The sequence below is a fragment of the Scomber japonicus genome, chromosome 16 (genome assembly GCF_027409825.1).
Source record: "Scomber japonicus isolate fScoJap1 chromosome 16, fScoJap1.pri, whole genome shotgun sequence".
NCBI classification, from domain to species: domain Eukaryota; kingdom Metazoa; phylum Chordata; class Actinopteri; order Scombriformes; family Scombridae; genus Scomber; species Scomber japonicus.
The window spans coordinates 10,649,331-10,771,226 of NC_070593.1; the positions used below are offsets into that span (position 1 = coordinate 10,649,331).

The window sequence follows — 121,896 nt, forward strand, 5'->3', positions numbered from 1 at the left end:
TACAGAGATCACTTAAGTGAAAGTCGAAAGTTGATTTTCTGTTCAGTTTTAAAGCAATCTTTGTTCGACAATAGGCAGAGACGAAGAGGGTGTTTCTGAAAGCTGATAAGTTTCATATATTTTTAAAAGGGAAAAGAAAAACAGTAACTTTAAGTTTCTATTAAGGCTGCTCAATTAATCGAAATTTGATCTTGATTACAATTTTGGGGCCAAACGATCTCAAAACTAATCAAATCAGGGGGAAATGATTTTTTGTAATTTTTCCATTGTACAACGTTGTATAGAAACAGTCTGCAAAAAGCTGCGCATGCATACTTCCGTCCATCCTCCACAGCATGCACTGTACATCAGAGCTGGCAACACTCCCGTTTTCCCTGAGTTTCTCCCGTATTTTGACAAGCCCCAACTTTGTTTGTTAATAATAATGAGCCTTTCAAAAAAGGCAACAACCATATCCTAATTTTCTTTAAATATTCAGTTTGTATTTGAAGTGAAGCTACTGTTACTCTCACAAGCACACCCACATCCTTCTCTCACTTACCTAAACCATTGAGCGTTCCAATATGTGTAATCATAAAGTTACTGATGCTGTGATTGGCCAGCGAGTCCGCCATGCTGCTGAGAGCTGACGCCCCTGCCGCTGTGCCAATCAGATACTCCAGAATCAAGTTCCAGCCAATGAAGAATGCCACACATTCGCCCACAGTCACATAGCTGTATGTGTAGGCCGAACCTGTGGTCTTAGGCACGCGCACACCAAACTCTGCGTAACACACTCCTGCGGGATAATCAGTATAGACATACACACACACACACACACACACACATATCAGTGATTTGACATCATTAACATCCAAGTGAAAGGTTGACTTGAAGGTATTGATAGAAGCATTAAGGTAGTATTAATATAGCCCTTGAGTGCCTTTTGTATTATAGATTTGTCCCTATAATGCCTTTGCCCTTGTGATAATTGCATGGTTATTAAAAGGCTCTCCATAAAATAATTCATAGGAGTTTAACAGTGATAAGAATGACAGTAAGCTTTATACCTTGGCCTATTGTATGTTACAGTTAGCCTAGTGTGTGTGTGAGTGAGAGATACTATGAGAGATTTAAGGGGAAAAAATAGTAACTACCTGAATGTGTGTATGTTTTTTTTTGTCCTTTCTCACCTGACAGTATGGAGGCCACAGCGGCGATAATAAAGGACACAATGACCCCCGGACCAGCCATCTCCTTGGCAACCAGCCCAGAGACAACGTACATCCCTGTTCCGACACAGCTGCCCACACCCAGTGACACCAGGTCCACCGTAGACAGCACACGGGCCAGTCTGGTGCCGTGTGCACCGGTCCCTGTCATGGCCGAATCCAACATGGACTCCACAGGTTTGGTCCTCAGGACACGGGTGGCAAAGGTGTTCCATGTCGAGCGCCACTGTACCCTGCGAGGGTCCAGCTTCCCTACTAGACTGCTCATATTGAGAGCTTAAGGTCAAAGGTTAGAGTCAAAATGAAGAAAATTCACAGGGAAAAGTGGGAAGCTCTCTTTTTGATACTTTTCCTTTTGCACTTTCACTGTTTTGTTGAGCAAACAATGAATTAACACTCTGGAGGAAAGTTATTCCTTATCCAAATGATGGAAGATTCAGAAGATGTTGTCTTGCCGCTTGTGCGTCCGTTTTATGCTGTCTCTCTCTCTTCTCCTGGTTCAGTAGAATGTCATCTTAGTTTTTCTCCACATGATGAGAGAGAAACCTACCTGAAAAACAAAAAAGCATGATTAATGCAGCATTCCTCAGCACATTACCTTCTGTTATTCTTTTGACACAATGCTTATTTTTGAGTACACACGCAAAGACACAGGAGCCCAGTGGTGAATGTATTACATGCTTGTCCGCAAATGAAGCGTACCTGAATGAGGAAGCGCAGCTAATTAGCAGTCCTCTCCCCATAGCCCTGTTGCTATAGTAGCCAAGCTCATTAGTGAAGGCAACGGACGCTAAATCAGTTTCTTATGTTTGTAGATGGAGAGAGAGTGATATGCGTAATCATATGTACATGCTTATATAATTAAACCTCTACCAGACTGTTTGTGTAAAGTGTCTTTGGGAACATTCAAACAGGCCTCTCTTGATTTCATTGTGCTGATGTGTGCACTGCCACATCCTGCTTGTATTTAACATTTCCCATATTGGGGAGGAATGACCCCTAAAATAACCTTCAACTGGCCCTGCTGATGCTGCCTATACAAATATCAGCTGCTAGTAGTTGTGAACTCACAACAGACAAGTCTATTTAACAGCTTGTCAGCTCAATAATGTGATTAATTGATTGACTCATATTACAGGTGCATGCTTGTAAAATCAGCTATACTGTGTCACTCTACTTACTGTACTACTGTACTGTAGTACATCTTAGAGATCGTTGCTATTCACTTATAGTTAATATATTCATTTATGCCACTTTATACCTTTACTCCATTATTTTTTAGAGGGAAATATTGAGATTGAGTAAGAGTTAAATTACAGGCTGGAAATGATGCAATAATTACCCAGTAATTAGTACAAACAATAAAATGGCATCCATTCAACAAATCAGAAATAAAAAAAAACACATAATTATCTGGTAATGTGTCCACTACTAAAACAAACTTGTAAATTAATTAGTGTAAAATTTAACTCGCATTTTTCTACATGAATTAAAAATGTTTTTTGATGCTTTGAAAACATTAATTGGAGTTTTTTTCCCCACAGTATACTGCAGCAGCAGAGAAAAAGGCCAGTAATATGTTTCCTCACATTTAGAAAGTCTGTCCTCAACATGAAATTATAGAAAATCAACAAATTGTAAAAGCCCTGTTTAAAAGAACAAAACAAAACGGTGTACAGAGTATATTGGTGAGCAGAAAAAAAAACACATAGCCGTACTCTAAGCAATCACTCAAAACAATTATTATCTTTTTGTGCAGAATAATTAACAATCATTTATTCTGCCATATTCCAGATGCTTTATTATACTTTTTTTAACAGCTTTTCAATGGTGTTTCTGATGTCATATGAGGAGTTGCCATTGAAAATAGAGCTATTATGGTCATCAATTGTAGCACAGTCCATCTCTCTCTCCCTGAACTGCATTGAACTAACATTCACCATTCTATTGAACAAACACACACTCATACACAGCACACCCACATTGCCTCTCATCTATAATATGAACCACTCAAATGATAACAGCAATTACCCAGCTGTTTAACCACAGAAGGCCCGGGCTGCTATTGTTACTGCACTTACTGGATGTACGAGCATGTGCATTGATAGAAAATGCTCAAAAGGTGATTTTATTTGTGTGTGATGTTGAGTCTCGGGTGGGGACGGGCTCTAACCCTGACACAAGGCTGACTCACAGGTATCCTGATTATACTGTAATAAAATTCAATTTCCAAATAGACTTATGGAAGAATAACTGTGATAGATGTGATATGTGACATGAACAGTGGTCCAAGTAAATGGCAAGTGCAAATATGTGATGATGGCACGCCTGCAGGGATGTAATACAGTCGTTAAAATTGTCTACAGTCACACACAGTATGAATATCAAGCTTCATTTAACTCAAAGGTGTGGCTGGGAGAAATTGAATTTGAGTTAATTATTACTATATATACTATATTTATAACTTTAGGGTTTCTTCTTGCAATTTTGATAGAATGGGAAGGGTGGAACTATACCATCCACACACACTAGAGTCAAGTTTGACTTCAATGAAAGCAAACATTCAGCCATATTGTGGATTTTACAATCTCCAGATCAAGGGAGACTGAACTTGACATGACCTACACAATATGCAAGCTTTGCAATATAAAGGTTAAGTACGTTGGGAATACTACAAATCTGAGGGCTCACATCATATGCAGAGACATCACTGAGAGAATAATGTTAGCAAAGTCCAGCACATAAGAGCTTTATTCCAGCCAACTCTGACCACACAAAGAAAATATCCTCAGTCCAAAACCTAGTTCAGTGATGACCTGTCCCCATACAGCACTGTGGATTATGATAGGTTTCCACGGAGGGGAGAGGGTAGTTTCCACTGCTGGAAATGTACTCCTTACTCTCATTATTATACTAACATTAGACTGTTAAATGTTTCCAAATTACTGTAGTGAATCCTTTCAAATTAAAGAAGCTTGTACCTTTCTCTGCTTGATTTTCATCAATAACAGCATATTGTTTCAAATTGGAAATCAGTGGGTGGAAAACTTAAGTAAACTAAAGTTACTAGATTACAGTAAAATGAGGAGCTGTTAAGAAATGTTGAATCCCAACATGATGCATCTCTTCAGACCTTGCCTGTAAGTAACAATGATATCATCCTTACACCAGAAACTGAGTATATATATATATATATATATATATATATATATATATATATATATATATATAAAAAATGACTTTTCACCCTATTGTTGAACCACATCAGTGACACATAAGGATACACGCTAGCATGCACAATTTAAGATTCAAAGATATAAATACATGCACTGATCAACACTTCCAATGAGCATTAGTGTGTTTGTGTGTTTGTGTGTGTGTGTGTATGTGTGTGTGTGTGTGTGTGTGTGTGAGGACAGGAGAGGATGAACAGATTAGGAGAAATGGATGAGGAGGATGAGCAGACTGAAAAACAGGGAATCTGTTTTTCATTAGAGTACCAAGCTTTGATCCTCCTGCTTGTCATAGCAGAGAAGGTTATATGCAGCTTTGTCAATACCCGTGTGTGTGTGTGTGTGTGTGCATGTACAGTATGTGTGTGTTTGTGGAATTAACAGACAGACTAACAACTTTAATTCGAGACACTGATATCTATACACGAATCCAATCACACTCAACAAAACTTTACCAGGTGGTAGCTTGGGATCAAGAGGTTCTGTTTGAGATGTGAGCTGTGTTTATGGGCAATTTGACACACACACACACACACACACACACACACACACACACACACACACACACATGCCTTTCATCATTCCATATCACAAATCAAATCATCTAAGCAACTTGTTTTCCAAAAACATCTGTTACATTTTAATATTCTCTGGCTAGTTTCATTGACCACCACCTGCCCTGTGTTGCACGCTATTTGAACAGACGTAGATCAACAAAACAGAGGTGCACAAAGCACTGTGGCAGCAGGTGTTCCATCTGCTCCGAGCTGGAAAGCTGACTTGAGTTTACTAAAAGTCCTACCTAGAATAAAGGTTAGTCCAAGCAGAGCATTTAACCTCTGTAGAAATGGAGGCTCGTGTGTCACAGTTGACAAAGTATCATTTACACATTACAGTTATCATCTTCTCTATAATAATAACTATATTTATATAGCACTTTTTGAAAAGAAACTACAAGGATTAACCATGCCCGTGTAATTCTATGTGTTTTAAATGTAGAATAAAAGAGGATAAAATACTGAGGTTGTTTCACTGATGGCCAAGTCTCAGTCCTCTTCCTGTTTTTGTTGTTGTTAGCAGGATTTCTCCAAAGGCTGTTAGCAGGCTTTTATATGAAAGTTAGTGGGAAAGTCAGGACATGTGTCAAGGAACAAGTTGGTGCAAAAGGAATATTCAGTTATTGCTATTTGTTGAGAAATAGTTACAGCAAAACCGATTTTTTAGGGTTTTTATCACTGCAGTTTGTTTGACAGGATTTCCAGACTATGCTACCCATTGTGGGCTAAGACGAAGCACTGGCTAAAACAGGTGCCAGCTCAGTGACACAGAAATGGCGAAACAAAAGCTACTATTTTGTCTCTTTATGCGTTGTCACTCAATAGTGTGTGTTGTCTGGAAAAGTGATCCCCTAAATCATGTAAGATCACAACTGGTTGATCTTACATTTCTGTTTGTGTTCTTATTAGAAGGGAAGTGTTAGTCAGTACAGGTGAGAGAGCCAGGCAAGCTGTTTCTCTCTTCACTCTTTATGCTAAGCTACAATAATCACCCCCAGGCACAGATCTTATCTAATGCTCAGTTAGAAAGAAAATTGGCATATTTCCCAAACAGTCTGACTATTACTTAAATATTTGCCCTTGCCGCAGCTGAAAAAATGTACTTCCTCTGCTTGAAACTGATCACAGCACAATAATCAGTAGGAGCATGTGATTGACAGATCACTCCAAATAAAATCAGGCTATCAGGCTTATTTCACAGGCATCAATTTATTACATTACACAGTGAGTGCAGTGGCAGGTGGCACTTCTCTAATGGCAACATCTGCATGCTGCACTCCAGTGACTCTGTGAACAAGACAGAGCCAGACACAGTGCTGTTCTCTTGCTCCTTTACCGAGCACAAACTAAAGTGCCAGTGGCGTTGTTAGCTATTGAATTATTTAATGGAGTGAGGGTGCATGCAGTAAATTTTGTATTTATTCAAATATCTAGCCCTGGAATTACGCATATTTCCTTTGTCATTTCATTACAAAGGGGAGAGCCATTGGAAGTAAGTGTTATGTGAACGAAACAGCATGAACAGAAAAGTAATCCATGCAGCAAAGCAGTGTGTATGAGAAAGATGTGTTTACATCAGCGGTGTTTAATAGCATTTCAAACAAGACCTTTCTTTAATATTATAGGGCCAAACAAAAACCCATTATCTGCTCTGCCAGAGTGCTGCTGTTTAAAGATCAATAGTTGAATACCTGTTGTCATAATCATCACCGCCACCTTTAGCATCTTAGCATTAGTGTATTTCCTCTCCAGATAAGCGAGCTGTCAGAACATCCGTCCTTCTATCTAATCATCCATGACTAAGCCTGTCTCTGTCCTCCCCTGCCTGCGTCTAAATTACTGGATGAATAACCTGATTGAGCTTTCATTGCCTTTACAGTAAGAGCTGCATTGGTTTAATAAAGCTAAGAGCCCTTCTGATTTACTCGGAGCCAACCCTGACCCTGACCCCAACAAAAAAAGGAAACCTGGCAAGCGGCCCTGGCCCCGTTCTGATGGCTCACAGACAGAACAGGAAGAAGCTAACTCATCGTTAAGTAGAACACCTGAGTCAGGGAAAACTCTATCACTTTGTGTATTTTGCCTTTGTCTCTTTCTATAAATCTCACTGTCTCTTTCTGACTAATGCTTCCCCAATCTTGCTGCAAGGGTATATCTGGAAGTCTGCCTGTCTGTTCACCACTTTGGTCCAGACTGAAATATGTTGACAACTATTGGATCGATTGGCACACAATTTTGTAGAGTCATTAATGGTTCCCTTAAAGTGAATCCTACTGATTACTGTGAGTCTCACATTTTGGTTTTGAGTGGAATATCTCAACAAAAGTTTTAGGGATTTCCATGAAATGTGTGCCACTTAATGGTCCTTCAACTTTGCTTTAACTGTACTACCAGACTGTAAACATTATGCCATAGATAGATAGATAAATAGACAGACAGACAATGTGCTCATGTGAAAAAATCAAAATGAATGTGCATAATTCATGTATGTGGGCACGGCTATACTCCAGTGCTTCTCTGTGTTAAGATTTATGAGGCCAGCCTCATTGGAGTGTTACACAGCAGTATTCAGAGCATAGTCTACAGTCTGATCTCTAAAACACCATTATGCATTCCTATCGATCGATATGACACATAGGATATCCATGCTCTTTTAATCACATCTACTTCCATTTCAATGGACCTTATATTAAATGTGGTGTTACATCAAACAAAGTGTTTTTTTAATACTGTGTTCTCTTATGTCAACAGCTGACAGTGTAATGACTACGTGCAACTTTAAATAAATAAGATTCATGACCACAAATCTTCAAATGTCTCAAATTAAAGATACAAAAATGATCCATTAAAATACTTGATACAGTTGAGGAGTCTTACAGATATCAGCAGTAATTGGTGGGTTATAAAGAGGAAATGTGGAGTCCTACTTTCATTTTGCTCTGCTTGACTGACTTTGGAGACTGTCTGGCTGACTTGATGCCTTGGCTGACTGGCCACAGTACCCCTATCTGACAAGCCAAATGAATCAGATTTCTCATTTGACACAAAAGAGAAATCGCCGCCTGCCAGGTTGATTTCCATTCCTGCCTCATCAGACACTTTCCCTGTCAATATAAACTGTACAGTTTAAACAAGAACTGTGATATTCCGTTTATTGTCAATAAGAAAGCTGCCCAACAGGATTGATAAGTTGGAGATAGATTTTTCAGTTTGATTTAATAATGTCGTACTATCTACAGTGGGGGGAATAAGTATTGAGTACTCTTTGCTTTTACCCATCATGAGATGTCCGTTGTGTGAAACCTTGGTAACAAAAACATTTTATAGCCCATCAAAATGTACAAACCCAGCTGATATTAACTTGCACAGATAGGAGGTAGAATTACTTTCTAACTACTCATTACGCTCCTTGGCTTGGTGTGCTGCTTTTTCTTAGTGTATTAAATATCTTTTCCTGCTTCATTCTACTTTATTAGTCATAACTTTATTTATGGACTTTAATGTTTTGATTTCTTTATATGTGTGGATTTATTGAGTTAATACCAAAGTCTGGTGAAAATTTCATGTGGATATCCTCATTAGAAATATATTTACTGAAAAAAATGTTGATGCGTTCAATAATTATTTCCCCCACTGTATATTGTATATAAAATGTAAACACTACCTCAGTTTATTTAAAGCTTTAGTTAAAGCAAACCGCCCATTGTTTTCAACTTAGACTCACAAGATCACAACATCACATGAGAATACAGCTCATCAGGCTTCAAGTTATGGGCATGATCCAGCTGCCTCACAAAGTAAGACAGTGATAAATGATGATAGACAGATGCTTCATCGAATCACCCGCCAAGTACTTTTTGAAAGAGCTTGCCCTTTTCCAAATAGTTTCCAAGGCCAACTTCTCAGAATGATAAATGCCTCATTTCTTAGTTTAATGATACCATAGCCATTGCTTCACAGTTCCCTTGTTTTTTTATTTCAGGGTGGCTGCATCGTGCTATTATCATTCAACAAGGTGGAGAAATGTCTTGTGTACCTCCATCTGTCATAAGTTAACATTGGATTATTGGTCATAGGTAAAACAGAGAATTAGCACATACAGTATATGCTAAGCCATGCACATACTGTAAACAGATAAACTGCATGTTGGTGACCTGGGGTAACTGACTGCATATTATTCAGTTAACTGTCATTCTTATCTATTTATTGTCTCAGGCACAGACACTGTTGAAACCGGTAATGGGCAAATATAAAGTAACAACATTATCCCTCTGCTTCATTTAGATGGCTGACTAACCAATTTGCTCATTTACTGACTCATATTTTGGCTTCCTGATAGATCTGATAAAGACTAAACATGTTGATCAGTACTCTAGTATTTGTAGTAAAGGGATAAGAAATGAGTAAACAGAATAAGAAATGCTGCCTGTTTGAGGTGTATTGTCTCAATCTGTCAAAACTTTCCAAAGTGGAAAGTGTTGGCACCGTTTCTGAGGTACAAACAAATTGCTCTGCATGACTGACCTGTCAGCCAGCCCAGTTCATTCACAATTTGGCCTGCCGCATCCCCATCTATCTTTGCTCTAATGCAGCACAGTGGGAGCCTGAAGCTTAAAGAGCACTGGATCTGGCTCCAGACTACAAGATAAATAAAAAACAACAGTGTCATTCCCTCTGGCTCCCTGGCTAACCAGCCATATCGATGAAATCTCTGTCTGTGCAGCATTAAGTGCAAAAGACAACAGGACCATTTCACACACTTAGAGACTCACACCAGTTGTAGACTAATTTAATATCTGACAGTAAACCTCAACTAAAGACGTTTAAGATTCAAATCTGGCCATAGAACTCATTCTGGTAGCACACTTAAGGCATATGCGGCAGATTAATTCTTTGACAAAGAACACTAAACGCCATGAAATGTTGGAAACACTCAGAGATAATGGAAAAAGGAAATATTGCCAGTGGTTGCCAAACCCCCCCCCTCCAAAATATTGTATGTATCGATCCTTGCTAGTCTCTATCCCTTCTGCGTCGTGGCATTGTGGTCCTTCTGTAGTGTCTGAGAAAGCTTTCTATGTAGTATCACTGCACTAAAACATTTATTTCCACGACCTTTTATAATAGAGAGATCAAGGAAAATGCATTTGTCATAGAACATCAGATCCACATGTGCTACAGTATCTATCTTTTTGCCATAACATCTTCTAACCTCTTCATTTCTACTCCACTTTCTCTATATCCAATCTAGTTGTCTGTTAGTTTACATTGCTTGTTTTTATTGCTGCATGTTCAGACAGTCCGCTGACAGCTGATGGCCCTTCATCGATTAACTTCTCCCCGTTACCCTTTCTACATTCTCAATTGTGTTCCCTCCCCTTCACTCTCTGGCAGACTTTGTTTCCGTTTTGCTTTTTCTCCATATCCTCTCAGATTTCGGCCTTGGAGTGCTTCACCATGGTAACGAAGTAGATAATCTCCCTGAACTGCGGTGGCCACCAAACAAGTCTATTGGTCCAACAAATCACCAAACCAGAAGCTCACTGCGCTCTTTTCCTTTTTCTCCTTGAGTTTGATGAAACATTTCCAATAGTCTCCTTGTGAATTCATGCGTGATAAATGAAATTTATGAAAGCAGTTATATTATAAAACTGTGATATTCAATAAAAATGTAAAGTGACACATACAAATGAAGCAATATCTTCTTATCAAGGCAGTACAAAGGCAGTTTGATGTGAGTTTAGATCATGTTTTATTCATTTACTTGAAGTCTAGAAGTCAAGAAAACAATTATATGTACAGTGTATTTGTAATGATGTTGTATAGGGGTTACCAATGTGCACTTTGTGTGTAGTAACAGGTCTTGATATATATTAGTATATTAGTACATTAGTAAAAGGGTGGCATCTTGGCAGCCTTGGAAGAAACTATGAACCATGAAATTCTTAAATTGGTGGTTTTTAAAACACTGTGGTGGAGCACAGAGCAATTCCAGACTGAAGCATTATGTACCAGTGGAATTATAGTAGGCAACAAGAGTTTTATGAGCTTGAAACTGTAGATCAAGTTTCACAATCCACAGTATAAAAAAGGATAAAAAAGGATGGCGATATAGTTTGGTCTTTTTTCTTGGTTTAATGACCATTTATATGTTTCTAAAGTCTATTTTTGTAGAGCTTTGTTGCCACACATTTCAGCTGGCAATTGTAGTAATATTACTTTATAATTATTATACTCAATAGGAGTTTATTTCTTCCACGACTGTGCACTGCTACATTTTACTGGAGCAGATGAAGCAGCAAATAGCGGGTTAGTTTTCCACTTACTCTTGTTGTTGTCTTTTTGAGGGCCACTCTAAACTGAGGACAGCACTTAAATGAAAGTACGGAGGACTATAAAATGACAAAGCCTTAGAGACATGCAATGATTTCTTCACAATCAGTCCTACATAGTTTTTGCTACATTTACACAATTGGAAAATGTTCATCAATGCAGCAGGAGTCTGTTTGCTATGCTTTTTAAACAATGTGAGCCTGTGTCTTATGAAAACTACAGCAAACCATCAATAGAAGGTTAATACAAAAGTGAGTGCAGTCTTTTCATGGAAGGTAATAGAACAAACAAATTGCAGGTATTATCCTATTGTCCATTATAATCTTCTGCTCTTTAGAGACATCATTTTTCTGTGGCTTTGACACAACAGCTTAAAATGCGACAGCTTTTAGCTTTGCCAGTCTCTTACTATCAATATGATAAAAGGAAAATTGCTCCATTTCATTTCAAGAGTGCTTAAGTTAAAAGAGAACAATGTGAAACAGACAACAGACCCTGTATGCAAAACTACAGTTATACCTGTAGGGAAGCTACCGCAACCACAAATTTATGATAGAGATCTGATTACATTGTAATGATAATAATCAAGGCCACCCAACTCCCACACACTGACCCTCCAGGCTCTTTCTCTCCCTCTCTTTTCTCTCTCTTGGCAGCCTGTGTAAAACCTGAGGGGTGCGTGTGTGGGGGGGGGGTGGGGGCAGAAACAAAGAAAAGGATGCAACGAGTGTCTGTGTGTGAGGTTCTGATTATATTAGCCTTTATGCGCAGGCAAGTTCACTGACGTCAGTGCTGAGCAGCATCTGATGGAGAAAGGGTGGTGGGGGCCACATTGATATAAAGAGTTATTACGTCTGTGTGTGTTTCTGCTGCATGAGTCACAGCAATTTTTTACAGTAAGAGTATACTAATGATAACACAATACTGTAAGTCAAACATTTATTGGCCATAAAGAAATCTTCCAAACTGACATATAATGATCACCATCTCTCAGAGAAACATCTACTCTCTCTCTGGTGTCTGTCTTGTATCTATTACACGCACACGCACTCAGCATCTATTATTCTAAGTAAAGATGAGAAGCTAGTAATCTTTCATAAACCCTGGAGTCAATAACATTATGTGTATTTTGAGCTTTCTTTTTATCATTTACTATAATCTACTGACTGAAATTTAAAACTACATCATATAAGTGACATTTGTCTGTATGGGTTTATGACAATTATTCACATCACATCATCACATAATGAAGTAGTGCACTGGCTGCTACATGTCATTATAATCTATGAGGTACTTTTTCTTTTTTGCAAGTTTTAGAAAGGAAGGTTTATAAATAGAACATGTGTTAGGAACAGTTTAACAACCCATTATATTCATAGCACAGGTGTAAATAATGTTAATAATGGCTGAATTCAATGTAGCTGCTTTAGTTTCCGAGACACTCATTATCAGGGAGTAATGTTATAAGTTAGAGTTGTGCTGCAATGACAAGTCGAAATCACACCTGTGAAAAAGACCTATCACCACAGTATATCGCCTCTTCACAGTGAAAATATTCAGCAGATGTAAAAAAACAAACCAAAAAACCCCCCAAAAAACCTCAACGCTGTGACGAAAAGGCAGTCATAACAGTCGTACACACTGTTACGAGTGAAGTGCCCTCAAGCAACTTTGTGCACCTCAAGCTGTTCCAGTGGTGTGGCCCTACATGTGACTCTGTCCTCTGTTGTGAGACCTGGAGGAGCTTTCGTGTATGTGTGTGTCTGCGTGTGTGTGTGTGTGTGTGTGTGTGTGTGTGTGTGTGAGGAATATGCAGACAGACAAACTGCAGTTTCTAAATTCGCCAGTTATGTAATCATCTGATTGTACCTCTCACTGTTGTTATTTTCACCCTCCTCTTCATTATCACGTTCCTCTTCTTCTTTCTCTTTACATAGCGGCCTCACTTATTTTAGCAACAACTGATTCTGACTTAACTCTAGATTCTGTTCATTATATCTCGATTAAAAACTATTTGGTATTCTGGTATTTGGGGGGGGGGGGGCTAAACTTGTCATTTCACAAAGTCATTACTATAATAATATTGTCAAGCGGAAACCTTCCCTAGATTTTTGCTGGCTGGTTATTTCCAGGATATTGCTTAGGTTAATAAATATTTTAAAATTGTGCGACCCATCATCAAAATGTGACTAACCAAGCAAGGAGCTGAATAGCCATACTGTGCCTCATAAAAGGATCGCTTTTGTGCTATCAGTAATCTTGTGATAATTTCATCACATTCATCATATGTATTGTGTATATACAACCTCCATCTAAAAGTGAGCGAATTAAAACTGAAATCGACTTTCGTTATTACTGTGCAGCTATCTCTTGAGTTAAGTAATAGGCACCTGTTGAGCACTAACAGGGCCATCAAGCTCCAATGTATTAGCAAGTTATCTGCTGATGACTATTTTCAGCACCATGGACAGCACGTCATCATAACCAAGTATGAGGGATGAGGGAAAAAAAGAATTAAGGAGGGTAAAAAGACCTTATGGCAGATAGAGAGAGAGACAGAGGGAAAAAAGGGAGAGAGAGAAAGAGAGATCTGACCATGTCATTAGGGATTAGCCCAGTTCCACAGCTTGAGGCTTTCAGTGTCTGAGTGCTCTTGTCCTCACATCGACACATACACATGCATCCAGAAGCACAGCATGAGCAGCCCCACTGTTTGTTTGCATGCATGATAGATAGATAGATAGATAGATAGATAGATAGATAGATAGATAGATAGATATATGTTTCTTTGCATAGCAGAATGTGTGCCATATTAAAAAGGTGGACAGGCTATGATAAAACATTTTTTAAAAACCATCAGATCAGATTCAGCTTTTCATTGTATAGCAAAAAGCTTTTTGTAGCCTATATGCTCCTTTTTGAGTAGCATGAGGTTTAACTATTGCAAATAAACTCTATATCTTTACACTAGCATTGACAAAGCTCTCTTTTCATCTCTCCTGTCCTGAGCATAAAGACAATAATTCTCATTATGGCATCTTTGTTTGTCTTTTCTCCTTTAGACACACCTAAACACAGTCTAAGCAATGACCACGTATGCTCTCACCTGCAAAAACACTTCATTAAACGTCCCACCCTGCTTCAGTCGGGTCCCAGCCGCCCCTCTGTCTCCTCCTGTACTCTCGACCCTCCTGCTGCAGCCCTAGTCCGGTGGGAGAATCGACACCCGCCCTAAACTCTCTCTCTCTTTCCCTCTTTCTCACGCACAGACGCACAACGTTAAGGTGAAGTGTACATAGAGGAAGGGACCGTATCCCGACGTTTCCGTTCACTCCGCGAAGTCACCAAACATCACCTTTAGGAGGACGCACGATTTCCGACGCGTTATGCGCCATCGCTCATGAAAAAAAAAACTGCACAAAGGAAGACAACAAAAGGAGGAGGAGTGAGTGAGAGGGGAGTAACTGAGGGTTATGGGTAGAGAGGGGTGATCTAGTTACGAGATAACAAGAATGAGAGGAAGAGAAAAGTGTAGAAAAAGCACTCACTTGTGTGTGCGCGACACCGGATTAAAGGATGCCCATGTCTGATGCTGCAGTCGATCACCAGCATCAGCAGCAGCATCTCCGGGCTGGAGACAGTGCGGGAGGGAGGAGGGAGGGAGGGAGGAAGGGATGAAGGGAGGGAGAGGCTGGTGATGTAAAAAGCTTTAAATCATTCAGGAGCCCGCTGCACGACATGTGACCGCCGACACGATGTATTTTTCATCCGGTTTGTTTCCCGTTCACCCTCGACAGGCCAGAAGAGAGCAGGCTGACCGGACGTTTACTTGTACCAGCCCACCCAGTGATTTACACCTCTCCAACCCTGACACAAGAATGATCATCTTAATATGCCTGCAGTACCATAGTTCTGTATGTCTGTTGTGTAACTGTGCACAGACCTTTTTACATATAGGTCTATAGAACCTACTTATTTTTTAATTTATTGTAAATCATATTTGATAGGATATTAATTTTATTCGCGTTTTTTTCTTTGGAATTTGATACTCTCATCATCCATGAATTATGGGCCATATGGGGGGATATATATTTCATTATTATGTAATGCAGTCCAAGAACCACAGCTTTAATCAAGAATTGATTTGGTCAAATACAAGAATATATACGAGTATATCTATGTATATCAATATCTATATATCTATATCTCAATATCAGCTATCTCTATCTTTCTCTCTCTCTCTATGATATGACATGATAACTTACCATTTTGGCTAACGTTCTTCTGCCAAAAATATGAAAATATCAGAAAATACACTACCACTACTACTACTACTACTACTTCTACTTCAACTAACAATAATAACAATAATAATAATAATAATAATAATACTAGTAATATAAAAACAAGAAAAGACAGGGGAAAGTCAGTGTAGTTACAAACCTCAAAATCTCATTTAATTTAAAATGCCATTTCAACACAAATGCCACAAACTGTAAATGTAATTCCATTTGGTTTACCCTCAATCACCATAGTGGTTAAAGCATGATGGATCACAGTTTGCTCCTTTACATGTTTAACTTGAAAGGTGATTTTCCCACATAACCCTGCCATTTGCCTGGTAATTGCTTTACAGTCATGTAAGAGATCAATAGGTTGTGAAATTGACGCACAGATCCGCAGCAACAAATCATCCTCACTGATGCAAAGTGCGTGGTGTACTGTAGGTCATTTTGGGTATGTCTGTCAATCAGAGTGATGACAGTTTCAGACAGCTATTAGATACACATGTGGCATTTTCCACAGATGCAATGACTTGGGGGGACTTCTTGGAGCACCATATTGGTGTTTAATGTCATGTCGGTAGAATGCATTGCTACCACCCGCTATTAATTTCCAAAGGCAGCAGCAGTGAGAGTAACATAAAGGCCTAAATTATTAAGCCTGTGCTGGTTCCTGATTAAATATTCAGCAGAGAGGCATGTTATTTGCCATAGATAGCCTATTTATGTCATCTGCTTTATGTGTGTATGTGTTTGAGAGAGAAAGAGAGAGTGGTCCAACTCACCCAGAGGAGCGTCATCTGTGTTGTTTCAGTGGAGATTTTGTAGTCAAACATATGCCCAGATGCTGCTGTATTCAAAGCCTATCCATCAGAGCAACAAACATTTCTGGAAGAAACACTGCTACATGTGTTTACCTATTCAATCTGACAGACTGTGCCCTTACACCAATATTTCCCCAAAATTTCTGAGCCAAAAGCACAACCTCAAGACAATCCAAAGCCATAATATCAAATCTCGCTGTCTTGCTTTCATATGTTAATCCTAGCTGTGAGTTTTGGCAGCCATCTTTGTTGCAGATAAGAAATGAAGAGCATAAAAAATAAAATAACCATCATCTACATGAATAAAACACAGGAGTACAAACTAAGCGGTAACAACAACAGCTTGAGGCTGAAGTCAGTGCAGCAGAAGTACCTTAAAGTCATTGCCACTGCTAGATGTTGGCTCCAATTGACACCAATTCAAGTGTCAACATCTCTCTAGAAATACTAAGTCAATATCTTTTTAAATATCGTCTCAACTGGTAAATGAAGATGCTAGTGGTGGAAACACATAAAGGAATGTATGTAAAACATACCTTTATTTAGTGCAGTAAGTGAGGTCATACTGCTAACTAGTAAAATGAAATGTATTCATTTATAAATACATGTCTGTGGTTTGCTGTATTTCCACTCTGCTGCACACTGGGATGCTTCATACCATCATGGCTGCAGCTCTGTAGTTTGTTGTTATTTTTTTTTGAGGGGGGGGGGGGTTCAGCTCACACTCACTGCTAAATGTCAGCTACCCTGCAGTCCAGCTTCTGCGTGAGTGTGTATGTGTGTGTGTGTGTGTGTGTGTGTGTGTGTGTGTGTGTGTATGTGTGTGTGTGTGTGTGTGTGTGTGACGGAGGGATGACTCACTATCACTGTGCCCTCAGCAGTGAGACAGCTGTGAGACCTGAGTGTCACTACCCATAATTCAACACTGTTTGATGAGGTCACTAGCCTACAAGGCTGGAGTGACCCTTTATATCTGTCAGATCTTAACCTGTAGGAATGGACACACACACACACACACAGTTTGGATCGGGTCAATACCTCGACCACATACATATGTGTGGATGTGTGGTTAAACCACAAACACAATGAGGATGGACGTATCTGTGTGCACATTTAAGAATGCATGAGCTTAAAAAAACAGTGTGCCGCTACACATTTCCCTTTTGCATGTGTGAATCTATTAAATGTATTGAATTTCATTTTTCCACTCTGCATCTAACCTGCCAGCTCATATCTCATCATAATAAATGCTCCATATTCGCACGCTATCAAAACTCTATATCCAGCTCAATAGCCTCTCCTCCATCCATGTCAGACTCCTCGGCTCCGCTCTAACAGGCATGTATTATTCAACACAGTCTCCAGAAGTAGCCTTCCTCCCATTCTGCTGCTCCATCTGACACACTGATGGTAGGAGTAGCAGACAAAAATGGAGGGAGGAGAGCAGAGAAAGGGAGGGTTTTAAAGAGCGATAAGACAACATCGACAGGAAGATCGGAGAGGATAGAAGGGAGGGATAGAAAGATGAGGAGACAGTCACAGAGTGAGAGGGACAGATTGAGCAAGATTTTGTGTTGTGAAGTTGCTTCAAGAGCACTCCAGTCCAACCTGTCTTAGTGTCCACGTGCCCTTCCTGTGAGTGTGGACAATGATACCTAAACATCAACTCAATCTTTCATTCAATAGTGGAATGAAGTAGCGTTTCCCATACTAGACTGCCAAGAGTAGCTCAAAACAGTCCTGTGGGTACTCTTTGTTTTATTTGTTTGACTTGATAGCGTGACTTGATCTAAACACTTTTTCAGTAACCTGAGAAACACAGGGAAAACAGAATAAAGTTAATTTTGGTTATATTTAGAGATAGATAGACAGTACTTGAGATTAGGTTAATCTGACTATTTCAGATATAATTTTTTTTAATTAGCAAAGTATCATCTCCTGAAATACTTTTGCTTTAAATTGAATAGATCCCTGAGATATTGCTGCATTGTCCCTTTACCCTATTGAAAGAGCCTTTAACCAACAATCGTCAGCTTGTTCATGGGAACATAAAGGTCAAGCTTAAGATTAGGTTGAATATCAACTGGAATCACTTCTGCCAGAGAAAAATACACCATATTTCTTGTGTATGGTTCTCTAAACAATGTGTTTCTCAGTGTGCTTTTTTTCAACCGACACCTAAACATGCATAAACAAACCTTGTTCACACTCAGCGAAAAGCAAAAGCTGGAGAGGCTCATGTCACTAATTGGCAGCACTGTGAGTTAATGCCATGATTTCTGGAGTCTCTTTGAGGCAAGCCGGGTCACATCCCATGATCCTCTGCAGCTCTTTTGAAGTCGGCCATTCCCACAGGTGTTTGTTCCACGGATGGGGTCGTTAGCAATGGCCTCCACTGGTGCTTTGGCTCATCAGCTGCACACCAACACACACACACACACACATACACACACACATACACTCACCCAGTAAACAGCTTCTGTAGCACAGCAGGAACAAATACTGTGTAGCTAGGCCCAAACCAGCTCAGCACAGTGTGTGCACGTTTTTGATTTACAAGTCTGTATTTTGTGCCTCTGTAGTAGTGTTTGTGTGTGTATTAGTGTGTTTGTATGGGGTGCATTTGTTTCAGAGGTGATTAACAGCATACCATGCTTCCTCCTAAGGAGCAAGAGAGCTGGCTGCAACAGTGCATTTTAGTCTGACAAATGTCTCCCCATATGGCCATAACTCAGCCAAGAGGAAAGTGCCAAGCCTGTTCATTCATTTAAATGTTAGAAAGGCAGAGGAATGACTGAGTGATGGAAGTGTAGTATTAAGTGGAATGTAATATTCAGAAGCAATAGAGTTAGCATCTTGAAATGTCTTCTCATCTTTCTCTGTTTCCTGTCATAGAATGGATGCATAGGATTGAATACACACACACAAACACAACTATACAGGTACATTGTCTACTACAGTATCTGCTCTGGGTGAACAGATTTATCTCATTGCAGTTTCCCTGTTTCATATTCCTCTCAATTTTCCTTTTGTTCTTCATCATTCTCCACCTCTCACACTCCACACAGACACACACACACACACACACACACACACGCACACACACACACACACACACACACACACACACACATTCCCTGTCTGCATGGTATTTGAACCTAGTATATGAGAATAGATTTTATATGTCTTCATCTGGGAAATGTAAATCGTACATCAATATGGGTGTGTGTGTGCGCATCTCTGAGAGAACTGATTTCAGTTGAAAACCAGCATTATGCGGACATTTTGGCCAGTCACAACTTCAGAGGGCAATTTGAGGGTTAAGACTTGGTTTTAAGGTTAAGGTTAGAATTAGGTTTAAATACAGATTAGGGTAAAGGCTGGGTTGGGTAAGGGGTTAGGGAATGGATTATGTCAATGAGTGTAATTAAAAGGATATAAAGACTAACATTTGTGTGTGTGTATATATCATCTAGTGTCCATGAGGATGTGTAAAGTCAGGCTCTTCCTAATTGCTCTCAACATTTTCAAAGTAGTTGATCTGTGATATCACAGACATCTACAGAGCACTCTGAGAGGGTAACCATGGTAACTGTGCGTGTGTGTGTCTGTGTGTGTGTGTTGGTTTTGACAGTTGTGCAGGTGTATGTTTGAAGTGTGTACAGTAAGTTTATTTTTTTATTTTTTGTTAATGGAAATAACATATTATATTCACCTTGCATCTACTTTAATTTCCCACATAATTGTTCATTATGAACCTTTTATTGAATATAGTTTATGATTAAGATTACAAAGACACAAAAACACAAATGCGGGAGAGATAAGGGTGCAGTACAGTATCTCTGTTTTGTGCTTCAGGTCATTGAATACATGCTGACCCATGTTGCAGATTAAATCAGCTTTACTGTTGCAGTCTTATCTGTGCCTGTGTGTTTTTCAGCAAAGGAAATCACCATAATAAGTCATTAAATCCTGTACTGAGCCTTGACATTTAAAAAAATGACTGCAGGGTAATCATAACAGATAAAGAAGAGGACTTAGTCTAATTAAAGGGGTAAATATGCGTAAAGTACATTCATTTTCTAACAACAGAACAAAAAATGGATCAAATACCAAAGTCAAGCAGTGACATTTTGAAAAGTGAGATATTTCACTTGTGCATTTTAAAACAGTAGTCAGATGACTGCTAGATTAAAAAAAACCTTTAGCATCTTCAGCACTCCTGGACCCATCAGTCTGTCCATGATTACTAAAGAACAGCAATAATTAAAATAATAATGATGATAATTAAATGTAATGCTGCATATGAAGGATTTGTCAATTTTTCAATTTTCAATTCTTTCAATTCTTGTTAGTAGGCTACCAGTGAAAATGGTTGATTTGATGTAATGCCTCTGCCATTAAAAACATCTTTGGTTTACATATTTTATTAAATGTAAATATCATGTAGTGAAGTGAGTGAAGTGTTAGAGCAGGCAGAATAAAGAATACAGTACAGTCATACAGATGTTTAAAGCTAAATGTGAAACTCTTCAAAGACTCGAAATAATAAGTCTGTGGTGTCATCCCTCGTAGACAACAGAGGCTCTGTTCATCTTGAATTCATGTCAGGTTTAATGGATTTACAGAGAATATAAGCAGTTCACCATGCACCTCCAAAATACATTTTTTTATGCAATAATTAAACTATCCAGCTTGTAAATGAAAACAAAAGCATGATCATGGATATCTCTGTCTGTATACATATGCATGTTTCATCCATGTACCACAGAGCATTTAATCCCACTGAGACCCAACTGCAGCTTCTCCGTGACAGTGTAATTAATTTACAGCCAACTTATTATCGATATAAGGCTGACACTTTACTCACGCAGCCAAGCGAGAAAGAATGACACGGAGAAGGAGGAAGAAGAGGAATGAGAAATGAGGGGAAAATAATTTTTTAATATCAGAGAGAAGTGTTTTAGTGTTTCTGTAGAACTTGCTGTAATTAAATAGAGACCGCAGGGGATGATGGATCTGTGCTTCAGTATGTATCCCTTTGTGCGTCTGTGTGTGTGTGTGTGTGTGTGTGTGTGTGTGTGTGTGTGTGTGTGTGTGTGTGTGTGTGTGTGTGTGCAGTCTTGGTTAAAAACTGCAGTTTAAGTACTGTGCTCTGCCAGGGAGGGAAAATAGTAATATACCTGTACCACCCCCACCTCGAAGGCAATTGACCATTCTGCTCTCATGGACTCTTTATTTCTTTTCCTTAATGTTTTTTTTCTGTTTTACTCTCTTTCTACTCTACCTCACACACATATACAGATCACCATGGAGATGGAAGATAAAGGGAGGGGTTGTGTTCAGCTTTATGAAAATGCAGAAAAAACCACTGCTGATGCCTCCCCATCCTTTTGTCTTCAAATATCTCTCCCTCTATTGCACCTTTTTTCTAATACTGTGTCTTCATTACTCTGTCTGCACAACTTTCAGTTGCCACGTTGCCATATTTGACATCATCGTTACGTCTCTTTACTCTCATCCCTCTTGTGCTGTGTCTGTCTCTTCATGGTGTTTTCAGATTCTTGAGATAAAGATAGAAGCTGTTTGCCCGTTAATGAAATCCACCGAAGGCCAGCCATGACTCATTCACTGTTTACCCTGGGTGATAACACAATGTCCTCTACATCCCACATGTGCACAAACAAACACACACACACACACACACACACACACACACACACAAACAAATCTCTGTAATAGTAGTTAGACATGTGTGGTAATGAGTTTGTCAGGGGTGGGGTCAATTTACATATTTAATTTAGGTTAAAACCCAGCTCTAACATTGTTCATATTTTCTTTCCATAACCAAGTGGACATCTTTACAGTACGTCACAAAAGAAAAAAATGGCAAGATGACTTTGAATGAACATTTTCATTCCTTCTGCCTCAAATAAAAACAGATATTCTTCCATCATTACACCCACACATGAATAATACATACTGAGGAAATCTTCTGTTATATTTGTCTGAGATGTCAATGTGCTATATTCCATAGAGAGAATTCTGAACTCTTTCTCCACTGCAAATTGATTTTAGGAGGATTTCCACACCCACAACATGATGTGTATTGGGGCGAGGACCCCCCTCAGGACCCTACGAAGGAGTGGAAAAAAGGGAAAAGAAAAAAGGGGAAGGGGGGTTCAGAATACAAGAGCGGAAGGGGAGGAGAAATCTAGGTGGCATTTATCGGAATGGCCGGAGGCAGGGCAGTTGTGATGTGGTCATGCTCCTGAAACTACGTTTAAAAAGCATCCTTTGACAGATGTGTTTTGGAAGATTCAAGCAAACTTATAGGACATTTGTGCTATTGACACAGTTGCCACCACAATTTAGGTTAAGTTTTACCAACAGATCCTTTTTTGTTTTTTTTAAAAAATCTGATCAATAATCAAAAATTTAAACCAAATTACATGCAATATGAAAAACATCTCTTGTAATAATGAACCAACAAAAAATTGCAATAAAACATTTTTAAAAAGAATATATAGTTTTACTATATGTTACCTGACCAGAACCAAACATCAGTGTTGGCAACTGGCCAGTGAGGTTTAGCTTTTGATGGAGCCCAAAACTGAGTTTTTTTGGGCTTATAATGCCCTTAAAATATTACTGTGCAACAGGCAATAACCATGGTATATCTATTATATACGCTGCCTTCATCCTTTGCCTCAGCCAGCAGGGCAGTACCTTATTTGCTTACTCAGTTTATACCAGCCTGTTTCATATCCTGTATGGAGTCAAGCTGCAGATTGTGTGTGCTTCAGTGTGCATCCATGCATACAGTTTATGTGTCTGTGTCACATCCTGCAGGGCATCCTGCAGTGTTTTTACATCCTGACACCCCTGCTCTGTACATTTTAGATGTTTCCCTGTTCCAACACACCTGATTCAAATGAATGGGTCTTTATCAGACTTGATGACGTGATCATTTGAATCAGGTGTGTTGGAAGCAAGAAGCATCCAAAACATGCATGGTGTCCTCAGACCAGGATTGAAAAACATTGTGGGAAGATCAATTTTGGATTTGATTATGTTCCTGCACAGTACATGTGTGTGCACTTCTTTGTAATTCTTTTCTTGTGAGGTCAAGTTAAAACATTTTTTAAAGAGTCTGTTGAAGTAACAGCATCTGTAAGTGCTCAGTTTGAATTTGGATTTTTACTTTGGTTCGGGGTATGGGTAAAAATAATAAATCCTTAAGTCTGAATCAGCGGATTTTGATCAGTAGGGGAAAGAATAATCTTTTGACAAAGTTTGAGCAAGCACTTGCACATTTAGCAGACACACAGTAACATGGATATCCCTTTTGGCCATCTGTTAAATGCTCTGTTATTGTGGTCCTATATTCACTGGAATTCAGTTTTTTTGCCCCACCAACTCCTGAGAAAAAATATCTGATTATCTCTAATTTGCTGAATTTTCAACAATTTTCACTGCTCATGTCTTGACTTTGGCTCATTGACATATATATTAGATGTGTCTGTCATGTGGGTAGAAATAAAACTTCTTTGGTTAAGAAACTTTATTACATTTTGTGTGTAGGTCAAAGATCTGCTTTCAGAATGAAAAAACGTAATTGTTGTCTTGGCCTTGCATAAAAATGGTCTGTTAATCAAAAATGTGTGTATTTTTAATATGTGTGCATATTTTTTGTGTAAATGCATGTACTGTATGATTTCTGTGTGTGTGTATGAAAGTCCTCCTTGTCTTTCTAAATGTTCCATCCATCCATTTCCACCCCTTGGGGCGTGGTCACAATGGCATTAGGCTGAGTAGGGAAACCCAGAGATACTCCTGCCCAGCAAAGCCCTCCAGCTCTTCCTAAGGGATCCCAAGGCATTCCCAGGCCAGGAGAGATATGTAATCCCTACAGCATGTTCTGGATCTGCCCCAGGGTCTTCTAACCAGTTGGAGGTGCACAGAGCATTTCTAGAGAGAGGCGTCTGGGAGGCCTCCTAGTCAGACACCCAAACCGCCTCAGCTGGCTCCTTTTGATGTGAAAGGGCAGCAGTTCCAACAGTTTTCCATTTTTTAAAGAAATATTAATCAAAGGGAAATCATTTATCTGTCACTTAAAAGACTCAACACCTGAAAGACTGGCTGTATTGGTAGCTTATACTTTTGTTATATTATTCATATGCATATTGAAATTCAGAGCAGCAGATCAATATCAAATAGATTTGTCTTGGGAGTGACATGTCATCCTGTTGGAGAGCGCACTCTAAGTAGTGTCATGTTGCTGTCATTTAAGGATAAGATATAAGTGTGAAATCTGTGTAATCCTAATAGTAGCACTCAGATGATCTTTGAAGAATGTTAACGTGCATCCTTTATTGCAATCTCAAGCACCCAAAGTCTGACAAAACACACAAAGCCAGTATTTTAGCATCAGCTCTGCACTTGAATTTGATCCTGCTAGCTCTCAAATCTTGCAGATTGATTACAATTTTGTTCGGTGCACTAGTTTTGTATTTAATTAACTTCTGAAATAACCTGCTCTGTACTTACTTAAAAAATGTATAAATGGATACCCTCAGTAACTTTTGTAAAGGTTTGGTTTTATAACCCTGAAAATACTATAAAATAGATGAAAAAGGGTAATAAAAAGGTTTGATTTAAAGATTTCTGTTCTGTTTAGATTACCAACAGTGCAGTATTGATTCAACATACTGCTGTGCCGTCTTGCTCTGTTTGCGCTGCTGGTATTAGTTCATTCAGACACACAATGGGGAGCTAATAAGAGGCCTGAGACCTGAGCAAATACACTTACACATCTGTATGGCCACACACTCATGCTTTATTGTAACACCCTACATTAGAATCATGTTGTAAGGGTTTTGAAATACTAGATAGGTTTAACAAGGCTCAAGTATCTGTATGAAAAATGCAGATGAACAATAATACAAAGGGAAGGGCTCAACATCTGCCCCCCCCCCCCCCCCCCCCCCCCCCCAGCCAGGTGCAGGAGGACAAAACACAGAGCTGTCAGGATCTCATTACAAAGAACAGACCCGACCCACACAGCCCCTTTTCTCTATTTCTGTTTCACACACTCTTGAGGATTGCTTTGCCAATTTTTTTTAATTCACTCCACTGGTTTCATGTCATCCAATGTTTTATGTTCACTTTATACACCTCTGGATGTTTCAGTTTTAGACACACACATAAATTCATCAAATTACATGTGCAGAAAACACATGCACATTGAGGCCCTCCGAGACCTGACAAAGCTGAATTTTATTTAACCATTCCAACCATGGTTGGACCATTCCAGTACTGCAGACTGGACTGCATAAATAAATGATGCTGTGGAGTTATTTACCTGGAGATGAAGAGGAGTTTAAGGGGACCATGTCACTATAACTCAGAGAGAAAAGGGACGGAGAATTTACTGCAAAGAAAAAGGGAGCTGTGTACATTCTCTGTGTCAGTATAGCAATGTTGTCAATGTCACTATTATGTTCTATCCATTCAAACTGAGCAGGGTGTCCAAGTTTTGGTTCCCTGTGCTACTAAGGGTAATGCAGCAGCTGCTCCTCACCACAGCTGTCTTCAATTTTATCTTCTTTAGCCTGGGAGGGAGGGGGGGGGGGGGGTCATCCCAATGGCAATTAGTGTTTAGTCCGGCTACACAGGAAGAAGACATTTTGGCTTCCCTTAGGTCAAGAGAATGCATTGTGGGGGTCAAAGTCTAAATGTGAAGCGATTAAAAAAAAGTCTTGGCCTGTGCTCATTCCTGACAAGTTGAATAATGTTTAATCAAACATTTTTTAAATTTTGGTTTTATATGAGGCTGCCAAATGGTTAAAAAGATCATCTTTGGAGATCATAAACTAATATGTCCAGTGACAGAGGCCATACAGTACATCACTAAAAAGCATGCTATACTTTTATTAAGTTTTGTAAAGTATGAACTTTTGTTAAATGTGTAACAAAGGATGGGTGGATGTTGTTTAAGATTTATATATTGGACAGCATATTGTAAAAGAAGCACCTACTTTAATTGTATCTCTTCAAAGTGGCCATGACTGATATATTCACAGTAACAATAGAAATGACGGTGTGTACAGTGAAAAGGGTCACTGAGTACTAATGAATCCACAGAGAATTACATGACTCTGCAGTTACCCTCAGTGCTTCTTAGCTTTTTAGCATCTTTTAGTTCATTGTTTTGATATTGTGGCACTCAACTTTCCATTTTGGTTCACATTCTTTGCTAAATGAGTGTTTTCTGCAGAGCAGGCAGCAGTCTTTTACTAATAAGTATTAAAATTGGCTGCATGCCTTCTGGCCAGAACTATATAAACATACAACTATATAGACATACAAAGTTAGCAAAAAGAGATATTTCCTTCCTGTTGGTGGTGAATATTGGGAAACATGAGTTCAGAAGAAGGCTAGTGTTGTTTCATATCTGCTGGATGTGTAAGTAAGGAAGTGTTTACTAAGTTCATATCAACTTAAAAGGTGATAAATTGTCAGTGTTGTGTTTACAGTGTGTTTCCGCTGCACTAAAGGGGCCAAAGAATCCGTTATTTCTTGCTTGAAACAAGAGCAAAGTTTAATTTAATAACTGTTCCTCTCAAAGCTGTGAAGAATTTGAAAGCACTACATCAGCAGGTTTTAAGTTTGAGGAAAGGATTCACATATGTTTTGCAAAAGTGAAAAAAATTAAGGGAAAGCCTTCCACTGAATTGAGCCCAGATCCAGTTGTGCTGTGGTTTCCCCACCATGCACACCAGTCTGACTAATCTAATAAGCCAATGAATTCAACCGTTTTATTGGACTATACAGCAGGAAATGATTAACATATTGGGACATGGGGTCAAGTGACAGCAGTGTGCAGGAAATATCTCCTTTTCTCTCACTGCCTGTGTAAGCAATTGTCTGTCTGTCTGTGTGTGTGTGTGTGTGTGTGTGTGTGTGTGTGTGTGTAATATACAGCCAGAGAAGCAGTGTGTGAGTGGGGTGAGTCATATGGGCCTTAGAAGAACAGAGAAACACCACAGGGTGAACTTAGATCAAATCAGTCTTGAAATGGGCTCTATCTAAACCAAAACCAGATGACGAGGATCAGCTTACATTGATTCAGACATGACTTGCAGTTCAGTGTGTGAATGTGTCCATGCATATGTATATCTGTCTTGGCTCTGTACGTACAAATATTGCTGTTTTTGGATAAAAAGTACAGAATTCATTGTTTTTGTTTTTCATTTTCAGGAATAAAAAGAAACAAGTTATTTTATGATTGACATCCATCTTTGAAAACAAACAAGGATTTACATTATAACTCAGATAGCACTTAGGTTTTAGGAAAGTAATTGCAGTTGCATGTTTTTTCATGGTAATGGCTGCAGTAATATGCATGGGCATGTGCTTTGGTTCATATACAGTATACATGTACATTCCAGCTTTAGATGGCCCAAGGCGAGGAATAAAGCCAAAATATTGGGGAACGAAATCCCCCAAGCCTCCAAGTCCGAATATCTGCGGTGAATACCTTTCCATGAAATGCCTCCATGAAGTTCAATTCAAACCAATTACTGTTGCTAAGTCAACAACTCAAGGAAAACTAAGCCCGTAGAGTACATCCCCTGAGATGTTATCTGACCTCTCAGTTGAAAGGTCAACATAGACCGAGGAATGCATCAAGAGAGGAAGAGAGCGGCAAACAGAAGCAACTTGCTGTGTGTGTGTGTGTGTGTGTGTGTGTGTGTGTGTGTGTGTGTGTTTGTGTGTGTGTGTGACTGTGTGTGAGTGCTGTGACCATGCACATTCTACATAATGTGAAACTGTATCTCAGAGTTACCATTTTGCTACAATAACAGCTCTATTTCTGATCTCTTGGATGCTGGACCAAGCAGCTGCCTGATATACATCGTAAAACTATTGGGGCTAGACTAGCACAACACACACCCTGCCAACATAACTACACACACTTCATGTGCACGTAAACCAACATAGATATACACATGTAAGATCACACAAAAAAGCGCACTAACACCCATACACATCAAAAAGAATATAAATACACACATCCACTGATATATAATGCTGTGTGGAAAAAATGGGCAGCAAAAAAAATCATTAAATATACATGCATGGCAATGACATACTGAAACTCACACAGGCATACAACAAAACCTGCCAAGTTCAGATACTATCACCACTGCTGAGTGCTAGATTTCTTGTATACACACACCTTAGACAAAGAGGCATTATTAAATTGCAGCGTAGGTCTCATGATTGCTTATCAGGATCATAGTATAATTCAGTGTATTAAGTTAAAATTGTTGGCTCAATTATTTTAACTATTGTAAAACGAATACGGGAACAAAGTTCAGTACATTTGATGCTAGAACAACTCCAAGGAGTAACCTTTGAGAAAAATGTCATGAACTAACACATTAATGGGATTTATAATGGTGGAAGTAGGGAGTCTTGTGTACAGTTTGTGTTTTGCTGGTTGATGTAATCAATGTAGAGGCAAATATTGGTTCACACACTCACACTTTGGAGATTCATTTCATATCTCTTGGTAAAAAAGCATGTCCCCATAAATTTAACATTCATTTTTAGGGTTGAGACTAAGAATAATGTTAGAATCAGGATTGTGGTTAGATGTGCATTCATCATTAATGGTTAATGTTCAGGTAAGTCTGCAGAGAATTAATGAGTCAACACATATTGTCATTTTGTTTCCGTTTTGGTTTTTGATTTTTTGGGTGGGGATTTGTCTGTGCATGTGTGTGTGTGTGTGTGTGCGCGTGTGTGTGTGTGTGTGTATGCATGTGTGTTGAATGCACACAGTAATGGTGAGAATATGCATGTGTCTATGTCTGTGCTCGGACTGCTGAGTGTGCACATACCTTCCTGCCTCAGTTCTGAGATGGTCCTGTCTGATTAGAAAGTGGTTGGTTTATTTAAACTGGGGAAGGAAGTGCAGTCTTCATCTTACCAAGAAGAAAATACAACTACGCAGCCCCCAAAACCTCTCATTAGGAATACTGCACATTTCATAGAGAGTTGCTGTTTAAGCATACTATATAATATATAATAGAGATTCACAGTATTTTATAGCTATTACAGTATATATACTTTATACAGTACGGCACTGCATGGATCGGTACTGGTCAATAACTGCTTGAACTGCATAAGAAAAATATAATCATGCAGATTAAGACACAGAAAGCACAGAAAGCTGATGTTTATATTTAATGCCACTACAGTATGTGTATGAAATATTTAAAATACAATAATAAAAATAGTCAATCACAGGAAGAAAACAGGGTAGTCTGTGTATTGCTTTCAGTCCACTCATCACAGTATCTCTGGGTTGTTTAGTGTGCATTGCTGTGCCCTACAATGCCATTCTTGAAATACCAATAGGGGGATGCCACAGTAAATTTTAAAATCTTTCCGAGGTGAAACTAAGCTTATATTATATTGGAATAAGAAATATTATAACTGGTTGAAGTGGAAATTATTAGCTACAGGTTATTGGCAAAATATTAAATGTCAGGAATCTCTTAGCAGAAATGGACAAGATATTTGTGCAAAAGAGATTCTTACCGAGATAAGAGAAAACTGCACATTTACAAATTTTCCACGATGTAGGTGTGAGAACAAAATTGCTCAGATTCTATGCTTTCAACCTGTTATTTTCTTTTAAGTCATGATTTGGCATTTTTGTAAATATGTTCTGTTGCTTTAGTAATGTCAGCCATTTAACCAAGTTCATATTTGCTCATATTGGCTGCAGTGCAGTGAGGATATTATGAAATACACATTACAATGAGTTCTTCCTCTAAGGGCTTGGGGAGCATACATGTTTTAAAATCAATAAATTGTTGTAGTTAAAGTGTGACTGATAAAGTACAGCAGGGATTGTAAAAGGTGGAGAAGTTTTGGAAAGTTTGAAGGATCGTGGAACAGATGGTGAGGATTTGATTAGCCAAAAGGTTTTGTTTTCATATAAAGCAAACCAGAACTTAGTTTAAGCACAGGGCTACTACTACCAAGAAAAGAAAGAAAGAATTCTTTCTTTTCTTGGTAGTAGTAGTAGTAGCCTTGGACTGAAATTAAAGAAAAAAAACGAAAGTAAACAAAGGAGTAAAAGAAAGAAAGAAAGAAAGAAAGAAAGAAAGAAAGAAAGGGACCACACCTATCCACCACACCTCAGAAGACACTCAGCATCTAAAATTTTAGTGTGTTTATCAAGCTGTAAATCCATTTAATTTGTGTTTTGCATGAATGAATGAAGAACAATTCTAAGTTAGTGCTCATGCATTCTTATGTATGTGTGTGCATGAAAGACTGCACACACTTCTGTTGTATATGAAAATGAGTGATCACAGGGAAGCCTTTGATCGTGTATAAAAGACAGCCAGACGTTGGGTAAGGAGAGGATGGACAGAGAGATGGATAACAAAGTAGAGGGATGGAGTGAAGGATAACAGAGAAAGAGAGACAGGGGCCAAAATAAGCAAGACCACTGGTGGATTCTATGATCTAACCGGCAACCACAGTATGTGTATGTGTATATGTGTGTGTGCTCTCTGTCCCACTCTCTCTCTCTCTTTCTCTCTCTCTCACTCATGTGTGCAGAGTACACAGTAGTGAAAAACATGTTTTGGATTTGAGTGTTATGTTCATAGTGAACGTGTTGGGATAAGCACACACACACACACACACACACACACACACACACACACACACACACACACACACACACACACACACACACACACCGCTCCACAAATAATATCCCTTCAACGGACGCTCTGGAATGATCTCTCTGCTCCAAATCCTGACTCAGTGCAACATGATGTTCTTTAAAACTTTGTATTCTTGCTCTTTTTCGTACTGCTGATAGTTTATGACCAGATTTTTTCTGTTGTGTACTTTTTTTTTTTTTTTTTTTTTTGCTTTGCCAGTCCTTTTCTCTATGGCAACTTTTGTGTTTTTCTCCACATACAAGTTGGTTGTAGTTTACACAAACATAACCTATGAGATGTTGGTATTGCATGCCTCTGGCATCGCTGCTTGTTAGAGAGGCTTACAATAATAGAAAGTGAAAGGAGAGGCTCAATGTTTGCTCAAACCATTTTTAAAAAATGCCTCTCTGTGTGACTGTGTGATTTTTGATTTTAAAAACTGTTATTTTTAGTTACAAGGTAGTGTTTCTAATCTTAAGGACACCCTGCCCCACTGACTATGTCCATTCCAGTAATTGGGGAAACAAAGTTACGAAAAAATCATTTTTTCATAAAACACATTGTGTGAATGCATAAAATGACACCTACAGTATATTTAATGTCTGCCACATCAGCTGACTTTTATCTTTTTTTCCTCTCACACTCACACTTGTTAATGATTGTTGCATCTTAAGCAGAATGCAAACAGAAAAAATGACAGCACACTGATAATGCTATTTTTTCCTTTTCCATCTGTCTTTCAGCTCAATTTAAAGATGTATTACACAAGAATCACAAAAGTAGTTTTCTTAACCACCACATATAATAAATGTCTCTATGTAAATGTATTGCCATGTTCATGAAGGGAACTATATCTGAACTTCATTAACTTTAAAACACTTTTCTTCCATCATCATCTATCTGTGTGTGACCAGTTTAATGCAAGATGTAAAATTTGTGAATCAACTCACTGAAACCATCCATTATCAGGTGAAACCTTTTTTGACCTCCCTGCTGCTGGCCTTGAGTTTGCATTAAAACACACTGTATCTTCTTCAAACGTCCAAACTCAGTAAAATTCAGTTCTCACAGACTGAAATATGGTCCACACTGGCGGCTGTTTCCTTGGCTACTGACTGAAGAAATGCATTGAGTAAATGAGCTTAGTCCTGCCAGACATTTTTCAGAATGCTACAAAAGCAAAACACTAGCTACAAAACCATGTTTTACAGACATTGATGAATATGGTAAAGACACCTTTTCCATTTCCTCTTCTTTGAAAACAACCTCTACTGAGGAACATGGGATTTTAAATCTTTGGCACATGCCTGAATGATAGTGCAGCAGTGTTGCATATAAATAAAAGTTAATCCTTTACATATTTTCCGTTGGAGGATCTAGATGGGGTTATATGGTTGCCAGTACTGCTCAGACTCCCTTTAGAAGAGAAAAATAACACAATAGGTTGTAATGTCAGTCTCCAAAAACAACCAATGGTTAGGTTTGAATGACAGACACGATCTAGCAGCCATAGTAATTATTTAACAGTGATTTATAACAGTTTTGGAAAGCACTGACAAATTATGTTATCCTGATGATTACTGCAGATAGAGGTGCCATATTAGAAAGTGCTCCAATGGGTAGTTCTGGATCGAGTGCATGGTCAGCCGACTTATTTGATCCTTTAATTAGGATGACTTGCTTCTTTAGAGTGCTGCAGATGAAGTGAGGCCAGACAGGGAACACAGTTTACCATCCTTCAAAGAGCCATTGAGTACAATAAAATATTGCATTAAAACTGTCTGTTAATGGTATTAAATGGTTTCTGATACAAAAACTACTTTCCATTGAAAACACTTAGGCAGTATGTTCCTGAACAGCAGCGAGATGGAAAGTCAATGGTAGCTTGTAATGTATTTGCAAACTTCCCTTATGTTTCCCAGCTGTGACATGTTTGATGTCTGTTAACTCAATTAGGTCTCTCACACACCAGAAGTCAAGCTGCATGACATTCTCCTATCTTATTCAATCCCACTCTCACATCTCTGTCCTCTCTTTTATCCTCATACTCATACTGTCTTGGTCTTGCTAAATCCCCTCTACTGTCTACTACACAGTCTTTTCTCACGCTCTCTCTCACCATTTAATTCACTGGGTGCTTTGTTTGCCCGACATGAGAGCTCAATACAATGTCAAAGTGGGAGATAACTAAATTAACTACAGCTATAGGGGTATTAAATAAAAAACCCTATTCTTCAAGTAGTATTGTTCATCATTTCACACAGAATTGTAATTTAAATAGTACCCAAGTTCATTTCAACATGTGAAAAGAGAACTTTCTATGTGTTGCTTAACATTCTTTCTCTTTTTTCATTTTTCCTCAGCAGCTATTTTTAATTCTTAAGTCCAATCACAGGGCTCAACAGCCAACATATATATGTGCATGCGTGTGTTACAACACATTTCTGCAGTGATTCCTAAACTATATATAGAGATGGAAGTGAAGGCTTTTGAGACCATAATGATGGGTTAAAACTAAATATTGACTTAATATTTCTAGAGAGACGTTGACACTTCTTTAATGATATTCAGTTGAAGCCAGGGATTTTTTGGAGCCAGCATCTTGTAGGCATCAGTGGCATTACACTTTAAGGCACTTTCATTGGCTTCAGCCTCAAGCTGTGGTAGTTGCCACTTGTTACAACTCTGTTCCCACGTCTGTAGTTTTCCAGCTCTGTGGGAAAAAAGCAAAGTACCCTAGACCTCATCAGGACAATGACCTGTTAATGTGTGTGTGTGTGCATATGTGTCTGTGTGTGTGTGCTAGATTATTACAACACTCCCCTCAATGTTTATTATTAAACACAGAGAAGGAGAGGCTGCTTAGTGACCTACAGTTCTGAAAGAGACACTCACTCCACTGATGTTTATTATTGGATGCAGACAGATTGGCAGCTCAACAATAGAGGGGGCAAAGAGCAGCTTTCCAATCAATGTGTGACTTGCACCTTTACCATTGGGAGCACAGAGCTATGACATTTTGTACATTAGCATGCTAGTGACTATGTGCAAGCTCACACACACATACACAGAGAGCAGGGGAACAAAGCAGGTGTTGTCATCAATAAGACTTCTTGTGTTGGATATTTCCTTTAGGAGAACAATACCCTGTCCCTGATTAATAAAAACAGATTGTACCAACCTCCGTCCTTCTGTCTCCATCTCTCTGTTGTCATTATGTTCTCTGGCATAAACATGAGGAAAATATTAATTTCAAACACAATAGCAAGACAGGAGAGTACATCGATATTATTTGCATTGATTTTCAATACTGATCAATAAACAAGCATTTGCTTTGATGTTGTCACTTGGCAATATAAATATAATCTGAAACAATGTTCATAATGCTGACAGTAAACACTCATACTGCCTCCACTTCATCAATAATGCATCAAATCAAATAATCAAGGATAGACATCATATGTTAAGGTTTGTTTGTGGAATGCAAACACACACACAGACACACATACACACACACACACACACACACACACACACGCACACACACACACACACACACACACACACACACACACACACACACACACACACACACATTGGAGGATGAGGGATGGGGCAGTTCCCTTTTAAGTGTAGATTTATGTGGTTGTATTTTGGTCTGAGCCCTTAGTCCGCTCGCTGCCATGGTAACGGGCTTTGGAAACAATGATTCAGAGCAGCTCTAAGGATGATCCAGCCTATCACACAGACTACAGCCAAGAATCCCATACACATACACACACACACACACACACCGAAACAAACACACATACACACACACATCATTGTACTTGCACAAACAATAAGTAGACGTACCATGTCAGGAGGCCGGTGACAGTGCAACACCTGCAGGGTATTGTAATGCAGATGATTCTGTCGAAATCTACAGCAACCATTGTCCATAATAAACAGGGGAAGACAAACATTTCTTAGCTTACAGGTTCAGCCAACCAAGAGCTGACCAAACAAGCTGAAGTTCTTCTCTCACATGTGAAACCTATAAATGAATTTCCAAATTCTCAGTCTCTCCCATACAGTACTTGCTCACTGTAGCTCATTTCACACATTTTACCACAGTTCCAGTCACTGCCATCCTCCAGGACACATGCAGGTGCCAGCCTCACCCCAGCTGGCCACTCAAAGTCATTAATGCAGCGAGAAGCATGTCTTCTCACTGGCTTTCCACCCTTTAATACAAAGGCAAGGTTTTTTTATACACTGACAAATGATGTTACGCTGCTAACTGGGCCATCAGAGCATAACATGTTTATATATAAGAGCAATGTATACAAACTATGTATTTTATCATTTCATTTGGAGGATCTGTTGTCTTTGCCCTATACCCCATAATCTTGATCACTCTCTTCAAATCTTCAAATTGTTCTTTGTCTTTGTCTTTTTCTCCCTCATGTTTGGCTTCTGTGTAATATATCACATGTGCACACTTTATCACCCCCAATTTTCCCATTTGGAAAAGATTGATGTGAAATCATAGCTCAAAGGATAACTGCAACCCTGTGCATTATTGCTCACGCAGGTAAATATTTAGACTTATTAAACGGGTGGTGGGGGGTTTAACTTCACAGGGATTGGTGTCTCCTGGGAAAACTGACTTCTAACCGTGACAGGTGTTTCCCAGATGTGAAGAGTTGTAGTGTTAAGACAGTAGAAGGTTTGAAGGAAAACAGAAGACATGAAAGCAACTGAGAGCATTAGAAAAAACAATGAGGCAGAGTATGGGGGATTTAGTGAGATAACGACAAAAAGAAGGAAAGGATTATGAGTATCGTGTACAGTGATGAAAGAGAGAACTGAAAGCAAAGGCAGAATAGAAAAGATGACACATCGAGGTTAGAATAGGGGCAAGTAAATTGCAAATATTTTCTAATATGCAAACTTGTGCATTCCTTGTACATGATTTATATGAACATTTAGAGCTTAGGAAAAGATAAGTAAAGATGATTTGGGATTTGTCAAGAAAAGTTAAACTTTTATATAACCAAAATGAAAACTATACTACTATAATATACTAGTACAGTTTCTTCAACAAAGAGCGTACCATAAAGTTCTGCCCACTCTTTCTTCAAATAATAACAGATGAGTGAATGTTTGTTTGTGTGCAGCACATGGTGATCCTTGACCACTTCTGAGACACTATGGCACCACCTGCTGTACAGAATGAAAAACTGCATACATGCCCACTATTCTATAAATAACCTGTTTAGCTTGGTTGGGACTATACTGAAATTTAGGGAAAAAATGACCCTCCCATCTCCGTTCTACACTACACTAGTTTTTCACATTTCATTTGAACGTGATCTCACATATGGTGGGTTATCTTGCCTAGGAGGCGCATCCGTGATTCCCTTCCTACCACATATGGTCCTGGTTGTGGACGCATACATACACACACATACACAAACCCACATGCATATAATGGGAACGTCAAAGGTGATTATAGCGTCAGGATGAAAACAGCTTGTTCTGCTTTACCATGATGTCACTAACGTCACTCTCCTTTTCCCACTCTTTTGAGGTCAATAGCACACACACACACACACACACACACACACACACACACACACACACACACACACACACACACACACACACACAGTGTCTCACTGGGAGTCACTGTCAGGTTTATCCGCTCCCTACAGTGGCCCAGCCTATCCCACAACCCCCAGGGGCTGTAACCTGTGATCCAGGAGAATTGTACTCTGGATAACGCTGTTTTCATAACCGCTCCCAGTCCTCGGTCCACAAACACACAGAACCACATAACATATGTACCACATTACACACTCATTTACTCACTCATGCACCCGGTACACACATACACAAACTCACCAAATTGTAACTCAAAACTTCAATTTAAAATGACTGTTTTACTAAGTTGGCCTTTAAAATCTCCTCATGTTACATCCAGAATTTAAACTGTTCCTCAGAATTGCAATAATAGTAGGCAAATACACACACACACACATACACACACACGCACACAAACTGACCACCTGATACCCGTACATACCAATATTCAGTCTAGGCAGTAAAGCTGTCTGAGCAGACAAATGTTCAGAAATACCATTCAAACAGTGGATTATGTAATAGATCAGTGTGCACGTGTCCAAGAAGTATCATGAAGTTATTTTCGAAACTTTTCATCATCATTCCCAATAGTTTCAGCTCAACAGCAGTGCAAGCTGGGGCTAACGATTATTTTAAGTCGATGACTACACATTGTTAGTCACTGCTGTTTCACTTCCATCATCAGTACTACACCTGTTTTCTCATGACATTCTCCTCAGAGATGAGACAAAACACGGGTGAGCTGTTTCACAAACAGCCCACAGAAAACGGGGAATTCATCACAACAATGCAACACACTGGCAAAGTAGCTCCCTCACTTTGTCCTTGAGGTTGTTTTCAAGGCGCTGTGAACATTTGATATTTATTTGAAAATCCACACTCATACACATGCATACACAGGCTGGAATTGAAGCTATTTTAAGGGCATTGAAACTGTTTTATTTTTGGATCAAACAAATAAAACACAGCTCGTATCAATTTCGGAGGACAGGACCTATTGCTGCCAACATAGTTTTAGTATAAATTATTTGTTCTGTATTCATTACTCTTCTTAATTTCTTTCTTCCTCAGACACATAGACTTGAACACAAACACACCTATTCCCCGTACAGTAAATAGGCGCCAACAGATGCACATTTTTATACACTCACTGTTGTGGGAATCAAGTCTGAGACTCTAAGGTCTCGGGACAATATATTAAATCAAAGTATTATTTGTTTCCAGTGGTTTCCTCTTATGTAACTTTTCCAGCAGTCAGCAGTCTTATGGGTCCAGCTACAGTATGTCCTGAAAAGAGTGCATGGGAGGAGAGCAGACAGACACCTGTTTATTAGTATGATAGCATCGCCTCAGCATTCCTTCACCACTCCCATAACGTCCTTTCAGCCTCATCTGCCTCAATAGATCAGCATGAGTAAGAAGACAAACTTAGATAAGAAATCCAGACAATGGATGCCGACAGTGAATATTTTAAGATAACAGGAGATGAGATAAAATTTGTCACAGCAGCAAAACAACAATAAAGAACAGATATGAATAACAGATACTTCTAAAAAGTTAAAAGGACACTATATTTATTGTGAGCATAAGCATGAAAAAACAAAGATAAATGGCACTATATACACCAACATAAATAGTATCTATAAAGAAAATAAAGACAAAGTGATGAGACTGAAATCCAAAAATTGCACCTAAACAAATTGGACTTGAGGGAATGGTATTTTGGGTTGGTTATAGTGTTGTGTCTGCAGTTAGCAATGGTAGCAGCAAAAATGATTACTGTTGTTTCCATGTTTGTTATCTATCATGTTTGTGTTTTGTACCATGTTCGATCTTCCTTATAACTAGTTCATGTTGATGATACAAAAACAGGGTCTTTAAAAGGGAAACATTTTCAAATTCTGACAAACTTGGGAGGTGCCCATTTAGTCATTGTCAACTGTTCTGTGACTCACATAAAATAAGCTGATGAACTAATTTCTACATTTTACTTTAAACATGAATAAGCCCCACATTGCATCACTCGAGACAAAGCATGTTGTTGAACAAAAATGACCACTTGACACATATCCTTCATCTGCTATGATAAAAGAAATGACAGAGTGAAGTAGAATAGTGTGCTGTTTTAGTCATGTTCAAGTTGTGTCTTCATACCTTTACTGGAAGAAGCCAACAGTTTGCCAAAGTCATCAGAAAAAAGCAGTCATAGCCAAATAGCTAAGGTCATCTTTCAGTGTGTGAGAAAAATAAGATGTTTACACTTAGTTATGAGATTGTCATGAATTCACATCAGCGAGTCTTTTCCACTTCCAAGGTATACAATCTTTCAGTAAGTGATCAGGTTGGTCTCACTTTCATCTTGATATCAAAATTGTGTTTTGATTGGTTTGTACTCTTTCTTTTTGGCATCATTTCAATGAAAACGAAATGATGACCTTATGACTGACTAAGATACTGTAGAATTCTGAGTCATCTAAAAAAATCCAGTTAAAGAGATGACTGAAAGATTGAGTCATTTCTGGTCCGAAAAGATATTGAATGACTTTCAGATATTGAATGAATACAGTAAAGGGCGTAAAAATAAAGTTATGTAAACTTAATGTTTTTTTACACAACTATGAGGAGTTACACTCATCTGGTTTGAATAATGACCCACCCCAACCCACCACCCATCAGCTCTTCTTTATGGTCATCTCCCCACCCCCTGCCTGAGTCAACCTCCAGATGTCCGACACAACCTTTCAACATTCCAATTACTAGTCTACTAACTGCTCTTACAAATATACACACATACATTGTAGGTCACTCACATGCACACACACACATATATGCACACATGGAAGTTCAGTGATGTGCCAGAGGGGAGCAGGTGGCCAGGAACAACACGCTGTATTTGACCAAAAGTCTGTCAGAGGCCACAGCCTGAAGTGCTCAAACTCCATTCATCCAAATAGACAGATGATTCACAGTATCAATGTACTGTGGTGTGTTTGAATTGTGTCTTTGTTGCTGTAAATTGTCTCTCATTTATCTCAATAACCCATACATATTGATTTTAATTCGCATTTCATTCTGATTATTCTTCACTATATTGCTACTTTAAGAACTATTTTTTCATATTAACAAAGTTTCAAATGAGAAAATGTGTAATGTGAGAGACACCACTTATTTATATAGTGAGTTCCAGCTTAACTTTGTTGCTCTGAGTAAGTAATAAATGTTCATTTGGTATAGCACCTTTCACAGAGCAACGTCACAAAGTACTGTAAAACAGTAAATTGTAATACCATAAAATAATACCATAAAACATACAAACAATAAGACATAAAAATATGCTCCAAAATCCCACTGTTGTACACCACGTGCTCAGCACCAAACTGTAAACAGACACAGCTAGCGACTAACTCATGAACATAGTGGAGCACTTAGCAGCTAATGAACCAGATCTTTCTGGACACCTAAAACAGAGCTAAAAGTGACTGAATACCGGACTTACAGTCATTAGGTGCTCAGAAACACAGTTGAAATGGATGATAATGGTGTTTCATAACTGCTTCAGGGGGAGCCAGTGGTATAGGCCACATAGGCCTGTTTTTTTGTTGTTTGTTTCCTTACTGGCCGCTTTTGGAAATATGCTCTTGTTCTCCCTCCGTGACCTTTTCCTCCCTCTCTTTTTCCTCATTGACTTGCATGAGTTTTCATCTGGCTTGATTTTCAAAGATTTAATGGTTAGTCAATTTTTGGCCATCAAATGTCCTGTGCTACCTCAGACAATGCTACCAAACATTCACTGAATGGTGCCTTGACTCCCATCTAGATTTATTCAGGCTTCAATGTAAAATCTTACCTAGGGCATCAACATATTCAGGGCCCTGAACTCCTGGATGTGTAAATTATTGTTTGCTAATAAACATATCAACTTAAAAAGTGACAGTATGTATATCAGGATTGCATTTACCACCTGTTTCCGCTGCCCCTGGGTGTTATGAATGTAATTAGCACTATTTTTCATAACTTATTTAGCCTCATTAATATAATGAAATTATTGGATGCATATTGTTTTTCATTACAATTGTTTGTCATTTTTCTTCAGGCGGTACAGTTATAATAGTATAGTAATAATATATTAGCTGCTAAAATAGCCCAGTGCCTAAAGGTTTTACAGTGTTGGTCAAGCTAGGTTCAGTTCATCTAGAGTTCAATAAACAGTCTTTTTTCTTTTTTTGTGTGTTTTGCATCAATTTCCTCATAAGCATAACGTGCTTGTTGTTTTAGTCAGTTTGTCCATAACATTACTTAAGACCCTGTATATGCAGATTGTACCATTGTTCAAGAGGATGAGCAGGGGCAGGTTTTTGTTCTGTCAAAACCACCTCTCTAAACCACCAAAAACCAGTTTAGTCTAGATTGGATTCCGGCTAGCTTACTCAGTCATTCTTCCAGGGAAGATTTTCTTATTCAAAGACAAGAGGGCCTTCCCAGCAGTGTGAGTGAACAGAAGGAGGTCAGCTAAAATAGAAAGTACATGCTGTGAGCCCCCATTCTCAAATGAACACATCTGTTAGCATAACTATTCTAAAGGCAGAACACACCCCTGCCCTTCTGGTCTTAATCACAGTCTCATACAAATGTGCACATTCAAAGACTTATACAGAGAGAGACATGAACAGCATCCCAGTCTCTCCAGACAGCATTTTGACACTGGATAGATCATACTAAGATCTTACTAGACTACGATTATGAGGGAAAAACATGTAGTTCCAAAATAAAAATGGAGTACTTTATTAGCCCATAGCTGCTACTGATATCAGTTTCTGACCTCACTATATATCATCGATTAATACTTAGCTAATTAAGTTCATATAAATCTCATTTGGATTCATTTTGAACTTAAACAATGTGTAAACAAATGTTATTCATGATATTTTTGTGATGGAGAGATTACTGTTAAGTTTGTGACAGAACATATTACCTTACCTATTACCTTTTGTATACTTCTTGTAGTTTTAAAAATAAATTGGAAAAATTATAGAAAGCATTTACCTGCTGTATTACATACTACAGTTTTCCAAATAAAAGGGTGAACTGAAAACAAGAATAAAAATCTACAACCATATTAACAGATATGTGAGGCTGCAGGTAAGCCCAGCTGTCCTTTGAACTAAATGCTAATGCCAGTCTACTAACATGCTCACAACAACAGTGCTAGTATAGAAGGTACAGTATAATGCCTACCATGTTTTCTGTTTTAGTGTGTTAGCACTAAACACAAAGTACAACTGAGGCTGATGGGAAAATCATCAGTTTGGCAGGTATTTGATCATGACCCAAAGTACTGGACATATTGAGGGTGCCTGTACCAAATTTCAGTACTTTGTCCAGTAACTGAGATGTTATTTCACTAAAAACCACACATTTCAACCTCATACACAACATATTTCAGTCTGGACCAAATTGGTGGACTAACCAACTGTCACATGTATCTCCATACACAAACACCACACAGGTACAGAATCTTTCCCTACTGCTCCTCTCTCAGTGGGATAAAGCACATGAAAGGAGGACCAAACACCTCCTTCTGTCCTCCACCAGTTGTCCAAATCCTGTCAGAGGCAGAGATGAAGTGCTCTTTCTCTCCATATTTAACTTCAAAGTCTGGATTCAATAACTCCACAGATCTTCAAAAACACTCTAAGCACCCCCTGAACAGACACACACATACACATAAAACTCATACATGTAGGGTACAGCCAGGCATGGATATTCAAACAGAGACACACCCTCAAAAAAACACATAGTTGCCTAACAGACCAATACAAATGCACACAGTAAGAAATAAATGAGGAACACAGACCTATATTTGAAGCATGTTACAGCATTTGTACGCATATATAACACCAAATTTCACCAATTGGAATGAATACATTTCATTCTGTTCTGGTTATTGTCTCTCCTAAATTGGAAACTCACATCTGTAGGTTATTTAAATAAGTTATACTTCTGTAGGATAATGATAAGAGTTTGCTTTTCATGTCTCTTTCAGATACACACAGTAGGCATGGTGGTGTCAAAAAGCTCTGCTGTGTCTTCTGTGACTGTTCACAGGGATTTATGCCTGTGCTTTGACAGTTTTTAGCTTTTAATAAATGTCATCTGTTTATGTTATATCAACCTTTGTTTCATACATACGTACCCTCTACAATAACCCTAACCCATAGGGATTTCTAACCATCTGACAGTTAATTTACCATGGACTTAATACCAATAAAATACTACTATTAATAATGTGATAATGCAGTTACATGTGGGATTGATAGGAAACAGCAGGGCAGCTCTGTTGTTCCTCTTAACACACACACACACACACACACACACTCACACACACACACACACACACACACACACACACACACACACACACACACAGTGCAGTTAAACACATACAGTTTCAATAAAAGCGCACAGCTCACACAAATGCTTTGATCTCATCTTTCTCTCCATCTCATGCTGTTTTGAGACATAGGTCCTGCAGTTACATAATGGCCCTTTACACTTGGCCCTACCCCATTATTGACATATGTAGCCTATGTGTGTGTTTGGAATCGTGTTTTCCCTGGCTTACAGGAGAAGCCCTCTAGTCTGTAACTCTATCAAATCTCTAATCATTCCAAACTGTTTCTTCCCCTCCAAACATCAGCCAGGAATCCAGCCGCTTCTCCGTCTGGATAAACAAGTTTGGAGCACTGTGGAATGGCCCATAAAAACTCCACCAATCCTCTCAACAATCCTTACTTCAATCTCCCGCACCGAGCCTTTAAAGAGTTCAGCCAATCCCAGTAAAACACTCTCGGAGGAAAGAGGCACTGGTTGTTTCTTCGCTATGGCCATGGAAGGGGTCTTAATGGGTTCTGGAGTCTGCAGGGACTGCAGAGTGAATCCATGTGCCTTAGTCATTGGGGTGGATGGGAGAGCAAGAGAAGGTGTATATAATTTGGGGAGCGCTATGGATGCCAGCCTTACTCCAAAACGTAATTGCAGATGCTTTTATGTGCGCTTTTATGCTCCTTGTGGTTTTACTTCTTCATTCTGAAGGCTGAGACAAGGTGGCTTTTTTTTTTAAATGGGGCACTCTGATTATTGAGACAATCCCTTCTAAATAAAAGAACTGTGTCAATAATGTGTCATTGGGCTCACTGATACCATAGCATACACACAACTGTCTGAACTACATTCATTGCTATTGTTTTGACTTGTACACGAGTAACCACAAGCAACCACAAACAAAGGAGCAATGTGGTGTGATTGATGTGGTGTCAAAGCTATGCAGTAGTAGATGTTTAAGAACAGACCTCAGCTATCAAGTGTGATGCTTCACTGCCATCTACTGTGCAGTTGTGTTAAGACAACATTTTTTCTGTGGTGGAGAATAGTTCAAATCATGAAAACTGTGCACAGTGGGGTCTGAATTTAGTAAAGTAGTGGTACAAGTTACACTTGTGGTGTGATGGGTACATATAATGTGGTTGATAGAGTTAAATGCACTGCAACTTAAGAAAACACAAGCAAGTGGACAAACACAAACAAATAGACGAAAGTACATGAATTTTCATCGTTAATTTTCAGCTTTTTGTTGTGATGATACCTACACAGACAACATAAAAGACACCATATAGTACAGTAAAGACACACTACTGTTTTGACAAAGTATGCAGCGCACAAGGAGTGCTGGCACTTAACTTTTGATATTACTGATTTTAGATTTAGATTTCAGAATTTTTGCCAAACACGACATGAAATATCACACAAATAGACCCATAAGGCAGTTGTTCTGTCTTAGAGATTTCCACACTGTGTTGTTTTCAATGGGAACTATTCTCATCAGTTTACTAATTTGGCAGTTACACCTGACTTTTTGCATTATGGTCACGCCAACTTTGTGTCATAATGAGAAAGCTAGTAGGACAAAAAACATATAGCAGAGCCAGGCAGTACACTTCTGTTCAGTGTTAGTCTGCTATTTTACTAAATTAAACTCATGTTAAAATTAGGGCTTATCTGAAAAATGTTTTGTTGTTATATGATTGGTTTGTTATTATACTGACAAAAAGAAGATTGCCTAGAGACACTGTAGCCTAAAGCAAGCATTATAACACGTGTTATGTGGGATGATTTCATATTGTTCTGTGGAATTGTGGAATTGGTGTCAGATTAGATCATTGTCAGCTAAGTGTTTTCCTCAGTTTGATGTCTTAATCCTGAAAAAGTAAGTCAAAACTGGATGAACTCTTCCCAACATAAAGATCCCAAGATGGTCAATGTAACTTGAGTGACTTGTACTATGCACAGCAGTATTTCTGACACTTAAGAATGCTGTGTAGCAAGTGCAACAATCTTAATTACTGTGACTTAGAATAACACATAACACACACATAACTGAAATGCTTTAAATTTCTCAATACTGACTATAGTGACAGACCTACTAAAGGTAAGCCTACTGTATACATATGAGTGGATCTCACTGGCCCATTTGAGCAGGATACATTTGAACATGTCTAGAATTTCACACTGGCTGATGACAAACACAAGGAGTATTAATTTCCAGAATCCTGCAAATGAACAGACTGGAAATTCAATGCTCCATTAATGCCAGAACATTACCACAAGAGGTCAGTGATATCCTCATTTACAGGCTGCCTGAATAATATTCCCTTCTTCATTAACATCCATTTGCACCAATTCATGCAACTTCTACGTGTAATTTTTATTGATGCGTATTTCAGTGGGAGTTCCTTGGTGTCAGTGACAATTTCTTCTAGCATGAAGAGAAAAGAAAACAGGAGAGGTTGTTCTTGTGCCCAGTAACATTTGAAAGAACTTTATTTTGCCTACATAATAAAAACAGGGACAGTTGTGATTCTAAAGATAACAGCCATACACTAGATAAAACAGAGGAGAAGAGCCAACGTCCCTTTACAATGCATCTTTATGCTCCAGAAGAAGTTCAATGTCAGATTTCTCCTGGTAAACTTAGAAAAAGACACCTGTGCCAAGCTGGAGAAGTTCCCTCATGTCCCTTCCCCAGAAAACATCAGGAACATACAGTAGTACAAGACTGAGTAATCCTACAGTCCCCATTTTAACATAATAAAGTGTACCCGTGGTCTAAACATAAAAATAAATCATTGTTCCTTGCAGTCGAGAAGAAATATACAATATCTGATGAGAGGTGCCAGAAATGAATATGAATAAAAAACAAAACATTATTATCAGAATTGGCTTCTGAGACCAAAGAATCAAAATGAAAACAATAATAATGATAATCATTTTTAATGTCCTGACTGCTGACACCATTAAAGTAACATATCTAATACTCAATTTAGTTTTCCATTTTCAGCATGTGAAGCTAACAGGGCCATCTCCCCAACAACGTAAACATTTTCTGAGAGGGAATTAGAGGAAACGCCCCACCTCCCTCCACATGGTCTCCACACGAGGGACTGAGATGGCTAAAAGATAGAGGATCACTGACAAGACATGTGGAAGTGGCTCATGCTACATATCAGATGCTAGAGTAGTTAATACTTGGAGGGAACTGAGGGTAAGAAAGGGCTCCATTGTTCTGACCTTATAGACATGTAACAGGGTACACATATGGCTTAAGGAAGACTGCTGTCTTCTGTTGGGGCTGTGGATATGGAGGGAAACCCTGTTTAGCAGAGAAACTTCATACCATTAGTATTAAATTGCACCATTTCCGATATTCAGAAATGAAAACTAAGGATTGGTGTACTTTTGGAAATCCAGCCAAGTATTTAAGGAGACTGTACTAGAGACACAATCTTAATTTTCACAGGCACAATGGCATGTTTACAACCAAATTACTGACAGAGCACACTGCTACGATCCTTGTTGGCTCACTAGACAAACAAGCTGAACAGGTGTAGAGCTTTGTTACTACCCCAAAACACCAGTGCCTGAAATCTGCACAAGACAGATTATGTTTTCAACTCTTTAGGCCCATTTCCCTTTCTGACCTAATCTAACGTGTACTTATTCAGATAAAAACATGGAACAAGAAGTGAAAAAAAAGGTCCACACTACAACAGGGTACTACTTTAATGTCTTGGCAAAAGTAAAGAATACTTTAGGTGGACTGAAGACTAACTATGTAACAGAATGCCTGCCGTTGTACAAAAAGACAACTTGACAGCTGAGTTGAATATCTTCTAATGGCAACATTACAATAAGTGCCTTTACATGCACTTCAGTAACTGGATTCTTGTTTTTTTGCAGTAACCTGATGTCATAACATCATGTAAACACTTTCCTTACCTGCCGTAAGGGATTGAGGGATTTCAGCTGGAGAAATCTGATTTCTTGACTATGTACTGTATACACTTAATTGGTTTTCTAACAAGAGCACAAGCATACAAACAAGACTTCAAATAGGAAAGTTATTGCTGTGCAGAAGACGAAAAGATTATATAACTCTAAGTGCATCTTGGCAGCCAAAATTAAACATTTTCCACAGCTGAACAGCAGGTTATATGTACATTTTTAACACAAGCCCTCTTCAAAGACCGGCTTCTTTACATGAGACTGGGCTCCCACTACATCAGTCCAAATGCGCAGATTAGAAAAATAAACAAAACCCAAAAAATTCAGGCTGCAGCTCTTCAAATACATTGCTACACTATTCCACTCAGTTTAAATTTACAGTAGGAGGTAGGGGGATAACCGATCAGCTGCATGTAAATGCAGGTTGAACAGTAGCCATGTGAAAGGACTAGTGTATAGGATTTAGAGGCATCTAGCATTGAACAGCTGGAACCAACTGTATACCCATCCCTTTATCCCCTCCCTTCCAAGCTTGAAAGAGAACCTACAGTGGCCATGAAATTAACAAAAAAAATGAAAGATCCTCTAGAGCCAGTGTTTGTCCATTCTGTGCAACAGCAGAAACATGGCACTGAAACATGGCAGCCTATGTGGAAGAGGAATTGCTCCCTATGTAGATAGAAAAGGGCTTATCTAAAGTAAAGAAAAACAAAACCGTTCTTACTTTCAGGTGATTATACACAAATGAACACATACTTGAGAATATTATATTCCATTTCTGTTAATAGTTCCCCCTAAGTCTTACACATTGGTCCTTTAATGAAGTTAAATTAATTTAATTTCTATTACCATATTTTCCCTCCACTCCCGCACCTACAACCCAAAATGTAAGACCAACAGCAACTCTTATCTATCCTGTTTTTGGGTACCAACGTCAGCTACCAAGAGACTTGGTTTACCCACAGCACAACTACCACCTACATTTGACTGCATTATTCTGCATATTATCTTTAGCATTGGGATGATGCAAAATTTGTTTTGAATAGTTTAATTGTTGAAATTAAGCTTCAAGAGTGTTTTCAGCTAATATTAATCTATTCAGTATTTTGTTCTCTCAAAATAATTTTCTATACATTTGTCAGCTCATAAAAAGGCCTCAAGTGACAAGGAAAAAGTTTTATAGCATAGAAGAGAAAATTAACCCACCTTAGCCCCCTTGTCCAAACCTGTTCTGTTCACAATGGCAGGCAGAGACAAGAGAGTTCCCTGCAGATCTAGCTTTTCTGCTAGATCTGCATTTAACATGCAGAGGTTTTCGTCATTCTCATAAATTCATGGATGGTGAGTTATGTATATATGGCATTTTTAAGTGTGCATGTTAATGCAAATGAGTTAACTGTCAAAAGCAGAAAGTAATATTTCAGCCATCAATGAAGTTACTGTCATTAGGTTCTCTGAATTAGAGCAGAGTAGAGCTAGTGGAGCTAAAATCATATTAAGGGGGAGTTTAAGTTGAAGGTAAAGCAGAACATCTCAATAGTAAATGATCATTTGTTCACAGCCAACTGAAGAAGTGCACATTCCATTCAGGTAAACTGGTCAATATGAATGATTACTGAAGTAATTTAAAAAAAAAAAAAAGCATATTACCCATGCTGTAAGAGGAATGTTATGGATTGCTTGAATATTGGCACCCATTGCAAAGTTAAGCTGTGATGGTTAAAGGTGGAGAACTTCATTGATTGAAGAGAACACCAGTAAGCCCTGAGCCTGAGCTACAGCTGCAGAATCTGACCCAGTCCAGTTTCCAGATTTCAGTTGACCAGCAGGGAAACTGGTGGAGAAGTGGGGTGAAGGCCAGTAAGCTTTGGTGAAGCCTCAAAACCATTACAGAAGATAGGAGTGTGAGGTCTCCAGCGTTGTCATGGACTTTTGGTCAAGAACTCAAGGCCTTGGTGGCAACTACATGCTCTTCAGCCACAGCTCGCATCACAGTAACCTGAAAAAGATACGAGAAAAATCAGATATGGGACCAGTTGCATTAAAGCTGTCCCCAATATTCCAACCGCTGACTTGTTAAGTTTATCTAGCCAAAAGATTTTCCTCCAGTTAATCATCATCATTAAGGTCTTACATGTAACACTTACTTCAACTAACTTAAAATGGAAAAAGTCCAATGACAGATTTTCAGAATAAAATGTTTTCAATACTGCCCATATTTAATACTTCAATAAGAAAATAAGAGAAAAGGCTATGCACTGTCTGCATTGTATGCAATCAAATACATAAAAAATAATCTAACAGAACTATACATTATTCATAGCAAGCACAAAACTAGGAACACAAAATTATCTTAGATCAGTTTGATCATTGTGTATCGTCAGGGACAGTCTAGGACACGCTCAATGTTGAAATAAATATTTGAACATAGCAAATTCCTAGATATTTATGATATGAAACAGATTAAAGAAAACACATTAAATAATAAAAAGTTTTTTTTCAGTTGTTTCATTTCAGTCACAACCAGCTAGGAGATTTTCATCCTCAGGCCACAGAAACTCACCATAAATGATTCTCCATCACTGAACTTCTTCTCAATGTCTTTTCCCACATCACCTGTAGGCACTCTAAGATCTTCTCTGGTTTGCCCATTGTCATCAATCAGGGTCAAGAAACCCTCAGTGACATCAATTACCTAAATATGCAATTGGGCAAAGAATACAGAGAATTTTTGAATGATTGAATTTTGGCTACTTGACAGCCACTACCAGTACAAAGGTTTAATTTTTATAGTGTCATAGCCGTAATAATAGCGGAATATTAATGTGCATGTAAACATAGTCACTCTCTCAGAAGAAGCTTGTAATCAGGAAAGAAGACACTGCTTATTGGCTAATTCAAAACCTGTTCAACCAGTTCAAAACCTGTACATTCTTTCACAGCTACTAAAGAGACAGCTAACTTTATGAGTGACACGCCGATTTAACAACTGAAAAAGCTTCTCTTTTTTTTCACATCACTTTTACATTAGGTTCAGATACACATTATGGGAAATGGATTCACTTGGGCTCAAGTTTCTAAAACTGCAGGGGCACTCAATACTGCCCAGGAAAACCATTACTGGCTTCAAGTACTCATTTGTTTCAACTGACATAACACCCAGTATTCATTGTAAATGCTGCCCCAGGTTTTACTAAGAGTTCCAACACGGATGACTCACATCGAAGTCTTTCCTTGTGACATTTGGAACGTCCATATTATGTGTAGAAGGGCAGATATCTTCAAACTTCTTCTGGGTAAAGATGTCAATTCCAGTCAGGTGAACCTGGAAAAACACAGTTACTGATTACATCTTGCCTCAAGGCCAAGTAAGAATTGGGCGTTACTTTTTAACACTGGAAAATGTCAGACCAAATCACAAAAAATGCCTAAAGCTCAGCATTCCCCAAAAAAAATACATGAGGACGTTTTTACCTTGGCATGCCCATGCTTGCCAGTTTTGGAAGTAGTCATTTCAACGATCTTACAAGGACGTCCCTTCAGCATGACGTAGCCATTCTTCCTCAGTGCAGAGCACTGCATGGGGTAAGTTGTAGAGGCCCCAGAGTCTGCAGTGGTGAAATCATCATCTGCCATGATGGGATACGGGCTGTGCTGTGTCACACAGATGAGCAAAAGAAAACAAGAAAATGTGACTGATAGTAGCATCACTTAGAAGGATGCTTGGTATTAAGAACCAATACACTGCGTAGAAATTAGCACATTTCCAGGAATAAATCAGACTTCTGGTGTGAGATGGTGAGCACATATTAACATTAATGAAATAATAACAAAATGAAGACAGGCTCCCCAACAGCTGTCAGAAACAGAGTGGTGCTAGTACTACTTTAAAGAGCAATGACACATTAGTCGACCTAAAACTGCATCTTTCCCCGCTAATGATGATACACTTTCACTATAATAACGCACATTTCTGGCGATCCAATTTTAAAATTCATTAGTCATGCTTGTGTACAAACAATTATCCAGGGGATAGCAAAACTGGCGTTTCTAATATGTCGGATTTGACGGCGGATTGTGCTAATTAGTACCATCTCTGGGTAAAATCACTAGCGAGTCATACAGTACATGTTACTTAGTTTGTTTGCCTCCAGAAAGATGTGCACAATGGCTCAATGTAGCGTTACAGTGGCTTTGCAGCTAGCAGTCAGGTTAGAAAGCTAGCAGACACCATTACATTAACCAGCCTTGTTACGTGGCAGCTGGACCAGATGCACCTCACACGGTGACTTAAAAACAGGTAGGTGGCCTCAAGTTCCCACCTGGTGAACTGTCTGTCATCGTTAGCGAAGTTAGCTCGACGCACACACCCACTGACGCTGACTGACGACGCTGTTGCTAATGTTAGCCGGAGTGCTGTGCTAACTTGTGTGTGTCTCACTTCGCAGTAACTGATTAGCTTAAAAACGCGACGAAAAGCCTCCGTATTTGGTACGGCGTCAGCACACGACAAAACCAAGTTAACTAAGACATGGTCAAAAATGTTACCTATAAGCACCCACGTTTAGCTTACCTTGTGTCTTGCTTAAACTGAAAAAGAAAAGTCACTTCGCAAGTTCGCATGCGTAAAAGCTTTTGTACTGCAGGAGGAGAGAGCGCAGGTGTGGGCTCCGGTGACGCAGAGTGGTGAAAGGTAGGGCTGGAGATGTCTGTATGGGACGTCCCATGCGCACCTGGTCATTAATTGTACTCTTAAATCTTGTTATCAGTGAAATAGTGTTGTTTAGACTGATTAAAAACACATTTAAGGCAGGCAGGATTAATTACTCTAATAGTTAAACGCAGTAGAGGAAAAGTAGAAATATTGGAGCCCAATACTCCCATTTCAAGTAAAAGTCCTGAATTCCAAATGTTATTTAAGTAAAGTACATACTTATTATCAGCTAAATGTACTTATTATGCAGATTTGGCTTCTTTTGTTTCATAGTACAAATAGCACTGCATCATATTATATAAGTGTAGCATGTAGGTTTTTTAATCATCATCATCATCATCATCATCATCATCATCATACATTTTATAGCACCTTTTTACTACAGCTGAAAGTGCTTCTTTTTTTTAAAGAAGAAACGAGCACTCAATTTAAACAACAGTTAGAATATTAAAATATGTTGTTTTAGTTTTTAAAAAAAACTACAGTGTATAAGTGTCAAACAAAATACTCAAGTAAAGCACAAGTTCCTCAAAAGTACAATACTTGAAAATGCACTTGGTTACATTCCACGACTGGTTTAAGGTGTGCATATTCATAATAGTCTTGGTGCAGTTTCAGACAGGAATTGAGAAGCTGTGGACAATATATCGACCATTTATTCAGTACTGAGTCACTATTTCTTAGAATTTGGTTAAATTACTTGAATTATATTTATCATGGATATATAGTACATGATGTTATACAGTCTGGTTAGGTTAAGATTATATTAATAAATAAAAACAATAACAAAAAATAACAATATATATATAGGCTAATATGTACCAAAGATTTATGGTGGTTATAAGTATGTATGTCAAACATATCATTAAGCAAAAACAAAGAAATGAAAACACTACATCTCCACAGCTTTCACCTGCCTGTTACTTTACCTTGCACAAATCTATAATGGCTAATAGATTTAAGATTAGCCTTTTGTAATATCACAAAACCTGTCCACCATCTTGCATTTATGAGAAAAATTATTTGGATTTCAAACTGGTATTTTCATTATCTGTTTGCCCATTTTTTTTAAAAAGTTATAAAATGTGGGCAAAAGTTTTACTTTGTATAAAAAGAAACAGACAAGCATTTCTTTCTCAAAGTTCCCTTTTTATATATTCCATCACATTACAAAACAGCTGTGCCAAAAATGCAAATGGAACAGTGATTAATAATGGTAGGATATCTACTAAATTGCATTGTAATGATGTAAAATACTGTATGTCAAGTGTTGTGAGTTTCCTGTGTGTGTTAGTTGATGGCTGTTGCAGAGTGTACTGGGAGGACCTGACACAGCCATATTGTAATTTGTTTTCAGTAAGTAATGTTGTTTTTCTGGAGGCTGCATGTCTTTGGTTACATAGACCTGTTTGGAAACACTGTAAACTTCCTCTGGTGTCAATTAAAGTTTTGTCACCACCTGTTTGGTATCTGCTCTCCCTGATTGTGGATTGGGCACATTACACACATATCATTATTCCAAGCAGAGTTTGCCTGGAAGGGATCTTTAATGATTATACAGTATTTCAAGACAGAAAATGGTCATTTTACAGAAAAATAATATCAGGATGAGGTACCCAAATGTCACAAATGACCCTTATTGAAAGTAATATTTCAATGATATCACTTTATGTTTCTGTGAATATGAACACTGTTTAATTTCTTGGCTCACTGATAACAATATTATCTATTGATTTATTGACCAGCAGGATAAAATACTACAATAAAATATATTATGATGGCAGAGAATACAATGCCATCAGAACCCACCCCTTATTTCTATTTGAAATGTAAACAATACTCCATATAAGATTAAGAGGCTGCAGCCACACTAGCGATTTTGTGAGGTGGTCTAGGCTTAGATGTTAAACATGGGCTGAGATGTTATACCTGCAGTGAGGAACTTTTGTCTCCCCTTCTGGCAATGAGGATAAATAGTTAGAAGTTATCAGGCTTACTGGTTGACATAAAATGTATAATTCCCAGTGTGCCAACACAGGACAGTGGCCACAGACGCCAGATTTAAAAATGTGTATACTGTGAAATACAGATAGATTTATCTGGCGGCAATGGGCTTAATCAACATTGTGTGAACTGTTTTGCAAAAGGCTTGAATGTTCATTGATATGTTCACAGTGACAATGTTAATAGAGGGAAAACAAGGGGAGAACATGAATGCAAAAATCAACATTGCCACCCATAGAGCCACACAGCTAGAGTGGCTATTAATGGAAACATGATGTTGTTTTTTTATATATTCTATCCTTAATTCACCAAGTAATTCCTGTAATACTAAAAAAACAAACATACATAAACATAGAAACAAACACCACATTGAATGATGTGTATACCCATGCACACATACAAACACAAACAGACTACACAAACACACAACTCTTGTCTCAAGCATCTGAGGATGTTTTGAGCTGCTGCAGTTCAGTTTCATCTTTGGGGCTCTGTGCCTTTTTAGTTTTTTGTCCCTTCTTGAAGACCTCAGCAATCTCCTCAAAGGTTTTACCCTTGGTCTCAGGGACCCGGAGATAAGTAAACACAGTGAAGCCGAAAAGCATCACAGCAAACAGGATGAACACATAACTGCCCAACCATGTCTGAAAAATGAAAAGTAAAAAAGGCAAGTCAGTGGAGTGTTTCTGATTTTGTGTGAAATGCAAAGGCACATGTCAATCCACATGCAAACTGTGTTGAACAAGCTAACAGTTCATGTTATGTCTTCTGCTTACCTGTATATATGGAAATGTCATGCCTATGATGAAGTTGCTGGTCCAGTTGCAGCAGCCAGCAAGAGCGATGGCTGCTGGTCGAGGTCCTTGGCTGAACAGTTCGGCTACTATGAACCATGGAATAGGACCAGGACCAATTTCAAAGAAACTCACAAAAAGGAAGACACCCGACAGACTGACATAGGTCATCCATGAGTAGGAATCCTGGAGGAAAGAGTACATCAAGATAAGTGGTTTCCTCTCTCTTGCTGTAAAACTATGAAATGCAGATCTCACTACACAGTAAATGTAGAATTAGTTTGTTTTCAAACTTGTATTAAAAAAGTTGTATCATCTGTATCAAGCCCCTTTTAATAATCTTTTCCACCACAGCACAGACAAGCAGTTCTAAAACTGCTTGTCTTTTTTTAGATTTATTTTTTATCTGAAAAATGAAATAAAATGTGTTTCTGCGGTCAAGAATGACCTTTAATGCTCAAAGGATGAAAAAACATAGAATTGTGATACATGATGACAACTGAACTAACTTTATGAAAACTGAGAAAATCTTCAGGAAATAACTTGTAAGTGCCTTCAGCTTTTGTTTTGATTTCTGACAAACTATTCATCCCATTGTCAAGAATTTTTAAAATCGCTGCACAGATGTTTTAGTGTGAGCAACACAATGTTGGGCACATACATAATTATTGGCTAGGAGAATTGACTTCCTGACATATTTAGTCTTAGTGAAGTTGCTAGGCAACCAGTGGAGACTGCAGGAAGTCACTGCTCCCGGCAAAGAAACGTAAAACATGAGATCTCCTATTACACTGCAATGTGCTGAGCTTACACATTGGTTTTGGTACGGATTGATTAATAAGATATAACTTGTTAGGTACGTGTTGTCATATTTGGTTACTTTTGGACACAGCCAAGCTAGCAGATTTCCACTGTTTCCAGTCTTTATGCTAAGCTAAAAACACCAGTGGCTGGCTGCAGTTTCATTTTAAAGAGCCAGTGCAAGAGTAGAATCAATCTTCTCTAGTAAGAAAAGTAAAAAAGTATATTTCCCAAAATGTTAAATGATTCCATTACGATGCTGACAGACTAAAGCTCTGAAGCCTAATTGGACAAACCTGAAATTTGAGGCCCACTGTCATGGCAATGGCACAGCAGCACATCCCTCCCAGGCCAACCAGGGTAAGAGTACGCCTACCAGCTTTATCCACTAGTGCAACCTGGAACAAAGAGTAAATTGTCTGTTTGTGTGTTTTTAAAAGAATGTGTGAAGAAAAATAAGACCTGCACATACTGTACATGGCTATGTGTGTAAGTTTCTGTGTGCTTTACATCTGCATGTAGCTACTCACAGACACCATAGTGAAGATGGTGTTGATGACCCCCACTCCTATGGTGGCATAGACTGGTTGTCCAACACCAGCCAGTTCGAAGATAGATGTAGAGTAATAAAATATCTTAAAGACAAAACAAATATAACTTTTCCACGTTAATTAGAATCTCCAGTAATTATAAGAAATAGTTTGAGTGACATATAAGTAAATACACTAATACAATAGAGTAATACACATTTTAGGTAGAGAGAAGGTAAAGAGGCAGAGTGATGTATTTCTGAAGTTACTGTTAATGTGTTTATATGCTTATGACAATAAAACCACAAATGTCATTTTATAGCAGATTTTAAATAAATGTTGCACTCACAGCATTGATGCCAGACAACTGTTGGGAGAGGTGCATCATGAGCGCAACAAACAGCTGCTGCCTGTACACAGAGGAGCCAATCTGGGAGAGAATTACAAAACAGTAAAATATTGTCACTACATTTGTGTTATGAAGCACACAAGTAGAATGCATACATTTTTGTTTAACTTCTGACCAGGTGTAGTGTATTTCTTGTCCTATTTTTTTCTGTTTTAAACAATTACACTAGCTAGCTTTACAACTAGAGAATACATGCTGTTTCCAACAACATTATGTTTGTTTAACTGTGAAACAAGTGTTTTAATATGTTTACCGATTGGTGAAATTCCTGTTTTGGTTTCATAGAGGAATTGTTGGATAGAGAGGACCTCATCTGTAGCCTTTTTACAGTCGGTTACAATACAAAGCATATTTCTCATTAACTCAGTATCTCTAAAACTGAAAAAATGACCATGTTATATATTAACATTAACTATCAGAGAGTCAAGACATCCTGACATTGTCAGTGTACTTTGGTTGCTAATTAATTTGGACAGGAGGAGGAATGTTATATGTCAGCACTATTATAATTATTGTGGATGAGTGTTCTGATTGCACATAATGTTAACTAAAGTATTCCAACTCCAAACCCATAGTTCTCATAAACATGTTGCTGAAGAAGTAAAATTCATAGAATATAAGCAGACCATATTTCTTTATAGAGACCCACCAAAGAAAGGATAGAGACTCTGGGCTCCTTGTCTGCCTGCTCTTTCTCTTTCCTCATCTCCTCCAGATCAGAAGTTGGATCATATGCCCCCTTTAGCCGATGTAGACCTGGAACAAAACACAGTGGAGGAGTCTAGCTATATAATGACTTATTTGCAGTAAAAACAACAAAAACAACAATGTAAAAAATGTACTAGTACTAAATTACTAGTACAATCCTTATTATCTGCAAATATCATGCATAGCTTTTATACTGTATGTCTATTTCTGAGTGAGTTCTGAGAGAGATAGATGACAGAGACAAAGGATTACTGTGTATAATTCTTACTTGTTCGAGCTTCTTGTTCTTTGCCCAATACAATATAAAGGTAGCGTGGACTCTCGGGGCACAGAGGCAGCATAAGGGATTGTAACAAAGCCGGAGCTCCAGACAGACCAAGCAAGATGGGCCACATAGTATCATTACCAAGTATGAAGTCCAGACCTAGTACCTACACTCACATCCACAGACAAACACACATATTGATGGTTTAGGTTACATGTTTAGTGTCATCCAGAGGAGATGCAGCTGCAGTGTGACTAAATGAGTGCACCTCACCTGGCTGAGTAGGATGCCAATTACAATAGCCAGTTGGTGTAATGTCCCCAAAGCTCCTCTGTAAGCCTTCGGTGCAATCTCTCCAATGTACATCGGCACTAGCCCAGATGACAACCCTGACACACAACACACATTATGAGCTAATTGACCTAAAACAAAAATGAAGTGCCATGGTTCCATGTGTAATTTGGGAGCACTTTATAATTTTCTCTTAAATATGAAACACTTAACTCTCAATATGATCCTAAAGTAGAAAATTCAAATCAAAGTTCAAACTTACCAATACGTGAATGTGCAGTGTAATGTGTATTTATCATTATGAATATTGGTTTTATATTGTATTAGTTTGAATAGCAGTATAAATGAAAAGGCTTAACATTTGCTTTACTGTACCACAGTAAAATCCCATAACAGCACGGCCTGCAATGACCATGAAATGAGGTTTCCACATCCGGCTAAGACCCATCAGAAGTCCAGCAGCTACAGCCAGAAAGTTGACCATTAACATGCCCTTTACCCTGCAACAGAAAGTGATAGATGGTGATACAGAGAGAGACAGATCAGTCATAAGGGTGTGCATACAGTACCATAGCATTATTCCATATTGATCCTGGTTTAACTTCAACTTTTAAATTATTTCCTGGCTAATGTTTAGCCCTTGTTTTCACTCAGGTACTGTTTTTTTTCCAACTTCAATTCTTTCTCTATGTTTCCTTATAATGTTATACTGTCTCTCTCACCTGCCTTTCAGGTCTCCCACAAATCCCACCAGGAAGGAGGATAACATGCCACCAATGGAAAAGATTGCCACCGACAATGACCAATACATGACCACAGAAGGATGTGCACCCGCCTCTGAGCTAGTGCTGTTTTCTGACAGCGCAGCAGCCTTCTCTGACCACACCCCCAATGATAGTCCATAATGCTTCTGAATGACCTAAGACATGGAAATTTGTTCATCAGCACAAAAGCATGGCTGCTGACTGAGAGACGCAGACCAAAAGGCAGCCACAAAACAATAAATTATTCTTTAAAACATGCTGTGACAGTTATGACATAGGTCTTACACTGAATTGAATACATTTTTGTCAGTTGAAACAAAATAAATATCAGAGGCCAACTGGAAAGTGGAAAGTGCTGCTTAAACACTGTTACTCCAGTACTGTGACACTACTGGAACTCTTTAAGTGACACACATTCATCAACAGTGTCATGTGACTGGTTTTGGGCTGTGTGTTCCCCAACAACCAATTGCTGTAATTTAAGAATATCTATATGTTAACATCTTGTTTTGAAGAAAATCCCTGCCATGCCTTCACAACTGGTGTCCTCTGTGTGGACACCATTGTATGAACACATTTGAGTTAGTAATAACCTTTATTTATAAAGCAGAACACATTTAAAATGCAAAGAGAATAAAACAAACCATAAAAAGCCACAAAAGCCATGAAACTAATCAGATTATAAAAACTAAAATATAATTAAATAATTGACTGTAATTTAACAGACAAGACAGAGTTTGCAGCCCTGATCTCCTCTTGCAAGTCGTTCTTAAGTCTACCCCTGGCTGTAAAGGCTCTGTCCCCTTTGTGCATCAATTTTAGATATAAAAACAATAGGGTCCTTGCCTTTCGGCTCCGTCCCTAACAAGAAATAATGCATCCAATGATCCGATGGGAGTGGTAATGGACATAGGGCATAAGTAATCTGATAGATAACTTGGAACAAGGCTTATCTGGGTTTTGTAAACATTCAATAAAACCTTAAAATCTCTTCTTAAAGCAACAGGTAGCCAATGTAGGGAAGCCAAGTTCAGTGACATGTGATGATGTTTCCTAGACCGAGTTAAAATCCTGGCAGCAGAACTATGGATGAGCTAGATTTTTGACTGGTGCCAGAGAGCAAGGAATTCCAGTAGTCCAATCGACTGGTTATGAAAGCATGAATGACATTTTTCAGATTTTTGGCAGAAAGAAATGGTTTAACCCTTAAAATCTTTAAAAGCACGATTGAACCACTGAATTAACATGTTTATCTAGGCTAAAACTTTGATCAAAATTGACATCAAGATTTCTGCAATGCTGAGTTATTGAATGAGTTATTGACAACAGGCCGACATTAACTTCTTTTTAGCATACTGTGGTAGCTCCACTACACAGTGCCATATGTATTCCATATAGGTCCAATGAAGGCAGATCTAACCACATGCTGGTCTGTATAGGGAAGAGGAGGAACTGAACAAGTGGATGTTCTCATCACGTGTCTTTTGACAGGGAATGAACTGAAATGCTGCAGACACCTTCGCTCAGAGAAACATCAGCATTTAGTGCATTCTAATATTGTTTGTCCTACCCCAACAAGACGTTTGGTGGAAACGGATTCAAAGTAGCTTGCAGAATTTCAGATGAAACAGTTCTTGGTTAGGGTTAGAGTTAGGGTCTCATGATGGTGAGAAAAGGTTGGTCTGTTGCTTGATCTTTCAGATTGTTCTTATGCTGTCGCTACACTGCAGAAAAGTAATTACATTTATCCTACAGCGATCATGGCCATAGGATGGAGTAAACTTATCCTGACCAGCTAAACATGTCAGCATGCTGAGGCAATTAGATGGCCGAGAAGGAGAGTAAAGGCTTTGTTAAATTACCTGTTGAGGTGCATTGATGACACCCAGACTGTAGCCATACTGCAGGGAGCCCAGAGCTGCTGTGAACACAGCCACAGCCAGTGTCCCTGTTAGCTGCTGCAGGAGTAAAAGGTCAACAATGTGATAAGAAGCGCGCATGAATGCATGAACTTACAAACCAACACACAACTTAACATGAACGTCCACAGAAGAACGTAAGTAATTCAAACAGCTGTATTCACATAGTACACAGAGTCACAAATAAATACAAATGCAGAAAACAGCTTTGTCTACTCCATTGATAGATGTATTAGTACTTTAAGGCAATCATAAGTATGCCTTTGTACATTACTTACAATGGTTACATAGTAATGCTTTTCAATGAAAAATGTATGTACTCATCATTTGAATGGAGATCTCTCTGTGGAAGGCAATTTATGATTTATGATGAAAATGTCTTTTGAAAACTGACAAAAGTGCAAAGGACAGATGAGTCACCGTTGGATAAAAACCCAAACCATGTTCTCATTTAAAACTACTAATTTCTTCAGGTCAGCTGCTTGCAAATATTGCTTGCATGATTTAAAATAAAGAGAAAGAATAAATAACTATTTCATGAAAAAATATGAGTAAAGAATGTATTTGTCAAGAATTGCTTTACCTTTCCCGACTCCATGACAAGTCCAGAGTGTCAACCAGTCCTCAGCCAAGAAGATACTGTAGGTAATGATCAGTGAATGCTGCAGTATCACGCAGTGTGCACTCACTAATCGACCAACACATGCATGCACACGTGTGCACGGACACACACACATCTACACTACTGACAGAACAATTACACATGAATGAAGCTGTGGCCTAATATTCATATATATATATATATATACAAACACATTACTTTTATGGGATGGGGGTGGGGGGATTTAATGATAATCACTTTGACAAAAAGTCTGAAATCTAATTTGGAAAACACTGGGTTCAGGATTGTATAAGTGGTGTTACATGATGGCACACTGTGGATGTTGATATTCTGTATATTACAATCAATAATAGAATGCAAAATTACCACCAAATAGCAAAAACAAGCACCTGTTGTTGCTCAGATGCAACCCTGTTCTTTGATAGTAATACTGACATCTGGGCACCACTCTGTATCTCTCCCTCTCTCACGCACATGACACACACACTATTGCAGTTAATGATACACTTAGGGGCGGGCAAAGTCTAAGGGGTCTAAGCCGAAGCTGATACAAAGTGCACACTTGCAAAACAGGCATCCATGAAAAAACACGACTCCAGAAGGACAGCATAATGCTCTAGTTTCATTTATTTCTCTCTTACAGCATCTCTTTTACAAAACAAATAAATCCCAAAACAGGACATTAGTAATGCTCTTTCAAAAATAAAGAAAACAGGAAATAAACTGAATAAAGAATACAGTGGTTTTGTCTTTGAAAGGAGAGTCCTCAGTGTAATGACCATCAGCATTTCCAATGGGAAGAGTGAGTTTCATAATGGACAAACATAGTATTAATGCCCCATTCACACTTGCTCATTAATCATACACACAAATGCATGCACACACACCCACACAAACACACCCACACACACACACCCACACACCCACACACACATAGGGAAGACAGTGGTTTCTTCAGCTCGGCTCTTTATTGCTAAAATGTTAGCCTGCTCCCCCTAACAGAGATCAGTGAACCTAACTTACAGCTGCACAGGAACAACTACTCAATGCAAGTGTAAAAAGTCCTTTAAAATATACCAGAAACCTGTTTAACTGAAACACTTGATTCAGGTGATGATTATGTCATTGGGGAACGTGTATTCTTTTGTGTCATCTCAACTTGGTCAACCATAGGCCAACACTGCTACAGTATATCCAACAAAAAAAGACTAATCTGCATTATATTGCTCTCCAACATGGATGAGTATGCATTAACTAGTCCACCCTCAATAGTGTTATAAATAGAATACAGTATGTATTAATGATTTAGAATGAAATTGTAAGGTTGTATCATGTTCAGTTACTCCTTTCAAAGAATAAATCAAGTCTCAGCTTCGTTAATGCACATCTCCATTAGGAAAGGCAAATAACATCAACTATGTGTTAAAAGTTAGATCATAACACAAAGAAAACAGTGTAAAGTGAGCCTGTAGGCAATAGAAATTTGAATTATAATGTAAGTGATAAACTTTTGGCCTCTGTTTTAGTTTTGCTTACATCATGCTAGGCACCGTTCAAACAGTTAGGAGCCAAAATCAGAAGAACCAATCACACAGGAGCATGACTCAAAGAGGACACCACAGCTTTCAACAATGAGTGCATTCACATGCACACAGTATTCGGGGTACCGGCTCATATCCTGTTCAGGTCAAATTCAGGTTGAGGCGTTAATATGGTTCTTCATGTCACTTTGTTTACAAATAGCCATATAATTTTGAATATTTCTGTGTCAAAGGAAAGAGAAAAAATACTCAAAAAATCAACCTCTAATATTACCTATTTCAAAATGCATGGTGTTTAGATACACCAACTCATAAACGTCATACCAAGAAGATACTATCATAAATCTGCATGTAAATACACTCAGTGTTGCTTTGATCATATTAAGGTCAGAGTTCACACACAGAGACTGAATTACTTGACTCTTTTTCTAGACACTGACTTCAATGTCACACTTTGATTCAAACTTGATTTGAATGGGATTAATTTCCACATCAAGTGAAACACACACGCACACACACACTGACATACACTCCTGATTCAGGGACACACATGTGCTGTACAATTCATCAAGCTTCAAGACTGACTGACTCCAAACTGTTACACAGAAAAAGGAAAAGAACAGAACTAAACATATATGTAATGAACAGAATGACACTCTCATTGTTCATTGTAATATTACAGTATATCTGATGCAGCACCTTCAGAATTTAAAGACTTTAAGAAAGGTGTGATGATGATGATGATGATGTTGGTGATGATGGGGGTTGACAGGAGGAGGGACGCAGAAAGAAAGGAAGCAAAGTGGACCAGTGATTTCATTTTAAAGGGACACAGACATCATGTTTGCATACTGTTACAACCTGCCTATGACAGCAGTGTCTCATTGCACCTCTATCAGCAAAAATGCAATTGAAGATTAAATCAAAATTCAGTCTACTTGGAGCCTGAAATGATGACAAGAAGAGGAAGTAGGGGAGGAGGAGGAGGAGGGGAGTGACACAGAAGAAAATCAATCAGGTTTTCTGCTCTCACCACCAATATTCAGAGTAGATTTGTCATTTCTCAGCTGCCCTCCCTGCACTGTCATATTCAGAAGTATATATTTAAATCTAGATTAAATTGGATTATCTATTCTTCCTTCAGCCTGTGTGGTGTAGTTCTCAGGGAATGGACCCACACATGGCTGACAACAAGTGAGGGAGATGGAGGACAAGGATGTCAAGGTACTGAAAAAGTGATGACTAGATGGAAGGGGAAGGAGCAGAGACTTGGTGATGAAGAAGGGATGGACAAAAGGAAGAAGAGACAGTGGGAGGCAGGTGTAAAGTGCAGCTCTTAAGTTGATGAACACTTGAATGCACTGGTCCTTGCAGAGAGAAAAGAACAAAGACAGATAAAAAGGGGAAAAGAGTTACAGACAAGGGAAGAGAAAAAGGAAGGAAGAGAATATTTGGAAAGTCAGTGGCACCAGTTTGCCAGTCAGTTGAGTAACCATGGCTTCTGCATGACCTGATAGAATCTAAGGTAACATGTCTCTTCATTTAGAACAGGTCGTTGTTGTTTTTCTCTACAATAACTTTGACTTTTTTTTTCTAAACCTTTTTAGTCTCTCCAGTGTTAAAGAGTTCAGTTATGGCCACTCGTCGATCATGTTCATTTGTGAGATGTGCCGTGAGCCAAGGTGGGCTGATCGATGGGAGAGTGAGGCAGAGCGGACAATTGCAGGAGCCATCACCAGTTCATCATAGAGTTTCTGTTGAGGGTCATGAAGAAAACTTGGCTGCTACCTCCTGAACGCACAGATGCAAAGAATACCTAAAGAGAGAGAGAGGGAGACAATCATTGTTAAAATGATCATTTCTCAACAATGACAAAACACTAATAATCATTATTTACTAAATGTTATTTTGGTAAGTAATGGGTCAAGCATCAAAGAAAGGTGCATGTGATCAGACTGGGTTTTACCTTGTCATTTCGCTCACAGAGGAACTTGAGTCTCTGAGCTCTCTTGTGCATGAAGACTCCATCCAGGTGACCCGTCTCCACAGAGCGGATCTCTATGGCTTTCTCACCCCAGCCCATAATCTGATTAGAATGGATATAGGCTGCAAAAGAGGAAAAACTACAGATTAGTTTCACATTTTTTGAGAGGTTATGGATATTTTATTTCTTTTGATAATAATGCAGTGGTTCTCAACCGGAAGGGGGGGGGGGGGGCGGGGGCATGAGCACAGGGCGAGAGGGGGAAAAAAATCACGAAAGATCACGGACTCACTGACAGAGACAAGAGATGCAGCAGATTCACCCCATGTCGAAATGCAAGCGGTTGGACTATTATAATAATGATAATAATGATAATAACAATAGCCTAGGGCTATCTATCTATCTATCTATGCAAGGTGGCGCAGTTGGGGGGAGGGGGAGGGGGGGGGTGAGTGGGCGGCGCCGGGAGGAGGTGGGGCCCCAACTGCATTGAACCAGCTTTGCAAACCAGCTTGCAAAAGGTTGAGAACCCCTGAGATAATGCAATGATGCAAAGTTGTATTTTATTGTGTTTTCGAGATGGGGTTTGACTACAGAAACACACCACTGCAACTTGAGGACATTTCATGAATGCTTGCTGAAACTGGACAAGTTCATGGTACGATCAACTAAAAAAAATCTGAAAGCGGGTTCCATAAACTAAGGTATTCAAATTTACAACATACAGTTGAGTCCAGATGTGATAAGAAAGTGTTACCTCCCTGACTGCCACATGAGGGCACTAAAATACAAGAAATGAAATGATATTCTCTATTGAACTAGCGCTTTTTTGTACACCCTCACTTTTCCTTTTATACTCACCATTAATCAGCTTTATCCATATTTCCTCTCTTTCTCAATCTTTTACCCTCACTACCCCTCCCTCTCCTTTTTTGTTCTAGCTAAGCACTTCTAGGGACTTTCCTGTGAAGGCTGATGCTATAGACTGATTTCTGAATGTAATTAAACCTTATGTGAACCCCCATAAGCTCAGTTCTCAGAGACCTTACAACACTTTTGATCTACATTGCAAAACACTAACACACACAATTTCTTAACTAATTTGGCGACTTTTAAATGACTTTTTTAATCTGGTTATTTCTTTATAATGTCTTCATGATTCCAGTGTAGATAAAACTATTTAAATCAACAGAGCACACACGTAAATACACATCTGGGTGTGACATACCAACAGAGGTAGGCATCTCTCCCCACTGTAGCACCACGTCCTTTGTGATTCGACCATATGTGTTGACGTAGACACCCTCGTCCTCGTAACACAGCAGCATCTCCATCCCATCAGTCTTAGGGAGCACCACGATGGCATGGGGTGTCACCTGGCTCTGGATCTAATAGAGAAACAGATACACACGCACAGACATATCAGAGGTTTTAATTATAATTAATTATTAATAATAAAGCTGTCAAATTCAATCATAATCTAAATTTGATTATAGAGGTTTCATCATTTAATGAAACAGAATTTGGCTGGCTTTTTAGCTTTTTTTTAAATGAATGACGGGGCTGCCAAATATCAGGGTGTTGCCCCTGATATTTGGCAGCCGCGTCATTAATTTAAAAAAAAACAAAAACAAAAAACAGTAGCTTGAATCTGTGCATTTTACTCAAGTGTAGACCAGAGATACAACCCCCTATATTTGTGCCAGCAGGCTATTAGGAGGTCAAAACTACACCCCAGGAGCACAACAAGGGATTATATCAGTACAACAAATGAGTGACAAGTTAGTGAAAAAACTCATCTTAACCCATGAGAAACTGCATTTACACAAGAACCCTGCAGAATTACATACACTTGTTGCCACACTTCTGCTTACTTTGAAAAAAATAAAGTCATTTACATGAGATAAGAAATATATATCACATCTACACTTCAGGAGCACAACAAGGGATTACAACATGAAAAAACTCATCTAAACCCATGAGAAAGAACTCTGCAGAATGACATTATTCTCACACTTCTTCACACGTAAAGGAAGTAATTAACATGAGAAAAGAAATTGATATCAGAAAATAGCAGTACGCATCATACTGTGGTGGTTGGAATTATGTAAAGTGAGTGAAACTTCACTTCAATTGAGAGTAATGCCAATTATAATAATGTGGAATTATGTTTGAATCTGTAGTTCTCTGTTGTGGCTCCAGCGCAAGACCAAAAAAAATCTTGCTGTGACTGCAGTATCCTTTCAGAGCCTTGTGTTGACTGTTTTGGGTAAGATGAATTTTTATTCATGCAAACATTTTTCTAACTAAGTTATCTATTAATATCTACACTAATGAACTGTACTACATATAGACACATGTAGTTCTGCTGTGCTTCTACTATGGGGTTGTACTAAAAAATCTATTGGCGTAATCTAAAGGGTGGATGGCAGGACATCACCTTTAGCGGTTTGGCACACTGAAAGAGAAGTTGGCAGGGAAGGAGAGAAAAAGGAAGTGTGGATGAAAGGCGGAAACAGTAAAAGACAATCACCTCAGAGGTCAAGCATATTCCTGTGGTGTACTTACTACATAGCAATAACCTCAGTCACATCATATCATCATGTTGAACTTAGACTATGCTATGTTTGTGTGTCTTCGCATCTGCTCCCAGAGATTTATGTTGACTGAAATACTGCCACTAAATCAAGAGTTTTGGCTGAACTGCATTTGAACTTGATTTGAGTGCAAAAGCACGGGATTAGTGAAGGCACCATGGAACAAACTAATCTGTGTGCAAGTACCAGAATATATTCATACTGTAGCTTCCATGAGTGAGTGACTACCTACATGGCTGTCTGCATGATGTCACGGGAAAAAGAAGTATGCTAAAAGAATAAGTGACCTTTTCCTGCCAGTAATACTCATTGGATGACCTTTGTTGCAAAACGAATTCTGGTGGCAGCTACTACTGAGTGATATTCTGTAATTTGAGCTACATTCTGTGCACTTAATATAGATTAACAACAATATTTACTACAGACGCAAACCATAAAAAAATCTGATAAAAAGAAAGGTACGACTGTCATACATTGTTCTTGCCCAACAGTAAATCAATCAAAGAGGTAACTTGTCTAAACAATTGTATTCCTGTAGGCTAATCCTTGTGGGACAGTATGAGTCACTGTCAACCATTGCTGAGCAGGAGATCTGCAGGTAATACAGAAGAGCTTGGTGATGAGAGATTTCAAAAAAATTGTGGTGGTGAGAAATTCTCCTTCTACTTTGCCTTACAGTATATCCTGCGGGTAAATATGTTCACTGAAGAATTAAAAACGTTTTACACACAGATGCATACAAGCAAAAGCCCTGCACTTACATGTGAGGGAATGTAGATGTCGTAAGGGTTGCCTGAGTCCACATCGATGACATGGAAGCCCACGCTGGAGCCATAGATGACCTTTAATCTCTGACCTTCTTCCACTGTAAGGTCAACCAGCTGGGGACGATGCTGCAACTCAGTGAATGACTGATAGACAGAGAGCAAGACAGGGGAGGGAGAGGAGAAAAAGTGAAATAGGGTAAGAGATAGGGGGAAGCATAGACATTCAGGAATAGAGGATTATGATGGAGTAAAGTAAATAGAGAGGGGCATTGAGTGAGAAAGGAAACAAATGACAAAATGATTGATTCAACCAAATCAAAACTTTGTGATATGATGAAAAACATTCTCATAGTCATACAATATACATATATAGTAATTCTGCATCTATACATGTGAGGGTTATTGTGTGTATAGTTGTATGTGCATTCGTACCTTAAACGCCATGAACTTATGGTAAGGTTTGGGAGCCCAGGCGTAGATTTCCACAGATGTCTTCAGGGCAATCACCAGGAACTTAATCCTCTCATATTTAACTAGAAACATAACAAATACAATATACTTATGTAAGCTTAGATGGAATTGAGAGTGACATTTGAACAATTCAACACTGTTGCCTCCCAGTACAAAGAGCTCATTCACTGATCCATATCTCTGATGAAGATGAAGAGGGAGTATAACTAGTATAACAAGGTAAAAGGGTGGCAACATTTCACACACACACACACACACACACACACACACACACACACACACACACACACACACACACACTTACCAACTTTATAATGCACACAGCCTTCCAGTTCCCCAACTGTAATCCAACCCTGTTTCTTCTCTACTTCTGGGTCATTATGTAATATTCTGTTCCTCAGCCAGGACAAGTAGTAGACACGCAACTTATTCTTTTTCCCTGAGAGAGGAGAGACAAAGGGAGAAAGACAAACTCAATCAAATTCACTGGAATATTGTGACAAACACCAGACTACATCAGAAACCTATTTGTGTTCCTAATTAAAAGTAGACAATGGAAGCTGATCTGGCCATTGTGAATGACCTACATGACTCAGATGTGTACTTTGAGAGAAACTGAAGAAGCACAAGCTTGTTATGAGCAACGATCTGCATTTTTTTTTGTGATGTAAACAGGACTCTACTTTTTGATGAGTGGACTGGCATGTTAAATCAATCCACATGGACTTGTGTGGGTACATATAGTGTAGATGTTTACAGTATATTAGACTAACCGGATATGGTGACTAGCACATTGAGCCCCTCAAGCACATCCATTTGTAGGAAACGCCGTCTGGTGATCAGGTTATACACTTTTCCCTGTCCACTTCGATCAAGCAGCATTAGACCGTTCTCTGTCCCCACCAGAAGGTTCACACCTGAACATACACAAACATGCAAGAGTCAGAGACACAGAAAGATACACCAAAAGACACATGGAGGTTTTCTGATTCAAGATTTCCCTGTTTTTTGTGTGTTTGTTTTGTGTTTAGTAAGTAAGATGAAGGATGTACCCCAGAGTGCAGCACACAGGATCTCAGAGTTGAAGCGTTTCTTGTATTTGCGGATCTCTGGTGTGTCACTGTGGGGTCTGATGTTTGTTGGGTTGACGTTGACAACAGAGATCTTTCTGGCTTCATTTAGTCTGGCCTGCTCCTGCCTCATAAGTTCATTTGCAAACATGGCTGAGATACAAAAGGAAAAGAGATGGAGAAATAGTGAAACACACATATTGTTGTTTGTTGACACCTGACAATATTTCCTGTTGTTTACAATACAAATGTTATGGCTAAATATGTAAAATGTGCAACCAAAGCTTCTTTGTACTTTTCTTACCTGCTGCTGAGTTATCATTATCATCATCATCATCATCATCATCATTCGGGGAGGTTTGATAGACACGTGGATCAACAAATGGGGTGAAGGATGCTTTGGACCCACCCAAACCAAACTGTAAAACAGAAAATGTGAGCATTTACTTTGTAGCAGCCTAGAAATGCTGTATAGACATACAGAAAATGCTGAATTTGTTTTTAAACTAGTTATTTCTTTGTTACATGTGAATTAATTCAACTCGTGTTTTATTTACAGCATGATATTTAGAATTGGGTGTGTTGGTGTGTCTGACCTCAGCCATATCACCAAGTTCCTGCAGGGCTGTGGGTGTGGCTGAGGGAGAGTTGCTCTGCTGTACCAGGTCGGGAAGGTTACCATGGTTACTGTGATTCCCAAAGCCGTTACTCTCTGTGTGACCACCTCTCCTCCTCTCCTCTGCCTGAGAGTTGAGAGTTGAGAAATGAAATTTGAATAGCAAAATATACCGAGTTCGATGGCAGAATATAACCAAAAATAGTGTTTTCTCTGTTTACATTCTTTCATCTCTGAATCCATGTGACTTGTGTGTTTATGTGCACATTCATTACCTCTCTCATCACCAGAGTGCCGTCCTTGGAGCTATTATAGGCATCTCCCAAAGAGTCCTCTGTCAGCCCTCCGTACGACTCACTGCTACTCGGCACTGCTGGCCTGCAACACACACAGACACAGACACAGACACACAGAGACACACACACACACACACACACACACACAGTTAATAAAAAATACATTAAAAAAACACAGCGAGAGAAGGAAAAACAAAAACAGAGGACAACTTACATGATGCGCGGGATGTCGTTAACAGCAACAGTCCCATCATGCCCCACTGTCTCCCCGTCCTCATCGCTGCTCTCTGATTCATCACTGGAGGACGAGTAGTCTGTCACCTTTATCAGAACGCAAGATGTACAAACAAAAACGTGATCATTAAATAAAGAGAACTGTTGAGAAACCTTCTGAAAACAGAACCCTGAGACAAAAGGAGGGACTAATTACTGTTGTATCTAAATTCCCCACCAATACACATGTGAATTTATGTGGACGCACACTTTCAAAATCTCAATGTTCATACAGTGGAGAGGAATAATGAGTCAAATTAACTTAGATCTCACAATGTTTTTTTTTACTTTATCAGCTGTGTGCCCCTCTTTGAATACAGCATTCACCAAATGAGTAACAGCATCCCATAATTGATTTTTTATTTTATATTCACTACTCTTGCTACAACATATGACAGCTTGTTTGGTGTTCACTTCCTGCAGCAGTACCTCGACTTCAGAACTGTCAAGGTTTTTTTTACGTTTGGAGTCTTGTGCTCCACCCTCTTTACACTTGATGGGGCTTTTTAATTTCTGTTTGTGGTTTCTGTACATGCACAAGTAGTCTCATGTTCTTTTATGCGGATGAGTGGGGCGTGAGTATCACCTGGCATGCACTTTCAAATTACAAATACAACCTGACTAATGAGAATAAGAACACAAATTAAGAACACATCATGAATCTGAATAGATTTTCCTTAGAATTTTCCTCAGTCAAAATAAAGATGACGTCAAAGAACAAATTCCTGATAACTGTTCTCTGGAATACTCTCTAAAAACAAAAGCAGATTTTGGCTGTGTCTGAAATCACTCCTCAACAAATATACATTTACCCTCTGTCATTTTATTTGCGTGTCTGAATGCTGTATAAATATATCCACTATATAGTGCCCTCAAATATTCCATCATATAACAAAAAAGTGATGCCATGGCATGTACACTACTTTCTGCTAATAATTCCACAATGCAATGCTCCACATTTTAAGGATTGTTACATTTAGAGTCTTGCGCTCCACCCTCTTTACAGTTGATGGGGTATTACTGACTTCTTTTTAATTTCTTTATATGGTTTCTGTGTGTGCAAACAGGCATGAACAAGTATGTATGTGCTTTAAGAACATGTCAGGAATATTTCCTCATACATTTATAAAGGAAATCAAATTAAAGGTGAGGTGAAAGAATAAATTGCTGATGACTGGTATCTGGAAAGTACACTTATCAGGAATCTCTATAAACAAAAGCAGATTTTGTGTTTGGATTTCTTCATAGGTCATGTTTTCATTCTTGTCTGTCACAAGGATCTGTCATCTGGCTAATTTGCACAACCGCTTTTATAACAAAGCTCTTACTATAAGTTTATTGTGTTTTTATCTGCACTTATTTTAGGTGCAAGCCATGAACATGTCTGTGGTTTAAGAACACATCATAAATCTTATGTAGACTTTCCTTAGACCATTGACAAGGATACAATTAAAGATGAGGTGAAAGAACAAATTATAGTCATAGCAATTAAAAAAAAAAAGTTTCCCATTATTATTGTGACAAAATAAACAAATGTATCATTTGTCATTCTACCTTGACTGGAGGTCTGGTCCCCTCCTCCACCCTCAATTCTCTGAGTTCCTTAGCCAATGCACTTAGGTCCTGCAGAAAGAGACAGAAGAAGAGAGGAGCAAGAGGCAAAGTTAGTTAGTTAATCTGTTGTCCATCATCAGTCTCATAACCTGAGTAGTGAGAGATCAAATCACATACAAGGATGAGGGGAGAATATAGGGGCAAAGAGTAAGACATTATGACAAGATTGACTGATTTGTTGCCACACAAAAATCCGGGACTATAAACATAGGTGTCCTGGAACAAAAGTGCTTATCTGAGGCCACTTTTTTTGCTTAGCAACAGTAAAATATTTATTTTGTGACATAAGTGATCACAGATCAGCACTTTTATTCACATTTTCAGAGCAAATATTTTGTACACGAGTCATAAGTAGAAAGAGGATCAATCTGCACCCCCTCTACCAAACACCCCCATGCCAACAGGCCCGTGGTCACTCCCTCCCCATTCAACCCAGCTGATGGATCAGACCAAATCATGCAGACGGGGGGGAGGACCGTCATACACGGTGGGCTTACCAGCTCCTCCTGACCCGTAACCGTGACAACAGAGAAACAGGAAAAGAGATTCAGAGACTGCTCAGGTGTTTGGCAGTACAGGTTACACACACCCGCGCACACAGATCACACAACACATGCATGTCTACAAACAAACCTGCACAGGCACACATCTGCATACACTCTTTCAGGTATGTGTGTAGAAGCACACATGCATTGCCATCACCATAACACCCTGATATTTAAAAGTTTTTAAAAAAAATTAAGAGAAAAGTCATCTTCTTGTGAAGCCAACTAACTCCACCATGCCAGGGGGGAAAAGAGAGGCTCTGAAGATCGAGGCAAAGGAAAACCAGGGTAAAGGAAAGGGGACTCGAGTGTTACTAACCTCATCTATGGCTTTCTTATAACTCTGAAGAATGGAAGGAGAAAGAGAGAGAGGCAGAGAAAGAAAGAAGCAGATGAATAGCAGAAAAAAAGGAGAATAGGCCCGTAGAGGATTCCCAGAGAGGAGATTGCTCCCATAGAAAGTAAGTGTGTGTGTGTGTGTGTGTGTGTGTGTGTGTGTGTGTGTGTGACTCACTGCAGGTCTGCTGGGTCTGGCTGATTCACGGCCCTCCTCCTGTTTGGGTTTTGCCTCCTGATTGGCTCCCGGAGGGGATCCTTCCTGCTTGGTTTGACCTAGATACATAATCAATCTTAATGAGAATCACCAAAAACATTCACTTAAAAAAAGATATTGGTTTAAAAGACAGGTTCCAAAGCTGTTTGTCTAAAAGGTTTCAAACTAAATTTGTCTGAAGATATTGTGAAAATTTTATATTTGATGCCAGTTTATATTTTGGTGACACTGACTGTCAACCTTATTGCAAAATGAAACAACATGAAGAAAAATCTGCCCTATCATACTTCAACCATGTGTTTGACAGGGGGAGATCCATGCATATCTTAGATATCCCTCTGGCCTGTTGTTTGACACATTGCTCTACGCCTCTCTCTATCTCCCTCTCTCATTTCCTCTCTTCTATCTCTCCAGAGGCTGAGAGTAACAGGGCACATCAGACAGGTTGATCCGAGCAGAACTGCGACTGACAATGTCCCGCTGATAGCCTCTGAAACCCGCTGAAGCCCTGTGAGTGTATGTGTTTGTGCAGTTCACCATTTGCATACTGTGTTTCCGTGCATTTGCTAATTTATGTCTGTTTTCATTTTATGTGTGTGTGTGAGTTAATGAGAGTAGTTTTGTATGTTTGAGTGCGTGCTTTTATACCTCGCCTCTCGGCTGAGCCTCCCTGAGATGAAGGGGAGGATGATGATGATGAGTTGGAGGAGGTTCTTTGCAGCATGGCGTCCAGAGAGAGCTCTGAGCGTCGCAGGTCTGGGTTACTAAAAAAAGGAATCATTGTTTTTTCACTCAGTACCAGTTCTTAATAAAAAAGCATGTAATAATACAGATGTACGAGTTATAGGATTGCAATGTTTTAATAATCTTGAAATAATCTTTGGCATCTTTTGCAATGTTAGAGCAGAATCGATGCAGCATGGTGGAAGTTCTGCTAAGCAATGTTGAACTTTAATCTAATTTAACACCTACAGCAGTCTTTGGTAACTCTACACACACGCACTTTTTTGTTATGACAGTGAGTTTGTTAAAACATAACAGCAAAGAGAAAGAAAAGTTTAAAAAAGCCAAAATGATCCTGCTTAAATATGTTAAATGGCCCAAAGGTAAAGGTACGGTAAAAGTGTTTTCAGATATTTAAGTTAGACTTTAGAGGTGCACAGTGTGCTAATATGAATTTTACCTAGCCCGGATGAGCTGAGAACCCGTGCGAGGTCCCAGACCCACTCCTCCGTTAGGGGAGTTCTTCCTGACCAGGGCTGGGGAGATGGAAGTGGTCCTCTGGGGGACCTGGACACAGAAACAAGATCAGAGTAATATATCTGTGTGGTTGTATGGTGAAACACAAAGACCAGCACAACACTGTGGGTTGTGACACTCTAACCTCTCTGCAACTTGCAGTTTTTTACACCTGTCCTGGTTAACAATGTGAACAAAGCTAAGATTAAGGTAAATGTGCAGGATATGACATGTTATCAGTCATTTTTGTGTTGTCATGTATGAAAGTCAACAGCATTTTTCAGCATTAAATATGTTATTTGCATGATGAGGGTTTTGTTTATCTTTGCTTTGGATGTATATAGCATGTGTACATAAGATGTACAAGGATGCAAACACATACACTACACTAAACATGCACTACACATTAAAGCTATAGTAAAATGTAAAACTAACAATGAATAAAACTCAGCATACAAATAGTATTGCTGAGATCCAAAGCAATAATACTACTTTTCATAGAAAGTAGCGTTAGGGTTAGGTAACTCTATATTAAAATAGTTGTAAACCAAAACAAATCTATACATCATCAGTGATGGTGTGTCTTTATGATTCTCGGACCTTTGGTGGGATATCCTCCTCTCTTAGCCAGGCAGTTCTGTCCCGATCTTTGTCCCTTTCCCGTTCCCGATCTCGTTCCCGCTCCTCCCTGCCTGTGATACGCAGCGGTTGGGGTGCCGGTGTGTCAGAGGTGGGGTCTGAGTTCTGACGGGGCATCTCAGGTCTGGGGGAGCCCACGCTGATGCCCTCACTCATAGCTGAACCTGTCTGGTCCTGCAGTGACTGAGAGCCAGACATGGAGCTAGAGTGGGTTTTCACTGGAACCAGATGAGCCATCTGTGGGACAGAAAGAGACAGGGGAAGAGGGAGAGATGACGGGAGCCAGGTGGGTGTATGGGAGCAAGTTGAGGTTGGTGGGGACAGAGAGGGAAACAATTAAGAAAAGGGAGAGAAGAAGGTAGAAATGGTGCATGAAAAAAGTTGAAGAGAAAATAAATGTTAGGGGGAAGAAGGAAAGAATGGAGAAACAGAAGAAGATTAAAAGGTAGAGGTAAACAATGAAGAAATGGGGACAATGTGATTGAGGAGAAATGAAAGGAATGAAAAAGGTCAGTTAGAGGGGAGGGAGAGGAAAGGAGACAGAGATAGCAGAATAGGGGAAGAGAGTAGATTAGGAAATTAAAGAAAAGGTGAAAATGGAAATTTGTAGGGAAAGAAAGGACAACGACACAAAGTGGATTGAGATTTAAAAAAAAGGAGGTTAGAAAGAGGAAAGACAGTAAGGAGAGAGAAAGATATATGAGAGAGTTAGGCTGACTGTATTGGAGGCATGAACTTTTTTTAAAAAAGGGATACACAGAGGTTCGTGATTGTGGTTTGGAAATCACTAGTACACACATCAATCAGTTACATGCCTTCTTTTGTACACAAACACACACACACACACCTGTGGTTCGATGGAACGGTGGATGGGTGGGGTGCGGGCGGGCTGCATGCCCCCACTGCTGAAGGACTCTGAGCGGGGAGGGAGGGAGGGGTCGGAGATGCGGTTGGACAATTTGTGCTGCAGTGCTGGAGAACTCTGTCTGTTCAGCTTAGATCGCTCCTCCACCTGGGACAGGTCACATACCACTGTCACTCACAGCCCAACACGCAGAACAACTAATCACCACATTTGTACCAACTATGAGTTATTGCCACCCGAAGCACCCCTGCAAGCCACCAGACAACCAAAACATTGCTCAACTCTGTGGGACAACTCTGTGTAACTGACATTGATGATTGCATAAGGAACTAATTAGTACTTTTACTAGTACCATTATTAACATGTATTTTCACGCCTTTGGTTTTAATGTTCATGACTCACAAATTCATTTTTGATTTGCATGTCATAACCTGTCTCAACGGTCTTTCATGGGAATTTGTTTTTTTTATTTGTCTATGCATATCTCCATGTCCCATATACAGTTGAGGAGTAACAGCATCTGGTGGCTGTGCATGGGGAAAGGTCAAGAATTATCCCTAATCTCCTTTAGCAGACACCACATTCAAACCTAAATCAAGGATTTGAGCACATGTGAAGGTGTGCACTGATAGCGTATGCACACATGAGAAACCATGTCTAATTGTTTGTGTACATAAGAGTTTCTGCGACTGTTCCCGCTGACTTGTTGGAGTGTGTGTGTGCTTCAATGCTATACCAAATATCTGTGTGTGAGGAAGGCAGAAAGCTCCTCTTGCCAATGTAATCAGATTATCAGATTATCTGCTGTGCAGTGAGAGAGGCCTCCGAGGAATGCTCACAGAGCCCAAATCACACTTTTCCACTCTGAACAATCCACTCAATGATCCATGGAGGTTTGAGTCATGGCTCAGCAGGGCATAGTGTCAATAGTCCCCAGGTAAACAAGCGTGTGCAATGAGAACTACACCCTTTGGAGACTTTCTGTAATTCCACACGAGCTCATAATCTAGTAGGATTATTCAAGATTATGACCTGGGTCAAAACAACTATGCATCACTTGTGTCATTCTTCAAATCTTTGCTAGTTGCCTGCTAGGGAGTCATCTATATTGAGGCAACTGGTGGTGTAAACTCAAAATAAAAAAAACAGTCTATCCAGCATGTTAGTCATTCATTTGAGGTAAAAGGCAGCTAAACAAATGTAGACGGATAGTAATTAACTACGGAGAACCAATGGAAAAGAAACATATATACAGAGATTCAAGAAAAGTTCTGCTGGGATCGAAGTCAGCTCTTTAGAGTTTGATCTGTAGAAGCAGTCAGAGGTTAGCATGAACTTCAACTGACCTACAAGAGAGTTATAGTTTACTATAAGAGAAAATCTCTTCACAGACGAAAAACCTTTTGGATGGCGCTGCTTATTTCTTCAAACTTTGTCTATTAATCATTTTAGTTTTGCTCCAGTCTACCATCCAAAAGCTCTTTCCTACTATGGCAGATTTTAAGAGACAGAAAACAGAAAAATGAAGGAAGTTAATTTCGACCACTGCTGCATCTACACTAAGAAAGGACAAGGAAAAAGATGAATGAAAGTAGTTGGAGGAGAGAGCGCATCCACTGAGGATCCAGGTTTGCTAGAAGGATTCCACCACCACTTGGCCAGCACCCATCACCAAGCTGGGAGATCATTGACTGGTTAACTGACCTAAAAAAAGCTGGGATGGGTGGGTTTCCCAGATGACATCATCACCAGTATGTCTAGGAGCTGGCTTGTCATGGTGCATTGTAGGGCACTGGGTGATAAGAATGACTTGGAGGGGAGGGGGGCTGGCAGGGTGGGGGAATTGAGGTCAGGTTGTAGAAACTAAGCTACCAAGGGATCAGGATGATAATAAACTGTCCCTGAACAATAACCCTCTTCTCTGGATCTCAGTCCCAGTAGAGAATATTTTCTGAAGAAATTAAAACAATTCCAGTATATGTGCATCATTATGTATGTACAATATGTATGCATGTTCTCTTACATCTATCTTTGTGAAGACTAATTTGTCTTTTAGACCTTGAGATAGTACTTTTTTTTTTTTTTTTACAAAAGTGAGGACATATTTGCCTCTTTTTCACAGTGACCTGTTTAAGAGTAGGTTTTAGGGCTAAATTTATATTTAAGTTTAGTTTAAGAGGCGGTGTCAGTTTTGATTCATAGCTAGGTGAACTGGGCACATTTTTAGGCTATAGTGTTTAAAGGACAACTCCATCTGAATTTTTTCCACGTTATTCAAATGGTAATGGCCACAGCTGTTACCAAAAAGCAGTGATGTTTATATTGTAAATGCGCAGGACAGAGCAGAGGGACAGACAGCTGCTAAATGTTGGGAACTCTGGAGGAGAGAGTCGGGAGACAAATAACACCCGATTTACATGGATTCTGCTCTGGTCTGGAGCCATTTACTGGTGGAAGGAGAGCTCAAGAGTTTATTTTTTAAACTTTGAGCATCATCAAATAAATGTGTGTACCAAAACTTTCATGTGGTATCAACCAGTACTAAATACACACAAAAATGTGGTAAGATTGGGGACAGGGGCTAGAAATTTAGTTCAATCACAAATATAGATGTACAAACGTGTGTGTGTGTGTGTGTGTGTGTGTGTGTGTGTGTGTGTGTGTTATTATATACATAGCTTTGGAGAAGTGTCTAGCACTCTGCTCCAACAGATCTGATGTAGATCTGGTTCTGGGATCCAAAGGGAGAGGCATAGGGGGAGCAATGAGGAGTAGAGGCAGGTGAGATTAGGTAGGGAGAGGGGGTCTGGCCAGGCAACTGGAGGAGAGGTGGAAAAGATTTGTGGGCCGTGTTGAACACAACGTTTTCAGGAGAGAATAAAGGGGAAAGAGTACTGGTAGAGCTTGGGGATGTGGATAAGGAGCTAGATGAGGTTTGTCGAGAGGTGTAAGGGGAAAGGCCCAACCAAGGAAGTGGACTGTTTGGAGTCTTGGATACCAAGCATTCAGAGGAGCGACTGCTCATTAGATGGCGTGCATCCAGGCTCTGTTTAAGCATTTTTTCTGGGGCAGAATTGCTAAGGTCACACGAAGAAGAGCTACTTCTCATTGCATTCTGCATTCTGCCTCTGGATCTCTCATTACTTCTGCCCCTATCAGAAACATGGCAACGGATTTGATTGTTATCAGGGAGTTTGAGCAGATTGCAACTGTTGGAGACAGGTGTGTAGGAGTTCCTCCCTCTTTGTAGGGCGGAGTGGAGAGCATTTCCAGGGAGGGATTGAGAGAGGGGGTCAATGAAGTCACATGGTGTGACATCCCAGTCCGAGGGCAACATAAGGCTCTCGTGGCTGAGGGCTGGCCTCATCTCTTTTCTCCACCCTCCCTGAAAGTCTGGTTCTACATCTACATCTATTCTATAGCAGGGTGAGTGCGACCTGCTGTAAGTACGGTCACTAACCAGTTTGATTGCAGGGATGGGCACATGGTTAGATCCAGACTGAGGTTTCTGGGCCTGTCCTGGGGACTGAGGTTGAGACTGATGGGCCTTAAGCTGTGGGTCTGCAGACAATAGACCCTGGATGGCAGCCTGACTGGGAGCTGAGACAGGCCTGTCTCTAGGCTTCTCTTTCTGATTACCGGGCCCCATAGGATAAGGGTTGGGTACTGGATTAGGCTGACTGATTGGCCCTTGCCTGGAATGCTCTTTCTGACTCTTACTAGGTCCCTTACTAGGCCCTTGGCCAGAAGCCTGGTTGTGTTCCTGAATGGGCCCTGGGCTGCGGCCCCTCTGACTAAGTTTCTGAGCCCTAAACTCTCTGACCTGCTGGCTTATCTCCTGCTTCAGCCCAGGATCTAGCGGCTCCCCGGGATCTAGTGAAATATGGATATGGGGGAGGTGGGCAGAGAGGAGCTGGGCAGCATGGGATGGGGTTCGTTTAGGGGCCTGAGCTCTGGGTTGGCCATGGGAGGCAGAGGATGAAGCTGGTTGGTTGAATGACTGGTGATGTCGTAGCTGGGAGCGGGGTGGGTTACCATGAGCATGCTGCTGCTTCGGGACCTAGGAGTCAGAGTCAGAGGTAGGTGAGTAAAAAAACCAACACACACAAAAAAGATATCGCAGTGTGATTATCAAAGCAGAATTGTTAATTCTCAAGTATATTCAGGGCCTTTGAGTGGAATCCCCCCTTGTTCTCCTTCAAATGTCTTCACAGGACTGCTGCTTCAAATAAGACCTGTTGGATATGTTATTACTAGAGCAAAAGAAGGCCACTGGGTGTAATGTACATAAGGGCTGACAAGCAGATGCTTTTACTCACCCATGAAAGGTGAATTTCACATTTTGGAAAGAAACACATCACATATTAACACATCTTCATGCATGTTTTTGTATGTCTGTCATGCATGTTGTGATATACCTCTTTAGCCCAGGCTGGCTTGTCAGCAGGATTGACGACATCTTTGTAGTGGTAAAGTGGTTTCTTCTCTCCTTGCCTACCCTCCTGCTGTTGTTGCTGCTGTTGTTGCTGCTGCTGCTGTTGTAGAGACACCAGGTAGGCTCTCTCCTGCTGGAGCTGCCTCTGTAGCCGCTCTGCCTGCCGCTGCTCCTCTACCTGCTTACGCTTATACTCCTGGAGAGAGAAAAGAGGGAGTATGGAGAGGAGGAAAGGAGTGAATGACAGGAAAAGAAAACAGAAAGAGAATGACAGCCGAAAAAAAAGATTGAGAGGAAGGCAGAAAGGGTGAAGAAGTGGGATAACAAAAGTAGAGAAAGAAACACAGGGAGACAGAAATCAAGACCAAAGCAGGTGAGTTAATATTAATATAATATTACTGCTTTAGGATAACTTGTAAATAGTTCCAATTGGAACTTGGTGTAATTTGCAGGAGGCTTAACTGTTCTGTTGTATGTGTATTTGCAAATGCTGTCACCAATGCCAAATTCTGGTCATGTATTCACAAATGAACTAATAAACATAAATATTGACAACTGGGATCACGTAGATGGAACAAGAACACACATTCCACGATTACAATCACAATTTCATGGCTGATAATGGATAATGGAGACTAGGATATCATCAGACAAAAGAATTTGACATGAGACAAGGGAAAGGAAGGTAGGTAGTGTAGGAAGGGAAGGAGGGATCAAGGCAGGAAGGATGGCAGTATGAAGGGAGGACACATCCCTGAGGTTCTGTGGCGTTTTGTATGGATTGGATCTCAAAAGTTTTCCTTAAAGGCTGAAAAGGTCTTTAATGTGATTTCTAACACTAATAAAGCACAAAGCTGTGACAGACTGGGGCGCTCTGTGGAAACCAACTATGTCCTATTTTCTCCTGGATGTTTTCACTTTGTCTGGGCCAAAATGATTGGGGTGGACAAAACAGTTTTTCTCCACCCTCTTGGGAACCCTCTGAGATCCAGCCAAATTTCTGTTCATGCAATCGCTGACATGAAGACATCCAACACAAGCATTAGATATGAGCAATACATTGTTTCAGCATTATGTTTTTTCAAAAATCTTTAGTTAGCAGCTAGAGTGACTCAAGACTGTGGATTCCCTCACAGTTCTTCTGTACAACTATTACTCAGGTGCATGCAGTCAGGATAGGGGGCCACACAGCACAGTTGGGGAGCAGTGGTAGCACGTGGAGGGCTATGGTTACCAGCAGTAACGCCTGTTCCTGTAGTAGTTGCTGCTGGAGAATCTCTAACTGCCTCTGTTCCTCTTCCAGCTGTCTACGGATATACTCCTGAGCAGCGTGTAGGCACAAGAACATAGGAGTAGATTGAGAGAAAATCAGGAAATCTAAGCATCCAAATAAAGGCAGAGCGAGAAAGAGAAATTGAGAAGATAATCTCCTGAGATGGCTGTGAACGAGGAGGGAAGATGAGAATCAGAAGCTAGAAGAAGAGATGGAGACCGTATTCTCAATCAATTGTAGTGTATTACAAAAGGAAACAATGATAAAGAGACAAAAAAACAGATTTGAAGATATTTTTCCGAAACATAGGGGGAGAGCAACAGAGCGGAGAAGGACAGACAAAAAAACATAAAAACAGACCAGAATAAGTTCATAAGAGGACAAGAGAAAAAAAGCCAAATAAAATAGGAACGCTGAGTAGCTTCTGTTTTTTTTTTTTTTTTGTTTGTTTGCTTGTTTGTTTGTTTTTTAATTCAGGCAATCAACTCACTAGCTTTAAATCCAACTCATAGAGTCACACCTTTTTGCAAAAGAGATGGACATAATCAGAGAGGAGAAGGACGTGGTCTTTAGGACATTGCATGCAAGCAAGATTCATGAGCAGAGTTAGAATAAATCAGATTAAAATTGTCCGAGCTCCATGTGTCTGAAACTATAAACCCCCTCCCACAGAAAAAAACTGAGGTAATTCAAGGAGACAAGTAAAAACAGAGTGACTCAGAAAAGACAGAAAATGGGCTATAATTTAATATTCTAGTTTCAATGTTTGCATCATTAGGTTGCACATGGCTATAGCACTATACTGCCTGTCTACATATCTGTATCTGTTTAGAATATAAAAGCAAATGTATGAACCTGTTCTCTCTCTGCATGCCTCCTCTCCTCCTCTCTGCGGAGCTGCTCCATTTCCTCGTAACGTCTCCTCTGTTCCCGCTCATGCTGTTTCCTCAGCTCACGCTCTCGCTGTTGCTGCTGTCAGGAGAACAGAAGCACGGGAAGGACAGAACCTCATCAGGTCACACAATAGACTTAGTATTTCAACAGAAATTCAAAAATCAAATACATTTCTTACATTTCATGATTTCTACAGTGGCTCTTGGCTTAAATAAAGGGCGATATTGGGATAGTACATCCACACAGGATACAAATGCTTTACTTTCATACATGCATTTGCTCACACATGCTCACAGACACACACTTGGCCCAGAGCGGAGGGGTCATGTCAGTTGAGTTGAGTCATGGTGCTTAGCCGTGCGTTGGGAGGCAAACCCTGGTGGGAACCCAGAGAGAGCGCACAGATTATGGGCTAAGGATTTCCTTCTGTAAGCCTGCTCTCTGGAACTAAGAGAAGGACACTGGGGAAAGTCTGTGTGCGTACATGTGTGTGCGTGTCTCCGTACTGCTCTATTTCATTGCTGTAGCCTAAACCATATGGTGAACCTATGGTTTTGTTGGTTTGAACATCCAGAATTTAGACCGATTATAGCTGAAAATACATGTTTCAAAGGAGAGAGAATGGAGAGCCCAACACAGGGTTTCTTTTATTGTTTTGGTGTGTGAATGTATTAACAGCAGCTGAATTATATATGGAGTTACTTCAAAATGACTAGTGATAATTTTTGGTGATTAAAAATGTACTTGAATTTATCTGAATGTCCCTATCTGATGTAATCCCCATAGGTAAATCTGGGCAATCCATCCTAAAATCATACATACTCATTCAAAGGTCATGGTTAAAGCTTCCCCCTTAAACTTCTTCCTGCTTACTTCCTCCAGCCGCTTCCTCTGCTCCTTCTGCTCCTCGATGCGTTTCTGTCTTTCGGCTAGCAGTAAGCGCTTGTGCTCCTCGTTCTGCTGTTGCTCCAGCTGCTGCCGCCGCTGCGCCTCCGAGCGCTCCTTATTGGCCAGCTGGAGGCGCAGGAAGTCCCGCCTCAGGGTTGACTCACCGGGGATGTTGATGATAGAGCTGGAAACAGATCAATGAGAGGGAAGGGTAGTGAATTATTCAAGGGATGTCAAACTATTTTTTGGGAAAAAAAAGTTGCCCAATATGTTTGTGTGTATACATGCACATATGTGAAGACACTGACCTTGGTTCACCCATGTCTCTTTCTTCATCCTCCTCTTCACTGCCACTGTATTCGTACTCTGTCTCATCTGATGCAGAAAAAAAGGAGAAAATAAAGAGAGAATAAAATAAAAGCGAGCGAGGTGATAACCAGCAGAGAGCAAAGCTATTCTATTTTACAGTTGGCATTTTTCACTTGAACTACCTTTGTTCATTACTAAACCGCTCACGATTTTGACATTCCCAGGTCCTCACTCCTTCAAGGCACTTTCTTTTAGCCGCTTTGAATAAGAGTATAAATTGTAATTTTACTGTGTGTAGCGAGGTGGAGAACATTAGCTCGGAGCTCATTCAGTCAAACGGGGCTTAAAGCAAAAGGGTAGCACAAGAGGCTTGGCTCTTCCCGAGACACATCCGCATGGACCTGTCGTCCGAATGTGATAAAAGCGACAGCTGCAGAAAACCACTGCCTCACAATGACAAGACATTTCTATACATCATTGCGACGTCCGCCCTGCAGTATGTTGTTTCTTGAAGCGCAGCTCTGTGTGCGAATGTCAGTCTATCACTCAGATGGAGTGTGTATTCGTATGTCATGGTGGAGTGGAGTAGAAGTCTGTCACTGTTATTTCTCGCTCTGCTGAAATCCATGAATGTGACATTACATGTGTGTCAGGATTTGTGTTAGTGTGTAAATCTGAAAGCGTTCACATCTCACCCTTGCAGCTGTATTTTTTTCAACATACCGCTTGTTGCTTGTGTGTATTTATGTGTGTATATGTGTGTGACACAGCATTTCAGTTACACATTGACTGCAATGGGTGGGTAATGGGGTGTTCCTATTTGCTTTGGAGCCGAGCTTTGGTGCGGCAAAATACAAAGAAATATTTTGAGTAAGAAGCACTAATCATCTATCAAGCGTAACAACTTAATGAAACTGTCGCCATGTGTGCATAAATCTACTGTATATGTTTAGATCCATATGTGCACATGTTCAGCACGTGTTCTTCCTCACCCCTCTCTCCTCTCTTCTTCTTGGTGCGGTCGATGTGGTCCTTCAGCTGGATGCGGACCTGCCTCTCATTTGGCAGGTCTCTGATGAAAGGGTGTTTGAGGAGCTGCTCTGTGCTGGGTCTCTGGCTGTGGCTCTTCACCAGACAGCTCTCTATGAATGATTGGAACTTCTTCGACCTGAAACCATACACACACACACACACACACAAACAAAAAATATATACATGAGAAATCCACAGTAAATGCATGTACAATACATACTGTAGTGAGTAACGAATGTCCAAGGAATTAATAAATAAATAAAGCATTTTACAGATATGGACAATTTTTAACCTGTGATACTGATTCTGGTAAGGATATATTGGGTACCATTTTAACTCTTGGTTCTAATCTTCAGTAATACCTTGGACAACATTTCAGATAAAAAATGACTAACTTAAAGAGAATATATAAAAAAAAAACATCATAGAGTTTCTAGACTGTATTTATCAATCCATTTATCTTCACATAAACTAAATGTAAATGCTCAATAGTAATATTTCCAATACAATTAATTTCTGGACTCTTTTCACTGGAGTGCAAATGTGCACAGCAAGTGTAGATATCATGATACACACTCACCATTTCTTTGACTTGAGTCTGGGAGCTGGGTTGCGTGGGATAAGGAAGAGGGCTCTCATGGGGTGCATGTCACACAGCGCTGAAGAGTCAGATACGGGTGAGTTAGGGTGAATGTTTCTAGGTAATTGTACTAAACATTATCATGGCATATAGTCAAAGCTAGCTGGAATTAGCCCTCAGCTGATCAATATATGCTGTCGATACAGATAACAATCCGTGCTTTACATACACATACTCTCACACACACACACACACATACACCTACAGTGTATTTTCTTCTTATCGAATGCCTATGCTGGTGAAACATCTTACTAAAGAACATGAAGCCAAAATGGGCCTACTATAACATTTTGTTATTCAGGTTCCTTACTTCATTTTTTCCAAACCTTGCTTAGCTAGTGTTCAGCTAAAAATGTTAGCCAAAATAAAATAAAAGATATAAATGTTCTGGATGGATTATTTCCTCGCCCTCATTTCATCCTATGTGTGCAAGATGACTGCCAGTTTTCATCAACTGCTGGCATAAGGCACACACTGAGATGTTCTTTTCCAGCTGGAAGTCTTTTTTAAATCTCTGCATGAGTATTAAAAAAATAAACAAAACACAAGGATAGAACAGAACAACCTTGACAAAACTAAATAATGTCCTTCAGGTTTACTGTGATTAATGACCAACTGTAGCTGGGGCAACTTTACACCTAGAAGTAGCTTTTTTTAATTAACCATAATTAATAGGAGGGAAAATATGACTTGCTACCTCCAATTACAGCAAGCATGTGCAAGCACCTCTAGGAATAAGAAAATAAATAGACAAAAGAGGAAACACCAGCATTCTTCTTTCTCTTTTTTTCTTTTTGGGCAGCAGCCCAGAGATCTGACAACAAATTTTACATCAGTTGCTTGGCCTTCATTAAAAATATGGCTTAAGATGTGTAGCACTGGCCTGAGTTGAAAAATGATCTGCCACTGATTATAGTGATCTACTATAGCAACACTAAGAAATGATGTGTAGCAGAGAATGTAGGTTAAGATGTGGGTTAAGATGTAGGTTATTGACTGGGTACGTACGTGGTGCTCCTTCAGCCATCTCTATTGCTGTGATCCCCAATGACCATAAATCACTCTGCAGTGAAAGAGACAAGTGCATAAATACTTCAGGCAATCAAGAAAAGGCACAAGATATCTGCATAGGAGGAGGAGGTTGTTGAAGCACCTTGAAGTCGTATGTGGCATCGGGGTTCTCGTCACAGGCAATGACCTCTGGTGCCATCCAATATGGCGTCCCGATAAATGTGTTCCTCCTTCCGACAGTTCTGTCCAACTGGGCCGAAACACCAAAGTCCACTACAGGCAAATGCAAAAACACACACACACACACACACACACACACACACACACACACACACACAATATGTCAGGGCATAGTGTACAGTATATTTATTTAATGTGGGGTTTTGTCTGTTTTTCCACCGTGTATGTGTTTGTGTGTGTGTGTGTGTGCGTGCGTGTGTGAAACAACCAGTGGGCTTTACTGAATTCCATAATGGACTCTAAACAGGAAAGAATTACCCAACCTGCAATAACTTGCCCGATTTACAAACACTACAACACACACACTTTATAATTCCCTCCTCACTGAGCTAAGAGAGAGAGAGTAAGCGAGAGAGAGAGTAAGAGAGAGAGAGTGAGAGTGAGAGTGAGAGTGAGAGTGAGAGTGAGAGTGAGAGAGAGAGAGGAGAGTCCCTTCTTTAGCAATCTGCACCACACCATAAACAGTGGCAGAGGTACAGGGAGATGAGTAGGCTGTATTCAGCATAAAAGGAAGAAAAGCCTCACAAACACACATACACACACACACACACCTCTGAGCCATCTGAAACTTTATACCTCCTACAGCCCTCGCAGTCCTAAAGCTTTTTTGTCAAGCAGGGTTAGATGACAGACTGACCTAGTTTGACCTCTGCGTTCTCAGTCAGCAGGACGTTCTGTCCCTTGATGTCTCTGTGGATGACCTTGTGCTGATGGAGATGAGTCAGACCCTGCAGACAGCGACACAGACACACTGTGAAGGACAGCCACTGCAGCATGTCAAGATTATCAATATTGCTATATAAAGAAACTCTTTTTTTGCAACAGGATGTAGTGGTAGTAGCTTTTTGTAGAGCTAGAAATAGTAAAAATATTTTGGAGCAAAAAAACCCAATCACTTACTATTGAACATCATTTACTACTCCTGACATAACTTTTTTTCTAATATTTTATCATTTTGTCAGTAAAATCAACCAACCAACTATTCATCACATAGGGGAAAAAAAGGAACATTTGAGTTTGTACTGTAGTATAGGCCTTTATGTTCAATAAATCCAAGCTAAAATACAATATTCTGTATTAAGTATTTATGATTAGCTAATTTATGCTCTCATTATTGTTTTAATATAGCCTCTTGTATTGATTGTAAACTGACTGAAATAAAAGACAAAATACTGAGAATTGGAAGACAGTTGAGAGACTGAGACAGTAAAAATGTTTAAAAGGAACAGGGGGAAGACGGGAAGAGATAGAAAAGGACAGAGAAATACAGAAAATCTGAAGACAGCCGAAAGGGAAGAAGAGAGAGGGTCAAACACAGACAAAATGCAAAGAGACAGAGAGAAAGAAAAGTGGGAAGACCAAATCATAGCTGGGCGAGAGAAAGCAGAGAGCACGAAATAAGACGAGTGATGCGGGGTGAGAAAAGGAATAAAAGTGGATCAAAGGAAATTGTTGCCTCAGTTCAGAGCAACATGGCGTATAACTGACAATATGTAGTGATGTTGCTGCTCTCTGTTTGAGGCTGTAGCCCTCGGCACAAAAAACGCACAATAACAGATAGTAGAGAAAAAATGTGAGTGGGAGAATGAGTAAGCTTTCCTGGGAAGATTCAATTCATGCGGTCAATTCAATTATACTGTTTAAAAACTACAAAAAAACTGGTGATCCCTATCAGAGTACAAGGTCTATGTCAAAAATAAAATGCTGTGATGAACACTGAATTGAATAAGAGAATAAAACATTATGCCATGACTGTTTATCAAAATCTATTATGGTGGATATCAAAGCAACACATAATGCAAAAATATATTTCTTACACATGGAAATGGCTTTTTCAGCAATGGACTTAATTTAAAAAAAGGGATGTCAAAAACCAAATAACATAAGCAACAAGCTCATTTGTTCATGCAATAGATGCCAGAAACTCAGTATTTTGTTCCTTTGGGTGCTGCTCCAAAAGCAAGCTGTGTCTCTGAGCTAAACCAGAGAGTTTGTTTTGATAAGTCACTGCCACATACATTAAAAAAACAATCATTTCTTGACAGCTTCAGAATGTTAATTTGTTGGGTACATTTATAGTTCTCACTCATTCCCCTGGCCTCTGCACTGCCAAATCTCCATTGCTTGGAAATACTATGCTCCATAAATCAAGTTTGTTAACTCTTCAGCTGCATCGACATAGTCAAAAAATGAAGAAAATGTTTTCTTGTGAAAAGCTGCTACAAATCTTGACACCCCACCACCCCCCCGCCCCCTCGTTTCAAATCATTTAAGTAACCGATGTTTGCTGATTCAAAGAGGCCTGATCACAATGACTCAATGACTTTCAATAGAAGTTTGACTTGGCAACATGGCCACTTACCCTGAGAATCTCTCGACAGATGTAAGCAGTCCACTCCTCTTTCAGAGAGTTGCCCTTGGTGTTCTTGATCAAATCTGTCACCGAGCCGGCTCCACAGAACTCCATGACCAGCTGCACACATACAATGGTTGATTACTGACTGTTTGGTAAAAGGAAGTAGTCAGGTCTAAGATGTGTTCCAGACAAGGCAGTATATCATATAAATCAACCTCCTGTGACAACTAGTGTATCTTACTTATTTATTTATATACTTTGTGGAATTCCTTTCTGTTGAACTGTAAAATATCTTAACTCAGACAAGCCGCAAAAGTAAATATAAACTTGTCATGTTAACTGATAATGTTATCTGCTTCAAAACTCCAGTGCTGGCCAAACTCCACAATGTACCACTAGACATGATGTCTCTTGGATATATTCAATTTTATAGACTGGTAATGACACATGTGCACTGAATAAAAAGTACTTTCTTCAACATGGTGGACATCATAAAGAATATACATAGTATAATCACATTACTATAATAGCATTAGAAATAAAGACAGCACAGTACCAGGCAATGCACCTAAACAACACACATACACAGACAGCCATGTAACAGACACTTTTTCACTGAGACACATGACAAATACACACAGCAGAGACCACAGAAATTACTGCCACAGGGTCATGAGATCACAGGAATGAATCAAGTCCTTCTCTTGACCCAAAAACAAAGTGTCCATTCTGTCCATCCCTTTTCTCTTCTCTCCTGTCTTCTCTTCTCTTCCCTTCTCCTCTCCTCTATCTTCCATCCCTACATGGATATTAGTGGCCAAAGGTTCAGCTGGTCAGTTCTGGCTCTGTTTCAAGCTCTCTTCATCATCACTCTGGATTACAGGGAGTGAGGAAGCAGGCGAGTAATAACCGAATCGCTCTCATCCTAGCTGTGCACGTGTACTCACCCGGACACGCAAAGACAAAAAGAACACACTGGTACATGCATAAACATAATTTACACATGTAAATCATACAAACATACAATGTGTCGTCATGTAACTCACATCCACACAGACACACAGGGAAAACAGGCAGCTGTTGAGTCAGGGGGAATTATGCAGGCAGTAGATCTAGCTGCTGTGTGAACATATGCATGTGTTTGTGTGGATGTGTGTCCTCCCATTGTTGTGTGATGAATGCTACAGGATCAGAGCAGAGAGAGCTCCCTTAGATCGCGTTAACACATGATTTATTGCAGCAGCTAGCTAGCCAGCCAGCCAGCCAGGCACACACTCTTTCATATCCTTTCACACACACATGATAAGTATATATGCATATTCCATTGCACACAAATCTACATTTCCTGCTGCATTGAACAAACTACACACTGGCTTCTTTCACCTAATGTAACAGTGAAAAATGAAACTTATTTCCTTCCTGTATCACTCACATTTCATACACAGTTCAATTGCAGACAAAAAAAAAACATGATGCCATACCCATAGCTGATCATCTATGCCAGGAGGGTTTTTCTTGACGAAAGCTCCGTAGTAGGTAGCGATGTTCCGATGGTGGCTGTACTTCTTCAGCATGTTAATTTCTGCTTTAATCTCCTCTTCCTCATCCTTAGACGAGCACAAACAAACACACACACAAACTCACATAAGACGAAGAAAATCAACAGGCATGAAACTGCAATCTCTATTTGTGACTTCTTAAACATCTTAATGGGATGGTGATTGAGCAAATGGGATCAGGCTGCTGAAGGATTTGCATTTTATATTTGTTTACATCCTGAAAACTGTTGTTGTAAAGAGCGCAGCTGGCTTTTTAATGATCCTGTAACAGCAGTACTTTTTAGTTACTTGTGTTTTAAGGGTTTAATGCCACAAAGCCAAGAGCAGTTGCTTAAAACAAGTTGCTATGGTAGCAGTTGGTTACTTAAAAAATATAATTTCTTGTTAATTATCCAACGTCAGGAAATCTTGTTGTGATTATTTCAGTTTAGGGCTCATTGCCTCTGAAAACAAAGGCACTTGTTTTACTAAGCTGATTTTGTACAATAACAGCTCGTTCAGTAAGCAATTTCCTGTTTGCCCTCATTTATTAATAGTCTTTCATTTTTTATTGTATTAAAACAGATTTATTACACAGCTTCATTTGTACGTTACTTCTGTTCGATTCATTCAACTTCACACACCTTCCAGAATATATTCACTCACTTAAGCTTCATTCACTCATTTTTTTCTATTCATATGTATTCATTCATTCATAAGTTCCTTTGTTGCTCCATTCCTGCAGACCTTCATTGTTTTGCTGGCAGCTGAGTGCTGACAGGGAGGCGTAGGGTGAGAGGATCTCTAAATATAGCTGAGATTCCCTCCTGCTTTACAGACACGCCTGAGACCACACTGCTGTCCTAATACCTCCAGCTAATATTACCATGGCAATAGGCCTGTCCTCATTTCCTCTCTGCCACATCACACTCACACACAAACGTGCACGCACTCACACACACACACACGACCGCACTGACTCATCGCTCATAATTAGATGACATGGTCGACGGTGGTATAATCACTTGAGATGATTTGCTGTGGGTAGGAATGTGTGTACTTGTGTATAAGTGCAAAAGTGTGTATGTGTATGTGTGTGTGCCTTACCCCGGTGACATCCATGACCTTGATGGCTGCCAGCTGCCCAGTCTTAACATGGCGACCCTGGAGAAAGGAGAGGAAAGGAGGAGGACAGAGACACAAAAAGACAAAAAAGACAGAGTGGAGAAGAGGGTAAGACAAAAGAAAGAATACAAGAAAAATGTGAATATCTTTGAAAGAAACCATTTCCAGTTTTCTCATGAGAATGCACATTCACAGTTGAAGTGTATAACTTTCACTTTCAGTCAAACATCACAACGCATTAGACAGATTACAAAATCTGTAATCAGTCCAAATGTAAAGGGTCATCCCACCAAAGCCAAAACACTGGACAGGGAAGGTATATTATTCCTGGCTGAACTGACTGGTCTTTTTTTTGAGCATTTATGCAATTCTTAGAGAATCAGCAGTTAAGAAATGACAGAAAATGAGGGCAGAGAGAAAAATGAGGAATGACAAAAAAGGTCTCTATCCGGACTAAAAACTGGGATGTTGCAGCTCATGTCATATACCCACAGGCCACCGCTTTCCCCCAATTGACAGCTACAATACAAAGAATATCAGCAGACAAACAAAATTACTAATATTTTTGATTGTGGTTAAAGTTTATTTACATCAGTTAAGCTTGTAGACAGGAAACTGCTTCAGTTATGATCATATGTAAAACATATAAATGCTAATTATCCATATGTCTTTCTTTCTTTCGTTATGTCATGAATAAGATTCCCATTGACTGCATGTGGTCAAAAATGATAAATTGCAGACTTTAAGTAGTAGCATAGAGCAACAGAAAATGTTAATATGGTGTCCCTGACAAAAGTCCCTGACCCAATTTAAATCAAGGACTTGACAGTACATGCATTAGACTGCTGGGTCAACAGGACACCCTCGTATATCACAGTGATTTAACTTGCAGTTACAGCATCAGTCCAATCAGTGTAACTCTGAAAATCGCAGGTAGCAGTTTAATAAAAACACAACTGCCAGTGTCTGAGATATGACAAAAGAGTTGAACAGACAAACACATACCACACGTACCAAACCACAGACCCGGCTGTGTTGTGTAATATTGAGGCTAGGCAGATGCCTCGGGGGGGGAGTGATGGTGAGGTGCTGGGAGATTGGAAGCTAAGGGGCGAATGGAAGGCCCAAGCGGTTCGTTTGCAACAGAGCATCTGTGGCTGTGATTAGCTAATGAAGCTAACAGGGCTAGAGACTCTAAAACCACTGACGGCTATTACTTCCACCTGTCTGGACTGAACTGATTAGCATGTTACAGTCTGAGGCAGAACGGCTTAGCAGCAATGGCACAAACAAGCAAATACATACACACACAGGCAATGACTCAAAACAAGGGCAGGACTGTTTCCCTGGTGGAATTGTTATAAACCAGATGGCATTAAGGGTCTGGCACTCAAGCGCCTCCTGAGGGCTTTAATCGAAGGGCCGTTCTGATAATGGGTGTTAGAGCCAAAACAGAGGCTAAGAATGCTACAGTCATAGTGCCTTTTTATGGTAGTGGTATTATTGCTTTGCAATTCATTCAGGAGGAGGTGATTTTACAGTTGCAGGACTGTCTCTGCACCCTTCTACCGGTCATTAGTCATACTCACCGCTTCATATTCTATTTTTATGTCATTTTAACAGATCAATTGTCCCCACAGACTCCACATAACTCACTTTACTTGATGAATAGCTTGTGAGTAGTTGGAGGTTATTCAATATATACAGATATTAACAGCATAATACTGTAGGCAGCACGATTGCTTACTTGGTCTCGTGCACCTTCATTTTACAAAATGGAAAATTGGTCAGTGGTCAACATAATGATATGATACAATATCAATTAAGACAAAAATAATTATGTTTTTACTCATGAGGTCAATTTGTGCTTATGCTAGGGGTCAAAATCTATATTGAAAATCAATTTAATATAACATCAATTCTGAAAAAGAAGAAAACAGTTCATCATTCACTCACATCATTTTGTAAGCAAACTGCTGCACTTGCTTACTATGCCACAAAAGTCACCAGAGTTTTAGAGCCGTTACTAGAAGCAAAACTCTATAGTGGTTCATTTAGTGGGTTCCCATAAGATGACTAGCAATATGTTAACATCTGCTCAGGTGAGGGAACTTTAAAATCATGAGTTAAACTTCTCATTAAACTGTTCTTCTGGAATGAATAAAGTTTTAAACTCGCTTTTATTGCAAAAAGAAAGTTAGGGTTTTAATATTATAACTCATTGTGTCACAGTCCAGAACTATACAATGCAAACTGTGCACCACTGGGTGGTTGAACGCTGTGATCATTCCCTCTCTCTCTCTCTCACTCTCTCTCTTTCACTCTCCCTCTCTCACTCTCTCTCACACTGACACACACACACACACACACACACACACAGTCAAGATTCTGTGAGAGTAAAAGAGCTGGGAAGATTGAACAGGGATTTCTCATTAGGATCAGACTGCCCCAATTCCACGAGCACAAGGACTGGCTTTGTTGGAGACCAACAAAGGAATTACAGCCACTTACAAACCAGTAACTCAGACACACACACACACACACACACACACACACACACACACACACACACACACACACACACACAAAATACAAAAAGATCTCCCTTTTTCCACTACTCACACAGACAGAAGAACTCTTGCAAACGCCCACACATGTGCATACAGAGACACGGAGAGAGAATGATTGAAGGAGTTGAAATGCAACTAAAAGAGCGAGAGAGAGAAGGTGTCAAATAGATATTAGACATGGATATCATCAGAAGTGGATAAAGATTCATTACTCTGAGCCACCTGACAACCTCCCTCTCCTCCCTCTCCTCCCTCTCTCCCTCCATCTCTCCTCTTCCGTCCTGGAGCAGTAATGTCACCCAGCCTTATTAAATGACCAAGTGTGAAAGGAGCAACAGAGAGGAATTAGCACTGTCAGTTCATCTTTATCTCTTGCTCTTTCTTTGTCCTCCTACGGTTCATTTATTTGCAAATTCAAAGATGGGATTTGGTTTGCCTTGGTTATATGAATGTCAACTGCAATAGTATTTTTATTACAGCGGTCGATGGAAGAATGTGAGAATTTGCTATTATTTTCTTTTTCATATCATTGCAAATTAAATGAGTTATGAATTGTTGGTCAGACAAAAACAAGAAATTTGGAGATATTATCTTAAACTCTTGTGAGGGGCATTTTTCACTGATGTCCAACAATAAACACACAGTAAGCTAATAAAATCAAGCAATAAAGTCCAATAATTGGAAGAAAGTAATTGATAAATGAATGGAATAATTTGACATTTTGAGATATGCTTTCTTGCTAAGAGCTTGATAAGGAGATTGGTATCGCTCTTGTGCACTACTTATGAGCCAGGAGGGGGGTTAGCTTAGCCTGGCATAGCATTTACAGATTGTTATTTGGAAGACGCTTTTCTCCAAAGAGACTTAGGAGTGAGGCACGACAGTCAAGCATTAGAAGACTCAAAGGGCCATGGTACAAATTATCAAGAGACTGACAGGGTATAAGACATAAGTATAATGAGAAAGAACACATGACAAGTTATTTTTTGTTTGTTAATCTCTCTTTTTTTCAATTAAAACAAAAAACAAAAAAGTGCATAAGAAATAAAGAATACCCCAACACCAAGGTGATCCCTGAATTTTCCTCATTTTCCTCTAGCAACACCAGCAGGTTGATATCTTTGGCTTTTAATGAAATATCTCAACATCTATTGGATGAACTGCCATGAAATGCGGTACACACATTAGTTTCACTGTGCTGTCAGTCTTCATGCTGAGCTAAGCTAACCAGCTGCTGGCTCCATCTCTGTACTTAATGCACAGGCATAAGAAAGGTTATTCTCAGTTAACTCTCATCAAGAAAGCAAATTGTCATATTTCCTAAAATGACTGCCTTAATCAAAAATGAAAAGTATTATTAGTTGCAGCCTGAAATATGATATATAAAAAAAGAATATCACACAGTATTAAGTATTATGTTCTGTCAGCTTTCCTTCTCTCTTTCTCTCTGGCAGAGATGACCCACTCTCTCCCTGAGCTGTCCCATTCAGAATGAGGAGATTTGAGCTTCACAGGCCTGTTCATCCCTTCCTCCACTCGTTTGTTGCCTGCTTTGCCTCTCTGACCTAGATCTGCAGTTTCTCTCTCTCTCTCGCTCGCTCACTCTCTTTCTCTCTATCATCCCGCTGATTCTCTCTCATTATCTAACCCTCTTAACTTCTCACAATCTCCTCTTTATGCCTTTCATTATTCCTCCCTCTAGATGTCTCGCTTACTTTTTGCTCTCCCTGTCCCTTGTATTTTTCTCTCTTCTTCTCCCTCATGCCTCACAGCTCAAACCAGCGGCCTGTGAAAAGCTTCTACATGGACATGACTGAGCTGAGCACTAATGCCTGAGAAACAGCATTGGGCTCTGAGCTCGACAAGCAAATATGACACAAATCGAGGACTCCCTGCAACCCTTTCACTTTGTGTCTGCTAATGCATGTAGCGTCTTCTAGAAACTACAATGCACTGACATGGGCCTGAGTGCTACCACAAAACAAAACAAAAACACATGCACACACACTGTATACTTACACACACACACATGTCTTTTATGTAATACTCCCCAACTGTTATAATACTGAGAATACTGAGCATTAACATCACTACAATCATCACAATGACATTTCAAATGAGGTCTAGATTATTATCTTCATGCGTAAATTTTTCCCCTTCTTTAATCACGTGAAAATAGTTTGACCAAATATGATAGCAAAACATGTCACTAACACACACACATTCAACTACACACACACCCACAAGGAGCTTCCAAGCTGCCTGGCCAGGTGTATTTGAGCGATAACAGTCCAAATTGACTACGTTTGTTCCGCTTGGATGGCCATGCTGTGATGGAGACAGCAAACTGATACCAAACTGATCTCCAATCAGCCTTCAGGCAGCCACATCACGGAGGAGTCATTACTTGGTGTCATTGCTGCAGGAGTGAGAAGTATATGCACCCATTTACACACATCTAGTACACATGTTTAAAAATATATTTGCTATTTTAGAGGACAGTGCTTTTTTTTAACCTCTCACACAATTAAATCTGAGAAAAGAGACGAGAGATTTCTCTTCTGATATTTGCTCAGCTGTTACTGTGATTTGTTCATTCAGCTGTGATGTCTCAGAGACTGCTGAGTAGATGTAAACAAGACTTAGGGGGGGCAATGATGCTTCTGCCCACTCCCAAGTCTCAGCAGTTTCACAACTGTGGTCTTAGATGTTAAGATTACAGATTACAAAACAAGAGGATGCACAGAAGGTGGATATAATAACACAAACTGCTACTCAATTTCATATAAAATACCCATGCAATAAATATGACCATTGCTTTTAAAAGCTTTTAATGTCATTTTCAGTTAATATTCAACAGTGTCATAAAAGTGTTCATTCAGCTCTTAAGTGCAATTTAGGGCTCAAGCTACAGATTTGCTTGATTACCAATTAATCTGTCAATTACTTTTTTGATTGATTTCACCAATATTTAGTCTATTAAATGATTAAAATAGTAAAAAATGCTCCTCACTAGTTCCTGGTGCTGAAGGTGACATTTTCAGGTTGCTTGTTTTGTTTAATCATCTTTTTCGGTATGTTAAAATTCCTCAGTTTTGCAGCTGTTTAATTCTGCACTCAAGCAGTCAACCACGCATCATGCTGTCTGTCTGTCTGTCATTTTCTTGTGACAGGATGACACAAAATCAGATTTCAGATCCAATGTTATATGGTTTCAATTCAGTTCAGTTCAGTTCAGTTCAGTCTTTGTTGAGATCCCATATTGGGCAATTTGGTTGCAGCACAACAGACAGACAGGTAAACATGTACACATACAAGAAACAATATACATAAAAGAATATCTTTTAAAAATACACTTAAAAATCATCAATAGAAAAATGATGGCGCTGTCTCATCCCTAATTTCATCTGTCCCCAGCCATGTGCCGCATGAGGAAGGTGTCAGAATGACACAAAGTACACCTATTCCAGTAATTATCATCAACACGTAATAAATTATGATTAACTGCACCTGCCAAGTGAAAGTAAAGAGTATGGAGAGAGGTACTTGGTATGAAGTGTGAGTGAGTGTGTGTCTTGCAATGAAAAAGAGGAAGCTGTGTGTGTGTGTGTGTGTGTGTGTGTGTGTGTGTGTGTGTGTGTGTGTGTGTGTGTGTGTAATGATTCTCTTTTAGAATTTGTCTGCTGCTATATGGAGCTGAATGTTGAGGGGTACACACACACACACACACACACACACAGTGCTGCAGGCTGCAGAGGGAAGCATCTCTTCATCATTCTCAGCTTGCAACCTCAGTTAGGCGGGACCAACATGCTAACCACTGCTTCAATATAACCTGCTGGTGATGATACCCAAAGCATCTGTGTGTGTCTGTGTGTGTCAGCGAGAAAGAAATGCTTTTACATAGTGTGTGTGTATTTTGTTTGTTGGTGTGCGCATCCATGCCCTTGCCAAGTCAATTACACAGACCCCCCCCCCCCCCCCCCCCCCCCCCGGACACATTTACTATGCAGGACACTTCCTGTCGTAGCCTAGCAACAGTCTTGGCTGGCCAGAGTACAGTGTGCATGACACTTAAACACACACACACCGAGTGAAAGAAAAAGAATAATGGGTATAAGAGACTATTGTCCTGATATGGGAGAGTTGATGTTTAGAGGAAGAGGTGAGGATAGGGTGAGGCAAGGAGAATGCAAGAAAGAGAAGGAAGGAAGTGATTCAGATATGAGAAGGTGGATGAGAAGAAGACTACTTTACTGAGAGAGCTGAATTTTACAGTGCATCTATCCCATGTGTGTACTTTCTGTTTGGCCAAGCTGCAAGGTCAGAGTAAACCATCCAAATTTTACTTTTAAATTAGTCTCTTGTGGTTTAAATTTGATCCTTATTTGACTTTCCTTTGCACAAGACAAAAATTTAAACATCCATAACGATAGATACGCATGTTTTAGCCCATTAACTACAAATCTCATTACTTGGGACAATTTTCAAAAGCCTACCGTAATTAAGATTGATTTCCTACTTTCCCAAAAGCCATTGGTTTCATTCATTTTGCTACGATTAAAAATCACCTCAGAGACATGAAACCTGCTCATGGTAGCCTGTCAATCATAATGATCACCTTGTTGTCAGTATTTATGAGTTTGAGATTTTTTGTTTTGTTTTGTATTTCAGTATTTGTCATCATGGTGATGCAGTTGCAAGCTGAGCCACTTTAGAAACCTGCAACCTGTCGGTGTGTTCAAGGACGCTGCGACATCTGAGAAGTTGGCTGCCAAAAAGGAAGCATTTTAATACAAGTGAAAGCCAAAATTCTAATGACCCTTTCGATGCCTGTTATCATTTGTCATCTAAGTTTGATGTTCTGACTACTTAGCTCACCTAAATGCAATGGTTTTTGACATCTGACATCTGAGTTAATGAACAACAATATTGGCATGGTTCTTTAACTATATATCTGAATTTTGCAAGATAGCAACCATGTCAGTATAAAAGTCCAAAACCAACATTTTCAGGACTCAGTTTTCATCAGTTATTGAGTACTAAGCAATGGTGTCATTATTTATTGTTTTGTTTTTCAGTTTTTTGTCATTGTGGTGATGCAGTAGCAAGCTGAGCCATTTTATAAACTTGCTACCTGTCGGTGTGTTCAAGGACGCTGCGACATCTGAGAAGTTGACTGCCAAATTAGGAAGCATTTTAACACAAGTGACAGCCAATTTTGAATGATCCTTTCAATGTTCATCATTTGTCATCTAGTTTTCTGCCTACTTAGCTTACCTAAATGTAATGTTTTTGGACTTCTGACTACAGCAACATTGTTTTTTCCCAAAGTCAGCAATGTTATGCAACCATGATTTCAGTCTCTGATCAGTCACTTGTTTCCAAATGACCCCAAAAGACAAAAGCAAACATACGCAATTAACACGCATGTGCGCACTCACCAAACTAGGAAGAGACAAACAGACTCTTTGTCAAAAGGAAATGGGTCACACCCTAATCCTAATCTGTGCCGTCACAGTAATCCATGCATACACACACAAACAGACACCAACATCAAGCAAGAATCAACTGAATGGCATCTAAACATGCTCTCCTGGCATAGGGCCTGTCGGCATGGGGGAGAAATGTACTATGGGATGTGCCCCTGAGATTTCACGCTATACATTTTTAGTTTATAGCAAATCCTAGAAGGAGATTACACACACACACACGCACACGCACACGCGCACACACACACACACACACGCACACGCACACACACACGCGCACACACACACACACACACACACACACACACACACAAGCTCAGCTGTGTTAAGGTTGAAGGATTTCAGACAAGCAGTATTTCAGTCTGTACCCTAGTATCAACACCTAGTCTCTAGGCTTGCAATCCCAGCATGCCCAGCAGCAGGTGCCAGAGCTGCAAAACTGAATTAAAGCCAATTTAAGGGAACAGAAGTTACAAAAAGGGGTTCTGCTTAAAGGTTCGCAAAGAAATAAAGGTGGCAATACTCCCAGACACACCTTATTGCAGTTCAAACACCTGCAATCATTCCGCATTCGCACATGCTCACACACCAATACATGCAGACAAGCGGCCACAAACACAAGCAAGCGCACACACTGTTGTGGAATCAGTGAGGCAGTAAATAAAAGTGACAAAGGCCTCCATTCCAATCTACTACTGCACTGCCCAGGAAATATAGAAGCGCCCCGAGGCTGCTCATACACTTACACATGAGAGAGGAAGAGAGGAGAGACACAAATTGAGACAGGAAGAGATTTAAAAGGAAAGAAAAGATATAACGAGAGCAAGTGAAAATGAGGGAAACACATTCAAGCAGAGAGCTTGTGGGAGAAGGAGGTAGTAAAAGAAGAGAGACTGAGGAGATGAAAGAAAAAAGAAAAGATGAGAGGAAGAAAGATGAGAGCAATGATCTGTAGAATAGTCCAGAGGGCTTTTATTGACGGGTGAGGGGAGGAGGGGTGGGTAGTTGCAGAAAAGGAAAAGCTGAATTGCGACAGACAGGCAGCATGTGTTGATTCCACTCTGAATGAGATGGTGCTATCGGCTAAAGCCTACTGAAACAATAATCTATCAACGGTCTGAAATATAGCTGCTCATTAACCTGCCTCCTCGCAGCCCAACAAGCTAATTAAAAAGCAAGTGGACACACAAATGTTGGGGAAAACAGACTAATCTAGGGGTCAGGGAAAGGATTTGACGCTAAATAATCTCAAATGGTTTAAAGCAAGTGGTATTTGCAAACAGGCAAACACACAAATTTGATCATGAGCAACAAAAGCACATCTGTCAGTGTTCATGGTGGTGTGATAGTGCGAGAAAACAAAAAGACAAGGCAGATGCAGGGTACACAAATGATGAGTCCATCATCATGACAAGAAATATGATTAGTTTTATGTTATATTTATAAAAAAGGGATCTGTGGGCTTGCATATGTGTCTGTTTTTATGCATGGAAAACAGTAAAAGCTTGTGCCCATCATAATATATTCTTTGATGTGATGGAAATAAATCAGCCCTAACAGGATCACCACTCACTGGATGAACATGTGTGTGTGTGTGCAAAGCTTATTTATGGTAGGCATTTGAGGCTGACACAGATTAAATGAAACACAAAGTCAACACACATCTAAACACATGTACCGTACCGTAGCCTGCACAAATGTTGTTGTTGTTGTTGTTGTTTTTTTAGCTGAAATCCATCTAAACAGCTGTGTGACCACCTCTCTAAAAAAAAAGTTAACCCCACACAATCACAACAGTATTTCTACAAACTAACATATTGGCTCATTGAATCACTAACTCATTTACACAGGTTAACTCACAAATGCACTCACTCACTAATTCACTCAGAGCTGACCCACCCACTCACCCACTTATCTCTCATTTCAAATCAAACTGCCTAACGTGTTTAGAGTCACAACAGAAAGAAACAACTCGCCCCCCTCCCCATTGCTACAATATCTGCAGAACAAGCAAGCATACTGGAGGAGAGAGAGAGAGAGAGAGGAGTTGAATAGTGTGCATGACTGAGGGAACACTACAAAAGGAGGTGCAGAAGGAGGAGGAGGAGGAGGGTTGCGGCGAGGAGGCAAAGCAGCAGGTTCAGCACATCGGCATCACGCTTCGGCGGCTCTGGAGGTCAAACAAACAGCCGAGCTGATTTACTGTACGGACCAGAGGTGAGAGAGGGAAAAGCGGAGGAGAGAGAGAAAAAACAGCTGAGTGAGGGCATGAGGAAGGAGAATGTGCTAAGGACATCAAAGATGAATATGAGAAGTTGTGCAGATGAAAGAGAGCAGGATGAAGAACGAAATGAAGAGCTAAGGGCTGTGAAAAGAACACATTCGTATGGAAAAAGGAGAGGACAGAAGGAATAAAGAATAATAGAGAGTGTCAGGGCTGGTATAGGTTATTGATTTAACTATTGATGAGCAGTAAATCTAACTGTGGGAATAAAACCTTGGCTAAATAGCTCTTTACAGTGCACAGCATCAAATAAAGAGTGGGGAATGTGATTTGAAAACATGAGAGAGAACGAGAGGCTGACAAAGAGAGAATGAGAGATTGCTATTGACATCAGGCATGGCTAATTGACCCTGGTCTGGGTGACAGGAGTGCATTGTGGGTAAGTGGGGCATGTGGCCTTGGGGAAGACGAAGCGAGGATGTAGGCTAATGAACACACTGCCAGGTGTGCGTGTGCCACTGCACACGGGCGGAACGAGCACATCTGCTGTTCCCACGGTAACAAGCAACATCCACCTCAGTCATGGTTCACATTTCATTCATAAGGACTCCAGAGATTGAAGTGTGTGCGTGTGGGTGTGCGAGTTAGTGTGTGTAGATAAAGTAGAGAGAGGGGCAATGACACGGTGTAAAATTGTAAGCAACTGAAACAACATCTACACAAGGGACATATAGTAGCTATATGGCAACAGGCTGTGCTCCACTTATTGTACATATGAACACAAAGCATACTCAGACCCTATAGCCTGCAAACACGCCCAGCTGAGACCTTCTGACAGCATCCCCATTAGCACTAAGAGTACCATAAAAAACTACATTCTTTATCAATTTACATGTGTCAGCCCCTTATCACGCTACTGCTACAATTTACTCATACAGATGACTAGCTTGTACATTTTCTAAGGCAGGCTGCAGGAATGAGTAATGTTCTCCCCTTGTGCAAGAACTAGAGAAAGACTCAGAGACCAACATTTTTGAATTCTGGTGAATTTTTAAATTGATAGTCATGGCACAAAAGGGTATCTGAACTCAGTCAAACAGAAGTGAACATACCCTGTACTCTTGGCAAATAATTATGATTATCAATACCATATAAAAATCGTTTACATAAATGTTTTAATCCTATGCTTTTACTATTAAATTATCATTATTTCTTAGTTTTATGGCACATGCATGTTATACCTCAATCTACATTGTAACAATATTTTTTTTTCCATTGTCAATTAATACAAGACTGTAACCAAAACCAACAATGCTCTGATTCCAACAAGTCTAGTATTGTGCAACTAAAGTCTGAGATTCCTCTGTTGATTCAAAAATCTATCAGAAGCAGATCAGTGAGCCACACCTTTCCACAGTTAATTTTGAATAGACCGCACACATCGTCCTGCTGCCTAAAACACTCACGTAGCACACAAATAGTTGCCAACAAACACACTATTAACTATAGCGTGAGCAATGGTTTCTAAAAACTACCATTCCCAGCTGTTTTGAAATGTTCACATCCTTCATCCTTAATTTTCCCATATTGTTTTTCTTCTTTTTTTTCAGTGGAAGCAAATGGGATTGGATGTAAGAGTCAGAGTCAGAAAATACTGAGAGATGGAGAAACACATTGTTGGTTTTGGTCTTTTCATAAAATATAATGACACTAACGAAAGTAAAGCATATTACCAGCATCCTTTAAAAATTAAGATGCAATTGTGATATATTATTGTAATGTTATTATATGCTATCAGATGTTTCACTGTTTTCAAAATCTACTAACTGCTTTCAAACAGTTCCAAGTGCACCTCTCATTACTGTGTTGCTATTTTTAACCAATTTAAGGACCAGTGTGTAGGATTTAGTGGCATCTCACAGTGAGGTAGCAGATTGCACTCATTGACTCATTCTAAGCTAACGAAAACATAACACTTCTTAAATTCAGGATATTATATTCTAATTAAAACATACTTATGAATATTCTGTTCCATTTATGCCAATAGATCCTCCTAAATCCTAAACCCTGGTCTTTTTTAGTAAATGAAAATATAAAATAGTATAGGGAGATGATTGACCCAACTGGAAGCCTCTGGTTTTCCAAGTAGAATATTGATTTCATGCTCTTCATTTTTTATTTATTTATTTATCAATCAATAAATCATCAATCAATCGTTCTGTGGGTAGTACTCAGAGATGTATCCAGGACAGTTTTGATTCATATCAGCCTTCCGATCAAATAATGTGACTAAAATAGAATAAATATTATTTACAGGGCAAGAAATAACATACTCATAACATACAAAAATGTAACATGACCACAGATTTATCAAGTTGCCATTTTTATAATCTTGACTACTTTCAAAAAAGGCACACACTGTGTATGCTTGCTTGCTTGATCTCCTTTCCTGCTGTGAAATACTAGCTGGAGGAGTTCAGAACATCAAACAAAGAGGAATAAATGAAGTCACTCTATCTTCCTTCCTTTTCAGAGTCTCTTATGCCAGGCTTTCACACTTCATGCTGCTTCTCTGAGGTGAGTGTGTGTCTGTGTGTTTGTGTGAGCGTGGCGTGCTCATGTGTGCATATGTGGTAGTGGGGTCGCGGGAATGCAGAGAGAAAAATCTCCCACAGTCCTTTGCGGCGTGACTTCCAGCAGATAAGGAAGATAAAATAACTTTGAAGTTTTATGCGGTTCTTAAGAGGGCAGGCGAGGCAGGAGGAGGAGGAGAGGTGGGCCTGGGTGCAAAACAGACAGGGACACTGCAGGAAAAAACAATAAAGAGACACAGACACAGAGACAGAAAGAGAGAAAGATACAGGTGTGGTTGGTTAATAAGACAAAAATGTATTTGAGTCCTAATCCTAATTTTCATCCCATCCATTTGTTTTCATCCAGAGGCCCTCGATTGCCACAGTAACAAGATTATCATGATATCAGTAAAGAATCAAGGTCATAATTGCACATGACTCCGTGCTGTGTTGTGCCATCTCATCTACTCATCAGTTTGAAAGATAACAGAAACCCATGATAAGAAGAAATACTGTTCAGAGCTGTAACAACACAACACAACACAACACAACACAACCGTCTCTCCTGACTACATGAAACAAACAAACAAACACAGTGACATGATGGTATGTCACTACTTACATGCCCCTTTAAACCTGTGTTCACAAACATAGGTTTTTGCACACGCACACCAGTGTAATAAATGGAAACCATAGAGCTGCTCTTTGTAGTGAGTTGCTGTCACAGCGGGTGAGCATATAAACACCCATACAGCCCAGGTCCCCAACCGTCACTTTTGCTCTGCTGTGTCTCTGTGTGTGTGTGTGTGTGTGTGTGTGTGTGTGTGTGTGTGTGTGTGTGTGTGTGTGTGTGTGTGTGTGTGTGTCAGAGTGACTGGTAAATATTTTAAGAGTGCGGAGCACTTTGCCTGAGGAGGAGCAGAGTGGATGTGTTCTGTCATCAGAGAGAAAAAGATTGGTCGTCTCTTCTCTTCTTTTTCTCCTGCTCCTTCGCTGCATGGAGACAGCACAGTCATGCAGAGAAACTATGTGAAATGTGAAAATGGCACACACACGCACGCACACACGCACACACACTCACACACACACACTCTCACACACAATCACACACAATCACACACAATCACACACAATCACACACTCACACAAACACCGGAAATGTTTTGTTGCTGCCAAAGCCAAGGAGACAAGTTGATGAGACGATGGGATGAATGTGTCATCGTTCATGTATCGCTTGTGTGCAAATGTGTGTGCCTGTGTAGCATTTGTGTTCTTGTGACCAAGATATGATTAGCTGCCCTCTAAACTTGTCCTCGCAACCATCAAGGAGAAAAATGACTTCTCTCCCGGGAATGACGAGGAACTGTGATTAATCAATTATCCAATCAATAAGCCTGTCAGTCAATAAGTCGTCCTGTCAGTCAGCCAGCGAGCGTTTCGGCCAGTGGTTTGCCCAGGAATAATCCCTGTTCCCACCCCACTGTGGCACTATGTGTGAGGCATGGAGTGCTTCCTCAATTCGGAGAACTGCAATTCCCATAAGCCCCATCAAATATTCACAGCCATAAGAAAGAAAAGGAGAAGGGGGGGGGGGGGGGGGGACAGTAGAGGAACAGAAGCGTGATGAAATTTAAAAAAAAGGAGAGGGAGGGAGGGTGGGTTGGTGGGATGCGAGTGGAAGGGGGAGAGACGTGGCAAAATAAAGAGAGGAAATACCAATGAGGGAGCGGACAGAAGGAGCTGATGAGAAAGAGAGTGACAACAGTAAGAGAGAAAAAGGGAGAGAGAGAGCTAGAGGAGGAAACAGAGGAAGAGAGAGAGAGTGAGAGAGTGCGAGATGGAGAGGGAGGAAAGTGGAGAGAGAATGTGTTTAATTATTCAGCATTACCCATGTTCTCTATTTATGGCCCTTTTAGAGCAGCCAGTCGAAGCTATATATACACATACTGTAGGCAGAGGCTGCTCCCTTAAGTACAGCTCAACAGGGAAGTTTCAACCCAAAAAACTGGGGAAAACCAGAGGAAAAACATGATTACATATTGATAAGAGAAATGTGCAGAGGCAAGGGATGAAGACGTGAAGGGGATGAATAGACAGAGGAGGAAAAACAAAGAAACATAACTGCCATGGAGATGTAAGATGAGAAAGGGAGACAGAGGGTGAGAAACTGAAGTCAAGCTAAAATTATCTTTTTGCTGTGGCTACTCGTCTATCACTGTTCTTGGCCAAACTATTTTTTGCTGATAAGGAAACTGCAACAAAAAGCAACAGCCTGGAACAACTTTTCAAGACATTTTTTTTATTATTTGTTTAATTTTTAATTGAGATGAGATTTTGGGTGTACACAAGGGGAGAAAAAAAAAGAGATAAAGCACCACGGACCAGATCTGTATCATTTAACTAGATGGGGTAATGAAATTGTTGATAAACCTGTTATCTCTTGCTCACAGACACAAAGAACTGTAGCTGTTCAGCACATTAATGACCCTCCATCACCAATAACATAAAACATTGCACTGGCCATTACTATCACACACATATATACTTAAAACACAAAAGGATGCATGCATGGGTACACATAAATCTATATCTCTAGCCTCATTACACATAGTCCACCAAGTAAAATCCACTGCAGCAGAATGCAATGGACTGGTTGAGTTGTGTTCTTGTTGCAGGACAAGCACCAAAGTATCCGATTACTGCTTCCTGTTTTGATGAGTTTTCATATTATAATCCTAATGGAAAGCTAAACCTCCCAAATCATGATTGCTCTGGAAATGTAGTAGTTCTTAGCTTTTAACCGATGCATTTTTCACTTCCAACGGGTTTATTAAAGTTTTAGTAAGCCCAAAGGTCATCTGAATCTGTCTATCCACAGAAATACATTTTCAATTTCAGTGAAAATAAAATCTGGTTATAACTGATTATCTGCATACATTGCCCAATAAATTCACCAAGGAAACAAGCTATAGAGTGCTTGTGTATTCTAGAGGAGTTGTCTGTTCATTCTCCTGTTTGCAGCAGCTGCAGCAAATAGAAAATATCAAAGCACAACTTGTTAACTTGCAATCTATGATCACAGATACATCAGAGAAAAACTGGCCCCTGGCCACTCAGCAAATTGGAGAATTGGAATCATAGCAAGAAGTAAAATCATGTTTACAGCCCGTCTGACTCTCATCTTTACATCTGAGCAAAAATTCATAATCCACCTGTGTTCACTCAATTCATGGATCCTGACTGTAGTCCTGAGGTATATATAGTATATGCTTGTTATGTTATTTTCTCTGCTATAACAAGTGTCTAAAATGGTTCAGAGAGAGTCAGAGCGATTCTAGTTCACTAATGCCTAGCAGACTGAAAGTTAATTAATCTTCTCTGTGAGTTCACCTGTTCACAAGAAGTTGATCGTCTTCAGACTGCTTACCTAGATGGGGGATGTCAACCGAGTAAGGAATTTAAAATAGATGGCATTTTTGCTCAAGTGACCCCACTCCTAATCTGTATGTATGAGTCACATTTTTTCCAGTTTACATCTGGCCCCATCTGTGTCTATTCATGCAGTACAGAAAGGGCAATTTGAGCACTACAAAGCATTTTCAGCATGTTTTCTGCTTGTTTAAAAAAAAGATGATTCATATTAAGGCTGCAAGTAACTATTCATTTTACTATCAACTAATGTCATTTTTTGATCTGTGATTATCAGGCAATAGTGAAAAGTGCCTAACAAAAATTCCTATTGCTCAAGATGACACTTTCAAATTTGCTTTATCTGAACAATGGTCCAAAACCCTCAAATAAGACATAGAAAGGCAGCAAATTCTCACAACTGAGAGATGGAAGCAGGTAGTACTAATTCATCCTCTGTCCATTAAATAATGGATAAAGTAACTTACTGTTTTAATTCATAAAGTCTCCTTGCATATTTCTTAAAAGAGTGTTTTGCCAACAAAACTCACGAAAATATCTAGTAGACACATTCACAACATCATAGGTGTAAAAGAAAAATAAAATAAAATAGTACAAGTGTAATTTTCAGAGCTGCCACATAGTAAGAAATAATAGTATAAGCTTCACTATCGACTCCATTTAGTATTATACACTGTGTGACACCCAATCAGAAACCAGTGTGGATCAGCTGTATGGGCCACAGGCCCAACAGGCTGCTGCTGTTGCCACAGGCGTTCTGTGGCTCGGTAATGTATAGGAACAGACTGGCTGAATGTCAGCCAGTAAATGAGCCGTGACTTTCACCAAGACAGCACAGTCAGCAATAAATGGATACACATAACTCTCCTGTTCTCCATTCCTTTTGTGTTTTTTCCTCCCCTCTGTCCCACTCACACACACACACACACACACTCATGTGAGAATGTCAGATTATTTCTAGAAGAGTGAAGAGTCATGTATGACCTCTACCTGACCCTTCATCTGGTACAATCTGGTGTAAGAACAGCTCCTCTCCATCACCATCTTACCTTGACTCACTGTTCCATTAGACACACTCTAGCACACACAACACACACATGTAAAAGGGCCTTCACATGTCTCTCCTTTCAGATATTTGAACAAACACATGTTTATTCCAGCCATAGGTGAGTGAACAAAGTGCCACAGGCTGCTGTAAAGTCACAGGATGAGGCAGCAGCAGCAGGAAAAGGAAGCGAGAACTGAAGAACGGTGGAGGGAAGAGGAAGTTCAGACAATGACATGGACGGAAAGATAGTGTTTGAACGACAGCGGGAAACAGCTGAGTCCAGCTGACAGCAAATACCTCAGACCACAGTGATGTCTCAACAGCAAACCAATTAAGAACAAACACTTCCCCCTAAAGATTTGAATCTAGTCTAGTCTTTTCCCTCTGTAATCTAGAGGTGCAGATGTACAGAAAGACAAGTAAATACAGTAAGGACAGAGACAAAAGGAAGAAAAATGAGAAAGGGAACTAAAATCACTTTAATGTGCCCCAGTTTCTGCCTCTCTTCTCTGCATTTAAGTCTCTTTTACATTCGCTCCATTTCTCTCAAGCTTGTGTGCTGCTTTTATCTCCTGTCTTTTCTGTTTCCTTCTGTCACAGTGCATATTTCTATTCTTTGTTCCATACACTTCTAGAGAATACGGGAGAATGCTATCAGAAAGACAGATATTAAAGTCTATTTGTGTGCATATCTTACCTTGTAGACCTGTCCATATGTGCCATTTCCCACCAGCTCAACCAACTCAAAGATGCCAGCAGGATCCTAGAAAGACAAAGGAAACATGATGGGATTAGGATCAATAAGCATAACAAGAGCATTAATTCATGCATTCAACTAAAAACCAACTTAAAAACCCTTCAGTGTATGTTGAATCAGATTTAGAGTTAGAGTTATCAAGTATTATAAAGCATGACATCAATTTTCTTAGCCATGCTAGCGCGTAGCTCAATGGATGACAAAGCTTGGATGGTCGGTCCAGACACTTTGGTCCAGACTGAAATATCTCCACAAGTTGTGGATGTATATCATGAAATTCTGAACATTTATGTTTCACTGGAATGTCTATAAATTAAGTACATGAATTGGCACAAAATATTGTAGAGAATCATGGTTCCAGGATGATTTTCATTACTGTCACAAATACATAATCTCATCCAGACAATTACATGCTCACATCAGATATTATATTTTAAATGGATAAGGCCACCTACGTGGAGTATTGCATTATAGAATGCTCATAGCCTTAAGGTTGCCAAGCTAGCAAGTGTATTGAAGTCTGTTTATGTTGAGACAGACAGCCCTAAAAGTGTTTTGTTAGTCCTGTTTACTTGCAGAGTTTCTAAAGGGTTGTGTAAGATGTTTCTTCTGCCAAGGAAATAAATTAAATTAATTAAAGTAACAATAAACTGGTAACTACAATAAAATGTGTGAAAACAACTCCATTGTCTATTGTCTCTGTAGCTGAAACAGAATATGTCAAGCTGCCAGAGACCACTGTCACAGATGATAAGGCTCTCAAAAAGACAAACAAGCAGTCTTATTATGCTAACTGCCAGGAAAAAAATTAATAACTGAATAATTGTCTTTGTCACTTTTTTAATATGCTGGAAATTCATTCATTTCAACTTTTCAATTCTCAATATTTGATGCTTTTTCTTTGTTAAACTTGACACTAAATATTTTGGGGTTTGGATTGGACCAAAAAAAAAAAAACGTCACCAATATCAGTAATTTGTCCAAAAGTTCATAACCAAATACTTGCAGTAGTAATGAAATTCCCATCCATCTCAGCTATACTTTGTGTTTAGTGTTATTAAAAAAAATGGTAGCATGCTAGCACACTACAGTAAGATAATGAACATGGTAAACATTATACATGCTAAACAACATAGCAACATCAGCATGTTCGCATTGTAATTATGAGTATGTTAGCATTCTGATGTTAGCATTTTTAACTCTTAGCATGACCAAAGTACAACCTCACAGCCCTGCTAGAAAGGCTGTAGTTATCCATATTACAACAGTGGATACATGTATTTTGAACAATGGGAGATGAACCTCTAACCAGTCGGTACTGAAGTGTTGCTCAACCGACTGAACACAACGGGTGTTGACACATTGGTCTGAAATGCAGTGCTGGATTGTTTTAGGCCTATGTCCAGACTAGCTAATCATTTAAACCAACAGTCGCTAGGTTGCCAACACAGAACGCAACACATCTCTGACACGGAGCAGCTCTAATACAGCATAAAACTCGCTGACCCCACAGACACACACACATATATACACACACACACACACACACACACACCTCCCCCTTCCACTCTGCCGCACGTTGCTACGGCATTCCAACAATAGCTGGTATTCACCCTCTCCTTCTTTCTCTCTCTCTTTCACACTCTCTCTGCTCCACAAGCTTCTGTTCGCTAACCCGCGTTGTCCAGGACAAGACTTTCTGTCCAACACTCCTCTCATTCCAACACAGTCCCAAAACCACTGAGGTGTTTACCAGCTTCTGTTATGTCTCTTTTAATCCAGTGTGTCCTTGCCATTTAAAAAGTTTTGTAAACTTTAGATACCATCTTTTCTTTTGTCTCAGTCGCAACTCTCTTTAGCTTTGTTACTTGTTCTTTCAGCCAGAGGTGCCAGCAGAGATGTTGAGAGCTATTCTTGGGAAAATTCATATCAACAATGTCTGTCAATGTGTAATGTTAGTGCTCACTTTACAATTTTCTCTATACAGTGCTATAATGTCAGATACAAATATACCAATAACCAATAATCAATAACGTAATTTTCCATACCTTTTTTTCCATTATGAATGATGTTTATAAATCATTCTGATGACATGAAGCAAAGATGTTTAAAAATGAAATCTTCCATTAGGACACAGCTAGAGGCTTTTTTCAATGCTGATTCACTGAAATAAACCATGCCATTGTGCAGATCTGCACTGGGACTCATGCAAAACTGGAGAACAGACGATATTACATGATACCCACTTTTCACAGACTATTCCCCTCTCAATAAAGCATCTTTGTATTTCCATTCTGAAAAGCCACACAAGCACTCTATTGCCATCCTTGTCTCTCCTCTAACCTCATCACATCTCTCCTGTGTCTTTGGTACACAGTCTGTCCCGTTTTTGTTTGTTTTTTCATCTGTCGCTAGGTTGCTTTCTCTTTCTCACTTTCAGCATTTCAGATCAACTTTCAGATAATTTTGTTTTCATAACATGCTTACATAGAGAAGGAAATGACACATGATTATGGCCAAAGGATGACAGAAAATTTCGCAAGTGCCTTTCGGGCCCCACTGTTTATTACTGCATGCAAGGTGTCTGCAAGTGTATATTTTAATACTGTATCTTGGCACAGGCTTACGTTCTCTCTTTCCTCAATTCTTCTCAGCTTTTCTTCTCTCACACAGCCTCTCTCTATCCCTCTCTCCATTGCTCTGTCTCTATATGTTAGTTTCTGCAGGTCTCAGCAGACCTGTCAACCTGTCAGCCATTTCTGAAGACAGTGCCTTGTGCTTTTCTTGCTCTCTCCTTCCTTTTCCTGTCGTTTTTTTTACCCTTCTTCTCTCTTTTATGTGCAGCAGACACACAAATGCACTTTCCCTCACACACAGCACGTTTGCACAAAAAGGCAGACAAACTCATTCTCTCACACTCCGTCTCAAGTACATCCTCCCGCTGTCTCGCTCTCTCGCACTCTCATAACCACACACACACACACACTCATGTGCTGTGCCAAAAGCACACTCCTACACAAGTGCCAGTGTTCAAATGTTCTAACGAGTATGAGTGGGCATGAAATGAAGAGTGTGTGTCTAACTAAATGCATGTGTATGTGCGAAAGAGAGAGTCACAGAGAGAGACTGCAAGCCGCTTTCAGCAGTGCAGACAGCAGCATCCAGAAGTGTGGCTGTTTGCATTGCTATCAGGCCTTGAGCTTATGCAGGTAGATTTTTTTTCCTCCTCTCACTTTATTTTTCTTTCTCCGTGTGTGTGTGTGTGTGTGTGTGTGTGTGTGTGTGTGTTTGGCAGCTGTGTGAATTAAGTCTCAGAGCTGCATACAAAGTTCTGACAGGAACTCCCAAGATACATCTAAGGATGCATTCTCTTTCTCTTTCTCTTCTCACACAACAGACTCATAATACCAACGCATGCAAATCCACACACACACACACACACATGCATATTCATATACCGTAGTCACCACAAGCACTGGACATGCATGTGGAACTTCCCTCTCCTCCATGCACAGCCTACAGAATGAGTGCTGTGGCTAGAGAAACAGAACGTTTTTGCTGCTCCAGTTCATACATGTCCTTAGGCTTGCTGATAAAAATTTTGCACAATATCATTCATATTTTATAGGCCACTTGCAGAATGAGCTCTCAGTATGCGCCAGGCTTTGTCAGCGTGTAGGCATTTGTGCTTATGTGTGTGCATGCTTGTGTGTCAGTGGTTTAGAGTTCCCTATCAGTGGAGCAATTTTGTCCCCTTCTCATTTTGTGTTCTTGCTGAGCATTTGCCAGCATCACATGACTGCCACATGACCTCACTAGTGGACGATGAATCACCGCGTGTCTGTGTGAAGCTGCTGAATAACAAAAACCTATTAATTATAGCTTCTGAAACAACAGAAATTTGCTGACAGCAGGAAGAATGGGGATCAGGCATTTAGGAGGTGATGTACAGTAAAAACACACAGCCACATCTCCAATATGTGAATTTTTGAGAAGATTTGTAGTCTACCCATCATGACTGTGCATGTTTTTGTTTTGTATTTTTTACTTCATCTATTAGTTGTTTCATAACAGACCAGACATCTGAGAATTTTCCAAAACCACAAAGCAACTTCCCTAAATTTATGTGAGGACATTTTTATAAAAACATTTGCAAGGCTTTTACATGAAAACAGTAATGTTGCGTTTCTAAGTGTTTTGCTTCTTTTGCTTCATTAGTAGTGTATTTTTTTTGCCATTTCTCCTGGACATAGAAGGGTTTTGTGCAAAAGTAGGACTAAACTTTGGACACTGAAATGAATACTGTGTCCACTTTTTTTCTCCAAACAGGGAATCTTGGTCCATGAGAGGCACAGGCCATTAGAAATAATGGCTTTTAGAGTGCAGGGCGGCAGTTCTTGTAAAAGCCACTTTACATGTGTGAGGACTTTTACTGACTGCATTCGTACTTTCATTCCTCAACCTAACCTTAATCCTCTTCCCTACATTCCTAACCCTAACTCTTACCTAACCAAAAGCTAATCCTGATGTGAACACATTCAATATGATCACCAAAATCACCACATTCAAAAGTGACAAGAGATTATGGACACATAAACATTTCTTCTTAACCACACTGGCCATAACTGCTGTAAGTGTGAAGTTGAAAGAACATTTCTGCGTCAACAAAACAAGGAAAAGCATGACTCATCCCCTGATCAACACGTACAACAACCATTATCTGTGCATAGCTCTCTCTCTCTCTCTAGTCTCACCATTAATTTGCAAGAATATGTGATTTAAGTGTTGGATAACAAAATACTGTTTTATTCCATTATATTATACAACTTTGTCTCGTGTACATTCAATGTGACAAACACCTGAGACTCTGTTTTTGTTTTGTTCTATCTGGCTGCCATTCAAGTTCCTGGTTCACTGTGCCAGTACATACCAAGACTTGTGGTTCCATGTGGTTGGTATCAGAGCCACTCTTATTAATATTTACAGGTAAACTGTCAAAAAATACTTTAAAAGAAGAACGAACACTTAAAAACTCAGTAAACAAAACCACAAATACTGAAAAATGACAGTATTCTTATCTAATCCCTTACTGTATATTTTCCAATTAGGGTCTAAATGTCTGGAAATCTAAACATTCAATATATTTTTGTCACTCCATCATGCCATGTCAAATTCTATTATAAAAACAGGCATGCTACTGAGCATTAAGAGCTATAGAGCTGGCTGTAACCTGCAGATCAGAGGAGGTTTTATTAGCAGAGAAATTAAAGTTATTTGCTGTAAAGGCCTTAGCATGACATATCTATCAGTTTTTCTGTTATCAGTTAAGGTCAAGATTGCTATTGAACTCATGGCTCACGGATAAGTACGATAGAGAAGCTGTTTGTGTGAGCACACTGAAAAAACACCAACAGTGCAATAAGTGAGAACTAGATTTCTGCTAAATCAGAAATAAATCAGTGCAGGTATGGGAACTATATATATATCTGTGAGGGTGCACACTTAACACAAATTACTAAAAAGAAAAAGTGCAATCTCAAAACAATCTGCACTCATTTCAGACAAAAGCACAAGCAAATTGTTCTGAGTATAAATGAAAAATGTACTTCATGTTGATACTACTACCTACTGTCTACTGCAATTCAAAAGATCTGCACGTATTACATCAATACATTTCACAAGTCTTTTGATCAACATCCTGTCAGTGTGCATGCTGCATGCAGCTAAAAAGAAGTGGTGGATTTTCTAAACATTTTGTCAGGACCCAGACCTAGGTTAAACAGGATTATTTTAAGCTAAATTTAGCGTAGCCTACATAGATGCTGGATAGTGGGAATTGCAACAGAGTGGTTATATTATTGGGTAATTATTTTAAAGTTGCACCAACTAAAATGGTATACTAACAATGGCTGAAAATAGGAAGTAATCTGATAGATGGCTAATGAGTCTTCAGTATGACTTTGCTCTGCCAAGTGTTTTGGTGTCTTTCAGCTCATTGTTTTGGTTTTATGGGCCGCGACTTTGCTGTTTTGATTCACCCTCACTGCCCTCATTAAGCTAGTTTCCAACTGGCATTTGTTTTCAACAAAAAGACTGATTAACTGACTGCCCAGCACCAAGCTACAAAACAGACAGTCAACCACTAGCTAGTGAACATAATGGAGCATCTGCAACTAAAGTGCCAGACATTTCCCTCAGGAGTTGGTGGAGAGTAAAACTGAGCTAAAAGCACAGTTAATATCTGGCTTGTAGTTATCATGTGACTAGAAACACAACTCAAAATGAATGCTAATGTTGCTCTGCATCTGGTGGATATGTAAATAGGCAACTGTTTGTTATAACATTCATCACATCAACTGTATAAGCAGAAAGCACGTCAACAATGTATTTAGAGCTTGTTCCACTGCCCTCAACTGGACAAGGTGGATTACTCATCTTTTTCACAGTGTTGATACCTTACCTTGCAAAACATGAATTGTCTTAATGCCACAAAATGCCCAACTACTTAATGCAATTAGAACTAGAAATGGAAAAAAGTATTTGTAAAGTTAATAATTGGTTATTTAAAACTCACCCTGACTGTTTTTTTTAATACAGGCATGTTTCTGAGCACTAGGCAGTGGCCAGGTGAGTGCTGTTAGTGTCTATAGAAAGTGAATTACAGAGAAGTGAGGTGGATTGAATTAGAGACCCTAAGAGGATGATAGGAGTCATGCTGGGGCCAGGTCTGCCTCTTATAAAACCACTTACACTTAACAACATGGCTCACCAATGCCTGCTTTTACAAGGAGATGCTGTGGTAGCCTAATTCCCAGTACATCTCACCCAGACACGTACAGTACATTAAGAGGAGTCAACTCTTAATCACAGATTTACAGCCCGCCGAAGACTATACACACCACAGTTTGTTCTGTGATGCTAATGAACCCATCCGCTCCTCGCCTTTCGCCTTCCATCCATCTCTGCCAACTTGTCATCTCACACCTCCTCATGTCATCTTTGCATCCATCCCTCTGCCTCTCTCATCATTCATCTTTTCTTCTCAATTTTTCCCTGACGCTCTCTTCCTCCGTCATTTCAATCAATCTTGCTTTCCTTGCTGCCCCGCACCAAGGAAGTCAGACACAGTGGAGGGATTCAGCTCCTACTATGGACTTGTTTACATGCACATGATTCCTTCAAGAGCAAGTGTGTGTGTGTGTGTGTGTGTGTGTGTGTGTGTACACTTTGGATTGTCTGAGTATTAGAGGAAAGAAAAAGGATGACAGTGTGCTACAGAGAATGTTTTAACATAATATTAAATGTCTTTAAAGCAAGATGATGCACATTAATTACAGTTTAAAGTGGTGTTTTTACTTGAGACATAAGCTTAATAACTTCCTGTGCATTGAGAACATTGACGGGAAAACCGGCCATTAACCTGAGCATTTAGGACAGCATTTTTGTACATGTATCTTAATGCTGGTATAAGTATAGCAGAGAATTAAACACTTGATGTGGCTCTATCAGTGACTTGGGGGGGAGAAAATAGGTCAACTAGAAGCAGGCAGGCAGAGTGGAAAGGAGGGTGGGAGGGAGAGGGGCATTTCTCAGCGACAGACTGCCATACAGTATATAGACTATTCATGAATAAGCTCTGTGTAAGCCTTGGGCGCTGCTGTGGCCCCGTTACTATGGCGTCCGTGGTGAAGGGCCGAGGAATGTGGCCTTACTGGGCAACAGGGATGAAGAGGGAGGGAGGAGATCTGGAGAGGGGTCTTTGCCTTGGACTACTTTAGTCACTGGTCACATCTCCACCTTTAGCCCGAGTACAGCCTTTGTCGCTTTCTTCATCCTTCTCTGCTCTCTCTGTCTTTCGATGTCCCTCTAAATCTCTCTAAGCTCCATTCATCTTCACACATCCTGCCTCTCTCTCTGAATCCATCACTTTCTCCCTCTGTGTCTTCCCCTGACTGTGTCGCCATCCCTTCATCCTCACCTGCTCTCTCTTTCATCTCCCATCTCACACCTGAGTCCCTGCACAGCACATTCGTCTACTGCCAGTGTGTGCGTTAGTGTGTCTGTGTGTGGTGCTGTGGCTATACTTCCTGCTGTTTTACCATCTGTTGCTCTCGTCAGCTGACTGCATGAACCCGTGCTTCTGACGCCTCTGACCTGCATGTGTGAGCATGTGTCTGTATCACTTTAGATAAAAACCACTGTCTGTATTTGAAAAAGACCACAATTCTTTGACCTCTTCTGCTCTCTTGGTTGATACTCTGAGTCACGGTGAGACAGGGAAATGGTGATGACATCTCTGAGCCTGCCTCCAATTCTGGCCTTTCCCACTCGAGTGAAACATGTGGCATCTATAGAGGTGCTGCCGGGGTTGATGTGTGACAACAGCACATGTCGCAGAGAGCCGATGAGGCATGGAGAAGAGAATAACAGAGAAAGTGCGGAGACAGCAAACATGAGAATCCACTTCTCTTTCTGCACTATAATTCCCACTCAGTTCTGTCTGTCTCTTTGTATAGTGTGTGTGTGTCTGTGAGATGGTCATTGTGCCCCCCCCACTCCACCCAACACACACACACACCATACCCCCACACACACAGACACACAAACACAATCCCCCATCACCACCACCAATGCCAGTATTATAATAAACCCCTATCCCTCCTCCCCACCTCATCATCGTCAGAGCCAGCTGACCTACTTCCTGTCTAGCCAGTCCAGTGGTTGACTGTACACTCATTTGAGTGTGTGTGTGTCCTAACATGAAAAGTCAAAAGACACAATGAAAAGATGGAAAAATGTGATGGAGGAGAGCAGAGGTGAAGCAATAACAGGGGCGTACGTTATAAATAAACCGTTCCAGACAAGTCTTCCGTTCCTGAGAACTTGCATGCTTTGGAAATGATTGTTTGCCTTGAGATGTAATCATTACGTTAAAAGAAATTCATTGCAATTGAGATTAGCATCTGCTACCTCTACGGAAAATCTTACTTCAACTCTTGGCATTATAAAATATATTACCTTTTACTTACATCTACTTAGTTGTTTAAGTAGATTTAGAGTTGGAAAAAATATTCACGTCCACACTATCTGACAGTGTCACATATTGTCTGTTCTGGCTTGTTACAACTCTCCATTCAGGCTATATGATGTTTACACTGGGTAGAACCTTCAAACCCAAATTTGGTTAACTCAACTGTGGAGTGGACAAAATATTAAGAACACCATTCAATATAATGCACCCCAGTACACCACCACCCACTATGACCTCAATAAAAAACATCAAGTAGAATTATCACCTTTATGACAATGGCTACAAAACCCGAAAATATATGAGCTTAGCTGTTGTATTATACTGCATTAGATTGTACAGATGTACCTGATGAAGTGGTCAGTGAGTGTATGAATATATAAAAAGGTTCTTTAAGATTTTATGTTACAACCTTAGCCTAGGGAACTTTCTCTTTCTGGTTATAATCTGAGTGCTCACATTCAGTTGTCAAATGATTACTACTGATGAGACGGCTTCATAATCAGATGCGTATGGTCTCATATATATGCTTACTTTCAGATACATGACCATGCCATGTAAAAGCAAATCTGTGAGCATGTGCACGTGTGTCCTTGTAGCTGCTACTGAGTCACACTGAGAGACATGCGCTTGAGATCACGCCTCTGAAGGAACAGGACATGCATGGTGACTCCCAATAAACACAAACACTTCCCTCCTCTTCATCTCTTCACTGTCTGTCTCAGTTCTCACTCTCCTCCTCCTCCTCCTCTTCCTTTTCTTTCATGCTCACCTTTCTGTTCTACCTCTCCATCAGTGAAAATGTGCTACACTACATACGTGTAAAACCCAAAAGTAGTGTTTGTTTCATCACACACATCACTCACCTCCCCTGTGAATGTTACTTTTTATGCAGGCGGAGAGGTGGGCACCGAGATAATGGTAAGAGACAGAGCGGCTGGCAGATAGACAAGGAGGCACAGTCAGTCAGTCAGACAGACATGATGCTGGAAAAACAGGCGATATAATTGATGGAGAAGAAAAGCGAAACAACATGCGGATACTAGTTGGATGAATAGTTGCCATTTAAACAGAAACACAGATAAGCAAAGAGACAAAGAGACAGAGATGGGCAAAGATAGACCGAATGGTGGTATTGAAATGGACATGCGGGCACAATCAAGTCAAGCAGAGAAGGAAACAGGTGAATACAAGCAGACAAACAACAACTGCATTGTGTCTGTATGTTTGTGTGTATGTATGTCATGTGGTTTTGTCGCTCAGAGCATGAACAACAGCAAACAGGTCTTTAGCTGAAGCCCCTTTCTCATGTGCAGCATCCCTTACTTGTGTGCAGCTGACTATCAGCCTGGCAGACACCCACACATTAGAAGCACACACACACACACACTCACACAAATACACACCATGCCCAGTGAAGCGAAAATATGGGTATCCACGCATAAACACAAGTGCAGAAGGGTTTGTGTGTATGCCTGTGTGTATGTCTGTGTGTATGTGTGTGTTTGCAGCACACACTGGATGAACAAAAGAACTGACTATTGCAGCATGCAATGCTTCAGCTTTGATAGAGAACAGGCTACACTGACTACAGGTAGGTTGGCATGCTCACACACACACACACACACACACACACACACACACACACACACACACACACACACACACACACAAAGAGCATTAAAAACAGCAAGAAGGAGAAACTAGTTTACCACTGTGTGGGGAGAATTCTGCAAAATTGAGCGTGAAAACAAGGGACAAGCTCTGTAAGACTTAAGCCTGGAAATCAGCAGTGTGAGAGAAATAGGTTAAATTCCACTACTGTCCGAATCAAGACTGATGGGCCTATAATAGGCTGGCTCAGTGAAAAAAAGATACACAAACACCCTGTATCCAAGTCAGCAGAACCTCAATTCAGCATCTCACACACACACACACCATTAACATTCCTGTTACTGACATGAATGAAGATATGGCATCAGAAGCGCGAGCCAGATGTCATATTAGTTAACGTCTATATATAATGTGGTCTATAATTTGACACATTGTGACGGCCTGGCAGCTCGTCTCCCACACATCCGCCTCTTGCAGCCTCCTCTGCTCTCCTGCCGGTTGCTATTCATGGAGCTATGTCAGGTGCAAGGGAGCCAGAGACGCGCGCACGCACACGCGCGCACACACACACATACACACACACACACACACACACACACACACACATACCAGTTTCTATGAGATTAGCTATATTTTAAGCTTTAAAAAATATATATTTTTAAATTAAGTCACATCATCTCACCCTCAAAGCGGAGAGGTCGATTTCGTCCAGACTCCGAGCTGGAGAGTCACTCGCCATAATGGAGGACACAAAAAGCTCCTCTCAGTTGCCCGGTATCCTAAAACGGCCGTTTGCTGTCACGACTGTGTGGTCTTCTGCTGCTCAGTCTCTGCTGTCCTCCAACCTCACTCACTCTCTCCCTCTCTCTCTCTCCTGCACAGTGATGTCTCAGCGACCGACAAAATAATAACAGTCCCCTTCTGGTCGGCAGCGGGACGTGCCTCGGGACGGTGCGCACAGCTAGAGCGCAGGGAGGATAGGAAGAAAGAGCGCCGTGCACATCGGTACGTCCAGGTCCATGTCTGCGGGATGTAGATGGGTACTGAGAAAGGTGAGAGGGCCGTGGAGAGTGGATTGCCTCCAGTGCTTGTCTAGGAGCTGCCACTGTGACAGCAAGTGGATATATAGAGAAGGAAGCGCACTGCCTACTGCCTCACCAAACCACGCCTGTTACTGGGCGGGGTTTGGTGAGGCAGCAGGGACTCCCAAACTTTTTTTTCCTTAATAACGGAATTTTTAAATACAGCATCATTCTTTTGTATGTTGTGTAAAGTAATATGAGGACATTATGAAAACATTAATTTCAAACATGAACATCGTTAATTTTTTGAGGAAACGGAAGTTATTATTTTATGCTTTGTT

The 121,896-nt window shown here is 39.8% G+C and overlaps 4 protein-coding genes across 6 annotated transcripts in view; all 4 read right to left on the reverse strand.

The window, feature by feature from the left end:
• Positions 1-1,479, reverse strand: part of slc7a14a (solute carrier family 7 member 14a) — an 8,281-nt gene extending 6,802 nt beyond the window's left edge. Inside the window, exons 1-2 of the mRNA XM_053335056.1 lie at positions 1,173-1,479; positions 542-778 (exon numbers count right to left, since the gene is read on the reverse strand). Of these exons, the coding sequence (XP_053191031.1) occupies positions 542-778; positions 1,173-1,479 (544 nt within the window). The remainder of the gene's footprint in view (positions 1-541; positions 779-1,172) is intronic.
• Positions 1,480-48,175: 46,696 nt separating this feature from the next.
• LOC128374845 (eukaryotic translation initiation factor 5A-1-like) lies at positions 48,176-51,818 on the reverse strand. Of its 2 annotated transcripts, none has more exons than XM_053335066.1 (5): positions 51,740-51,818; positions 50,641-50,820; positions 50,387-50,491; positions 49,730-49,861; positions 48,176-49,165 (listed from the first exon to the last, which is right to left on the reverse strand). In XM_053335066.1, exons 2-5 carry the CDS (start codon positions 50,800-50,802, stop codon positions 49,103-49,105), a joined length of 462 nt encoding a protein of 153 aa, XP_053191041.1. In that variant the 5' UTR covers positions 50,803-50,820; positions 51,740-51,818; the 3' UTR covers positions 48,176-49,102. The 2 variants fall into 2 exon arrangements, with proteins under 2 accessions (XP_053191041.1, XP_053191040.1); XM_053335065.1 differs by lacking the exon at positions 51,740-51,818 and adding an exon at positions 51,302-51,517.
• A 698-nt stretch (positions 51,819-52,516) lies between these two features.
• Positions 52,517-61,089, reverse strand: slc2a2 (solute carrier family 2 member 2). 2 transcript variants are annotated; one of them, XM_053335059.1, is made up of 12 exons: positions 60,949-61,089; positions 60,309-60,404; positions 58,405-58,601; positions 58,058-58,182; positions 57,665-57,780; positions 57,395-57,557; positions 57,068-57,174; positions 56,359-56,439; positions 56,010-56,114; positions 55,776-55,877; positions 54,661-54,864; positions 52,517-54,528 (listed from the first exon to the last, which is right to left on the reverse strand). In XM_053335059.1, exons 1-12 carry the CDS (start codon positions 60,961-60,963, stop codon positions 54,322-54,324), a joined length of 1,518 nt encoding a protein of 505 aa, XP_053191034.1. In that variant the 5' UTR covers positions 60,964-61,089; the 3' UTR covers positions 52,517-54,321. The 2 variants fall into 2 exon arrangements, with proteins under 2 accessions (XP_053191034.1, XP_053191035.1); XM_053335060.1 differs by lacking the exons at positions 58,405-58,601; positions 60,309-60,404; positions 60,949-61,089 and having other exon boundaries at positions 58,042-58,166.
• A 2,173-nt stretch (positions 61,090-63,262) lies between these two features.
• Positions 63,263-121,379, reverse strand: tnika (TRAF2 and NCK interacting kinase a). The gene is made up of 35 exons (XM_053335052.1): positions 121,216-121,379; positions 109,832-109,897; positions 91,781-91,837; positions 90,617-90,742; positions 89,142-89,252; positions 87,417-87,507; positions 86,682-86,812; positions 86,537-86,591; positions 85,469-85,547; positions 84,849-85,024; positions 83,856-83,922; positions 83,533-83,731; positions 82,621-82,737; positions 81,727-81,813; positions 80,476-80,688; positions 76,040-76,204; positions 75,246-75,429; positions 75,154-75,200; positions 74,498-74,604; positions 73,963-74,078; positions 73,276-73,373; positions 73,081-73,104; positions 72,157-72,225; positions 70,544-70,650; positions 70,309-70,411; positions 70,014-70,160; positions 69,722-69,836; positions 69,400-69,570; positions 69,121-69,264; positions 68,652-68,786; positions 68,309-68,409; positions 67,871-68,020; positions 65,741-65,900; positions 64,495-64,634; positions 63,263-64,344 (listed from the first exon to the last, which is right to left on the reverse strand). The coding sequence occupies exons 1-35, from the start codon at positions 121,270-121,272 to the stop codon at positions 64,261-64,263; spliced, it is 3,999 nt and encodes a 1,332-aa protein (XP_053191027.1). The 5' UTR covers positions 121,273-121,379; the 3' UTR covers positions 63,263-64,260.
• Between the last annotated feature and the right edge of the window lie 517 nt (positions 121,380-121,896).

Excerpts from the sequence above, each read along its gene's own strand:
- tnika (XM_053335052.1), bottom strand. The coding sequence starts at position 121,272 with ATGGCGAGTGACTCTCCAGCTCGGAGTCTGGACGAAATCGACCTCTCC. Across the intron at positions 87,508-89,141 it reads TCTGTCGAGAGATTCTCAGG|GGTCTGACTCATCTCCATCA; the intron begins GTAAGTGGCCAT and ends CGCTGTCTGCAG. Across the intron at positions 75,430-76,039 it reads ACCGTTCCATCGAACCACAG|ATGGCTCATCTGGTTCCAGT; the intron begins GTGTGTGTGTGT and ends TCTGTCCCACAG.
- LOC128374845 (XM_053335066.1), bottom strand. The coding sequence starts at position 50,802 with ATGGCAGATGATGATTTCACCACTGCAGACTCTGGGGCCTCTACAACT. Across the intron at positions 49,862-50,386 it reads TCACAAGGAAAGACTTCGAT|GTAATTGATGTCACTGAGGG; the intron begins GTGAGTCATCCG and ends TTGCATATTTAG. Across the intron at positions 49,166-49,729 it reads GTGATGGAGAATCATTTATG|GTTACTGTGATGCGAGCTGT; the intron begins GTGAGTTTCTGT and ends TATCTTTTTCAG.
- slc2a2 (XM_053335059.1), bottom strand. Across the intron at positions 56,440-57,067 it reads GAGTCTCTATCCTTTCTTTG|ATTGGCTCCTCTGTGTACAG; the intron begins GTGGGTCTCTAT and ends ATTCTCTCCCAG. Across the intron at positions 54,529-54,660 it reads TGACATTTCCATATATACAG|ACATGGTTGGGCAGTTATGT; the intron begins GTAAGCAGAAGA and ends TTCATTTTTCAG.